At 35.6% G+C, this 132,379-nt stretch overlaps 3 protein-coding genes across 3 annotated transcripts in view; 2 read left to right on the top strand and 1 right to left on the bottom strand.

The window, feature by feature from the left end:
- Window positions 1-3,697, top strand: part of LOC142352919 (transient-receptor-potential-like protein) — a 19,833-nt gene extending 16,136 nt beyond the window's left edge. The window contains exon 6 of the mRNA XM_075405076.1: window positions 3,671-3,697. Within this exon, the coding sequence (XP_075261191.1) occupies window positions 3,671-3,697 (27 nt within the window). The remainder of the gene's footprint in view (window positions 1-3,670) is intronic.
- Window positions 3,698-14,089: 10,392 nt separating this feature from the next.
- Window positions 14,090-81,163, top strand: LOC142353753 (short transient receptor potential channel 4-like). The gene is made up of 18 exons (XM_075406105.1): window positions 14,090-14,281; window positions 21,859-22,042; window positions 22,289-22,436; window positions 27,551-27,717; window positions 29,644-29,795; window positions 30,174-30,285; window positions 38,663-38,866; window positions 39,398-39,686; window positions 46,372-46,467; window positions 46,790-46,929; window positions 53,219-53,299; window positions 53,858-54,010; window positions 72,294-72,505; window positions 74,654-74,820; window positions 75,242-75,273; window positions 77,181-77,369; window positions 77,741-77,971; window positions 80,518-81,163. The coding sequence occupies exons 1-18, from the start codon at window positions 14,208-14,210 to the stop codon at window positions 80,683-80,685; spliced, it is 2,799 nt and encodes a 932-aa protein (XP_075262220.1). The 5' UTR covers window positions 14,090-14,207; the 3' UTR covers window positions 80,686-81,163.
- A 735-nt stretch (window positions 81,164-81,898) lies between these two features.
- LOC142352984 (neo-calmodulin-like) lies at window positions 81,899-88,949 on the bottom strand. Its single transcript, XM_075405151.1, has 3 exons — window positions 87,120-88,949; window positions 82,875-83,024; window positions 81,899-82,219 (listed from the first exon to the last, which is right to left on the bottom strand). The coding sequence occupies exons 1-3, from the start codon at window positions 87,489-87,491 to the stop codon at window positions 81,977-81,979; spliced, it is 765 nt and encodes a 254-aa protein (XP_075261266.1). The 5' UTR covers window positions 87,492-88,949; the 3' UTR covers window positions 81,899-81,976.
- Between the last annotated feature and the right edge of the window lie 43,430 nt (window positions 88,950-132,379).

Genomic DNA, 132,379 nt, shown 5'->3' with positions numbered 1-132,379 from the left:
GTATTGTGTATATGCATATATGTATGTATATATGTAAAATAGTGGGGACATTTTACTTCATTTTAAAAAATTCTAATTTTCCCACCCCGTTGTAGATGGCCACGCCGCAGAAATTTCAAATTGTCCCACCCCGTTGTAGATTGCCACGCTGCAGTAATTGTCTGTCCTCCCCGTTGAGGTTCTAATCACTTTTTTATACTACTAGAGTCCTATCTGATTAAAATTGAAACACTATTAACTTCGCGTACCTAACTCTAAAGCAAATTCAGAGTACTGAGTCAGAGTCTATTTCAGGTCTCGTTTTGCACTGATTTTGTCTGATTCAGAGCTAATTCAGTGATTCATTCTGAATTATCTTCTGATTCAGAAGAATACTGAATATTTTTCCTGAATTTTGCATTCGATTAAGAAAAATTCAGTAATCACTTCACTGAACTTCTTCTGAATCAGGACTGAATCTTGAAAAATCTCTGAAGTTGTTCTAAATCAGTACTGATTGTAAGTGAGCTTGCTTTAGGTACGGGTTGTAAATTTAAGACAAACTAAGAGTGGTAACTATAAGAAATTAAGGTTTTATTTTTGACTGATTCATTGCTGAAATCGAGCAAAGCCTCATTTGTGGTGATGAAAATCATGCAAGATTGAATTGTCTAGATATTGTGTTTCTGGAAGCTTGGTTTCTGTTTCCTCTGCTGTCTCTGCCTCGCCAGACCAGCATAGACTAAAGTCTGTTCAATTTATATGCAGCTATTCAATGTCAGTCCTTTGGAGATTAGAAAACACCTGAACAGCTTTTCAACCCTCATTGAACTCAGCTAAAGATGTATTAGCTGAGAGCAAAGGAGACAATTTGGCTCTATTGTGTCAAATAGCTGAAATGAATTGAAGTTAACCAGCAGCAGTAAATCAAAAAAATTATTTCTATAAAAACAACCTGGAGGGAGTACTGAAGAGAAGTACATATATCATCAAGTGTAAACCAGGAAGACCTCATAAAGGAGAGTCTAGTTGATTTCAACGAAAAGATTTGATGTTAAGTTCAGAAAATTTCTCTCATTTTCCCAGTTATCGATGATATACGCAATTAGATTTAACAAAACAAAAAATCACTATATCTCCACTCATTTAGTTGACGAAAGGCTGATTAAGCAAAAAAAAACTATATGCAACGCCAACTAGTCTATCAAGTGATCTTCTCATCCAATTTGCAGCAAATTAAAAACTGGCAGAACCTTCATTTCAGAACTGAGAGTTAGCAGCCTATTTTCCATATACTGTATGATTAGTAGTTTTTTAGCTGATGATCCCTCCGACACTTGCTCAAAAATTTCGAGAAAAATATCTCAATGAAATAGTTTTAAAACGGTCAATATTCCGTGACCACTTGTACAAAATGTCACTAAATATGATTATTCTTGTTTGACAAATCGTATTCAAAAAATTTTTAGATGTGCTGCTGCATGCCAAAAAAACAAAACCTAAATACAGATCTTGTACATTTTTTAAAATTATAAAATCTAGCGACAACTCTATTGATGCGCGCTGCCTATGTGTCAATTTTCTGACTAAAATGATACCAAGATCCTTCCCAAATCGGTTTTGTTAAACAAAATGTTTTCAAAGTGAAAATTAGGGTCTTTTTAATAACTCATCAGGCTACATTTGTCGTAGTTTACACCCCCTTTTTTGTAACTAAAAGGCTCAAAAGATCTTTTAATACGCTCAGCGGAAATTTTTTGTTTGCTGATCTCCTCTATATTGTTTTAATGTATATCAAGATCAGCAGCAGGCCTCAGACCGAGCACTGCGGTGCACCATATCTAATTTTTGCAAAATCAAACAATCAATTTGTGTCTCAATGCACTGCCGTATCTGATTAATAATCTTAACAAATTTACGAAAACCGAAGCTATAGCACTTCAATTTTAGATTTAAAAACTTTTGATCAGCGTTATTGCAAGTTTCCTCGGGTAGAGGAACTTTTAAAAAGCTACTGCTATTTTACAGCACACTTTGTACCTACTATGTTGCAGTCCAGCGGCAACGCAATGCCGTTTTGGCTGAAAACCGTATTGCCGAAGCAAAATAGTTTGTTATTCTGTGTAACCGTAAGCATTCGAGAACCTGAGAACCTGCAGAATCGGAGCCACCTTTGAGGATTAGTTCAACTTGAAGATTTTTGTGCTTCTATGTAATCGCCAACTGATGATCAGGAGTTAAAAATGCTGCTCAGGATATCTGAAGAGCCTTTTGTAAAAACTTTAAAATCCCATAGCTGATGCCATTATGACCAGATCTGTCTTGATTCTGTAATTTTGTTGTTCTCTCACTCAGATAATTTACAGTAAAAGTTTGATAGAGAGAAAAGAATCTCAAATGTTTGAATTTAATGGTCCTTTTCAGAACTGATGAACCAAAAGCTGTGGATAGTTTAATTCCAATTTAAGAGAAAAATCCTTTAGTTTCCTGCATCAATATTTAGCCTTTTTCAGTGTTTTTTGTAACTTGCCTCAATAAGAGTGTTTTTCCAATTCTCATTGCTAAAGTATTGCATGATAAAAAATGAATTTTAGTTAGTTAGTTTTTATTTTGCCTCTTACCTGACAGTGTATTTTTTAGCAGAAGAAAAAGATTCTTTTTTCAATTTTTTGTCATACCAATGTTTTTAACAGACTTTTTTCTTCCTTCATTCATCAAACTTATCAAAGATTTTAATTATGATTGTTAAAGTGAGTTGAACTTTGTCATTCAACAATGAAAAATGAAGATCTTAATTTGCTCGCAAGAGAGATTCAATTAAAACAAAAATTTGAACACTTATCCAAGATTTAAAATTCTACAAAGCTTCATTTGCTGCAACATTTTTCTCCTGCAGTATATCTGTTGAAATTTTTTTTAAAAAAACCAACGAAGCAACGAAGTGGATACTGTATTAATCAGTTTTATTGTTATTTGCTCGCTGCTCAATACGTAATTGCGGTGAGTTGTGCTACGAAGATACGTTGTGTTACTCTGATAAGATCTTTATTTAACGAATCAAAACCAAGTGTTTTAGTTAGATTTAAATTTTTAATTCTGTTTCTCCCATGATATAAATCTTGAGATCCAACATAATAGTTATATTCTTTTTAAATTTTCCATGAACATGACAAGAAATTAAAATTGACCTAAAACTGTGTTCAGTTTAAAAGATGGAGTTCAGTAAACTACTGTAACATTTTTAATGCTTGGCAACATTTGGACCCAATCTTCACATACTCCAAATAAATGTTGCTTTTCGGTTTCATTTTAGAAGAAACTTTCGAAAACAGAGCAAAACTCGCATTTTATGCCGGGTCTGTTTTTCACAAAAACTGTTTGATATATATTTGGCGGATCGTTAATTGTCATCATATTTTGAAGAAGGAGACGTTGGGTTTGTTGACGCAAAACAGCAAACTATGCTCAATGAATTTCTTGTTACTGAGAGTTAACAGAAAAGACATGAGAAAACAAAAAGATTGAGTTAATCCACAATTATTTCTCGCTCAGATATTTGACATTTATCGCTCAGAGCTCTTGAGATGCGCGCATTCTGACTAAAGCATTGCACTCTGCCTGGAAGAGCATCGCCATTTCTTGTGGTTTATGAATGATCAAAACGTTTTTATTAGCTGGACTTGTTGTTCAGGGTGCATGTCGTTGGCAGCTGGTGTGATTATCCGCTTTTGCGGCAGTACCCTAGGTCACGTACTCTTTTCGAATATTTTTCTAATATGTTGATTTATTTTTCGCTTTGGAGTACTCATCATTATTCAAGTTTGATTTTTTGCTCCAATCTGCAAAAAATTTAAGGCTAGTATTTACTGCTCAAGGGTTTCAAACATCTTCAAAAGAGTAGTGCAGAGTTTCACTGCAAGTTTTAGTCAATATTTATTTAATAAGAACTAAGAGAACACGACGCGGATTTTTAAACTCAGTAAATAATGTATTCTTGGCCCAAATGGGACTTTTTTGGCTAAAGTATCTAGAATTAGCTATTAGTGTTTTCAGCTCTCTCTGATTGATGATTATTCCAAATCTATGATACGGTTCTTGATTAGCCTAACAGAAGTCAATATAAAGAACATTGTTCATGAAACTGACCACGCCAGTATAAACTTTGTTGTATGAAAGTAAGGTTAATTTCAGGAAAAACACTGTCTTTGGAAGGTAATGCTTCAACTTCGTTTATGTTTGACGGGAAGTAATGTATTTCATTTTGAAGATCGATCGGTTATTTGATTTCCTTTAGTTTTCAAATAGCTGCACAATTGACTAAAGAGAAATTTCAATTCAGGCTGAACACGCATTTTTTGGATTGGATAAACATTTTTCTTCCAGTAGTAACTGATTTATCCATTTTAAGCAAAAAAGAGCAAAGCATTCAAGAAGTTATTTTTCGAGTGTTTGTCTTAAGCTAGAGAATGTTTGCTGTGACCAACTCTTCCAAGAGTCAAAAGAAGAGACCATTTTTGAGATGTTTTTGAACAACTATGCGACACTATGGGGCAAAAAGTGTTTTCAGTGAACTTTCTTTGTACTAAACGGAGAAGCAAGCAATTTTTGATAAAAATCAGATCAAACGCTTGTTAGTCTTTCTAGAGATTCAAAGAATTCTCACCTCATCCATGGGCCAAATGGGCCTGGACTTTTCAATTTGAGCACATAGTTATTAATTAATTTCCAAATATAACTTAAAATGCTGATCAACAAAAAAACGACCAGTTTCTCAAAATAACCAAAAAAAAAAAACCAAAAATTTTGAGCTGTAAATTTTGACTGATTTTTGGAACTGAGTAGAATAAATGTTTTACACTGACAGCGTATAAATTGCATTATTAATTCCATATCGATCGCATACAAATAGCATTTTATGTTCTATCCTTTGATTTCACCCCGCCTTAAAATTGAAATCAAGAATGACAGCCCCAGAATTACTCTCAAGAAATAACCAAGTCGGCTAATACAAAAGGTTTTAAAGTTTAGAGTAGTTTGGTATTTAACCGAAACGCATGTACACATCACCGACATTAAGTCAAACCTAATCATTAAAAATACAGAAAGACTGGGGGGGGGGCATGTATTCTTCTGATTAGTGATGAAATTGACATTCTCACTTCTTCGCATTCAGCGCAAAATTATGTAAGAAATGGCGGTGAATTTTCCAACTTGTCAACGCTAGTTGCCGCTGATCTTACATATTTAGCGTTGAATTTAGCGTAGATCTTACATATTTAGCGTTGAATTTAGCGTAGATCTTACATATTTTTGCGTTGAATTTAGCGTTAATCTTACGTAAAATCAACGCGTAGAACTCTGGGTATGGGACTTGAACCACTCACCTCCTGTTAACTTGTCGCCTCTTCTACCATTGCGCCACCGTACCTTGGATTCCTTAAGAGCCGCAATCCTTATAAAGCGTAGATCTTACATATTTTGCGTTGAATTTAGCGTAGATCTTACATATTTTGCGTTGATTTTAGCGTAGACCTTACATACTTTGCATTGAATTTAGCGTAGAACTTGCATATAGGGTGCAGTATAGGGTGCATATCACCTGTGCAGTATAGGGTCGAAACAGTTAAAAAATTAATTTTTTGAAAAAAAACTTGAAAAATTTGAAATTGTAAAATGGTCTCAATTGGATTTTGCACTATAAAAGAGCACTAAAAAATGATTTTTCTCTGACTTCACGTTTCTCACCTTTGCAGCATAGGGTCGAAACAGTGAAATTGATTTTTCGAAAAACTTGGAAAATTTTTAAAATCGTAAATTGGTCTCAAATTGATTTTGCATTATAAAAGAGCACTAAAAAGTGGTTTTTTCGCTGACTTCACTTTTCTCACCTGAGAAGTATCGGGGTCGAAACAGTCAAAAAATTGACTTTTTGAAAAAAAATTTGAAAAACTTTAGATATCATAAAGTGGTCTGAAATGGAATTCAAAAAATTCAACCTTAAATTTGTAAGATCTAAGCCAAAATTCTACGCAAAATTTGTAGGATTGGTGTCGAAAGCGTTGAATCTATTTAAGATCTACGCTAAATTCAACGCTAATTATGTAAGATCTACGCTACAATTCAACGCTAAATATGTAAGATCTACGCCAAATTTCAACGCAAAATATGTAAGATTGGCGCTGAATGCGTTGAATTTATGTAGGATCTACGCTAAGTTCAACGCTAAATATGTAAGGTCTACGCTAAAATTCAACGCTAAATATGTAAGATCTACGCCAAAATTCAACGCAAAATTATGTAAGATTGGCGTTGAATGCGTTGAATTTATGTAAGATCTACGCTAAATTCAACGCTAAATATGTAAGGTCTACGCTAAAATTCAACGCTAAATATGTAAGATCTACGCCAAAATTCAACTCAAATTTATCTAAGATTGGCTTTGAATGCGTTGAATTTATGTAAGATCTACGCTCAAGCGTAGATCTTACATAAATTCAACGCATTCAACGCCAATCTTACATAATTTTGCGTTTTTTAGCGTTGACACCTCGGCCCGGGAGTGTTTCTGGGAAAGAGGGTTTCATGGTGAAAGGTCTGCGGGGTGAAATGATTTGGGTTGAAAAAACATGATGTTAGAAGCATTGGTGGAGGGGGTGGGGGTAAATGAATCGGGGCTGGGAAGAAGAAGAACCTTGCAACTGCACATTGAAGACAAACGGAATGTCTTATACAGTCACTAAAAAGCTCTGATTGGATGAAAAAATAATGCACTCTTTCTGATCTCCGACAAGAAACTTGAAACACGATTAGTGGGTTGTAAGATGTTATAGTACAAAAAGTGAACAATGTTATGACACTGAAAAGGTAACCAACATCACCATTTTGTCAGAAAGATATCAGGAAGAGGTTAAATATGCTATAACCATGTAAGAACTCGATTTCTCGAAACCTTATGAGCTATCTATGGAAGGCAACTGTAACTTCTTTTTTAATTATTTTTATTTAAAAAGCAGTAAACATTGCTCATCTTTTGAGAAAAATGGCTCAATTTGGTGGAATAGTTTGATGACTGATCAAATTTTCAAGGTGACAAAGGTTGAGGTCTAAGAACAGAAACCTCTGATTACTATCTCTGATCAGATCATCCCAGACCATAATGACCACTGATCAGACTACCAGACACCATAGTGAACTCAACTTGGAGCTACATCAACCAAAGGAGCGTCTAATTGTTCGCAGGAAATGCGCTTGAAATTATCTCTGATCAAACAACCCAAATCATTCTCTGACCAGAGTCAACCAAAACACTTGTCCCAGATTTTTCTGCAATCAGAGCCCATACTTAACCCAGACCATTCCGTGCTCAGAAACACCTTTGATCATTTCTGCGTTTCCAAGTCCCTAGTCGAGACCTGGAATTTATAAAACGACCTATTAACTCTAGGTGGGGGGGGGGTAAATATTGAAATAAATTACACGGCCGACGACCCTAGTTAAAATCGAGGCTAATTCTTACCATAAGTCCAGCCAAATTCTTTTCGTATGCAAAAATGAGGCAAACTAAAAAGTTCCGACAACATCTGGGTTCGCTCTCGTGACCTTCTCCAATCTTACCCAATGCTTAACCAATTGCGCTACATGTCCTTAACTTTGAAGGAAATTGAAAACAAGTCATTATAACGCTCGCCAGCGTAATTCCAGGACATGTTTTATTGTCCAGCTAAATTCCAGGACTTATGTTTTAGTTCCAGCCAAAGTCCAGGACATCACATTAGGTCCAGACAAATTCTTTTCATACCCAATATCTGTCGAGGACAGTCTTTTCATGCCTTAATTTTGTCGAGGACGGTCTTTTAATAATTCCAAGTCCCGACTAGGGGTACCACTGCTCAGAATCAACACACACACCAGGGGCCAGCCTTTTATGTTTTCCAAATTGAACCTGATCAATTTTATCCTGGAAAAAAGTAGTTTTGTGAAAGTGCAATATTCAATTAACAACTAACATGGTTACCGAGACAATGTTTTTTAAAACAGCAAATCAGCAGTTTAGTAATCAATTTTCTTTATTCCATTTCATTTTTTCAAACATGAAATTGAGTTTCTATTCTCCCCGGTTTTGAACACGTGGAGAATAAAAACTCGTGATTGAAGATGATTATTATATCCCCTAATTAGACGCGTTTGAAAAACTTCACTTTAAAATGCTGCGTTTAAAATTCTCTGTAGACATCTAAGACTCTCATGGTTAGCAGGCGAAAAAAATTACCGTCGAATTACAACTACTGAGAGTGACTGAGCGAGCCTGTCAAGAGCAATGGAAAATCCCTCCAATTGATAGCCACTGCTGTCTGAAAGTGAGGTTATTAGTTGTAATGTCTTCTTGAAAAAATAAGACTTACAACACAGTACTTCTACTGCCAATAGCACGATTGTAATACCTTGTTGAGAACGTTTTTGCTCATGCATCCTAAATAATTGATCCTCAGCTGCATCAATTGGGTAACTTGACATCTCAGCCGCATTTTGGATAGTGTTTGGTTGCAAAGACGAAGTTATTGTAACATCTAGAGCAGCGGAAGGGTGTGACATCCATCAGCGGATAATTTTCGATTTTCTAACAATGGTCTCAAATTCTGTCTTGTCTACCAACGAAGTCTCTCCTTTCGTGACATACGACAGCATGGTCACGAAATAATTCAGAGTGCCTGCAGATCAATAAGGGCAATTTCTTTTAAATTGGTAAATTTTAAAACCAAGTATGTACTTTATACTCCTCTGAATCTTACTAGGGTGCAAATGCAGACCTAGAGCAGGCATGGGTGCTGCAGCTAGCCGTGCGTGTGATTGTGGAAAAAACAACAACTCAAGTGGCTTTTTCTGCACAGAGATATAGTTTTTGAAGATCTAAGGTCAATTTGATAACCTTTTGTCTAAATAATGCCGAACCAAAAAAAGCTCTCGTATAATTCGGGAAATGCGAATTTAAGATAGATCCCACTTAGGAATTCTGGTATTAATCTTAAGGTTGTCTGACCTCAAAAAAATTGATAGACTAACTGGGAGGCATGCATATTTGAAATACTTTTTCGCGATCAAGAGACGGCGCAGTTGTGGGTTTTCATTGCAGCACTTAGCAACTCAAAAGCTTCGCCCAAATTGATTATCACGTCACTATCAAGAGATGGCATATCTGTATTGGATCAAGTTTCGCATTTTTCATTCCTTAAAAGGAGACCTTTTTCAGACCCACCTTTAAAAACGATTTGTAGATTTTCGTTGAGCTGTTGTTTTATCCCGTCATCAGAACCGTCATGTAAAAACAAGATGTGTTGTGTAAGATTTGGAGCTAGCTCCGTACTTTTTAAAATCATTGGCCACAAAGTCAAAAAACAGCAATGGGACGAACGAACACCAGATTTACTAATCAATGTTTTATTGCTATAGAACCATAGAACAAGAGTGTGTGTTGGCAGTAACAAAACGTGGTAAAAACTGCAAAGCCCGGAATATATTTCTAAACTGTTGACAAAAAATTTTATCGCTTGACTTGGTTGAATGAATTCCGAAAGCCAATCTGAATAATTCCAAGGGCGGAGTCAAGGCGGTGTGTCTTTTCTTAGATAATTTTTATCAGAAGGAGATTTTGTTTCTGCTCCTCCATTTACTCCAACTTCCAATTTGAAGTTTTGGAACGCTTTAAACAAATCAGTTGCTCCAGATTTTGCTTCATTCACACACTGTGCTATGATGCGCCCTAGTACCTTGCTAACTGAAATGGGGCGTACTCCACCCTTATTCTTCTGGAGCACAGTAAGTGAAACAATCAATAGTGCTTGAGACTGGAAACGACAGGATGCATTGACAATTTTAAATGGATTTTATTGCTGCATCCGATTGATCTGGGGCTGTACATTGCACAAAATGCAGCAATTTCTCAGGATACATTTTAAAGGTTCCAGCAGCAGTCTTATTGTTGAAAGTGATGAGCTGTACATGATCTTTTTTTGCTGAACTGAAAAGCCGTCGACGCAAAATGGTTTTGAGAACTAACCAATGGCACGTTTTCTTTGGTGTGCAGATCTTTCAGCCTTTTAATTGTAGCTTTATGAAAGGGTTCAAGGAATTGCTTCTTGGAACTCGCCTCCTTCCAAAGATTACCGTATTCACCAGTGTTCCAGTGGTCTAGACGTTCCAACAATCTTTGATCTAAATTACGTTTACAATTGATGCCTCCAGGGTTGCTAGTTTTAAAAAGACATTTGATACTGAAAATAGTTTTAGCCAGTACAATTGAACATCTTGATTCAGAGCGCAGTCGTTCATAAATTGATTGAACAATTGAAACAGTCTGTATCAGAAATTTAAGGTGACAAAGCGACAAATTGGCATATTTGAGCTCAACACATTAACACTGTCAGTAGGTCAGGCAAAACACTCCCAACCTTAGCTTAGTTGTCTACCAATTATTGAGTAAAATTTCTGCTCGCAATGAACTAAAATGCCGTTAGTTTTGGATAAAGTTTCGTTAGAAAAATTCATTTAGCGCTCAGAGTTTGCTTGAGCCTGACAAAGGCCCAAAATGATTTTAGATTTATCCAATTTTTGTGTAGTGATCCCCATCCAATGTACTAAATTTTGGCGTTCATTTTCTCAAACAGCAGTACCTTACTAAAATGCACGAAAAAGCTGTTGCACGGAAAAATATTGTAAAGGTTGTTGTGTGATTGTAGGCATCAATACTCAAATTTTGCCTTTTCTGTGAAACCAGTGTGAGCATATTCATGTTGCATGTATCCGTATCTTTCTTAAATTTTGGGTTTAATTGTTTAACAGTTTTATTGGCCCTTAAGGTTGTACTATTTGTTTTTCATCTGCTGATTTGTTCCCCACAAACAATGAGTGTTGAGCTGAGGTGAGGGGCGAGGAAAAAAGTGATCAAACGGTTACAAATTGTGTTGGTTGTGTTCCAATCGTCTTGATCTCCCAACACCGACTAACACAATACGGTTCTAACCCAGATGAAAAAAATTCAAAAACGGATGGTATTTTGTCCTAAGGAAGGGTTCCTGTTAATTGTAAATTTTAACCTTTCTGTGTTTTTTGTCCTTGAGTATGATTTTAGCTTTATCCGACTGAGGCACATGCTTCTCCGACGTACAAAAATGGAATTGTTTGAAGATTTTTATTTATTCAATTATTGCAAAAAGAGATTCGGTTATGGTCAAATTGTCACTTAGTAGCCAGGCATTCAATATGATTTTCTGTTTTATTAGTAAATTGATGTCGTCTTCTCGATGTTAAAAACTGTTGAATAAGGGGACTCAACTTGTTTTCCACTTCATCTATTTTGCAATAATCTTGAATCAATTTTGAATTTTTAACAAAACAGAGCAAATCATCTATGAAAATTGAGTGACAGGACTTACAAAACTTCTTTATTTCTGAAATAAGAAAACTTTGTTTCCCTAAAATCTTTTTTTTTGTCATTTTCAATGGTTATCGGTTACTCAACGAGTCTGGATGTCATTACCTACAAACCAATCCAGTGCAAGGACTGGCGAACACTTTAAAAACTAATACAGATGATTAACACTCAGAATGGCTCTGCCAAATTTATGCTTAAGCTCCTGGTTTTTTTTAGATCGAAATAACGCGTGAGTTTGTTTAGAATCGTAGCCATTGCGTTCTCCAATGAAAAATGGTTTTGCTTTTGCAGTTATCATCTTCAGAGCATTTTATTCATTTAAACCTTTCACTTAAGTTACAATTTTACGAGCTGAGGATTCTTTACAACTGACAATTGAAGCCTGTTGAAAAATTTTGCCGTCATCTTCACCAACCAGATTAATAGGGTTTGCGCCGACTCATTCACTTGTTTTTCATTTCCCTCATGAAAATGATTGTTCTGATTATATCGAAGGTACAGGAAAAATTGGTATATTTTACAGGTTTGATATTTTTACAAGTTGTATCTTATCTTAAGTTTTCTCAGAAAAAAAAGGTTTGCTTTTTATCTGTTGCTTTCGTTTCTATTATTGCGAATGGGAAATACGGTTGCGGTCATATTAGACAATAAGTAGCTATTCGTTCAGTATGATTCCTATATCATTAAATTGTTTCATTGTTCTCAATTATTGAAAAGTGTGGAATAAAGGGACCAAAATTATATTTCACTTCATGTTATAGTCTCTTTATCATCAATTGTCTCTAAGAAACATTAAAACTTGTTTGTATTTGTTTCACATTATTATAGCTTTTTTCGGCCTAGTGGGACTAAGCTGGCGTTAGTTTTCCTAACAATTGGTATTTCCTTCCTACTAGTGTTTAAAAAGTGAGTTAGTTTGAGTTATAGCTTGGGGTCGAGGAAAATTTTGCTAGATAAACCGTGAAGAGTTGTTTTGTTATCACTGCAATTTTTCTACACAGTTTCGTAGTGAAAAGTGGTGATATTATGTAAGTTCACCACTAGATTAGGCCGTGAACTTACAAAGTTTCACCACAATTCTTCACTAAAGTATGTAATTTGATCGCGTAATATAGCGGTGAAATTAAATTTTTTGGCGGTGAAATGTGTCAAATTTTTGTTAGTTCATCGCTTACTTTAGTGCTGAGATTACATAATTTTACCGCATTTCACGTAAAAAGATGTACAAACTTTGATGCGAGAAAAGAACAACTTTTCACCGCTTATCATACATACTTTTATGATTTTTTGTGTTGATCTTTAAAATAAATCACCGCCTCCTATCGTTGATCTTACAAAATTTCAATTTGATCAGAGGTCACGTCGGTGTGGGACGGTTTGATCAGATGCAGTTTCGAGCGCACACTAGTCTGATCAGAGGAGGTTTTTTGAGCGCACTTTAGTCTGATCAGAGGACGTTTCAAGGGCTCGGTAGTCTGATCAGGGGACGTCTCGAACGCACGATAGTCTAATTAGAGCACTTCTCGAACGCACGATAGTCTGATCAGAGGACGTTTCGAGAGCTAAAATAGGTTAAAAACTATCAGAAAAAATCAACAATTGAACTAACGAACAACCTTTTGAGGTTTTCTAGTATGTTTTAGGTGTGTTCCCCGCCTCCTTCTCTCAACCGGGCCGGGGAACGGCTACGGCGGAGTTAAAAACAAACAACTAATACAAACAACTATAACATCTTATTCCTTTTTCATTTCCAGCTAATAGAAATATGGTCAACGTGGTGTGTATCTAATTTAATGTGTTTTATTTCGAGAAGACTCTCTTACAAATAGCGCGTCTAAATTTTGGTGAGCAAATTTTAATATAACTGAATTCCTGAAGACACAATAGCAATAGTAGTATGTGTAGTTATTGCACCTGGTATATTTAATTCAGTATTATTAACTCCATAACTGCTGTTCTTTTGTCAGTTCTTAAAAGCGGCTTATACAATCATACAAAAAGACTCTCTCTATATTATTGTTTGGCCATATAGCTTTTATTGCGTAAAAAGATAGTTTGGTTGTTCTGCGTCATTACCGAATTTTTTTACATTGAAAGGCGTTTTCTATTATAAGCTTGAGAAATATTAGGAACTGTTTCCTGCCCTTCCAACATTAGTAATAAAACAATTAAAATTTAAAATTTGGATTTCACAACTAATTGTCATCTTTTTATTGAATAACAATTTTCTGTTTTTGTTTTAAAAATAATTACAGCTTCTATGCAACAAATTAATATCAATTTAGACAATAAGTGTGAATAAGTTGTGTGAGTGTGATGACTATATAATGTGCAGTTTTGACTTTGCCACGTCAAATTGGAGTTGTTTAAGAAAAATTGTTATAATATGTTTAATGGAGCAATTTTCAAGTTTTTGAACATTTTGTCTTTGAAGATAGCGTCCAATTTTCTAATTTTTAATATGTCGATTGCCATAATTAATGTGCTTTTTAATGTTGTTAAATTTACATACCAATTTCAACTATAAGTTACATAATTACAGCACTTAACTGATTAGATCGGGAAAAATTTAATGATCAAAGGTACTGTTAAACGAAAAACAAAACTTGATTTACTCAATTTGAAAGAAAGGCACAAACACATTGGTGACATAGGAAGGAAACAGATCCTAACATTGTTTATGTCATCATAGACTCAAAGGTAGTCTCTTGCAAGGTTATAAACATTTACTAACTTCTAATTATTTAACTAGTCTAATTAGTTAACTAGTTCTAACAATCTGCTGATAAGACAACAAACGATGGCTGATGACACGATAGATGTTGAGATTGAAGATGATGACGAGGGAGAAGAGAGTCTCACTCAGTCTTCTCAGTAAGTGTCACATCACATTTCAACATTTACACAAAGTGTGTACACAATTCAATGAGCTGGTGATTGTTTTTTGCTCTTTGGATAGACCAAAAACATAAACCCCCCCCCCCACCAGACCACACAAAACATCCTCTGACTTAACATGAACGTCTGCAGTGCCAAAAGTCAAAATGACAGAAGTTGCTATATATCAACATTTTCAAACTGAAAAATGTGTTAATGATCATGATTTGGAAAATGCCTAAAATCATTGGTTACTGCTTTAGGTCTAGCAGGATGTTTTAAGCAATTTTGTTAAAAAAAGTCTTGACATCAAATTTGACCGCTTTCCCCAGGAGCAAATAAAAACTAAAGCAAATGAAGTATATAAAAGTTTTGACAGTTTTTTGAAAACAAAACCAAAATAACAACTCCAAAGAACTGTTTTATCCGTTTAAAACAGTGATGAGCTCAAAAATAAAAATTTCATTCAGCTATCTCGAAAAAATCGCAGAAACTTAGACTGATAGAGAAAGAACATCAAGTTATGACATCATTATGTCATAACTAGCAATATGCCTCTACTTAAAAATACGGATCTAATTTACTCAGTGTGTTACCTTTTAGACAAATTCCCTGGAATTAAGTTATTTGCTGATGAAATCAAGGCCTGTCATTTTCTTGGACGCACTCCGGACTCCCCTATTATTGTCAAATTTCTTTATTTTCACCACAAGAATTCCGTTTACAACAGAGGTACCATGCTAGTGCAGAGGGGAAACAAAAACCCGTTCAAAAAACATCCAATCTTTATACGCGAACGGCTACCAAAGGAACAGCGTGAATTAGAAAAATACGCGGAGGATAATGGCTTGATTACAACTATATTTAACTGCAACGTCAAATTGATTATCGAAGGTGTAGACGGTTCACGACACAGCCATATTATGGCCAGTGAAACTGACATTGACAACTTAATAGGCCAAGCGGTTAGAAGGAGGCCTCTAAGCGGCAGTATCAGTGAGACTATGAGCAACAATAGGATCCGCGCGAATCTAAAGAAACGTCAACGACTCAATATTACTGTACAACGAAAAACAAAAAACAGACACGGTTAATGATGCGATGTGTACAACAAGTGACAAGTTTTTATGGCCAGGACTGCTGACATTTTAATCATGGCGATATTAAACAAACATTAACTTTTTTGACCTTAATAGTCGTTCTTCGAGTTGCCATCTCAATGAGTTCAAAGTTTTTTTTATAAGTACGTTAACAAATAAACCGGCAATTAATGCTCTTTGTGAGACTTGGTTGACAGATAATGACAGTTTGGAACTATATACTTTAAAATCGTACGAAAAAAAAGCCAAAAACCGAAAAAACAAAAAAGGAGTGGGTTTAGCGTTTTTGTGAGTGATGAAATTTCTTACAGTGTGATTGACTGTCAGTCAAATTTCGAAACACTATGCATTGAAATTGGAACTGGATAAAATAAACAGAAATTATGTTTGCTATATAGACCGCCTAGCATGCGAGTTGAATCATTTTTACTAGATTTAGAAAACTTTTTATTTAACTTTAAGAAAATTGATGAGAATTTTGCAATTGTTGGTGACGTTAATATCGAAAGTATCAGAAACAAATAAAGTTTGTCTCTAAATCAATATATTAAAATTTTGACCAGCTTTGGCCTAAAAATGTCGGAATTTCAAGAAATTGTACAAGAACGATAACTTTCTTAAACTACCCTTCCTCTTATTTAATTGTTTGAATATATTGGACCTTAATGATCCCAGGTACAGGCCAAAATTTGCAGAATTGTTTTTTCTTTCTTGTTTTTATCGTTTTCGCCTATTAGAAAGGAAAAAATATAAAGACAAATGTTTGATACACCAAAAAGTTAAGCAATTGTACAGAAAAAAGACAAGATGTATAAAAAAAAAGATGAGAAATCACAATGACTCAGAAATTGGAGCACTGTACACAAAATAACGAAAAAATTACGTTGACGAAATTAGAAAACAGAAAAAAAACAATTTCTCGATGTAACTTCGAATAGACGTTGGCTCAAAGGCATTGTCAACACATACAATGACCTAACAAATAGAAAAAACAACAATACAAAATTTTGTTGTTGAAGAGTTTAATAATTTATTTTATCTCAGTAGGGGGAAAGTTAAATTCTAAACTTATCTCCCAGCCAAATCCTGCTAGAAGTATACCTAGGAACGAAAACACGTTTGCATTGTTTGCGATAAGTGAAAAAAACTGGTTTTGAAATTATAAAAAATTGAAATTTTCAATTTCAGTGGGTTTTGATGGCATCTCAGTTCAGATGATTAAGATTATAGCTCCCGTAATTTGTCTACCGATTTCAAACTACATATATTTTTTTTATATATAACAGCTTGTTTCCAGAGTTGCTCAAAATAGCCCGAGTTATTGCTTTACATAAAGAATGCTCATTGGACGATCCGTATAATTATCGTCCTATAAGTTTACTTCTTGTCTTTGGAAAAAATATATGAAAAAGTGTTGTTTCAACAAATGACCACATTTATCGGAAAACATACTTTAGTGAGCCAAAATCAGTTCGGTTTTCGAAGAAACTTTTCATGAATTAGTGCCTTGAATGAAATTACTGAGTTTGTTCGTGATACAAAAAACAAATCTTTGGATGGTATGACTTGTTTTATTGATCTAAAAAAGCCTTCGGGACAGTTGATTACAGTATCTTTCTTCTTAAGCTTGAATTAAAGATGGGTTTCCAGGAGAAAATTAAAGAGTTTTTGAAAAACTATCTACATAATCGTAAGCAATATGTCAAAAACAACAATGGAAAATCTCAGATATCAACTATCCCTTTGGTTGTTCCACAAACATCTGTACTGGGACCACTTTTGTTCATTTGTATATAAACGGTTTGACAAAAACTGCAGAGAACTTTCAAATAATTTTGTTTGCCGATGATACGGCAATTTCACATAAAAATTACTCAATTCAGTCGCAAAAAAGGTTTCAAAATGACCTTGATAGTTCTTCAGCTGGGCTTTATTTAAACAAATTAACTCACAATGTTGAGAAGTGCAATCTTTTCTACTATGGCAAAAGACAGGTCAAACACTGCTTCAATTGATTGATCAAACAATCGAAGAAACAAAGTCATATAAATATCTCGGTGTTCATATTGACACAAAACTATCGTTTAGAGATCATGTTGATTACGTCTGTAAAAAATAGCCAAACTCAATGGATTACTGTATCGTGCAAGAAATTTCATAACAAAATTTCCTTAACTAAATGGTACAATATATATGCTAAACCTGTTATTTATTATGAAATACAATCATATGGCCAAACTAGTAGGTCACAATTAAATCGCATATTTTCACTTAAAAAAGACATCTTGCGAACCATTTGCTTCAAGACAAAATTCGACAGCTCAAATCTTTTTTTCAGTGATTTAGACATTGAAACAGGTTTTGACTTGTTTTTCAAGCCATTGATCAAAAGAACAATCTGCCATCGGCCACGGGATTTGTTCAGTTATTTTGCTTGTCGTAGGACAACAAGAGCGCAATTAAGAGGCGAAATTCGAGCTCGAATAACTAAAACTACCACACAAAAAAGGTCGCTTGAAAACTCCAAGAACTTGTTGTATAATATTTTAATTCGGCTAACTATTTTGCCCATGTATTTGGAGTCGTTGGAAAAAAGAGAAAAAGTTCAACTTTGCGAGTTGGTTTATCGGAGAATTTTGCGCGACAATTGGGAGCTACTATTAATGTTTTTTTTAAATCATAAATTATTAAACGGATATGAAATATGAGCTACCAGCTCTCTTTTGTCCGGGTTGATATTATATCCATGTGTAACGTGATGTTTATGGAAATATTGTTCATTGTTATCAAACGTTATAGGTGGCATTTCGTATATGAATCACAGTTTGCTTTGTAAAAAAGAGTCATTAAAAACTAAAGCAGGCGACGTATATAAGAGAGAAAAATTATAATAGAAGCTGGGAGTTGATATTGAGCAACAAAGTCTTGCCTTGCGAACTACTCATTGAAAACAAAACAGCCTGCGTTATGTACACAAACTATTAAATGATGGTAGGTAAACCTTTTTGACATTTTTTGAAAACAAAATAACAACTTCAAAAAACTGTTTTATCCGTTTAAAACACTAAAAAGCTCAAAAATAAGTTTAACTTAAGTCTTCATAAAAAATATCTAAGAAAGTAGAGTGATGGAAAAAACATCAAGTTATCAAATATCTAATCAATACTTTGAAAGAACAACACGAAATCTCTCCATTTAGCAAACAAGAAAGTGGTTTTAACGACTTTTTTTGTTAGTAGTTTTTTTAAATTGAAGCCGTTCATCACAATTGACGGTCAATGGATCATTGCAATAACAATTAATCGTTGCTTGTTGGCTCTGAAACTATTGAACCAATTTCCATCGAGTATAATTTTGATCGGTTTTGATTAAAGCTGAATTATTTTCTAAAAACATTAGCAGAAATTTGAAGTCTGAGGAAACTTCTGAAGTGGACTCGCTAAAAGTAGAAAGATTCCAAAGCATGTGTCTAAATATTCCATCAAATAAATTCCCAATTTCTTTTGAAATTGTAAGAAGGTCGATTGATTTAATTTCTGTCCCAGGTTTCGAGTGACAGGACCATCTATTCAAATATTTGTTCCAACTCCGACAAAAAAGTTCCAGGAATCACTATGAGGCAAAAACTGATGTTTTAAACAGAATTTTTGCAGGTTCAAAATGAAGGAAACGTTTTCAGACAAAACAAAGTAAAGTGGGCTGGTACTGTTTTGGAATACAGTTTCTCTTGAAGTGGCCATACCTAGCAAAGAAAACGAGGTGTGTAAGAAAAAATTAGAACTTAGAAAACACTTTTTCTTTTCTAACTTTACTTATATTTTTTTTAAAAAAAACTCATTTTGTTACACTTTTACAGAAAAATTGGTCTATAATAAAACGTTGACGAGTAATTATGACAAATTTTCTAATATTTGACAAATGTTGCGCCTTACATTAAGATATCTGCGAAATTTGCGGTTAATTTATTTTTGAAGTTTTAAATTTCATTTTTGACTATAAACATACTATTTAAAAAAGCAGCACAACAGACTATCATAATTGAAATCCTTTCTTCCTTTCTTCTAATTTGGGAAAATATGGTTTTATTTATTTTGGATGACTAAGAGTTTCGATTCAAATGAATCAGCTTTGACAACTCAAAATTCATTGATCAATTTTAGATTGAAAAATTTTACGTTGTTTCAATTAATTTCCACAAAGTTCGACTTTTATTAAGTATGAACAGACTGTTATCCACAGGTAAAAACTAATTGTAGTATGAATACGGCTTTCCGCTTGATCCTTTTTCGTGTTTAAAAAACTTCAGTTAGCCAAGTTCAAGCTACTGAGATCCAGTATACGAGATTCAGTTTATCTAACTGCTCACATCGGTTGGAGAAGTATTCATCTTTAGTTCGTATACTGAAAAAATAACTTTAAACATTTTTGTCGACTTCGGAGATGCATAAGCTTTTGATCAATAAATTTTGTTTTATCAGTTGGTCCTGGATTTTCTTCGGCATATTGTTTAGCAGTCAATAGATTCAAATTATAATAATCCATATGTGAACCAGACTTTTTTTACATAATTTGAATGAAAGTTTTGTTTGCATTGTTTCATTAGGTGATTGGTCGCAAAGTATTTTCTTAGTGTAGCAGTGCTACATACAATACAAAACTCAATCATTTTTAGTGCTATCTGATAATAACCTACTGTGCTATTGCTGTAGTCTATGTCGACATAAAGAATCAACCAATCACATTATGCCAGCTGGCAGAAAGTATAAACCACCACTATAAAAAGCAGTGAATTTGTAGTAGAAGCACTTTTTCCAACTCTGCGAGGATTCAATCCACTGGCTGGCGATTCAAGCCCAGCAGTAGAGGAATAACGCAAACAACAACAAGCTCAGCTGAGCGCGGCGGCTAAATGCTTAGCGATATAGCTCGAGCAGTAAGAGCTAATGCTTAGTTTATTTCCTCACATTAGTAGTACATACAATTATGCGCTATAATAGATAGTGATGACTGTAACTAAGTACGTATTTCCAATTCAACATCTCATTATTCACACACATTTTTCTTACTCTAAAATATGGTGCGCCGAGCAGCAAAAAGTTCACAGCTTAAGAATGTGAGACTTTCTTCCTTCGTTCACTGTTATCACTTTTCTTTTTCTTTTTGTCCCCGGAGGGATGAATTTCTTGCTTTGTTTTTGTTGTTATCATTTGTTATTATTCTGATTTCGGACTGCGATGTTCAATTTATTTGTCAGTTACATTCGTTTATTATTGAAAACGCCAAAAAGAGCGTTGCCTTTATTTGTTTGCCTAAAATGGCTCTTTGGCGAGGCAGATTTTGCCCACACATTGGTACCTGAAGTTTATTGAATTATTGCCGTAGCAGATGTGTCAAAGAAACACAATAACTTGATGCAACGAAGCAATACAAGAAGAGAAAGAGATTCGGATCAACCAGAGAAGAGGTCATATTCACAAACTGAAAAAACTTTTCAACTTCCTTAAAACTGGGGTGAGATGTAGCAGTGCTACATACAATACAAAACTCAATCATTTTTAGTGCTATCTGATGCTATCCTACTGTGCTATTGCTGTAGTCTATGTCGACATAGTGAATCAACCAATCACATTATGCCAGCTGGCAGAAAGTATAAACCACCACTATAAAAAGCAGTGAATTTGTAGTAGAAGCACTTTTTCCAACTCTGCGAGGAATCAATCCACTAGCTGGCGATTCAAGCCCAGCAGCAGAGGAATAGCCGCAAACAACAACAAGCTCAGCTGAGCGCGGCGGCTAAATGCTTAGCGATATAGCTCGAGCAGTAAGAGGTAATGCGTAGTTTATTTGCTCACATTAGTAGTACATACAATTATGCGCTATAATAGATAGTGATGACTGTAACTACGTATTTCCAATTCAACATCTCATTATTCACACACATTTTTCTTACTCTAAAATTAGCAGAATTGGTAAAAACAGACAATATTTTGGAAAACTGAAAACATTTTTTTTTCAAACCGCTCAACTCAAACTGCGTAGAAAAGTTTGGAGTTTTTTCCGCCTGAATTTCGTGAAAAAAAACAAACAAATTGTGAGGAACATTATTATAATTTAGTATAGTTTTGTTAATGAGTTTCATTTTGACGAGATATTTGCTCAGACTGACAAATAACAACACCAGCACAGCATACATTTTTGATATATGGATTGGTTGCACAAAAGTCAATGTGGCAGAGTGTTGAGATAAGATGAACTTAAGCAATGAGTAGAACAGCTTAACCTGCAGTTATTCAACTTTTCTATATAATTTGATTTCTAATAAAAAATACTTTATGATATTGACTGTTTATGAAGCACAGGTACAAGTGATGATGCTACCTAGAAAGTTATAGGTAGAATTTTAGAACCGGCGATGTTGAAGGGATTTATAGCGACTAAGTTTGAGGATGAGAAGAGGTCCAATTTTGAACATAGGCCGAGTGGATCTGTGAGTCAAAGAGGAAGTGTTTCTGGCCCATCTACGTCCACAGGGCCACCCGGCGCAGGGGGACCAAGGGGAAGTATTGGTGGAGATGTCTCTGCTGTGGATATTGCCCAGAAATTTGTGGAAGAGACCAGTTCGGCCAAACCCACTGGGAGACAGGAATTCATGCAGAAGGTAGAAAAAGTGTCGGCTGTTTCCTGTTACAGACTCATCTTCTAGAATATTCTAGCTGAAAAGTAGACGAATCATAATTCTCAGAGTTTTAAACTTTTATAAGGCCTATAATGGAAAGTCCAAGCAATTGTTCAATGTGGATGCATAGACAATCGTTTTTTATGCAACCTACAACCCCCCCCCCCTCCCCGCGCAACAAAAGAAACAATCTATTTGAATTTCTGTTGATGATTTTGTGTTGTTCAGTTGAGACAAGCAATTCTGAAGAAGGGAGAGGTGGACAGTTTGGAATCGAGATTCAGGAATGCATGTAAGCAGGGGGACTTGAAGACTGTGGATGACATGTTGTCTACACCCGGGAGGAAGTTCGACATCAACCATCGCAACCAGAGAGGTTACATCATCACAGATGTAGTGTAAATGCGGCGATATTTTTGCGAATGGTATCTTAATTCTTGCTATTTGTAATTGCGTGGATTTTGGGTTATTGCTTTTCAATGTAAACCTGATTATTAAAATGGAAAACAAACAAGTTGTAGAAAGAAGCTGAAAAAGGAAAGCAGAATTAAGCCATTCATAAGACTGTTAAAAGCAGTACAAAACCCAGGTCGACAAATTTTGTGAGAAATGATTTGAAGTTAACTGAAATTTATATAAGAAATGTATTGAAATGCGCCGAGCTGGCCACAATTTGAGCGCAAAACCTTGCTCAGTAATGTGCTCAAATGCGCTGGAAGGATGCGTTGAAATCTGCTTAATTTTGAAATAAAAAATTTGCGCATTTTCAACTTTCTCTGTTTGATTGAGTCTCGAACCACACTCTCTGGTTTCTTAAGCATCACTTAGTATACTGTTTTTTTTATTCCTGAAAAATTAACGTTTTATCGAATTACATTTTATTTATATTAAAAACCGTTCTTTTAGGAAATGCTCTGAAATTGTTTGAGAAGATATTCTTATAAAGATTGAGCCTTTTGTTATGTGAGGATTTTGAGCTGAAATAATTGAAACCTCAGCGCATGTAGTTATCAGTTAGTATAAAAACAAAGAAAACTGAGTGCTCAGGTTGTTGAGGTATTGGACTGTTGTTGTCCATTATTTTGATTAATGAAATTGATAAGACTACTGTGACTGGCCTCGACAATCCAGTTGTTAATGGTACCCCACCCTTTGCCACATTGATCTACTAGAAAGCTGGTTGAGCGCAAAATATCAAATTAGAAATACATTTTTTGAGTTTTGTTTTTTGATGAGTTATCGAGATTTAAAAATTCGAAAAATTCAGCTATTTTGGCGTTAAAATAGTGCATTTACAGTGCCATTTGACTTTTTCTCCAAAACCAGCTCAGAAAAAGTAACCGCTGACAATGCAAATCTTTCGCGTTTACATTTCTGAGAAATTCAGAGTCTTCCTAATAGACATTTTTTTGAGGACTAATCGGGTATTGAATTTTTGCGAACACTGGACTGATTCCCGTTTACATTTTCTGTAAGTTTCACAGAAATAAATTGAAATTCATATAATTATCTTGCTGGTTTCACCTTTAAGGATAGCAGAGGACTGTTGAATTGTTTGATCTGACTCTTGGATAAACTTCAAATTTCTGTCTTTTCTCTGTAAAAAATGTCACCGAATGTGCATTGTAGTTCAGTTTGGTCTAATTTGCCAAAAGTACAGTCCTGAAAACTGCTGACGAGACGTTGTAAATTTGATTGATGACTAAGTTTAATTCCAGCTACTCAGAATTTGTTTCTAACTTAGTATATATATATATATATATATATATATATATATATATTCAAAATAAATTATATTTTTAACATAATGTAATTTAGTTGCCAAAATGTGTATCGCACTAAAAATTGGAACAATTAGTTGTTTCCACAATTGTGCAGTAGAAACAAGGCCAGTTTTTGTCTCGTCAACAATTTTTATGAGAAAAAACATTCAGATTGTCTTAGAGCGCTATATGAACGAGGTTTTAAACCTTTCCTCGCTATTTTGTACTTCTTTTTCTGCCAATTGAAGACAAGTAAGATTTCATATCAAGGTGAAAAATTAATAGGTCCTATATAATTTCAAGTATAGCCCAGTGAACATATATCGGGTTATAAGAATAAACGTCCATGTCTTTATACCCTCGACAGTTTTTCTGTTCATTCTTAGTAAACCTTTAAGTATTGTTGTAATTTGTAGCCCGTTTTTATAGTCAATTAACAAGCTCTCATTTTTTAAATGCCCAATTGACTTCAAAATTGTAGAATGGGACATATCTAATACATTAAATTGAAACCTAACGGCTCTCATAACAATGGATTTATCGTTTTTTTAAAAAAAAAAATTAGTGAATTTTTGCGCCTTGCTTCAATTTTTAATTTTCTTTTTTGAGAATTTGGGCTTTGCGTTGCTATGCGTTGAAATCTGCTTAATTTTGAAATAAAAAATTTGCGCATTTTCAACTTTCTCTGTTTGATTGAGTCTCGAACCACACTCTCTGGTTTCTTAAGCATCACTTAGTATACTGTTTTTTTATTCCTGAAAAATTAACGTTTTATCGAATTACATTTTATTTATATTAAAAAACCGTTCTTTTAGGAAATGCTCTGAAATTGTTTGAGAAGATATTCTTATAAAGATTGAGCCTTTTGTTATGTGAGGATTTTGAGCTGAAATAATTGAAACCTCAGCGCATGTAGTTATCAGTTAGTATAAAAACAAAGAAAACTGAGTGCTCAGGTTGTTGAGGTATTGGACTGTTGTTGTCCATTATTTTGATTAATGAAATTGATAAGACTACTGTGACTGGCCTCGACAATCCAGTTGTTAATGGTACCCCACCCTTTGCCACATTGATCTACTAGAAAGCTGGTTGAGCGCAAAATATCAAATTAGAAATACATTTTTTGAGTTTTGTTTTTTGATGAGTTATCGAGATTTAAAAATTCGAAAAATTCAGCTATTTTGGCGTTAAAATAGTGCATTTACAGTGCCATTTGACTTTTTCTCCAAAACCAGCTCAGAAAAAGTAACCGCTGACAATGCAAATCTTTCGCGTTTACATTTCTGAGAAATTCAGAGTCTTCCTAATAGACATTTTTTTGAGGACTAATCGGGTATTGAATTTTTGCGAACACTGGACTGATTCCCGTTTACATTTTCTGTAAGTTTCACAGAAATAAATTGAAATTCATATAATTATCTTGCTGGTTTCACCTTTAAGGATAGCAGAGGACTGTTGAATTGTTTGATCTGACTCTTGGATAAACTTCAAATTTCTGTCTTTTCTCTGTAAAAAATGTCACCGAATGTGCATTGTAGTTCAGTTTGGTCTAATTTGCCAAAAGTACAGTCCTGAAAACTGCTGACGAGACGTTGTAAATTTGATTGATGACTAAGTTTAATTCCAGCTACTCAGAATTTGTTTCTAACTTAGTATATATATATATATATATATATATATATATATTCAAAATAAATTATATTTTTAACATAATGTAATTTAGTGGCCAAAATGTGTATCGCACTAAAAATTGGAACAATTAGTTGTTTCCACAATTGTGCAGTAGAAACAAGGCCAGTTTTTGTCTCGTCAACAATTTTTATGAGAAAAAACATTCAGATTGTCTTAGAGCGCTATATGAACGAGGTTTTAAACCTTTCCTCGCTATTTTGTACTTCTTTTTCTGCCAATTGAAGACAAGTAAGATTTCATATCAAGGTGAAAAATTAATAGGTCCTATATAATTTCAAGTATAGCCCAGTGAACATATATCGGGTTATAAGAATAAACGTCCATGTCTTTATACCCTCGACAGTTTTTCTGTTCATTCTTAGTAAACCTTTAAGTATTGTTGTAATTTGTAGCCCGTTTTTATAGTCAATTAACAAGCTCTCATTTTTTAAATGCCCAATTGACTTCAAAATTGTAGAATGGGACATATCTAATACATTAAATTGAAACCTAACGGCTCTCATAACAATGGATTTATCGTTTTTTTTTTAAAAAAAAAAATTAGTGAATTTTTGCGCCTTGCTTCAATTTTTAATTTTCTTTTTTGAGAATTTGGGCTTAGACTCATTAATATTCGGTTGCGACTTCTTTCTAATAAAAAATATTTTAATCGTTATATTTGTATAAGATTTTATCTGAGCATTTTATGACTTTGGTTTCATTAAAGCTTTTGGAGCTTTGAATTTTTGCCACATGTCTCGTTGATGTCTCGTCACATCATCTCAACAAAATCACATCTGCCTTAAAAAGAATTGACATTTTGACTGAATATGGAGTTAAGGTCTTCGTCGCTGTTTTCGTACACAATTTAAACGAGATAATTTATTTTGTGTTTGTTATTTTTCCTGTAGTCCTATGACATATTCTGAATTATGAGATTTAATCCGATTCCACTGGAAGTAGTTCTATCTAAAGTCATGAATGGATAGCGAATGGCTTCCAGTCTTTTTCAATGAGTTTGTCTTATATAAGTTCAATCAGTTCCTGGGCTCTTTTCATTCCTCTTTTGTCCATCTGTTTTATCAGCTTTGTACTGCGCGTCTTCATAGAATTTTTGTGTGTTTTTTATGCTTGTCAATTTTTGTGTTCCTTCCTGTTGTTTTACACATAGTCCCTCTAACAACAGGCCACGTTGATATCTTGTTTTTGTTTGTCTTGACCTCTAGTTTCATTAATGGTAAGTCTCAAAGCCCCCCCCCCCCCCCCCTAATGCGGCATTAGATAATTCCTTTAGTGGTTTGAGGTGTACTGATTCTTCTACTCATGTACCTGAATTATTTTTTGAACAATGTGTGAGTTTTTGAAAGAGGCCTTTTTATTTGGTAGACAATCAAATCGGGAATATAGATAAGCGGCGTCGGAACGTTAATGCAAATGCACATTACATAAACTTCTTTTTTAGCTATTTTTGTTTTGTTGACGCGTAACTGCTAGTATCATGATCATTGATCATTTTAGGTTATGAGCAAAAGTATAATTTTTTATTGTTAGATTATTCCTGACTCGAAATGATTAATTCTGCTCGTAGTACTACTATATCAAGGAATAAAGAACTTGTTCTTAAAAGTATGTTTTTGTAAACTTTTGTGCTGGTTTTGTGACTTTGACCAAGTCACAGAAAACATCTGACATTAATCGATTACCCCGTAACAGTTTGAGATATATGCGAGCATTTCGAAGTGACTTTAGCGTACTCACATAACGTTGCTCAAAACACGCACTTTGCATGTTCTAAAAAGTCAGCAGTTTTAATATCTGACACTGTATAGAGAAAAATCTAGCATTTTATAATCTGTAAAATCTAGAATTGTATAATAATGTCAATACAAGCCGCTGAAATATTCCGATACCTCTAGCGTTGTATAATCTGTAAAATCTAGAATTGTATAATAATGTCAATATAAGCCGCTGAAATATTCCGATACCTCGAATTTCGTCAAATTAGATGTGAATTGAACGTGTTTTGCTTTCACTGCTAAAACTCTGTTGTGTTTAGGATTCACTGCTTTGACGTATGCAATCAGGAATGAGCAAGAGGATGTGTTGACTCGTCTGTTGCAGGAGAAAGACATCAACCTCAGTGACTCTCTCCACTGTGCAGTCAAAGCGGGCAACCAATCAGCTGCCCTCAGTCTATTAAGGAGAGGCGCAGACCCTAACCAGGTCTCACACAATCACACAACCCATCAACAACAAAAATCCCTTCTTCTCATTGCCGAAGCTTAAATTCTGCTCAAAAACAAAGAATGTTTTTGACCGGTATAATTTTATCCTGTAATTTATTCAGAAACCCTGATCATAGTAACATTGTAAATCAGCGCTGAATCAGAGTATTCTCAAGTCTGTATTTCTACTATGAACAGATTATGATCATGTCACTTTTTACGCTGTTAAGACAAAAAAAATTATAGTAAAATGAGGGGCTAGCTCTGAAAAATCAGAAAAAAAACAATGACAGCCTTTTGTCGCATTTAAAAAGTTTTGAAATGAGGTGAGGATAGATAAAGTGTCAAGTAATCGATATTCATGTACAACCGTCAAGAGTCAAGTTTAATAAGACAGAAGTTTAGAAAAGTTTTGAGAGTTTACGTTTACTATGAGCCATTGTGTCTAAAGCATTTGAGGTTAGGCATTATTGTCAATCCACTCCTAAGAATTTAATAGACAGACGAAGATTGATATTCAAGCCAAAGACAAGAAGAAATGAAAAGTCTGTCATACTTTATCGCTTGCCATATGTTCTTGTAAATAAATCTTTTCAGATGCACAACAGTCATCATTCAACTGTAATTAACTATATTCTGAAACATTGACCTGAGTCTTAATATTACTATTTGAAAAAATTCAGAGACAAACTTGACTTCATTATACGAAAGTAAATACATTCGAATTATATAAGTTTGGTGATATTTCAACAAGGGGAAAACTATAGAAAGCGGTCATCGCCAAAAAATACCGGTCAAAAACGCCCCAGGTTGAGGTTCAGACCAAAATGGCTTCTGATCAGACCGTCCCAGACAAAAGCGACCTCTGATCAGACCGACCCAGACTGAAGTGTCCGCTGATTAGACTATCGTGCGCTGGAAGATCCGTGTGCGCTTAAAGTGCGCTTGAAAACCTCCACTGATCAGACTGTTGTGCGCTCGAATTAGCCTCTGATCAGACTGAAGTGCGCTCGAAATTGCCTCTGTTTAGACTAAAGTTCGCTCAAAATAGTCTGATCAGAGAATGATTTTGAACAGGAACAAATCTCTCAATGTCGCTATAATATATTCATTTCAAGAAGAACGATGTTATCAATCTTACATTCAACTAATGAAAAGCCAGTTCTACAAGTATTGCAAATAAAAATAAGACCAAAAAATGCCCAAAAATTTTTTTGGGTAGGCCATTAATTTATCTTTTGAACTGAATAAATGAACTTAGACAGCTTTGCATAAAAGCGTCTTGATCTACTTTGATTCAAAATTTTTTATTGATGGGACCAGCAGTTGCTATCAGCTGGATCACTTGGTTCTGATCAAACCCATCAGCTTTTCAGATGGAGTTCTGATCACAATGGTGCTTTATTGTTTACTTTTACCAGAGACAACAAATGTCAGGAAATAAAACAAAAAATTTGATAAAAATTTGCTCGACTTGACCTCTGGTCAGACTAGTGTGCACTCGAACCGGCCTCTGATCAGACTAGTGTGCGCTTGAAACTACCTCTGATCAGACCATCCCGGACCAAAGTGACCTCTGATCAGACCGTCCCACACCAAAGTGACCTCTGATCAGGCAAGTTCCATATCATTGTCCAGACAAAGTGCGCTCGAAGCCTTCTCCAGACCATGTAATTCGAGCGCACTGAGAACATGTGTGCGCTCGAAGATGGTCTGATCAGAGCTCAATTCGGTCTGGCCACCTCGACCTGGGGTCCATTACCCTAGTCAATTGCCGACAGATATGTTGCAAGTTGGCTCACAGATGTGAAAGAATCTAGCAAGATAATGGTCAGAACTAGACTAGGTAACGCTGTCGGAAACGCTCCAAAACACCCCCCTGTCAATACCTGTCTATTCTCAAAATAGTGTACTTCTATTCCAGATCGCAAAGACAGCCGTGTACCCGAAAGGAAGCACTCCATTGCTGCTGTCCTGTCACAGAAACGATGTCGACATAATCCAACTGCTGCTCGACTTCAAATCCAACAGACTGGAAATGCCAGTGTTCGACGGAAGCAGTCTCGCAGAATCCAGGTCTCTTTACATAATTATGTTTCAAAGTATGACCGGATGGTTGTTTTTTGGATAGTTGGAAAAAACTGTCAAACGAACAAAAAATTTTTTTGCGATTAATAGTTTAAAGTCAACATGCGATCAAAAAGTTTCAGACTTTCACTTTTATCTTGAAATTGGATCTCTTATTCGCAATTTGGCATAGTTTAGGTAAGTAAAATTCGATGGGCTAAAAATGACCAGCTATGCAGTTTGCTTTCGACTTCAGTGATATGGAATAGTAACAAAATTTCAAAAAACTATGTGATATGTATGCGATCAATGGGTTCTTTTTGGGTGGTTTGTATAATAATGAGTTTGAGTTGTACATAGAGTTGACAGTTGAGATGTTGGTTGCAGGTACCGTCTAGACCTGATGCGTGCTCTAACATGTCCTTCCTACATAGTGCTGACGTCAGAGGACCCAGTAATGCAGGCATTCGAGATGTCTCACATGTGCAGGTGGCTCACTGTTAGTCACCCCATTCGATTCTTAGCTGTCTTTTTTTTCAACAAAGTACTTTAAAATCTGAATTCTTACAAACACTCTGACAACACGGCAATATAATAATAATTTGTTTTTGTAAACGGTCCGTAACCGTTTAGCCCCCCAATCCTTCCCCTTGTTATTTAGTTCAAATTTGTTGAGTTCATATTCATAATCGCTGTAAAAGTCATATCTTTAACTTTGATTTTTCATGACTTTCAATGCCAAACCTTTTTACTCATTATCATACATGAGTTTCATCGTGCCACACTTAACTTTGATAGTAAATGCGGGTATAAACCACACCTTTGTAAGCTATTATTTAACAAGCATACAAGCTTATAGAATAACATACAGCAAAATAAACTCTTGAAAACCAGTCGTTGTCTCTGAAAGCGGATCAGACTAAAGAAAAGATAACAAATTTTGGCGCATCCTAGGTTTTAAAACCGAACCATCGACTCACAATACAGAGACAACTTAAAATTTCTGACTTGTAGTTTTTCACTAACACCTTAAAAAATCCCACCACCTAGCTGAATTAAACGTGCTATAGATTTTTTCCATCTGATATTTTAGCACTTCAAATTTCTAGGCTGTCAGGCTTTCTAAGTAAGTTACAGTTCGATGACCTTCCCCCTGCATCGTTCATTGCACTCCGAACATTATGATGCAATCCGCTCAATGCAGTTCTCTAGTCCATGCGGCTAGAGGTCCCACATTTGCTAATAAGATTGACTGGGGCCTGAGCGGGTGAGGCTGTGGGTTCTCTTTTGAACCAACGCATAGGCTGACGACGGGGATAGTCGAACATATACATAGGTAGCAAAGCCTGATCTTTCTTAGATTATAGCACGTTCTAGTTCAGCTAAAACTCTCTGACCCTAAGTCTAGCGAAAGAGCATTTAAAATTTCAGGGTTTCATTAAGCCCTTCCTACATTCAAACAGATACTCTAGCTGATTCTGATTTACAGTTTTGCACCTGCTGACACGCAAGTGCAAAAGTTTTTGTTTCTAGGCACAAGACTTTCTAAAAGGTAAAACATAATCCTCCCCAGGTTAGGGTGTTTCTTTGCGACCGTGATCAGACAAAACCCTCCCCCAGCGCAAAGCGTGCATAATATAATTTAATAAAAAAAAACAGCATTCAAGCTAGATTTGGTAAAACACAAGACAACCAAACTATTAATAGCTGTCCAGAACAGCAGTATAAATAGCATTCAATTTATTTTTAGATACAAAAAAAAACAATTAATAAGCGTTCAAACAACATTTTAAGTGCTAACTAAAAGTGCAGTGACTCATAACACTCATAGTGCAATAATTGTTTTTTGTGAATGTCATCGTGCAACCACAAACAAAGTAACCATTAACCAATGAAAAAAGCCAGAACCATGTCAAGCAAAACCAAAACAAAGTCAACCTCCAAGGCTCAACTCATGCAACTCTTGAAGTTCAAAGTCATTGAGTGGGAAACAGCACAAGACCTACTCGACGAACAAATGCAACAAACAGAAGCAGCAACAGACCTCCAAGAGCTCGTTGACGAACTTCGACAGCAAAAAGCGGAGCTTGATCGCATGTGTAACGAACTCATAGAACAGCAGTTGACACAGAGTTCGACACTGTTGCTGCAGAGTCTGCACGGAGAAATTGCAAATGGCTGAGAACCAAACAAAAAGTCGGATTGCTTCATGGGTCAAACCATCAAAAGTTCGTCTCTTCCGACACCTCCTCGGAAGAGCCCAACAAAATACGCAGCAAGGTGGTTGTTTCAGGAAGCAGACGTAAACAAGCAAGCGGAATGAGACGTAAAACGCCAATGCAAAATGCAGGTGAAAACGCTGAGAGCTGGGATGAGGTGTTCAGTTCTGATGACCATGATGGTGTACCGTTCAAAAACAGTCATCGTGATCTTCAAAAAGAAAGAACAAGTGTAGAAAAATACAATGCTCAGCAACAGAAACCAAAAAAGAACAGTGCGATACAGGAGCATCACAGCTTCAGTGAAGGTGCGAAACAGGTTCAGAGTTGCCCGATTGTTGATGTGAATGCTCCAAATCAAGGTTTTGCTACCCTCAATATTTCTAGCGAACAACCATCAGACACTGTGTACTGGAATTCCGGTACAGCAACCGGATTTCAACATCAGGCAATGCCTGACAATTTCACTCAAATTTTTGCAGACAATCACTATCCGCGGGATCAGCAACAGTCACGTCATTTGCTCGGTAGTCAAATGGATCACTCATTCCCAGAGACAAACAAAATGATGAACGCTCCCAACGGAGAGTCCAACCGTCACTTCAATTTCATGCCACAACAATTTTCTGAGCAACAGTTCCAACAACGACCCCACAGTTCTGAATGGACCAACCATCAAGTGATGATGAATGCGTTCAGTCTACCAAAGATTAGTCTTGACCATTTCTCAGGCGATCCTTTGATGTGGCATCAATGGTACAGCTTTTTCAAGTCAACCATTCACGACAATCCAGCTCTTTCAACTGTTCAGAAAATGACATACTTGCAAAACTCGGTAACTCACAAAGCAAAAGACTTCATCTGTGGATACTCTTACAACGGAGACTTCTATGAGGAGGCCCTTCAGGAACTTATCAGAAAGTTTGGAAAGCCGCAACATGTTGTGAGTGCGTACCTCACACAACTTGAACAATGGCCTAGGACCAGAATAGATGATCCCAGCAGCTTTGTAAGTTTTGCGTCCTTCCTCAGACGTTTGGTACAGACCTTTCGACTTCACCATTTTGAATCGGACCTGAAGGCTTCTGCGGTAGTTAAAGTTGCCAGGGAGAAGTTGACAACACCAATGACGATTCGCTGGAATCAACATGTAAGGAGCATGAGAATAGAGCAGCCAAATCTGGCTGACTTTGCAGATTGGATAAGCACTTATGCAGAGGCTTGCGAGGATGTCTCTCCACAAAGACCACAAAGGACAGACCGGGTTGAACGGCCTTTCCAAGGCCAGAAACAGTCCAACATAGTTCTTCAAGCCAGCTCAAATTGTCAACTATGCTCTGGGGATCACAACCTTGGTCGCTGCAAAGAATACCTGAGCAAGTCTGTAGCTGACCGTCAGCAATTGGTGAGGCATCACAACTTGTGTGTCAATTGCTTGAAGAGACATGAGGGTGGATTTTGTAAATCAAAGATTCGATGTCTTGTAGACAGATGCAATGGGTTTCATCATTCAACTCTCCATCGAGACGACTTCAGGACTTTGCAGAGAAGTGATTTCCCAGCAACGAGTAAAGGGGGATTTCAATCCAGGAACAACCCGGTGCAGTCAAACTACGGTAGAAACTTCAACCATACAACGTCTCAGCTTTCGTCAACAACCAGTAACACGCCAAATACCAACAACAGAAGGGGATACAATCAAAACAGTTTCAACCCTCGTAATCCAAGCTATGGAAACAACAACTCGCATCAAACTGCCAATCAGCAGCACATCAATCCCCAGCAAACTAATGAAAGAAGTAACACTCACTTTCAATCAGTGACTAGCAACGAACTGAATGATGATTCATCAAAACTTCCACGGGTGCAAAACCACTCTTGTAGCAGAAAACGGGAAACCACATGGGTCAGAGCTTTTATTCAACAACAGGCAATACCAGTCACGCTCTTCTACAAAGACTTCAACATAGAGACCTATGCACTTTTGGACAGTGGAAGTGATAATACACAGATCACACAAAACATTGCTGATGCTCTTCGGATTAGAGTCCCCAAAGATATAGAACTTCCTCTAGCTTCGCTACATGGGGAGCACACAGTGACAACAGCTGATGTCATGATTGGAATTGGTTCACTTCACAGCTCAAAACCGGTGACAAGTCTTCCTGTGTACGCAACCTCCATTGAGCAGTTCCAGATGCCAATTGTCCCCGCAGAAATGTTGAATAGACTTTGTAGAGAACATGATCATTTGGCAGAAATCAACTTCCCACAAATTCGTGACAACAAAATTGGAATACTCATAGGGGCAGATGCTTTTCTGGCTACTGTTCCAAGACAATTCACTACCGGCAAACCAGGAACACCCTACGGAGTCAACACACTGTTAGGATGAACTTTGACAGGCCCTGTGCCACAAGAGTACTTTCAACCAAACCATAAAGGAAGCAGCAACCACAACATCACTCTTTTCAACCATCTCAAGCGAGGTAGTGACGACCCGGACGAAAATCTTCTACATCCTTTTTGGACCTTTGAAGGTGTCAACTTTAGTCAGGGTTCTACGAAGGGACACAATGAAGAAGACCAGAAGGCAATAAAGACTTTGGCAGAGACCACACATCACAACGGGGAAAGATATGAGATTGGACTCCCTTGGCGAGAAAATGTCACGCTACCCAACAACTACTTCATGGCAAGGGTTCAGTGGCACGCCCTGCAGAAGCGATTAGAGAGAGACAACCAACTGAAACAGAGATATATGACCACTATCGTTGATGATATGGATAAGGGATACATAGCAGCTGTTACGAACCAGGATGCAAAGAACATTTGGTACCTACCGCATCATCCCGTCATCAACAAGAAAAAACCAGACAAGATAAGACGAGTGACAAATGCAGCCTCAAAATACAAAGGGGTTTCTTTGAACGATGCACTGCTAACGGGACCGGACCTTTTGTGCAATCTACATGGACTTCTTCTACGGTTTCGTCAGTACAAGGTTGCAGTAACAGCAGACATAGAGGCTATGTTCATGCAAGTTGGAATCAGAGAAGAAGACCAAGATGCTCTCCGTTTTTTGTGGAGCGACAATGGTCAGGAGAGGACATCCAAATACCAGCGACTCATTTTTGGAGCAACATGTTCTCCTGCCTGCGCAATTTTTGTTCTGCAAAAGTGCGCCAACGATAACAGACAAGAACACCCAAAAATCTTTGACTCAATCACAAAACAATTCTACATGGATGACTTCATTCAAACATTCTCAACAGAGGAAGAGGCAGCAAATACAGCGACTGAGCTGAAACATGTTCTCAAAACAGGGGGATTCAACCTCACCAAGTTTCTCAGCAATAATCCTGCTGTGCTGGAAAAGATTCCAGAGGAAGACAGAATTGGAGTTCTAAAGTTACAAAGGATACTTGGTCAAACATGGAACCCTGAATCCGATCAACTTCTTTTTGCGAAACCCAAACTGAGCTATGAAAGAGAGAATATCACACAGAGAAAGCTTCTCTCAATGGCTGCTTCTTTGTTTGATCCCATTGGAATAATCTCGCCTTTTGCAATTCGACTGAGATGCATCTTGCAAAAAGTAGTCAAACAAGGACACAATTGGGACAAGCTACTATCAAAGGAACGTTACGACGAAATTCAGCAATGGATGGAAGACTTCGAGAATATGCCTTCAATTCAAATCCCCAGATGTTTAGTTCCCAACGTCGATGGAACTCACGAGTTGCACACCTTCACAGACGCTTCACTTTCAGCAGTATCAGCAGTGGTGTACCTGAGGACAATCTCCGCTGACGGCTCAATAGCTACCCACTACGTCATCAGCAAGTCCAAGGTGGCACCAATCAAAAAGATGAGCATTCCCAAATTGGAGCTCGAAGCAGCTACACTGGGAGCAGAACTAGCAGGCTTCTGTGAGACCGAGATGACAATAGATGTGAAGAGCAAAAAATTTTGGACCGACAGCACAGCAGTACTCAGCTGGATCAAATCAAAGGATCGACAGAAGATGTGCATCGCAAATAGGCTCAACAAAATTGCTGAGAACTCAAACAAAGACGACTGGCGACACGTACCAGGAAAAATGAACCCGGCTGATCATGATACCAGAGGTCTAGCTCCATGCGATCTTCAAAAATTGTGGATAACAGCACCTTCTTTCCTGATCAAACCTGAGAGCGAGTGGACATTCTCCGGTGACAAAAACAGCTCAAACATACGCCACTCAAGTTGATGTCAAGAACAGTGATAAACCGTTGGTAGAACCAAACAGATTTTCAAATTGGCCTAGACTCCTTGGCACACTTAGAACAGTGTTTCGAGCAGTGCGCGTACTGAAGAGGTTGATCAAACGCGACATACCTTGCGACTTGGACGACTTCGCGGCTGACGAAAAGAAGGCTCGGAGCTTTCTCTTGAGGATATCTCAGTCCACACACTTCAAGGACACAGTTTCTCGACTTCAAAGTGGACTACCCCTAGACAAGAAGGACAAACTATTACCATATACACCCTTTCTGGATAGCGACGGACTACTCAGGGTTGAGGGACGAATTCAAAAATCTGGATTGCCTTTTCAGAGCAAACATCCGGTGATACTCCACAGCAAGTGCAGAGTTGCCAAACTGCTTATTGAGAAAGCACATCACGACTGCGGGCACCTTGGAATTGAACATGTTCGTGCACATATCCAAGCAACGTTCATGATAGTTGGAATCCGCAGAGCTCTAAGAACTTTAGGGAAGTACTGCTTCATCTGCAGACGCTGGCGAGCAGACAATGTCAGACCGAAGATGGCTCCTCTACCAAAATTTCGCTTTCCGGAGCACTCCAAACTCTACCCATTTGTGAATACTGGAATGGACATGTTCGGTCCCTTTCACATTGAAAAATCCAGAACCCAGACAGAACTCAATTATGTCTGCATGTTTACATGCTTGGTCACACGAGCAGTACACTTGGAAGTTTGTGAGGACCTCTCTACTGACTGTCTACCAATGGCTATTCGACGTTTTGTATCCAGACGAGGATACCCTGATGTCATTGTTTCGGACAACGGGAAAAACTTTGTTGGAGCTAATCAGGCAATGAAACTCAATTTTCAGGAAAACTACAAACCAGACAACAATTACATACGTCTCCAGCTGGCCCAACAGAACATCCAGTGGACGTTCAACCCACCTCTGGCACCGCACTTCGGAGGGGTTTGGGAACGACTTATCCAGTCGGCTAAACGAAGCCTACTTGTTGTCCTCGGAAGCCGCCGACTAAACTTTTCAGTCTTCCATACAGTCGTAGCGGAGGCAGAAGGAATTCTTAGTTCACGCCCACTGACGCATGTTGGGAGCACTTTGACTGACGAGGAACCATTAACACCGAATCATTACCTGATGAGAAGACGACACTTCTGCCTAAAACCTCTGGCAAACAACAGAACCCGGTTTTCAATTAAAGACTTCAAGGAGTCACAGACCCTTTTGGACCACTATTGGTCTCGTCTTCTCAAAGAATTTGTACCGGAACTTAACAGACGGGCCAAATGGCAGCAGGCCAACGCTGAGCTCAAGGAAGACGATGTTGTTTGGCTCTACAAAGATTTTACACCCCGAGGAATTTGGCCCATTCGTCGGATCGTCAAAGCACATGTGAGTAGAGATGGAGTGGCAAGAAGCTTCGACATCAAGACCAGTACTGGCATGGTGCAACGTCCCACAGTGAGATTGGGCAAGGTGTTTGAAACTGACAATGATTCTTCTTCTTTGTTGGCCGCGGAGGGTGAATGAATACTCCTTCAATGATGTCAAATTGATGCATAAAACTCACTTAAGCGGAAACTATTGAGGCAGTAAATTTGAATTTCTGATGTCAATTATTTTGTTCTTTTCTGATAAATTTATTTGCTAAGTTTTGTTGTTGCTTGCCGGAGTGTAAACGGTCCGTAACCGTTTAGCCCCCCAATCCTTTCCCTTGGTATTTAGTTCAAATTTGTTGAGTTCATATTCATAATCGCTGTAAAAGTCATATCTTTAACTTTGATTTTTCATGACTTTCAATGCCAAACCTTTTTACTCATTAATCATACATGAGTTTCATCGTGCCACACTTAACTTTGATAGTAAATGCGGGTATAAACCACACCTTTGTAAGCTATTATTTAACAAGCATACAAGCTTATAGAATAACATACAGCAAAATAAACTCTTGAAAACCAGTCGTTGTCTCTGAAAGCGGATCAGACTAAAGAAAAGATAACAGTTTTCTTTTGGCCAGACTGCTTAAAAATTTCTTTAAATTTGTTGCTGATAAACCCCTCAACGGCCACTTTAGGGATATTGCAGACACGATTTTTGAACCTAAGATTGTGCGCAAGTTTTCAACATAATGATCGCTTTTAAGGTTTTAAGAATTAACTGTTAAGAAATTTTTAATAACAGAAAAAAATCTGAAGGAAATTAGGGTGAAAATATTGTTCATAGAGCAGAAGGGATATGCGTTAATCATTATTCCAAGGTATAAGAATTAATCATTTATATTTGAAAGACTAATTTCTATTGACTAAAATTAACTCCCAGTTAATTAACGTTCAATCCAATGATTGGTTTTGAATGTTTGCCGTTTGTGAGATGATTGGATTTTCAGGCGGCAGAGGTTGAGTTTGCAGGAGAGTACTCTGAGTTGGAAGAGAGGTGTGAGAAGCTAGCTGCTGATCTTGTCAACTCAGTTGAGAACAGTGAGGACATTATGGTGTTGTTGAGTCTGAAGAAAAAGAGGAACTCTAACAAGACTGTGGTTGGGGAACCTCTCTGCAGACTACACTACGCATTGGAACATAATCACAAACTGGTATTGTATCCAAAGGGTTCCTTATTTACTCACATCAAAATTGTTTGATTACTTAAAATGTATAACAAGTCTTGAAATAAGATTCATTCATCTTTGGTTGGTTCGTGTTAGTCTGTCACCTGATACATAAGAACCCAGTGAACCGAAACTGGATACACCTTGACAAGAAACATACTAAGATGAGTGGGAGCCTGCCTGATATTTGAATAGGTATCAAGAAATAAGATGTAGGTAAGATGACCAGGAAAAAGAAACCACGGCACGTCAAGAGATATTAAGTTTCAATAATTAATTAGAACTATCAGGCGTTGACATAATTTTATAAGATTACGCAAGAATTATCAAGATATATAAAGAATATTCAGGAATTATTTTATCTAAAATAAAATAAAATAAGAGTGCTAAGCAATTATTTCAGGCTGAGCTTTAAATAAGTGAACTAACATTTGTGATCGATGTCGATTAAAAGTTATCATATAAAATATTTCATGAAACCAATTATCAAAACCATCATAAATTTCTCTATTTCAGTTTGTTGCCCACGCACACTGCCAACAAGCTCTTTCGGACAAGTTCTTCCAGGGTTTCAAAAACTGGAGACACAAGACATCCGGTGAGAAACTGGGCGTGAGTTGTTTGCTTTTCATCTTGAGTCCAGCCTGGCTGATTGTATATGCAACTGTGCCCCCTACACGACTGGATTACTACCTGGAGTTCCCACTTATGAAGGCCACTGCTAACTTCGCTTGTTATGTTGTGTTTCTCACAATGTTGATCACGATGCAGATTAATCTTCAGTCTGATCAGAATTTGCAGAAAAGTAAGTGTTCTTCGCTCAACTGATTCTTAAATATGGTCTATAAATGCAAACCTATCGATACTTGTTTCTACGGATTCTTTTTCTGAGCGTGAGCCATTCTTTAAACGAACGGTGAAAGTAAGCTTACAGTATTCAGATGTTTTCAACTTCTCGTTAAGAAAAACTTTTTGCTCCCATTATCGATTCAGAGTAGCTTACAAATTTCTTACTAAATAAGTTTTAACAAATTCTCCTTAGTAGAATTCACTCGAAAATTATTTTCACCACATATTTTACGACGAACTTCTCGATGTGCTTGAATTATAAAGCCTTTCAGCGAGTTTTGTATGATAAGTGACCCATCTCATCAAACTTTATCTAGCCCAAACTACTGGCTCAAAAAATTCCTCATTGAACACTTTTTTTATGCCAGAGATCGTCTCTATTTTGCGATGGTCTATTTGAATCGGTGTTGGTCTGATTATCTGGTAGTCCAAATAGTTTATTCTTGCAATGATTTCACGAGAAGCGTCAATGAAACTGCCAAAATTATCAAGAAAATGAGGTGAAGGTTTCCTGGTCGGGAAGTAAGCTCGAAGATGGCATGAATACAAGAATCAGTGCTTAAATGATAAGCTGCATTTAGATGAATTTCTCATGCCGTTAAACATGTGAAGATGCAGACGTATCTTTTTGGAAGAAATGCAACTGGTTGGTCTTTTTGCGATAGGACTACAAAGATCTGCTCTTATATTTTGAAAGAAAAGTTTTCAGTGTTTCTACAGTTTCATCAGATCTTACCTGATAAATTTCATTTTATCATATTTTATCTGGCAGGACTCTGTCTTGCCCCATCTTGCAGTAGAAATATTTCTCTTACTAAATAAAATGAATTGCAAAAACTAAATAGCACTTGTCAATTCGTATTGCGTGACTGAATCAGGCAACCTTTACTTTAAAACCTACATAACTGGCAAAAAAATTCACTTTGCATTTGTTTAACATAAAATTCATTGACCAGGTAGAATGCTAGTTCAAGCAGCTTGCTTTGATAATAGAAGAGAGTATGGCGGAGGGGGTCATAAAATAATGTGCAAGTACAGCTTTTGCAATTGCCAGTTTCTTCAAAATGTCCTACAAATCGTAAACAGTTTTTACACCCTGGCACTCCTTTGACTCCCGAAGATCTAACAATTTAAATTTATGCTATTACATACTGCTACGAGCATACTAGCCCACTTTGTAGTCTGCGGTTACCATGCGCATTTAAAAAGATTGGTTGGATGGAAACTTGACATGATGTTGCATAAACATTGAAAATAAGAAGCATTTGAAAGATACGTTTATGTATGGGAAGCTTGCAAGTTGAATAAGCATAAAAGCAATGGATAACTCCCTAAATTTAAAAATGCAAAAGTTGTTGTTCTCTTGTGTTTTGTTTGCAAAAATTTTATTAAATTCAAACTTTGATCTAAAATAGGCATTGCGATTAACTATTTTCAATGACCAAAATTTGCCTGACGCAGCAGTTAGTTTCCGTAAACAGAATTTTGAATTAAATTTGCTTTCTTTTGTTACTAAATTTTGTGAAGATCTGTATACAAAATCAGCGATTGGAAAAACCTTGTGTAAGGACATTGGATGGAAAGTTTTTGTCTCAAATGATATCCATAAATTAAATTGATGGCTGTCAAAAAAGCAGAAATTTTTATTGAAGTTTTTTATTCAAACCACATGACCCCATAGTTTCAGGTTTAGCTAAAAATGACAAAGTTCACTTTCAATTTCTTTTCATATTTTTCTTCTTGTTTCAAAACTTTTTTCACTGCTTTTTTATTTGATTGGAATTTAATCCTATCTAATTTTTTACAACTAAAACTTCTGTTTTTTGCATTATTAATTTCTACTGTGCCAGAAGTTCATTGCATGAGACTGAATAAGATCAAATCACGTCGGAAAAATGGCTCAGATTTGTTGATAACTAACACATGGACTCGGCAAAACTAATTTTTCAGCTCACTTAAAGTTTCAATTTCAATTATATATGAAACAACTTATATGAAAAAGCCGAAATTTTTGCTCGAAGTATAATGTAAATTGTTGCAATTATTAAACAAATTCCGTGAAACTTTGTTAAATTTTCTATGAAATGCGGTGAAAAAAGGGTTAAAATTATGCATGAAATGTGCCTAAATTATGGAAGAAACGTGCTGAGGATGCACTGAATTTTAAAGATTTCAGCGTATTCTCAAAATTTCTGAGCATTTCATTGCATTTGTTACAAAAAACTGCACTGAAAGGGCGCTGACGTGTCAACTCGGGTTTGAACACAAAACCAGTAGCGCAAAAATGGGACAGAAATTGGGACACCATTCGGGTCCTGTTTCTGTCACGTGGCAACGAGAATTCATAGAAACTTAGCAATCATGTGTAATTTTATAGGATTAAAAATGCAATCAGTGGATCAAATTAAAATTAGAAAAACAAAAATTTTATTTGTGAACCGCTTTGATTTAATAGAAATTGTTCCTATGTGTTGTAATTATATTCATTTTATTTCGCTAAAACAGGCACAGCTGTTGTGGTACATCTGTTAAATGCAGATCAGTTGCTGTCAAAATTGATAGCCTGCTGAGGTATTGTGCGTGGCTCTTCAACAGTTGATAACTCAGTCCCTTTCACGAATCAGCCAGTCTGGCTGAGTGAAGATCTTTACCCGATAAGAAAGTGAACAAGTAATAAAAAAATGTGGAAATTCAAGAGAAATTTGAATGCACGTGCTCTGGATTTATCGACAACTTTCTGAAAACCATCTTTAAAAACAAATTTTGTAAACAACATTCTGCAACTCTAGGACCCATCTTAAAACCCCTTCCTTTTTTGTCTTCGAAATTACATTGTGGGGTGGATGTGTGAAGGGAGATTATCCAGACTATCGAGTTGAGGCCGAGGAAGGTCGTCAAAACCGGTTGGATCCAAACTTTACAGCCCACCCTCAGCCCCCCCTCCTCCCTGTCGCCTTTCAGGTCATCGAAAAATAAGATTCATGGAGCGGTTTGCTTGTTCAATCGTTATCGCGTCTTGACCATGAAATACAACCTAAGAGCTAAAGATCTGGTCCAGTCTGAAGCAAATCACGATAACAATTCATCCCCCCCCTACTCACTGTTCTTTGAATATCACTGAAAAGGTGCCAGTTTCTATGTCTTCCGTCAAAAGTTACTCACAGGAACAAACCAATAGCAGTTCAGTAGAAAACGTTATGTTAGACGCCTATTCGCCTGGTAGAAAACGCCTATTCACAATTCACTCAACTTTTGTCAGCAGTGAAAAAGATTCCGAAAGATCTATCTGCACGCGTAGACGAGTTAGTTCAATCTGCAACACTGGGCAGTGGCCCATCAGGCCCCAGTGACAATTCAAGCAAATTACCAGATTTGAAAACTATTTGCAGTAAAAAAATTCCAACGATCCGCTGTATCCCCGTGAAGTTTCGAATGCCATGGTCCGGGATTATTACGTCAATCATAGAGGACTGCATCTCAAATCCTGACTGTGTTGATAACTGGAAGAAGTTTTTTGCAGTTAGCAAATGTGTTTTGCGTGCTTCCAACAGAGGGGGTAAAAAACATAAGCAGCAGCAGGAAAACTCAATGATGAATAGATTTGAGCGATGGAGATTGGGTGAGTATGCTGCCCTTTGGTACGAAGCGGCTTCAATGAAGCAAGCAAAAAATAAAAGTAACAGCACAATGAAAGCGCTTGCCTCCCGAGCGAAATCACTTTGTCATCAAGGACAGTTTGGTCGTGCGGCAAAGATCATCGGAGGGAATAGCACCCGACAACAGAAAAACACTCATTGAACTCAAAAAACTGCATCCAGAGGAAAACGAATTTCTTGAGCCGTTGGAAGACTATAGCTGCAAAGCTTATCAATTCGATGAGGGAAAGCTTCTTTTGCAGCTTCAGTCTTTTTCGAAATTCACAGCAGCTGGGCCGTCCAAAATGTACCCAGAGCATCTTCTCCACGCAATCAATTGTTCAATTTCTAATCAATCCAAGCGGGCAATGAATTCCCTAACCAATTTAGTGAACTTGGCCAGCAGGGGCCAGCTCCCAAGTTTTGTGGCTCCAGCTTTTTGTAGTGCTACATTAACAGCATTGAATAAAAAGAAAACCGGCATTAGACCTATTGCTGTGGGTGAAGTTATTCGGCGCCTTGTTGCCAATTGCATTGCAAAAGAAGCAGCCATCGAGGCGGTTGAGTTGTTTGGTTCAAAAAAGTTGGGAGTTGCTGTCAAGGGTGGTGCCGAGAGCATAGTGCATGCCACAAAAATAACCTTCGAAAGAATGAAGAGTGTAAAAAGTGGTGGCATACTTCAAATTGATTTCAGAAACGCTTTCAATTCAGTGAAGCGCAGTCATCTCCTCGGCTCAACAAAAGTTTTGATGCCTAGTATAATTTCATTTGCATCCTTTTGTTACTCGAAACATAGTGATTTGTTCTTCAATAGCTCAATTGTTGACAGTCAGACAGGAGTGCAACAAGGTGATCCACTAGGTCCATTTTTGTTTTCTTTGGCCATCAGGCATCTTATTGACGAAATCGAAAGCAAAATACCGAATCTCTTGCAACATTGCTGGTATCTCGATGACGGAATTATTGCAGGAGCCGAGATCGAACTCTGTAAAGCGTTAGAAAATCTCTCAGAATCAGGAGAAAAATTTGGTTTGGAAGCTATCGTCATTCGAACGCATGACAAAAATTGACAGTTTGATCAAGAGGAACTGTGTAGATGGAATTGAAATTTTAGGAGCTGCTATAGGATCTGACGCTTTTGTTTCCTCTTGTTTAGTCAAACGCGTTAAAAAATTAGAGGAACTTCTAGACAATTTGTAGACGATCCTCAATGTGCTCTTGGTATTTTGCGTTTTTGCCTTAGTGCTCCCAAAATGGTATACTTTTTGCGATGCAATTCTCCATTGGACAAATCAAATAAAATCCTTCGAAAATTTGATTCGGTTCAGCGTGCAACCTTTGATGGCATTCTAGGAGTTTTGTTGTCAGACACCTCTTGGGACCAAGCATGCCTTCCAATCAATAAACTGGTGTAGGAATAAGACGATCAGCAGATCAAGTTCAGGCTGCATACGTCGGATCTGTTTTTCAATCCTCTGTTCTTGTAGAAAAATTAACAGGCCATAATCCAACTGAAGACATTTCATTTGTTAAAGCAGTTGAAGAATTGAGCGAAATTGCGACGAAATATCCTTCTCAAAGAAAAATTCAGGAGGAACTTGATAACTCAGCCTTTGACAACTTCTTAGGTAAACAAAGTTCCATAAGGGAAAAAGCCCGCTTACAATCTCTTTCTCTACCGCAATCTGGTGCCTGGTTATCCGCAGCCCCCATTCCAGCTCTGGGACTACACCTATCTTCCAATGAGTTCCGTGTTGCTCTCGAATATCGTCTGGGTGTAAAATTGTACGAGAACGAGAGAAAATGTCCTTTTTGTAAATCTGGGACTGTAGATGTAATGGGCGACCATGCGGTGTCATGCCATGGTCGCGGTGATATGATCTCTCGTCATGAGCGTATACGCGACAAAATTATATCAGCTTGCTCGGGAGCTCTTTTGTCACCCATCTCTGAACAGAAAAGTTTACTACCCGACAATAACTCCAGACCGGGCGATATCTTCTTACCTGTATGGAATAATGGTCTACCAGCAGCTTTAGACGTTACCGTCACTTCTCCCTTGCAGTCAAGCCTCATTATAAATGCGTCGGAGAAGACTGGTTTCGCTCTGTCAGCTGCTGAGGACAGGAAGTACGAACAGTACGCCCAGAATTGTAGTGAAGTCGGAATTCAATTCATTCCTTTGGCTTTCGAAACGTTTGGAGGATTTTCAGAGACAGTTCGTAAGACCCCCAAACGAATCGCTACTCTAGCTGATAACAGAAATTTGCAGCCGGCGGGGTTGTCGGTAGCCTTCAGTAGGTTATCTCAATCAGTCTCTGTTACAGCAATTCGGGGGTCTGCAATCATGCTCCTCGCAAGGGATGCGTGATTATAGACACATATGAAACGGGAGCAGATCTTCGAATCCTTGTTGCAGAAGTTAAGAGGCGAGTCGGCATTGAATAGTGTGTCATCCATGAGCGGGGACAATCTATAGTGATAAGTTTTGGACTCACCCAATGAGCGGGGAGCCCAAATTTAATGAATTATCATACTAGTTGTACCTCAGTGGCGGGTGAAATGTGATTGTCCAGAACAGGAAGTTTTACCTCAAACAATTTTTCCAAAAAGGAAACTATTTTGATTGCATGATTGATTGCATGGGTTGAACTGATAACAATGATTGTTGATCGTTTATGAACCAAGATTTTCTAATTTCGTGAATTAACTAATTTCAGAGAATACATTTTTTACCCAGAATTGAGCAAAAACATGCCACAGAAATTTCTCTGATTTTTGACCATTATAAGGCGGTGATAATATTAGGACGATTAATCACACAAATCAGCAGCTTACTTTTCGATCAAAATCTTCAGAACTGCAGAACTGATAGCGCAAAAAAGATATTTTTTAATAAGCTGGTGACAGTTTCTAACTCTTTGTTTATACTGTTGATAGAAATATAATCAACGCTCAATTCTGTCACTATGGAGAATAGGGTGATGGAAAAGTTGTTGACTTTAGGTGATGCGCGTGCAGAGTACGAGGAGATCCTGAAACAGTTCGAGTATGGAAAGGGAATGATGTGGCAGGAAGTGTTTGTCCTCCTCTGGATACTCGGTTGTTTCTTCTTTCTACTACTACTACTACTAGTTTAATTGTTATTTGTCCTCAATATCTCATACCATATGATACCACACTCCTAATTTCAAGTTAGATTGTATAGATTGACTCTTGCGAATATCTACAAGATAACAACCTTTTAAATCTGAGCAGTGCTTAGGTTACTCTTTACCCATTCTTCTACTTTCTAGAAGAGCCATAAAAGATTCAAACGCTCTCTCAAATGTTTCTTCCTAAGATTAAATCTTGAGTCTAGTTCAATAGACATGCTTGTATTCGTGGATTAACGTGACAATTAGGGGTTCTTTTTGTATAACAGGAAAGATCTGGATAGAGGTGACAGACTTGAGGACTGTGGGACTGAAGAGTTACGTGAGAGACTACTGGCATTTGATGGACTTCACTATGAACTCACTCTTCATTGTCGCTTTCCTCACTCGATTCATAGACGCCACTTGTGTAAGTTAAGTTAAGTGTATATTACACTACACCAGAAATTACCAATTTTAAAGAAGAAGACAATTTGAAGAAAGAGACAGTCAGTATGTTCGATTACAAAAATCAAAATAAACCATAGAAAATGTCATTCGTATCATCAGTAGTTTACATTACGAGGCAAATGTCAAATTTTTGTTTTTTGGGCTATTTTGACTTTTTGTGGTGGACAAGGGAGAAAATACCTTGTTACAAATTTTCACCTGGAACTACTTTTATTAATCATGAAAAAAATGGATCGAGGATAAACGTGAAGAGCAGACATAAAACAAAGCATAATTTAGTCAATTTTATTCACTTTCCACGATATTGAGCATTCAGTTTGTATAAAATGTTGTCGGTTGATTGTAATTAGTAATTAGTTCAGACCCAATTCAGAGATGTCATTGTTCTGTGAACCCTAATTTAATTGTTCCGACCCCTCTTGAGGGGGGGAGGAACTATGTACTCAAACGGTTTTTTTTGTTCAGACAATTTTGACCGATCGATATATTGATGGTAGAGAGTTGCGAGTGGTATCATTGAAAAGCCCATCCAGCGTAGAGTATGGAATTAAAAAGATTTTTTTTTCGAGTTTCGTATTTTACAAGGAGTTATTGAGGTTTGAGGTTTGAAGTTTTGTGAATAATAGACGCTTTTCCGTTGTTTTTATTCCCATTTTCCGGAATTTTGCCCAAAATTTCGTCAAATTTGACAAAAATTTGTAAAAATTGTTAACAATAGTACTTTTATTTTATTTTCAGAGACAAAAAGGTTTAGTTGACTATTTTGATTTAATTGTTTTGGCTAAAATTTGTCAAAATATTTCAAAATTCAGCCTTTTTCATCAAAAATTGCACGAAATAGGCTTCTTTGGTCCAATTTGATTGAAACTGCCGGAACTACACATCCAAAAAACAAAAAAAAACAATCTTTGTAAACTACAATGAGAGCTATTTTTACTTCCACTTCCATTGAGAGTAGTCTAGAATCAAAGTTTGTCCTTTTTTTGCAAATTTTTTCTATGATTTTCGAAAATGCAGCAATTATTTTTGATCTTTTAACTAATAAATTGTCAAGGTTTAAAGCATTCGAAACAATTGAGTGTTCAAACAGCAAAATCAGGGCATGTTTTGAACCAATCTTGGACTGTTGCAATCCAAAAAAAACTCGGATTGCAATCAGTCGGTCTTTTTTTTCAAAAAAAGTTCGATCTTTTTATGTTAACTAAAAAACCGACTAATTCCAATTAAATCTTACTGTTGAAAAGTTCAAATGGCTTCCTAAACAGTTCCAAATAAATGTATCTATTTTTTACACCAAAATTTTATGGTCGTTTTGACTTTTTAATAAGTTTGCTTTATAAATAAACAATGGCTCATTGAACTTTGCCACTATTTGCTTTGGTCAACTTGTAGCTTAATATCAGTAAGGAAAATATGATTCATCTTCCTTATTTTCTACTGAACTAAATTGTAATGTCTTTTGCGGTCTTAAGCATTAAATTACGATGTTCTGGCTTTGATACCACGAGATTTCGATTTTTTTTTATTTTTTGTTATTGGCCCATTTTTCAAGTTCTTTTCTCTTTTTGTGGCTTTATTGCATTATTGACAGTTCAAATTTTACATTATTGGCGTCCAAAAGGGGGAACAATTGAACATATAAAAGTCTTAAAAGGCATAGATTATGGTATTAACGACTTCGATACACCTTTCTCGAAGATTATAATTGATTTTTTTTACAGTTTTCTTTCAATGTAATTTTTATTTTGCTTTACCTGCATAATGACAGGTCTCCTTGGCTTTTCATGGAACAATAAATGAGCTTTTCATCAGATTTGGGTGGATAGCTGATGGCTTTCATGACTTTGAAAACAATTGTTTCCAAAAACAAAAAAAACTCTTTTCAACATTGTTTAATTTCGCATTTTTGTTCTTTTTGTCTATCAGTTAACTAGTCTCGTTAAATAAACGTCATATTAGAAATTATTGTTGTCAAGAAGAGAGGGTGCAAGTTTTCTAAATCTAAAGTTTTTTAAAGAATTAGTTATGAATTTTCTGGCTTCGACAACGGTTTTTCGCACAAAAAGTAAACTATTTTTTCATTTTTGTCTACATTTAATGTTCTGTTTGTAGACGCAAGTAATTTTCTGAATAAACAAAATTCTCAAGCGTTTCTGTGTGACGAATAGACGAACCTATTTACTTATTTTATTTTGTAGCTAATGGCTTTCATGACTTTGAAAGTAATTGTTTCTTAAATAATTATTTTTTTCTTTTCTTTTTTTGTTGTTCTTTTTGTAACCGCATCAAAATCAATTAAAGACATGTCTTAAGGCCTTCGTATAGAAGCGCATGTGATCGTAAAGATGTTGGATGATTTCAATTGTTATCTAATGGTTTTCATTACTTTGAAATTAATTCCTTTTAAAAATAACAGCCAATTTTTTTTATCTTTGCTGTTTTTTGTTCAACCTAGTTACTTATCATATTTTTTATCTAATGACTTTCATGACCTTTAACATAAATGTTTCTTAAATAATAGTTTTTTTTCTTGTCTTTATTTGTTGTTCTTTTTGTAACCGCATAAAAACCAATTGAAGACATGTCTTAAGGCCCTACTATAGAGGCGTACGTTATGATAAACATGTTGGATGATTTCATTTGTTATCTAATGGTTTTCATTACTTTGAAATTAATTGTTTTTAAAAATAACAGCCAATTTTTCATCTTTCCTGTTTTTTGTTCTTCTTTGTTTTTTTTTGTTACCGAGCTTTTTTATGAAGCTATCCCATATCTTTTCCAGTGAAGTACAAGTCATTTTGTTTATTTTCAGTTTTATGCGACGCTATTTTAACCTTTTTACTAAGTTTTGGATGTAATTATTGTTTGTTGTTATTGTCGTTTGATTTTGTTGTTCGTCTTGACTTGCTTTCCTAATAATAAATTCATCAATCTAATGCGGCATTTTTCAGTCCACCGAGTTATTTGCGTTGGAGGCGATCCTTTTGTTCGAACACATTTGTTTGAAAAAACTTGAAATTTTGGGGTTTTTCTATCTGTTCCTTATTTGGTAGACATTTATGCCGAAAATCTGGATGAGCGGGGTCGGAACTTTATGTGCGAACGCACATTACCGAGCCTCCTTGTTTGTTGAAAAACTGTTGGTAGTGTTCTTAATCAACAAATAACATTCAGCGGGTTATTCCGTTAATTAATAACGAATAATGAGTATTTGCAAAACTGTTAATCGATCCATAATTATCAAAGCTATGAACATTTTTGAAATCAATCGCCAATTAGGCTCTCTATTATTTAGGCCTAATGGACACTATCCTAAATATTAGACATTCTGAACATGAACAACAGTAACGCGCGGCCAAGTGTGACCATGCGGTAGACAACAGTGACAAAGTCTTGTCACTTTTTATCACTTATGTTTAAAAAAAACATTATGGCGGATCTAGCTGCACTTGAATTGAATTTTTCTCAAATTTCCGCACACATGTCAGACTATGGTATTACAACAAAGCCGTGAAAAAAAACAAGCTTGAGGAAATTTACTCGAGAATGCAACTTTGGTTTAATCCTGGCCATATCTAACATTGAAATTTTAAAATGTTACAGCATTGGTCACATTAACTGCACCTGTTTTTAACAAAAATAAAATTTACAAAAAAGGTTTTTAGCAACTATTTACGACCTTTATTTAACTTTTATGCAGTCTTTTTGTCTCACTAATTTTACTTAATTTCTGGTTACTTGCTCACGCTTGACTCCATGTGAAGATTTATAATCTAGATTGCGCACAATGAGAAATTTGTGCATCTGCATATGAAATCACCGTATGCGCCATTGGCAAAAACAAATACTACCTTAAGTTATTGATAATTTTTATATGAACCGAAATTTAAGCCTACTACTTAGTTAAATAGTAAGAGTTACCAATAATTTGAGCGAATAAGTATTTTAGAATCACTCGAAATTCGAAAATAACTTTTTGAACAAAAATGGTTCATGGCTCAAAAAAAGTGTTAAAAGAGCCTCACAGCGTGTAAAAAATTTTTTATTTCAAGGTGATCTGTATGACCACAATGATTACCACAAAAGCAAAACCTCGTTAGAGTTAAACAAAATTTGCACAGATCTTTTAAAAGCATTTAAAATGATTCTCAACAAACAGCAAACAAATCTTTAATTTTTCTTTGGGGAAGTAAACAAGTGAACTTTTTGATTTTGCAGCTATTTGTTGCTTGCAAGTAAGAAAATGATAAATGATTCTCAGCTTCATCTTTTACCCTTATGTTTTTTTGTTCCGTGTTATACACAAAATCTTGTTTTTCTGATAATCAGTTTCGGAAAAACTAAATATACATATTTATGTGCATTGATGCTATTATTTTGAACAAGGCCAACAAACTTTCCGGTAACAATCAGTGAAAGCTCCAAAGGTGTCTTTGGTCGAACTAAAGCCCTTTATGTGATTTTCAAATAAATTTGAGGAGTGCGGTTTGACCAATATGTACATTAAATACCGTAATCTCATGCTTTTACATAAATAATCGGTTCTTAAAAAAGGAGGTTACTTGATAGCAGTGTAAAAAGTTGAATGCTTAACTCAATTTTGCGTTTGTTCAACATACACCACAACTAGTCTTTTTGTAATTGTTTGTTTAGTTGCTGGTAAGATTAAGCCTTGCAGTTTTTCTGTAACCTTGAATGCCAGCCTAATTTTTGAAATACATGCTTGAGATAAAATCTTGCGATATGAATAAAAACAATTTGTGAACAATTCTAGCAATAGTAAAACAGGGCCTTTGACCTTTGTCTTAGATCCATGGATGAATTTCAAAACTCTTATTTTTTAATAGCAGTTTAAACGGCTACCCATAATTTTTCATGACATTTTTGTACAAATTATTTTTGATTTTTTTTCTCTATTACATATGTAAAATATTTGTACACAACTAAAGTGGGCGAAAATTGAGGTAAGTTGTTGAAAAGCATTTTTTTGCTTTCAAGATTTTTTGTGATGATTTTCAGTGGATTTCTTCAATAAATCTTGAACTGATAATCTGCTGCTTGTTGAAATTGCAAAACTTTATCAGTTGACCTACACTTTTAAAGGAGTCTTTCAGTTCAATTCTTTTTTATTCATTTTATCGTGAGAACATTTATTATTTTTCCAAAGTTGTAAGCCAAGCAAAGCTATGATTGGATGCTTTTAGTTTTTACAATTAACAATGACTGTTGTCTTTTTAAAATCTGTTCAAGTATTTTTATGATTGCTTAAATTAGTTTCGAGTAATGTTTTAGGTAAAGCCGAACAAGAAATTCAGTGAAAACGCAAGCAATTTTGCAATGCAACTTTCTCCCCTAATTTTCAAGTAGATTTTCAAAAGTGGCTTTTAAAAATATCGCTACTCGTTAGTAAGTAATAATTTGTTACTCTCAAAAGAAATTTGTAGCAATTATGTTACTCCTGTCGGTTTTTTTAATGCGATTTTTTATCTGGTCCATTTGACTTTTGTTCCTGAAAAATGGGATAAACTGGTAGCGCGCAGCGGGCATTAAGTGCTTTTGGACCCGTTCAGCTCACTAGTCTCCAAGTATGCGATTCACAGAAACTGTTTTGGAGACTTATACCTATTCTGTGAAGGGCGGTTCTTAGAGGTCCCCCCCAACACCCTAGCCTCACTAAACCGTGGTTAACTACTGACGAAGCCAACCGCTCACCGGTCGTTTGAGAGCAATTCGTCCGACGTTAGTTTGTTATGTTTTTGTTGCTCACGTGCATCAAACTGGCTTCGCCCCACTGCAAACCTCAGAACCCCAATTTTGATGATCTTTTCGTGCTATGCTGCAACTGTTTTGATGTGCATGGCACCATATTTTATTACAGTAATGAGCAGTGAGTTTTAGCTCAATTCAGAGATGAGTTTTTCTATCCTGACTTACCTCACTCTGTCTTTACTTTAAACCTTTTCAAGGTCAGTAGGGGACTCCTCGTAACGAAATCTGTTAGGCTGTTATTAATGAAGCATCGGGACTGATACTTAGTAAGCATCATAATACCATAATTTTTCTGAAATATATCCACGACAGTCGAGATGAAGCTTCTTATGTTAGAAACAACCTCTGATTAGACATTTCTTGTACTCGTTTTAACCCCGTCATGAAGTGAATAAGTGTCAGTCCAAAATCATTTCAGTATGTGACTCTGAATGGGTTTGATTGGATCAGTGGTGGGCAATATTTGTGTGATGTTTCAGGACGTGGCGTATGTGTTTGAGATAGTGACAGGACAGCCCTCAATCATATACATATACACAGTTGGAAACACAACTCAACAGGTATTTAACAAGGTTACATGACAATTTACCCAATTCCATTTTACCCAATGCCATTTTACCCTACGCCATTTTACCCAACCTGCCATTTTACCCAATGCCATTTTACCCAATGCCATTTTACCCAATACCAACTTACCCAATGCTCTTTGATCTTTTCGTTCAATTATCCGATTACAAATTAGCAGTCGCTATTACAAGGATGATTTAAATTACAAATATACAGTTCTATTCGTCTATTCAATTTCAAATAGCCATATCGTAAAATATTTTAAACCATTGTAATATTCTTTCCTCAAACAAACTGGAGTCTTCAAAAGTTAATCCGAATTTGTCCTGTCCGCCCCTGAATATGTAATTGATATTTTTCTCGAAATTTAATCTTAATCGAAAATTATAACGGCTAACTTAACTCACTGTTTCTGGGCCATAGAAACCAACTTAATCCCAAAAAACCTGCACCAATTTGTTCACAGGTTCCTGAGAAGAATCACTTTTGTTCATGTAGTATTAGCTGCCCAAGCAATCTTTTCTTTCAATCATGAGTCTTTTTCTCTCTAGAGTCCGGAGTCACTGGCTGAGTCTACCCGATTTGGCTGGCACCTGGACAACCCACTGTTGATGTACCAGAGTGTGTTGGGGGTGGGAAGTCTGCTGGCATTCCTGAGAATCATGTGGTGGTTCAGAGCCAGTCAGCAATTGGGGAAACTCCAGGTAGGAACAAGAAAATATTCATAATTCCTTGATCGTATATAAACAGGTGCAAATGTTGTCAAAATGGACAGTGTATTCAAACTGGTATTCTGACGAAAGTTTTGAGATAAGAGACACCATCGGAACTGAGGAAGAGGTTTTCCTAAATTTTCCCCTGATTAGAGCCTTCTCCAATAATATGATGTGATCCGACAGCAACATCTTTAAAACCTCAGCCTGTGCATTAGACCAACATCTCTTATTATCCTCACCTTGGGTACCTCTAATGACCCGTTGTTCTCTTGAGATTATTAATGCCAAATTGCAATACAATATCACACTAAATAAAGTTAAGGTATTTTTAACCTTTGCGGAGTTAAGGTAAACCGTTGATAAGGTAGAGTTAAGGTAAAGTGTCTGGGCTTGGTTAAGGCAAAGTTAAGGGAATTTTTAAGCCCGTATTTTAAATGCTTTCATCTGACAACAATAGTGCAACATAACTCAACTCCTGGTTGCCATAATGAGAAACAAGGCACAGTAGTTAAATCATTAACAGTTAATATGAGTAGTAAAGGAAAGTGACTAGAACCTCAACGGGGGGGGGGACGGACAATTTTTGCAATGCACATCTACAACGGGGTGGGACACTTTATAGGTTGCAAAAATTGTCCCCCTCCTTTTTTGACCAAAAATGGAAAACTTTTCGGTTGATTTTAACTTTGTTCAATTTGTTTACAAGCTTGACCCAGTTTTTGTTACGACTAACTGTTTGCTGCGGGGTCTGTTTGTTTGTTTAGAACAGTGATATAAATTAAGCACTGCTATTGCTTAGACAATTTTTGGAGCGCCCGTCTACTACGGGGTGGGACACTTCCAAAAATTTTATAGATTGCAAAAATTGTCCCCCCCTTTTGACCGAAAATGGAAAACTTTTCGGTTGATTTTAACTGTGTTCAATTTGTTTACAAGCTTGACCCAGTTTTTGTTACGACTAACTGTTTGCTGCGGGGTCTGTTTGCTGCGGGGTCTGTTTGTTTGTTTAGAACAGTGATATAAATTAAGCACTGCTATTGCTAGCATTGCCATTACATGTTTTGTGTATGATAAAAGTATTCAGATCCAGTTTTTCATATTTGAGAATTTACCGCTAATGGGCGTCGACACTTTTTGAAAAATGGGGTCGAAAAATTTTTTTGCGTTTTTTCGGCTTTAATCAATGTAAAAATGTGTGAAACATGTTTTTTGAGTAAAAAAAGTTGTCGGAAAAATTTTTTTCAAATTTTGAAATTTTTGCCCTATAGGAGATCAGAACTTGTAAAAGTTTTTGAAAAATGGGGTCGAAAAATTTTTTTGCGTTTTTTCGGCTTTAATCAATGTAAAAATGTGTGAAACATGTTTTTTGAGTAAAAAAAGTTGTCGGAAAAAATTTTTTCAAAAATTGAAATTTTTGCCCTATAGGGAGGACAAAAACTTGTAAAAATTTTTGAAAAATGGGGTCAAAAATTTATTTTTTGTGTTTTTTGGTTTGAATCAATGCAAATAGTTGTGAAACACGTTTTGCGAGTGATAAAAGCGGTTAGAAAAGACTTTATTGGAAATCGAATTTTTGTCCTACAGGAGGACAAGAACTTATAAAATTTTTCGAGAAATAGGGTTCAAAATCTTTGTTGATTTTTTGTCTCTATTAGATGTGATACGGTGTTAATCATGTTTTGTGCATCAACCACACCCCAACCAACACGCCCAACCCACCAATACCCGACCACATCCCAACCAACACGCCCAACCCACCAACACCCAACCACACCCCAACCAACGCGCCCAACCCACCAACACCCGACCACACCCCAACCAACACGCCCAACCCACCAACACCCAACCACACCCCTACCAACACCCCCAACCCACGAACACACACGTCCAACCAACCAAGCTTCAACCCACACGCCAAACCCATCACTGCATATCAAGCAAAATAATTGTAAATTACATAGCCACAATAATGACCTAAAAATTATTCTTTATGCAAATTTTGTGAATAAGCACTGTCATATTCTAGATTATATGAAAGTACATATGCACAAAAATATGCAAAAAGCCAAGAGGAATAACATGAACGAACCAACCTTGCAGGTGGAGATAAATTGCTTCCTTGATAACTGAAAGATATGAATATATAAACTTTTATATATCACGCTCAATCTTGTTCATCAGTTTGTGTTTTTCGCAAATAAACGTGAACACACCAGTGCTCTAATTTTTGTTTTTAAATGGCAGATCCAATGAGATGTCATTAAGTAAAATATTTCAGCATCTTTATGCAAATTTTGTGCGTATGCACTTTCATATACCAAATAATAACTGCAAGTTTGCACCCCATACCTTTCCTCATGAAAAATGAATAAAGCGAAGGCTTGGTTTTCAATTAGTGTCAATACATAACGAAACCTAAGTCAAAATTAGAGTAATTCTTTGTTATTGTTTTTGCTAAACCTTGAGTATTTCAACGAGTTTGTATATGTTTGTCTTCCGTTATTCGTTTCCTGAGCAACTTTTGCAATTTTAGTGATTCTCTACTGTGATGATCGTAATTTTCCTGTGACAAAACCATTTCTTGTCTTGGTGTTTTTGAATACTCGGTAGCAAAATTTACTCCGAGGATGCTCGGATTTGTTTCGTTTTCGTAAGCCGCATTTCAACCTTTTTGATTTGGTTTATCGACCAACCGCTACCATGTGATGAAAAATTGTTCAACGCTATTATCATTTGCTCGGTCATTTCAGAGAAGCATTCGTTATTTAATCCAGGAAACTCGACCCTTTGTGCTTTCGAATTTGCAAAGATTGTTATATGTTCAACTGCAGCTTGTGAAGTTTCTTCATCCACTGGTTTTGTAAGCTCTACAGTTGCACAGAATTGAACTTTTTGTGGTTGAGTTTGGGTGTTCAATCGAATGACATTGTCAATTTCGTTTTGTTTACCGCGCATGAAGCTGAGCAAATCAATATCATTATTGTCCACCGAAATGTCATGTATTTTAAGAACACCACCAAAAGCCTTCTCAGTGGCAAAAATTTCACCTGATGTGTCAATTTTTGCGTCCGAGTTCCATATTGGTAAGCCATGAACTTTATTCATGTGTTGCACATAGGAAGAGTCACCAACAAAAAGTTTATTGCAATAAAGACAATATCGGGGTCTGAATGAGAGATGCTTTTCTCTCATGTGATTTTCCATTTCAATAACCCCACTTCTTTCATAACCGCATGCATGGCATACAAAGGAATTATTTTCTTTGTACTGTTTATGGACTGTTTGTTTGTGACGTCTGAGACTACGCTTGTCTGAAAGTTTTTTGTTGCAAATAGTACAAGTTTCGGTACTCATTGATTTTCCTTAGTTTCAAAATTAAATTGAGTTGTGATATTTAAAAAAAATCCGCTAGTGCCGTCAGTCGTTTTGAGTCGTGTTTGGTCAGTAAAATGCGCAGGACATTAAAACAACGTTTAATATGTTAGAGTAAAAGTTTCTAAATTTATGTTTTAAAGCAAGCCGAAATTGAGGGAATTAAAACAAACTAATACGAGTGAATACGCAAAAGACAAATGCAAAATTGTGTATAGCACAATTTACAATTTCCTGTTGAGTCATTCTTTTGGAAAGTGGTTTTGTTTACAATTTGTTTATTGACACAGTTTTCTTTGCTCTGCATGCACAACGAAACTAAAATTGTTGCTAAGACTCTTATGTCAATAATAAAACGGTTCTCATGTTTGCCAAATTATTGTTAATTAGACAGGAGATAAAGCGATAAATTTTAGCGTTTGTTTAATCAACATAGTATTTCCGCTATTTGAAAACCTTATTGTTAAAGAAAATAGAATCTTATTGATAAATTATTGATTGCCAGATTAGTTAAAGAACTGTAATTGGTTAAAGATCATGTTCGAACCTGATCAATGAAAAGCATACATGAGAAATAATTAATTTTAAAGCGATACAAAATTAAAACAACATTAAAACAACAGAATGTAGAGCAAGTAATATTTTTTTTATAGGCGAGACAGTTTGATTACCTTCTTTGATGGAGCATAACAATTGCTTAGAGGTGGAGTCTCTTCTTCATCAGAAAAATTGTTCGACAGTGAGGGAAGCTGCTTTTCAGGCGTTTTCGTCGAATCTTTATCCGGTTGCGATACAGTTTTCATATGTCTTCTTAGGCTGCGCTTATCCGAGAGCGTTAGATGACAGATTTTACAATCGACACTATTCATTTTCGTTAGTTCAAACTTAAACCTTTGTGGAACAAGGAAAGAAAACTAGCCAAAGGCTAAAAATTTTGGGACAATGCCTGACTTTTCAAAAGATTTTAGATATTTGAATCAGAAGCTAAAGAAAATAGTTGTCGTGTGTTTGTAAAGTGCTTCTGTAAAGGCAAAAAGCAAATGACAAAATCGAATATTGGGTTGTCACACATTTTCACAACTCTCTAACCCAATCAGAGTGCGCGTATTGTTTATTTACTTTTGCAACTGAAAGCTACTGCTCGGCAAACGTTTTGTTTACATTTGCAACTGAAAGCTACTTCTGAGCAAACAGTGGGCCTCTAGTCTCGCAGACCGCTGTGCCAATAACAGAGATTCAACTGATTACCTGCTTTCCTGCTTTTTGTTTGCTCAGTGCAGACAGGTCAGGCTGCGGGGTTATTTGTTTACCCCAGTTTTGTTTTATCACTAGTATCGCGTACTAGTATCTGCTGAAAATTGTTTACTGATTTTTTGTCATGATATGAAAATACCCAAGCTTCAGCTGGTTTTAATTCTACCCTTTGGACTTTTGTTTATTTGTTTAATACAATCTTTCATCCACTTGTTTGTTCAATGTCTGAATTTTTCTGCAACGCTTAATTCCTTCTTCCAAACATTCATGCTATGTTTGATGCTGAGATGAATCATTAGTGAAAATTAAATTAAGAACTAGTTTAAAGAAGTAAACACAAAGTTCATACGTTGAAACACAGTAATCAGCCAAAAATAAAAAGTTCAATATGTACAATGAGTTTGACGAAAGTTTGTTTTGTTTAGAGCCGAGATAACTTGATCACCTTCTTGACTGGAGCGTAACACTGATTTAACGGAGGAGTTTCCTCGATGCTAACGCCATCCGAAAAGTTATTGGAAAGTAAAGGGAGACTTTTTTCCGGAGTTTTCATGTCACTAGGCGATTGAGATTGATCGAAACTCCAAAAATCTGATATCTGCTCAACTTCTTCTAGCTGTCCTAGTTGATTTTCCCAAATTTCAATGCACTCATGATCGTAGTCTGCAAAAAGTTTTCTTGTTCGCTTTGTCAATTTTTTGACATCCTGCTTTTTTGTTTGAATGGGAGTAATACATCCATAATATCGATGAGCATATGGAGACTCTTCTTGTCTTGGTGATTTTTCTGGCGTTTTTGTAAGATGAAATAAATCGTTTTGTTTTGTGTATTCAAGTATTGGTTCAATGTAATTAACTGGAACAATAAAGCTGTTTTTTGTGTGCCATAATTGAGTCTTGTCATCAAAGCTTTCCTTCACAAGGACAATATTTTTGAAGTTGTGACAATTTCGCACAAGGTTTCTAGTACCTCGCTCACTTGTTTTTGCAATCTCTAAATATTCAGCAGCCATATTACAGGTGATGGATAAACAATTGAGATGTTTTTACTGATTTTCCGGATTTAAGCGGTAACAAAGCAAACAGTTTTCTTTCGAAGGAAAGTTTTATAAAGACTTAACAGCAGAGTCTAAAACCTAAAAACAATTCTGAGAACAAGAGAAATGAAAACTTGTTTTTATATGGTATGGAACTGAATGGAAAAGCAGGATGAAAGCAAATTCTAGAAGAAGGTTAAGTAACAAAAGACTTGCAGTAATGTAATAAGGAGCCAAAGAACTAAAGAATTTTCACAAAACTTATATTGATCAACAAGAGAGAACAATGGCGGAAAGATTGAAAAAATTGTTGCAGACCGATTCGTTTATTTGACTTAATCATTTCATCATTATTCCGTCATGTCTATAAATAGAATTATGTCATATTGACCTAAGTTGAATTGGGGTGCTCTCGGGAAATATAAATAGACTCGAGGAGGCGAACTAATTTATCCATTGCTAATGAAAATTTGTCAGTTTTTAGATTTAAAGGTCGGGACTTGTAAAACTGTTTTCCGCTATGGCCTTTATAATGCTTGGCCCGGCGATGTTGCTTTAGTGAAAGGAAATTTTTAAATTGCCTTGGACAATTGTGACATTGAATGGGTCTTGATTCAGCAGGGTATATTTTTTCCGATCTTTTGAATTTCATATTTCGTATAAACGTCATAGCTGATATAGAGGAGTATAAATTTGTTTACACGCTAGGGTGGGTGGGTTTGTTTGCTCAGCTGTTATCTTGTCTAGACATGTTGGCGTGGGGTTTGAAATTGTTTACATTCCAATAAACAGTAACTTATTAGTCATTCATCATTTCAGATTACTTTGATACAGTTTGTCTCAATATATGCAACATTATGGGTAATGTTTTGTCGAAGGATGCTGAGTACAGTGACTTTCATTTGGATCTCTCGCTCAATAAAAACGGCTTGTTAGGGCTGCTGTTAAGAATTATCATACCACTGGCACCTATTTATCCTTGAAATTGTTCAAACGTGATAGTGAACAGGTCGACTGGGATTTCAATCAAAAAATTACACTTTCGGCGCCAGAGTTTCGGTTGATATGTCAGAACATAGAAAGACTAGAACAAATGCTTGATCAACCAGTTGGCTTGATCGACTCACTTCTAAAACCGGATTCAACTGATGACTCGAAGCGTCCAGCAAAACGGGCTGGCAAAAAACCGACTCAGCGCCAAAAGAAGATACCAAAAACATCTGTAACAGTCAATGAGGAATCGGAATAATTTCTCTTATTAGTTTTGCTTCCTGTCATTGTTTATGCTTTCATAGTTAGTTCATTAGCTTTTTCTTTTTCGTTCGTTATGGTTGAGGCAATGTATGAGAACAGTCCCGCATATTTCAAGAAATTTCAAAAACGTTTCAAGTACAATATTTGTGAGACGGAACCAAAACTTGAACACACAACAATTGAAAATTATGCATATGAATATCATTCATCTGCTACAGTTATCGAAGGTTGTACATTTGGCTCCAATCATTATCATGTTATGTATGAATTTGGTTCGCAGGATGATAATTTAATCGATTCTCTTTATGTACCTGCGGTGATACCGTGTCTCGTTAACTGTTTCAAATTACTTATTCAGCCTACGCAAAAAGACTTTGTTAAGCGCGGTGCAATAATTTCACGACTACATGTTGCTGTTGAGTACCTTTCAAAATCAACTTCTTCTTCAGTTAACAAGAACCAGAAACAACTTCCAGCACCTTTGAGTGAGGCAACAGCGAAATCTATTAGTACTTTTACGGCCAACAAACGTTCTTCTACAGTCCCTGATGTAACTATAAAACGATTTTGCCAGCTTATGATAGGTGAACACTCCTCAACTCTTTATCAGATAAAGGATATTCTGCTTAGTGGCCATGGGAGTTTTGTGCGAGAATCCTCAAACTCTTTCATAACCTTTCAATTTTGTAAAAATTGATACTCAAAAAAATGTTGTTGTTGTTTCAAAATTAAATTAACTTTTACTTCATATGTTTTACAAAAGCTAGCAACTCTAATTCATTTACATCATGTATGAATGGAAATTTCTCACTATAAAAATAATGAACAATATATATGCAAAATAAACCACAAAGCTGGGAGTCTGATGATTGCAATGGAGACTGAATGTCTCTTCTATGTTGCATGATATCCATCATTATCTCCAAGTCTTTACACTGTTGTAAACGGTTGAAAATATCCTTGTAGGTAGTCAAGGGTAGAGCCAATGGATCCGCAAAATATATTATTGGGTATGCATATCGTTTAGCTAGCACTACCCAGTGGGTTCCAATAGAGTTGGATCGTGATTCATTAACAATAATAAATGTGTTGGTTTGCAAGTTCAGAGGAAAATTATCAGCGGCATAAACCCCTCTGAATTTGAATTTGAGGTGTTTACACTTTTTCACTTGAAGATGAATTTGGTCTTCGTCCATTAGTATGTGATCATGGGAAGAGCGTTTTTAGATGCGTTTCTTGCAGAGTCAATGTAGATCGTAGAGGCTTTTTCCCCAAGAAAAAATATTTCAACATTATGAGCTAACGCTGCATCGAACTTGAGCTCGACAGACAATGATGAACTTGTGAGCTCTGGATGAATAAAGTCATGAGTTGCCTCTTGAGTGCTGGTCAGATCAAATACCATTATATAATGGTTTGCGAACTCACTCAGAGGTATTCCATGGCCATTTTCTACATAAGCTAATGCACTCATTGAATTGTAGTACAACCTCTTGTTGTCAGTTGTTGACATTGGAGTTCCAGCCGTTGCAAAACCATTTCGATAAATGGTTATCTCTCTTAAACCAAATTTTTGATAATGGAATGGATTAGCGGTGTTGGTACCGATGAATGCTGTACCAACGCATAATGCAACAATGACTCTTCTGATTGGCTCTTTAGTGAAAATATCCTCATGTTTCCAGCTTTGTTGGCCTGTTGTAGCCAAGAATGTTTTGGTAATTACTTCATTGTATCGGTAAATTGCCGGAGTTTTCAATAATGTCTTCTCAATTTCACCTACAACATTATCTGACACCGTCATCTTCCTGATAAACAAATTAGCCTCATCTATTTTAACCTTGTAGTGTTTCGCGGGGTCCTCACTAATGACGGCAAAGTCATCTTGAGATCTTCTCATTGAAATGCGTAAGGTAACTCCCATAACCAAATGTTTCTCACATGAAAAGAAATCAACCGCCAACTTTCCATATAATGTTATGCGTACGGATTGTCGCACTGTTCTTTTACTTATATCTGATATTGCTGTTGGAATAGTGCCCGGGTGTTCCTCATACTCGTAACCCTGACATTTCAGCCATGTTTTCTTTGCGTCTGTCCCATGAGAGAATTCAGTTTCTATGAAACTTTTGTGTGCATAGTGCCCATTAGCTGTTGAAATTTTGATACCATTTGCAGAAACAGTACAGTCGGCGAAAAGTGAATGAAGGATATTATTAGCAAAGTATGGAAGATCACTGGCATTAGCGTCACCAGCTGTGTAGCGCAAATCCGTTCCATCTGTTTGAAGTATTCGACACTTGATCTCCAGGTAAATTTTTTGCAAGTCAATGAAATTGTTACGATCACCAACAACTTCAAATTCCAATGATGATCCTGAAGGCGAAAAAAGCGGTCCTGTTTTTTGCTCGAATGATTGATCAAATGTTACCAGCAAAGGTGGTTTTTCAAGTCTAAAGAACTGTGAGTGGCTTCAGATGGTATCACAATATTAGTTCGCATTTTTCACTCGCGAGAAAAAATCCAGACGACTCCTTTTCGGACGGGGTTTTTGAGAAATGATTCTTCTGGTTGAGATTTTTCGTTTTTGGTTTGAACGAGGTCTCGTGTATTGTCGCCTTTTTCGTCTAATTATTTTACGGCCTGATGCAATACGTGATTGAAGAGATCCACCTATTTGTTTGCGAGCTGTTTTTGCTACTGTACTTTTCAGTGCTTGTTTTGCTGACTTTCTTTTGGTTGCAACTTCTACTAACTCTGGTGCTCCCTGAACCAATAAATCACGACCGATCTTTTTCGCTGCGGGCCAGAGAAATTTGCGTGCTAATGGCAGAGCAACTCTTCCAATACCTGCAGCAAGGGCTCCAAAACCGCTGCCTCTTTGTCTGTAGTGTCCGGAAAAATGCGGCATTGATTGAGATGCTTGATTGCTGTAGTATGTCTCCATATCAAATAATTTTTTGAAATTTTAAACTGGCTATAACTGTTCCGGTACCAGTAAAAGGAATTAGTTTTCCAGTTTCGTTTCTCAACTCTACCTGGATGTTCTGAGATATTGTTTGATAATATTGGCTTGTAATCCAAATTTGTGTAAGACTTATGGTGTATGGGTGTCACTGTGTTTATGCTACCGTTTCTCAAACGTCTTTCAGACTCAATGATTTTTATTACCGGAGCTCTCACATCACCAACGGTTTGATGTTCAATTATATCAATGTATACAAATATTAGCTGTGATCCGCAAGTGATATCAACTGGAAAATCTCCAACATGTCTGTTCAAAGTGTTGCCTGCTTTTTCTGACTTGTAACCAATGTGAATAAAACCAGGATTCGAAATATCTCTTATTCCTTTAAAACCAAGAATAATGGGGACTTCTTCATCTTCAAATGACAAACCTTCGTTAGGCCCAAATTTCAAAACTAATTTTTGCGTTACAGTGTCAAAATCATAGTCAAAGTTTTTCAATTGAGCGATTCGAACAATTTCTTCCAGAAGATCTTCTGAACTGTTGTATATACCTTTGCGAATTCTTCGAAGTTGTCCAGTGCGGTTATGTGAAGCATCAAGTTCAGCGCCAGAACTGACATATGCAACTATTTCGGCTGAGTTCATATTGTTGATGTTTGATGGAAATGACATTGAAGCAAGGGCAACTTGCCAATCTCCATCTAACTGTAATGGTTGGGCGAGTTGATTTCAAAACTTGGCATAGTATTATTGGTAAAAATTCCCATTGATGCATTCGATATCAAATCAATAGTAAATTCTTTATTAATACTCATGTTTAGTCTTCGACAGAAAGGACGTTCACTTGGACTAATTCTGGTTCATAAAATTTACCTTCAATTATAACGTTGTTTGCGTCTAAAAGGTTGTATGTTGGTGGACTAAGAGTGGCAACCTTCACTACTGTGAAGACTTCGTCTGTGTAATTTTGTTTATAACCTTTCCTAAATGTTTCGTCTGGCTTTGCAATCCGAACCAGGTCTCCTTCTTCGTATTTTGGCTTGTACTTTTTTGTGCTATCTGCTAGGGATATTAGAAACGGTTCATGTTTTTTGAAAGTTTTATTAGGCGCAAGTTGGGTAACACGATTAACACGACTGTTTATAGTATTTACAAACTGGGGCAATTGCTTAATATAAGTCCAAGTCCAATTTTCCTCCAGGTATTTGTGAATAATGTTTTTGATTGATCGAATATTCCTCTCAGCAAATGCCGACTTGGTTTCGTTTTCGGTTGTATATAAATGAATCTCCTTCTTTTCACAAAATTTTTTGAATTCACCTTTAAACTCGGATCCCTTGTCTGTCCAAACTCTTTCTGGTTTTTTCACATCGACAGACCAGATTTCGTTTGTTCTGTATGCAACAGCTTTTAGTCTCGGAAAAGTTTTTCTGAATTGTCTGTATTTTGTGTATGGGGCTTTCGACTGAAGGTATTGAACCACCTTGGATCTTGTTAAACCACTGGTTTTCTTCAAATTAGCTATGCTACCAAAAGCTGCACTACCTTTTGTGTATAATTTGTTCAATTGTTTAACGTGAGAGGAAGTAATTTGTCCACGAGCTAGACGGTTGGATTTCGTCTTTTGCATCTTCAAAGCTTCCTTCATCGTCGCCAGAAGCTTTTGATTCTTCTGTTCTCGAGACTCCTGATTCTTCGTTTTCTGGTTCATCCTCAAACAACTGTAACTTTTCGTTTAGTGATAAGGCAAGAAATTTTTTTGCGTATGTATTACAAGTTAATTGTGAACTGATATCTAGAAAGGTCAGGACTTTGTAATGTTCAAGTGAAAGCTTAGATGATGTTTGTTGTAGATCGTAAAGAAAATCTGCGACAAGAATTCCCGTGCTTGACTTATTAACCATTAGTCTTGATGTCTAATCAAGCGATAGAGGTTCTGACTCTTCTATTTTTTCCAATATTATGCTCGCTTTTTCAAACTTTTTTCTGTCAAGGTGTTTAATATCTCTCAAAACTCGCTCCCTGATTTCAGTTGAAATTTTTGTATCAATTTTGTCATCTCTAGTCTCATTCAACTCATCTTTGATATTCTCCAAAATATTATCGGTCTGCTGTTGCGTGTCTTGTTGCCTGGTAGAAGGTGCTGGTGGAGACTTGCTTCTTTGCAACAGTGATATTTGTTTTGCTTTCTCTCGGACATTTTTATTGTTGAGAAGTTGAGCAATTTGAGGTTGTTCATTCGCATACATTTGACGAGGAATTAGCACAAACTCTTCAGTGTGCATTTTGCTCCAGAAAAGCAATACAAGGTAACGCAATCAGTTTAATTAGACGAATTCCAGAATCTGATCGAAAAATTTTGATTCTCTCACTTTTTTCAACTCGCCTGTCTGCAAGTTTACCTAGTGGTTTCTCGAATTTTTTTAATTCAACTTTATTGATTGGTACAACTCCAGAGAGTACGTTCATCACACAGTCACTCAAGAACCAAATGAAATCGCCCTGATGTAATATTTCTATTTGAGCCGTGTTCTCATTCCTCTTATTTGCCCATTGCTTGAGCATAAGCAAATGTTTCTTTTTCATTTGTAATTGTTGTAATGACTGCTTCAGGGGACGAAATGTAAAAAACAGAAGGATCCCGTCCAATTAGTTGCGATGAAAAACGTAAACCCTGACTGGTTTTTGGGTCGAGATCAATCATCAAATGTCCAAAGGGCTCCGCAGTTGCTAGTTTGTATGCTTCTTTTATCAGTTGGAGATAATTCAACTGTTTTCAAAGATATTCAATTTGTTGAATGTCACGAAGCGACTTGAATAATATTATGTGTGTTCTATTCAGATCAATGGTTCTGGACCATTTGCTTTGATGGAACAAATTATGCTTGACGTATATAACATGTAATTTGCGATGACGTCCTGAGGTAGCTATTTTTACAAATTCTTTATCGTTGAAGATTTTTTCACATGAATCGTCATAGATAAGTAGACAATGCGATAGATTTTTTGTTATATCAAAGCCTGAGTATTTTAGAAACTCAATCCCTGGTATAACTCATTGCATATCTTTGAAAAGTGGTTGGAACTCTTTGTAAAAATAATAAATTTTTTCAAAGCGTGGATAAAAGGTCGAACCTTTTAGCATTCGAAATAAGAGTTCTGTTTTACCACAACCACTTGGTCCTACAATAGACATGAATACCCTGTCATGTGTAAGAATAATTTTGTTCATAGTTTGGGACTAGGTAAAATGTAACCAACTAAACTCGATAAGAGAGCAATCCAAGTTGATTTCTCTTCACAGCTTTCTGATAATAGAAAGAGCATAGAGAAGCAAAGAATGATCATTAAGACAATGATACTAACTTGAACAAAAAATATTACTTCAGACATTGGTACTGTTGAATTTGAACAACAACGCCATGGGGGCCTCTTTTTGTTGCTCACATCAAATACTACATTACTGATACCGGCGTCAGCCTTGTCTCTTTGATTCATTGGAGAAAAAAAATCAATTGAAAAGTGAATTGAAACAAGAATGATATAAAATGTTAATTTTTTGAATTATTCACTGGGCAACTGTTTCATGTACCAGAACTCAAATAAATTGAAACCTTTAATCTGACTTTTTATCTCTAGTTTATAACAAACTGTCGATGAGTCATTTTCCTCGAACGATGGTTGATTGAAAACTTTTTCAACTTCGGGGTGCTCCAAGACATATAACCGCAACTCATTCGGCATCTCATTTAGTGATAGCTCACGTTCTGGTGGTGATTTTTTCAATCTAAATTGAGGAACTTTTTTGTCCGCCCATTGCTTCCAACGTGGGATTCGCTGCTCTTTGGGGGACTGCATAGGCTTCGGGTTTGTTTTGTTCATAGCCATAATTGAACTGATTCCGTTGTTCTCGAGCTCTCTGTTTACTTTTTACGTACAGTTGGAAGTGATAGAAATTATCTATCACGGGCAGGAAAGCCCTAAAGCTGTCTAGCTCGTCGGGAGAAAGAGTAATGGTTGCAAAATAACGTTTTGCTGCTGCGCTATAAAGCGGGTTGTAACGGGGTTGTTGTGCTGTGTTTGTCTTATTGTTGAGATAGTTCGTTCGGGTCTGTTGATCACTTGAAAAATTATTCTGTATTGGTGGAGAGGGATCCTGAACTCTGTTGAATATTATAATCGGCTGATCGTCAAGTGGAGTCAAGCAAGTGAATATCTTCAAGTTGTCTGACAGGTAAGTTGTTAAGGTGGCCGTGTCTTCTCTGTGCATCACTTTGTGTCCACTGTGAAAATATTTTTGCTTTACGTTCCGCGCAGTGATTTGATAATTGATCGTTTGTTGAACGAAAGTTTGAATGATGATAACAGGAAGGAACTTGTTCTTCTGATATTATCTCTGAGATTCGGGGACAATTTAGATCCTCCAGATTATAAACAGTTTTTTGTAAAAGCTTACTGAGGAGCTCACACTTTTCAATGCCTTCGGCAAAAAATTTTTTTCGTGTGAATCGGAAACTGAAACTCAGACAGATTGTTTTCAAATCACAGTAAGGTATATCACCTTCGTCCCAATCAAGACCGTGTAGGTTATTGGTCAGCCAAATAACAGTTTGTCTATCGTGTGTGGGTAAATCAGCGAATTTAAGCGGCGGTTTGAAAAATATTGTATTGTTGTAACTGAAACACAAACTGAGTTCTTTTATAATGAATCCAAGTGACTTGAGTTTGAAACCTTCGAGATCGAGGACAATAATATTTGTGGTTTTGATGCCAAAATTTTCTAGCATTCCAATTCACGAAACAATTGTGAATGAATATTTTTAATGATAGAATGAATAATATTCCTGTCAGGTGTCCAAAAAAACAATTGTTTACTGGTGAGTAACGGAAAGCGTAAACATATCCAGGGCCTTTGTTTCGGCAATCTTTTATAAATCCAGCGGCGTCATGTAATGCAGCATGAAGTCGTAGCACTTTGCTCCGTTTCAATAAAGGATCTAGTCTTGAATTATCAATTCCAATGAAACCACCATGGGGTCTAAACTTAAGTGCTATTTCTCCGTCAACTTCTGGATCTAACAAAGAACAAGCAGCTACGAAATATAATTGTCGATAAGATATGTGTGTATAATTTATGTTACCTCTCAGTGATTAAACTTTCTCATGAATGAGCTTGATGTCTTTTGTTCCTATTGTGTTCATTATTTACTGTTTACTGAACGTGAGCGTTTAGAGTTTTTGTTTATAAATCTTTCAATTCTGATTGGTTGTCAACTTGAATAATAAATCAAGCACTCCGATTGGTCAATTTATTTTGGAAAGTTTTGTGACCCTGAACATGTTTGGGCAGTTTTGGGTACATATATGCAGTTTTGTATGATGTATGCAAGTTGCTATATATAAGTGTTTATGTATTTAAAGCAGGATGGCGCAGGGGGAGCGCGCTGGGCCCATAACCCAGAGGTCGGTAGATCAAAACTATCTCCTGCTCAACCTTTTTACGTGAATTTAGAGATTTTTTTGTATGCATATATGTACTGCAGTTGAAATATTTTACTTAAATCGGAGGTTGTGTTTGGGTGTGGTTGGTGTAGGTGGGTGGCGCGTGTTTGTGTGTGTTTGGGGGTTGTGTTTGGGTGCGGTTGGTTTAGGTGCGTCGCTCGTGTGTGTGTGTTGGCTGGGCGTGTGGGTTGGGCATGTGTGTTGGTTGGTTGAACGTGTGTGTTCGTGGGTTGGGGGTGTTGGTAGGGGTGTGGTTGGGTGTTGGTGGGTTGGGCGTGTTGGTTGGGGTGTGGTTGGGTGTTGGTGGGTTGGGCGTGTTGGTTGGGATGTGGTCGGGTGTTGGTGGGTTGGGCGTGTTGGTTGGGGTGTGGTTGATGCACAAAACATGATTAACACCGTATCACATCTAATAGAGACAAAAAATCAACAAAGATTTTGAACCCTATTTCTCAAAAAATTTTATAAGTTCTTGTCCTCCTATAGGACAAAAATTCGATTTCCAATAAAATCTTTTCTGACCACTTTTATCACTCACAAAACGTGTTTCACAACTATTTGCATTGATTCAAAACAAAAAACACAAAAAAAAATTTTTGAACCCATTTTTCAAAAATTTTTACAAGTTTTTGTCCTCCCTATAGTGCAAAAATTTCAATTTTTGAAAAAATTTTTTCCGACAACTTTTTTTACTCAAAAAACATGCTTCACACATTTTTACATTGACTAAAGCCGAAAAAACGCAAAAAAATTTTTCGACCCCATTTTTCAAAAATTTTTACAAGTTCTGATCTCCTATAGGGCAAAAATTTCAAAATTTGAAAAATTTTTTTCCGACAACTTTTTTTACTCAAAAAACATGTTTCACACATTTTTACATTGATTAAAGCCGAAAAAACGCAAAAAAATTTTTCGACCCCAATTTTCAAAAAGTGTCGACGCCCATTAGCGGTAAATTCTCAGATATGAAAAACTGGATCTGAATACTTTTATCATACACAAAACATGTAATCGCAATGCTAGCAATAGCAGTGCTTAATTTATATCACTGTTCTAAACAAACAAACAGACCCCGCAGCAAACAGACCCCGCAGCAAACAGTTAGTCGTAACAAAAACTGGGTCAAGCTTGTAAACAAATTGAACAAAGTTAAAATCAACCGAAAAGTTTTCCATTTTCGGTCAAAAGGGGGGGGGACAATTTTTGCAATCTATAAAATTTTTGGAAGTGTCCCGCCCCGTAGTAGACGGGCGTTCCAAAAATTGTCCAAGCAATAGCAGTGCTTAATTTATATCACTGTTCTAAACAAACAAACAGACCCCGCAGCAAACAGTTAGTCGTAACAAAAACAGGTTCAAGCTTGTAAACAAATTGAACAATGGCATGTGTGTTGGTTGGTTGAACGTGTGTGTTCGTGGGTTGGGGGTGTTGGTAGGGGTGTGGTTGGGTGTTGGTGGGTTGGGCGTGTTGGTTGGGGTGTGGTCGGGTGTTGGTGGGTTGGGCGTGTTGGTTGGGGTGTGGTTGGGTGTTGGTGGGTTGGGCGTGTTGGTTGGGATGTGGTCGGGTGTTGGTGGGTTGGGCGTGTTGGTTGGGGTGTGGTTGATGCACAAAACATGATTAACACCGTATCACATCTAATAGAGACAAAAAATCAACAAAGATTTTGAACCCAATTTCTCGAAAAATTTTATAAGTTCTCGTCCTCCTATAGGACAAAAATTCGATTTCCAATAAAATCTTTTCTGACCACTTTTATCACTCACAAAACGTGTTTCACAACTATTTGCATTGATTCAAACCAAAAAACACAAAAAAAAATTTTTGAACCCATTTTTCAAAAATTTTTACAAGTTTTTGTCCTCCCTATAGGGCAAAAATTTCAATTTTTGAAAAAATTTTTTCCGACAACTTTTTTTACTCAAAAAACATGTTTCACACATTTTTACATTGACTAAAGCCGAAAAAACGCAAAAAAATTTTTCGACCCCATTTTTCAAAAATTTTTACAAGTTCTGATCTCCTATAGGGCAAAAATTTCAAAATTTGAAAAAATTTTTTCCGACAACTTTTTTTACTCAAAAAACATGTTTCACACATTTTTCCCGCAGCAAACAGACCCCGCAGCAAACAGTTAGTCGTAACAAAAACTGGGTCAAGCTTGTAAACAAATTGAACAAAGTTAAAATCAACCGAAAAGTTTTCCATTTTCGGTCAAAAGGGGGGGGACAATTTTTGCAATCTATAAAATTTTTGGAAGTGTCCCGCCCCGTAGTAGACGGGCGTTCCAAAAATTGTCCAAGCAATAGCAGTGCTTAATTTATATCACTGTTCTAAACAAACAAACAGACCCCGCAGCAAACAGTTAGTCGTAACAAAAACAGGTTCAAGCTTGTAAACAAATTGAACAAAGTTAAAATCAACCGAAAAGTTTTCCATTTTCAGTCAAAAGGGGGGGACAATTTTTGCAATCTATAAAATTTTTGGAAGTGTCCCACCCCGTAGTAGACGGGCGCTCCAAAAATTGTCCAAGCAATAGCAGTGCTTAATTTATATCACTGTTCTAAACAAACAAACAGACCCCGCAGCAAACAGTTAGTCGTAACAAAAACTGGGTCAAGCTTGTAAACAAATTGAACAAAGTTAAAATCAACCGAAAAGTTTTCCATTTTTGGTCAAAAAAGGAGGGGGACAATTTTTGCAACCTATAAAGTGTCCCACCCCGTTGTAGATGTGCATTGCAAAAATTGTCCGTCCCCCCCCCCCCCCCCCGTTGAGGTTCTAGTCACTTTCCTTTACTACTAATATGCTACAGTGTCTGAAGCGGGACTGAATTAAGATCTAAAAATGTCCCCCATAATGTCGTATAATTTGAAATATGAATTGCAGATGATGTTGGGAGCTTCGTTTGAGGAGATATTCAAATTCTCCTTCTTGTACATTCTCATCTTCCTCGCGTTTGCTGGAGCTATCAATGCTGTCATTTGGAGACTTCTCTACCTCGCATCTCTCATATGCAAAGTGAGCGACCCTCCCCCTGTGGTACCCTGTGACAACACCCTCGCCAGTCGACTGGAGAGCCAGACATTCCCCTTCCTCACGTAAGTGGAACCTCAATTACAAGATATTTAAAATGCCATGAGATGAGAAGATTCGCATCTTTGCGAGAATATTGCACTGGAGTTCATTGTTCAAAATTTGCACCACTTTTCTAAGCTTCTGAATGCTTCAATCAATAATATTCCACTTACGTATAGAGTGGACTGGATCTAGGAATTGTCATAAAAACGCAATATACATGAGACTTTTAGAAAAGCGCACAAGTTAGAAAGCTTAAATGCAAAGTTTAAAATGAGGCTCAATCTCCATCTGATAACGAATAGCAATTTTTTCTATCCCAAGTGCACCAATTTTGTACTTTCTTTAACCATCTTTGTTCCACCATTCCAAATTGTACATTCCGTATTTTGCGGTTACGATTCCTATTTTGGGCTATTGATAATCAGGCCTTTAGATGAAACCCCTATAAGTTTGATGTTCCTTTGATCGTTTTGTTCTTTCGAATAAAATGTGTCAATTAGAAATATGGATGTGCGTTTCAACTTGGCTGATCAACTTCAAATTTGTTTTAGTTGTCGCATATACGAAAATCACAATTCATCTTTGATATCGTAAAAATAATTCCTAATATGACATACCTTGTATCAATATTTCGGTGTCAGGCAATATAAATTTTACTCTTAAATTTATTAATGCTTGAAAAAAGTGAAATAAACTGCAGTCGTCGTTCAAACACCATCTTTATCTGAGGGTAGTGATAGATTAATTTTGCGCAGTAGCTCTGCGATCAGACAGAATCGAAAAAATAGCGCCAATTTTATTTTTAAAAAGCAGAATCAAATTGAGATCAGTAATTGTTTTCTGCTGGTCTCCTTTTTCTACCTTCTCTCGGGTTAGACAAAATAGACAAGCGGTTACAAATTTTGTTATATTTGTAAAAGAAAAGTTGTGTAACTTCTGTGGGAGTTCAAAAAGAGCCCTAGTCATAAACCCACGGTTATCTTGCGAGAATCTTGTGAAATAACGAATAATCTTGCAAGATGCCGTGCAAGCTCTTGCAAACTAAGTCTCATCTTGCAAGATAATCGTCTTCTTGCAAGATTCTTTCAAGATATCCGTCTCTTTTGTAAGAGCCTTGCTAGATAATAATCCCAAATGCGGTTACGATTCCTATTTTGGGCTATTGATAAACATAGGCCTTTAGATGAAACCCCTATAAGTTTAATGTTCCTTTGATCGTTTCGTTCCTTCGAATAAAATGTGTCAATTAGAAATATGGATGTGCGTTTCAACTTGGCTGATCAACTTCAAATTTGTTTTAGTTGTCGCATATACGAAAATCACAATTCATCTTTGATATCGTAAAAATAATTCCTAATATGACATACCTTGTATCAATATTTCGGTGTCAGGCAATATAAATTTTACTCTTAAATTTATTAATGCTTGAAAAAAGTGAAATAAACTGCAGTCGTCGTTCAAACACCATCTTTATCTGAGGGTAGTGATAGATTAATTTTGCTTAGTAGCTCTGCGATCAGACAGAATCGAAAAAATAGCGCCAATTTTATTTTTAGAAAGCAGAATCAAATTGAGATCAGTAATTGTTTTCTGCTGGTCTCCTTTTTCTACCTTCTCTCGGGTTAGACAAAATAGACAAGCGGTTACAAATTTTGTTATATTTGTAAAAGAAAAGTTGTGTAACTTCTGTGGGAGTTCAAAAAGAGCCCTAGTCATAAACCCACGGTTATCTTGCAAGAATCTTGTGAAATAACGATTAATCTTGCAAGATGCCGTGCAAGCTCTTGCAAACTAAGTCTCATCTTGCAAGATAATCGTCTTCTTGCAAGATTCTTTCAAGATATCCGTCTCTTTTGTAAGAGCCTTGCTAGATAATAATCCCAAATGCAACCATCTTACAATCCCGGCTAGGAGAATAGACTTATCCTCTAGCCTCCAAAGGAAAAAAGGGAGACCCTAAAAACGCTATGGCTAACACAAATAAATAGTGAAGACGAAATTGTCTGAAAATTTATACATACGTTTATTTACAATTTGATCAGAACAAACGTAACAAATTCAAAAAAAAATCGCGCTTCCACTGATATCTGAGATATACAGAAATTCATCTGAGATAGGCTGTCATATTTTTTTGCATCACTTTGGCCAAAAATATCACTGTATTTTAGCCTTTATGGGTGCATGTACCAACTATACTGGACAATTTTCGGCTACTCGAACATCGCCTATTTGGACAAAATATTCGACAGTTGGACTCTGAACGAGATTGTGTCTGCTGCTCTTTTCATTTCCTACAACTTCCTCTCTGTTATCATTCTGCTCAATGTGCTCATTGGTGAGTTGTCTTTATGTCATTTGAGAGGATGTCTGTCTGTTCCCTTTGTGATAAAAGTTCCAACCTGTGAGAACAAATTAAGGCAAAGTTGTTGAATTGATTATCGTTTGTAAAACCTAATAAGAGCCAGGGCTACCCCCTTGTAATTTATATACACAATCAAATGGTATAAGAATATCAATTATGAATGGAAAAACAGGTCTCCATTTTTATAGTTGATGGTTTTATTATCAGAAGATAAATGAAAATGGTTTTCGGAAGTGATAATTCACAGTAAGAATAATCGAGAGCAGAATTTTACTTGCAAAAATGGATATCCAGAGTGAGGTGCCATACGAGAGCGACATTTGATCATATCATTTGTGTCGCCCAAAGGGTATAGTGTACTGATATTAATTGTCACATTTACATAATATTTTAGGAATGATCACCAAAACACTCGACAACATTGAAGTAAGGTCTCTTGCACAAATAGATCAAAGCACATTAGTTTACTAATCGAGAAATCTTTTATTCAACATGTCAAAGCTTTCATCTTACCAATTAACTAGTTGAGAAGGTCGAAGAAAACGGCTAAAATACTGTAAGAAATCTTCGGTATGTTGGGTTTCAAACTTAAGAAAGCTTCGATGCTTTCGATTTGCTCGGTATTGTTGGTTTCGAACACAAGGAAAATTCGGTATTGTTGTTTTTGAAAACAAGAGAGATTCGGTACGATCGTTTTTGGAAGATTCGGTATGTTTGGTATTTGAACGTGAGAGATCGTCGGTGTATTCGATTTTCGACGTAAAAAATTGTCGGTTTTTTCCATAGAAAAATTTGTTTTTTATGTTTATTATGTACTCAAGCGTTTTTTTGCAGGTAAATCAAATCTTTTCAAAAATTCCCCCTTGCAACAGGGGGGCTAATCTTGAATAGAACTTAAGCAGAGATTAAAAATATTTTTCCACGCATGCGTTTATTATGTTAAACTGAATAGAATATTATAAGTCATGCTATGGCAATTAGCCAAATTGAAATACAAAGCGAAAAGATTTTTCCACTGGCTTCGCCGCGATATCCGACCCGAAATTTTCGGATTATATCCCACCGCATGAGAGGCATAGACGCGAACAACAGTCCGCAATTTCGCGTCAACTGATATTCGGCTATCTAAATTGTAGGCCAAGTAACATTGTGGTAAAGTATAGCACAGAAGGGGGGAAATTCTCTACTAGGTACCTAGGTGGGAGGGGGTAATTGTCGAAAAGATCCGGAAATTCAAAAGTACTTCTTAAAAAAACTCTGAAGAAAGAATGTGCAAAATAAAAATTTCTTCTTTAGCTTGTTCACAAAACTAATTGAATCAATATAAATTTCCTGGTATTTTTTGAATTCAAAATTCCAGCAAACTTGTTGAACATTGATGAGAATTCTGTTCGTTAATTCAGACTCATTGAGTTTTGACCTAATTTCTCGTAGTTTCATATCCTGTTCGGTCTGCTGGACTAATGTGCTTTTAAAACCTAGAATATAAATGTTTCCCGTATAGCTCTCAACGATACCGAACCTCTCCTACTTTTAATAAGCGACAATACCAAATCTCTCTCACGTTTAAAAAACGACAATGCCAAATCTCTCTTATGTTAAACATCGAACAAAAACGACAATAAACCGGCCAAAAAATCATAAGGGCTTTTGTCGTTTTTGGCTCTGATACAGTGACAATAAAAACAATTTCTTATGCCCAAAAACCGAAGATTTCTCAACTAGGGTTGCTAGTCTGTAGAATAATAAAAACCTCTTTCTTTCCCTTCTGAATGAAAATTTCGCTCAACTTTACAAACAAAAACATGAAGAAAAACATTTTCAAAAAATCTGATGTATATAATGGAATTTGTTTGCCTTATTACGCTGTGTACAAGCTTCTGAACTTTCAGATTTTTTTATTTTCAAACAATGTAAAACAATGTAAAATTTTCAATCATGTAAATTGAAATAAACGCTTGGTTATTGATATAAACTCGCTTCGCAATTTTTAAATCAAACATCACTTAATCCTCTTAAATTAAAACTACCAAAAGTTTGAGTTTCTGCTGTTTTGAGGTGCAACCAGACAATTAAATGCTTCCTGAAATTTATGAAAGAAATGCACTAGGCACCAGTTAAGTTTTCTAATTTTTAGTTCAATTTCCTTGTTTCATTCAGTTAAACAGTCCCTGAGATTATGAGAGCAGCAAGCTGCTTTTAACTATTGACTTTTCTTTACATATCATTTTTTCTCATTGCCCGAGATAAACTTGACCGCTTTGCCTCATTTATGACAAGTTTTCATGCGAAAACAGCATCTATCTGTTCAGTCGTTGAGTTTCTCTTTTTAGTCTAACATTGACATCGAGTGGAAGTTTGTTCGATCTCAGATCTACTCTCGCTTCATTGAGGCAGAGGAGTGTGCCCCTCCCCCCTTCAACATTGTGCCCACTGCCAGGAAACTCATCAAATGGAGTGCTCTATTCTTGTACAGAGCTACTAAGAACCAAAAGTATCTCATTTGGGCTAAACCCAAACAGGTAACGTGTCTTTAAAACAATTATAAGTGGTAGTTTTTGAACTCTAATATAAAAACCAACCACGTTTGATTATAAAATCCACAGAAGAGTATCAGAAGTAAAAGTTAGATAATCAAAATAGAACTATTACCCTAATTGATACCCAAAAGTAAATCGGTTAAAATGTACAATTTTTATGCGAAAAAAAAACATTTAATATTAGCTGTGTTTATTGTTTAACAGAAATGCCAATGGAACGCGTAAACTGAGCATAACTAATTTAGTAAGTTATATTAAATCACATTAATCATTGAACGTAGAAACATTAAAAGTGATGCCAATGTTTTTGCGACGAGTTATCATCTCAAAACAGACACGTTCACTATTTGTAGGAAGCAGTGATTAAGCAACGTGAAAAGCTAGTAGCCCGTTTTCCTGGTCTGCTGGAGGAAATGAGGGAGAGATACCTGCGCAACATGGAAAAAGATGACGAGGAACAGATGGTGACTCAGGATGACATCCAGAACCTCAAGAATGACATTTCGTCCTTGAGATACGAGTTGTTGGATGCTCTGAGTAAGAACTCAGCCAGGGAGAGAATAAGACAGGACGAAGCTGCAACGGTTAGAGTCTTCGAAATCGATTATCATGTTGCAAAACTAGATCTTAGCTCAATCGTTTTCGAATAGAGGAATCCTATTGTTGAATGTGGTCTCGTCAAATCACTCGCGTATTCTTTAAAGACCCTCAAACTGACTTTCAAGTCGAATAATTTTAATTTTATTTGAGAAAAATAGATTTTAACTAAATCATTTGAAGAATGTCTATGAAAGTGTAACTCCTTGTGCGCTGAAATAGGAATCATTTGAACTCCCACCGAACCCGTCGTTTGAGAGCAGTTCATCCAGCGATAATTGTTAATCTGACGAATTCGTTTAAGGAATATTCACTGCAAAAGAGTGTACATAAAAAACCGTGACAATAGAGAATATTCTTAGTATTATTGAATAAAAATTGGAACGGAAAGTAGACCCAAATTTTTTTTTAAGTTCCATCAAAATCTTGCGACAATTTTGTGTAAGACATTTCAACCCATCCAGAAATTCGTCAAAATTTTGGTTTCTCGGTTTCAAGTTTCTTTGATTTCATGCATAAATTATTTCATACTGTCCATACTTGATTTCCTAGCGCGATCCTACTATGAAACCAACGAAATCATGCATGATCTTTTTATGATTACCAAGAAATTGTATAGGATCCTAGAACGATTACCAGGTGCCGGTGAATTTTTCTATAGCGTTTTTAATTTTCATCAAAAAAGCATCATTTTGTGATCTGCCAAAAGACTTAAATGCAACACATATTCAAAATGCAAACACGCAAAAAGCAAAATGAAAACAGATATTCAAAATACTCAAACTGGGTGCTTAAGATAAGAGTAATTCTATCTAAAAATGATATATATAAAGTTTTGATATTATACGAAGTCAGTTTATGCCTAAAAAAACTCATTGGTTTCAACATTTTCCAGCTAGGTGTAGAATCCAAAGCTACTTTTGGCTCCTCCAAAGATTCAGGATTAGACCATTTGTGGGATATAATAGAACTGATTGCTCTCTGACTCCATTATACGGGAATTTGTGGCACCCCGCACTGTCTTATGTGTCATATAAGACCTTGTATGAATTTTTAGATATTTTTAAAATTTCCACTGAAAATGAAGATTATTCAATTTATCAGCTTCTAATATTTCAATGATTCCTGTAATGAGTTCCAAAAAATCATATATAATTGTTGTAAGACTATTGAGAAATCATAAAAACCATATTTGACTCAGTATGAAGACTAAGAACTATAAATAACCTTGTACGAATACAAAGAAAGTTGTATGATAGTTTATCCGAGCTTGTGATTTCTCGTCAGCCCTGGACAGAAAGAACAAAAAACTGACTGATAAACTTTAGCTTAGAATTGATACATGGCTATGGGGGCTAGAGAACCAATTCTAGCCTGATTTGACGGATTTGAGCAATTTTAGTAAGCTCAAAAATTACGGTACATGACATTTACAAACATCGAGTTCTTTAAAGATACTACGATTCAGATATGACTCCGAATTGGCACAAAAATTAATTATTTCAGAGCTGGGGTTTTGAGCTCGTTTAGTGCTAAAAAGTACCAGTGAAAAGAAAATTAATAGTGGCTGTTTTGAAATTTTTGTTTTTTTTTGTAGATGGTTTTTCTCTACACTTATCTTAATTTTTTTGGTAACCGTGCTAACAAGAGGTTAATAACTCCACTGAGTTTATGTTTAACTTTTGAGCTGTATTGGTTTTTCCTAAACACCCGCACAATTAATGGTGTAATTTGATTCTTTGAAATATTAAAAAATTTGCAAAACTCTAAGTTATGAAGCGAATTCACATTTATTGAACTTGCACTTATTCGGCTATTTTTAAAAACATTAGTGCCCTAATTCAAATTTTGCGCAATAGTTTCACTTTAAGTGCGCTAGTTGCTTATCAACGTTTCGAAAACATTTTTGTAAATCAGTGCCATATCAAGGTTTTGAACAAATTTATCCGAGAAACTTGATCTGCTCACAATTGAGTCATGTGTCTGTCTAGTAGCTGTTGTGGATAATCGGTGATAAGAAACTGTACCATAATCAAATGTTTCCAGTTTAGATCTCGACTTTTGAAAAGACCATATTCGACAAAAGGTAGGAATATGAAATGCTCGACTCCATATATTACCGCTGGATTTTGGAGCGGCCTTTCATTTTAGGCTGGAATTGTGTACAACCCATAAATTTTTACATGAAAATTTGACTCGACCCCAATTCCTTACAGTGGACTTGAGCTGGACTCAAATTTCATCGCAAGTACTACATCATTGCAAGTACTATATCTCCCGAAAAGTGGCTGGACTTGTTCTGTCAAAACTTTCCTAAAAGCCTATTTAGTTTCTTATAATCAGTTTGAGACAATTGTACAAATCAATTTTCAAGTTCAAGTTCAAGTGATTTTTTATTTTGACTCAATGGAGTTGAGGTAATACTCCTGGGTATTTATGCTCATCATAGCTTGCCTTTGCAACCCATAATTTGCATTTATTTCACCCGGCAGAAATTCAGTTGCCCCGTTGAATAATATTCCTCTGTTTCCAGAAACCGCAGTCCAGTTCGCGAGAGGATAAATTCCTGGACGTGCAACAACAGGACAGAGCTCTGATGCAGAATCTGATGGGAGTATTGGAGATAAACTCAAGAGTACTCACTAGACTGTTGAATGAGAATAACCCAGGGGGCATCATAGACCCCATGCTCAATATATAATAATATACACATCCACTATTTCCTCCCCCAATCATCCCCCAATTGTTGTTTTTTTTCATAGTGTGTGTGGGTGTGTGTGAACAAATTAATGGTCGATTTTACATAAATGATGGTTTATTTATCATATATAGCTTTTAGGAGGTGGGAATAGCAACTAGGATTAACAGATTCCACCAAAAGAGTGGAAGTTGTAAATTATAGACTGTCCTAATCGTATTCCGCCTATGTGTGGCAATAGTTCCATCTTTTGTTCACAAGGCAAGAAGAGCTTTCCAAACTTTTCATTTAATACACCAACTTGTTCCTCCTATCTTCAATCAAGACATTTCAAGACTGCTCGAAATGAATTGCTTTAAATGATCTCTCAAATTGAAGCAATTGAATTCTAACTGATATACAATACTATAATAAAGATTTGTACTGGAGTTAAAAGTTTTGAAGTAACATTCAACAGTCTCATTGTTGAAACAGCTAGAACAAGCCCCAATTGTTAAGAGCTCATTTTTCTTTTCAATATGTGCTTCAAAAATAAAGTTCCAGGCATGAAAATTGCATCCACATATTTCAGACCATCCCTTTTTATTCAAAAACTCCAATTGGAAACTCGGAATAATCATTTCTGTTTGAGACCATGTACTGGGGGTGGGTTTGTGTGTGCGCGTGTGTGTAGGCGGGGGGGGGGGGGGGGGTCCGAGGAAGAGGTGTTAATAATGGAAAAGGACCCGAAACTCTCACTGGAAGAAAAACTTTCAAAGCAATGTTTTTCTTGAAAAAAATCAAAAGTAGTAGGAGAACTTTAATGGCACAATAATTAAAAACAAAACTATCCGACAGTGCCTTTTTAAGCTTCGTCTTATTTATATGTTATATTTTATATTACCTCTTTAATTTCATTTATCATACCGTCCCTCATGACGTCATCTCATTCACTTTTGTCCAACAACTTTAAAATCTAGAGAGCAAAATTTTTAGACTTTGAAAGAGAAAAGTACTGCTGGCGTACAACAGAAGTACTGACTAAATCGATATCATTTCTAGTCAGATAGTTTTGAGAACAAACTGGATCTTTTCCGTAACCACATCTTAGGTTAGTGAGTGCATATTATTAGCAACCCTTTGGAGCGCGTGCCTAACTTTCACATGTTTTATTATGTTATGGCACCTGATTTGTAATTGGGGGACACAAACCGTTGCGGGCGGCGGGGGGGGGGGGGCAACGGAAGAGATTCAAAAAAAATTAGATGAATTATCTGTGCTAAAGCGAGGCCGCCCAGATTCCCATATTTTTTGTTTACTTGTTCGTGGAGGTGGAACCGTGTTGTTTACTACTGCTGCTATGATTTGTTTGTGAGTGGGGTGTGGTGGTAGGAGCATTAGCAACTGTTGCTGTCGTTGTCCTGGGCACAAGAGGGGTAGCCAGAGGGGGTAATTTGAGACAGGTGAGAGGTCTGGGTGCAATCATTCTGGCGAACTCTTCATAATCCACTTTTCCCTCTCTGTTCTTGTCTGCAAACTCCACCAACTCTTCCACCTCCTGCAATGCAAAACTCAGTTGAGAACTCACTCGGAGAATGTCACAAAGTTACCAACTATAACGTCATTAATCTCACTTACGGTTAAAAAACAATTTTTAAAAATGTATATTTTCTAAATGTAACTTCTACAACCTTGCAGTTACGTAACCTTGTTTTTTATGTCTATTGGAACAAGTTCATGCAATGTGATCATTTTCCTATTTAATTTCTCCTTGAATTTAACTATTGTTTTTTTCTTTCCGGGTTTCTTTTGGTATCTCGTTCCATTTGATCGAGAAATTTCTGATTACTGATCGGTCAGTCCATTTAGATTGACACATATTGCTCGGAAAAAAAAAACTGGACATTTCGAGAATCTTCTCTCGACACATTTTTTTGCAACAACTTGTTTTCTCTAATACTTGACTACCTTCTTTATAATGCTTATATGAACTAAAAATTTTCCCATTTAGTAGAAGATCCCTATTTTATCTTCTCTTCAAATTTTGTTAATCATTTTTATGCCAAATAATTATTTTTAACTCAAAACGAGAACGACGATTAAGACTAAAATAATAGAAAAGATTCCTTTCATTATTTCTGACAGAGAAACAACAAACTATCCTACTATTTCCTTCGTTTCATTTCCCATGAAATTATCTACAATAGTTGTACCTGTTGTGTGAGTTTCTCCCCCACTGACGTCATCATAGTGCGCATGTCCTCTGTGGATATGAAGCCAGTGCTGTCTCTGTCGAACTTCTTAAATGCTCTGATGATTTTGTCCACGTTGTCTATTGGACGACTCTTCGCTATCTTCATCGCCTGAAAACTCATTTTGCATTCCAACCACGTGGACAAACATTTTCATGACACTGTGCGAATCAACATATGATGAGAAAAGTACTTTCCATCATTTTAAAATAAAATTCTATGTTTCTTTCAAAAGTTTTTTTATGTAAATGCGGAAAAAAAACGAAATAAACAGTAAAAACCTGAGAGACATAAATTTGATCTGATATTGTCGAAATGATTTTAAAGAGTTATAATCGAAACGTGTACCCACGAGGTAACAGAAAAGAAGTTCAAATTTGTACTCAGCTAACTGTAATTAAGTCTGTATTATTATTATATAACACTATTGGTTAGATATAGATTTATTGTTCAAAAACATTAACCAAAAATTGTGAGAATTTCATGGCAGTCTCACTTTCACGTTTTGATATCTTTCAAAGCGGGCGTGTGATTATCATACTAAAATTCTCTGCGTCTAGAATAAAATTAAACAGACAAATTTTGCGAAATGAGTTTTTTGGAAAATCATTTTGAACAAAATTTAGGCCTAAATGTTGAATTGATGAAATTTCAGCCTAAAATTTTTTTAAAAAAATTTGCCTTTATTTCAATTATTTAAGAAAAATCATGGCTTTTTGAGGTCATTGCAGAACCGTCAAAACGTTATCTGTCCAATATTATCTGTATGCCTGTTGCCAGATAATTGTTAACCCTGTTTTTAGCTTCTATTCTGAACAACTTCTCCATACTTTTATCTCTTCTTCTGTACGTTTCGTATTCAGAATTTGAGAACTCAGACTAGCATCAAAAGAGATTTTTTAGTCAGTTAAACCTTCGAGAAATTTTGAGAAAAATCGCAAAAGATATAATTGTAGCTCATATGTAATTTTGAAATTTAAAAATATCAAGTTTTTTTGTGTTATAGCTTGGTCCATGGACAAACTAGACTAACGAATGACAGTTCATTATGAATTGTTAGTTCTAAACGTTCTTTTTGCAGCGTCAAAATTAAAAAGAAAATAGATTGAATATTTTTGCCAAATTGACTATTTTTGTTCAATTTTCCAGAATTCTGTGTCGTAGGGCTAGTAATGGGTAGGTAATATAGGATTTTAGCGAGTAATACGTCAAATGCAGACCAAACCAGTAATGATACAAACAAACTATTGGCTTCGTGGACTAATACCCTCCTGTGTACTTTTAAAATGATTTATAGAAATTGATTCACTGGTGGTATATCAACATCTTTTTTTACTGTTTATTCATAATTCACTATTCGATTATTTAGCAAAAGCTTTTAGAGGTATATAATCCAAAAGTTGTGGTGATGTTTAAACTCAAATTTTTCTAAAATTGTCATGGTTCTCAATGCTTATAACTCAATAAGAAGTCAACGGTTTTAAAAACTTGAACACCATTAGTTTTGCAATAAACTGTGACAATTTTTCAGTACTGCTCTTCTTAGAAACTTCTAGATCATCATCTGAGTATCATTACTAACCTTGATTTTTAGCGAGTAATTTATCTGCATTTGCTTTGAGATGAGATATAGTTAATTCTAATATTTTAATCAAGGGTTTTCATTTATTGCTCTTAATAATGCTCTAATTAATTTGACTCCAATTTATAATTCTGACCTGATCTGTTGCTCTTCATTTTTTCACTGCCCCATTATTGAAACTGCAATAATTCATATCAAAAGGCAATGAATTAGAATTTTAAAAATTCTCAGTATTAGTCACTGGTTTTCAATAATTTTGACACCTTTACTTTAAAAAAAAGTATCTATTGGATATAATTTTTTTTAAAAAATACGATTTTTGAAAGCTTCCGGTGCTGCATATTATTTGCCTTTCTGTTATAAAAATGTTGTTACTGTTCAAATTTACTCCGAGCTTATAGCCCTCGTTATGAAACTGCTTGTAAGTATTTAATTTTTTAAAGTTGGGATGCCTTGTAAGCTCGAGAAATATTGCTAGTTTTGAGTTTTATTCCTAATTTTTGTCGCACTTTTTGCTCGTTTCAATTTTTCACCATAACAATTGTTAGTGTGTTTTTGCTGGACATAATTCTGATCTGTTGAGCGCGTTCAAAAGGCAATTAAGGCTTTTAGTAAATTTCCTAACCGTTTTTGATGAACCTTATCGAGCAAGGTATTCTTGCTCCCATTTGGGGTTCACACAGAAACTGTGTTTTTACTTGGTTTAAGATCAGGCAGTCCATTCAATTCTTCAAGAATACTTAGAATGATAAGTTTCAAAAACGCATTTTTCATATAACTTGGACAACACTGCAGCTCAAAAGCCATTAAAAGCGTCTACCATCACCAAATTTTGCTATTCAATTTACTTTTTTTGCACTCACTTTACTTTTCTTATCTTAATATACTGTACGTGTGAAAGGTACTTAAAAACTTCGAAGATAAAAATTCGTTTCTTTAAAACAAAATGTGAGTCAGTTTTTTTCACTTTTTAAACCCGAATTTGAAAAGTGGAATCTACTTTCCTCCGCAAAACACTTTTTAAGAATTGTGCGGCAGACTAATTGTATAACCCCTCATTTAATTAATCTTGAAGAACTAATCGTAAATGGATTGAAATTTTGTGAACTGCCCTTACCACCACACGTAACTATAATCACATTTCTGTGGACGTATTTTCCAAGTTAGGCTATTTATTTGCCGAGTAGAAACTACTTACACGTAATTTAAGTGGTTTCTACATCGGGCGTAAAAATACTGTGGGAAGTGTGAGCCACATTCATTGTAACTAGTTTTTGTTTGGTACCGGTAGACGCTAGTAATGGCAGACTTTATTCTTTATGTCATTTGTTTCAAAATTACTTTCTATTACGTAATAAAGGGATCTTTTCAACAATTGCCCCCCCTTTTGCAAAAGGGGGGGCTATTCTTGAATAGAATTTAAGCGAGCTATTTATTAACCAATCAGAGACGACTAATAACTTTGCAAGCATGCACATACTATTAAATTGAATAGAATAAAATACACCGCGGTATAGCAATTAGCCGAACCGGAATACAAAGCGAAAAGAATTTCCGACTGGCGGGTCGGTGGGCGCGCTTCGCGCGCGTCGCGGCTTCGCCGCGATAACCGACCCATGATTTCCGGATTACATCCCACAGCGCATGAGAGGCATGGCCATGAACAGCGGTCCGCAATTGCGCTTAAACTAATATTCGGCTATCTAAAGTGTAGGCCAAGTAATATTGTGGTAAAGTATAGCACAAAAGGGGAGGCGATTCTCTACTAGGTACCAAAGGGGGGGCAATTGTTGAAAAGATCCTAATAAAGTCCAAGATTTGGTCAAATTTAATAACTGGGATTTGATTTGTCATGTCATCTTTTTTCTGACGTCAACCAGATATTAATTTCGTTTTTCACAATTTCGCCATCTTTGCAAAATATAATGACTTCTCTGTTCAAGTAATTCACTTAATCTACTCAATATGAGACAAATGATAATGATCTAACAATTGCCCCAGTTTGCAGTAAGGTTGTATTTTGAGATACTACAGATTTCACTGTAAGCATGGTGACTCAAAACATTTTCTCAGCGGTCTCTCGTTCCTGTTGTTTGGGTTGATATTTGTTTATCAAGATGCAGGAATAAGATTTTGTTTTTTTTTTCAAACTATCGAATTTTTGAAGGCTACGTTAGCTGTTTTTCTAAATGATGGACTCTAAAATGATTAAAGCTAGACAAAAGTGCAAAATATCCAGACAATTATGTTTGACTTGGTCTTTAATGAAAAAAATTGGATCCCATGGACTGTTAAAATATTCAATAGCTTCAAAATTACAAAGGAAGACAGAATCAACTGATGAAGGACACAAAACTCGTCAACGGAACAAAGAAAAAGAATTCTGACTTGGTTATGTTGGTACCTTTTATGATCGCTATTATAGAAATTAGATTGAAATAAAAAAAAATCTTTCGAAATTTATGGTACTCTATTTTTGGAATTTGAGATAAAAATTGCCATGTAGCGATACCTCGAATGGTGTCTAATTTGAATGTGGGAACATTCTGTGACACGCAGAGAACATGAGAGCCTTGTTGTTGTTGTTGTTGTTGTTGTTGGTTTGTGTTTAGATATTTGTTTACCTTTTCCAACTGTATCATGTCTCCTTCTTTGATGTGATGACTTTGATGAATCTCTTCTATCTCTTTCTCTGAAGGATTGTGACCTGCAGCTCTCAACACCTTTATCAGATCACTTTTGTAAATTCGTCCAATTTTCTTCTCATCGAACAGTTTGAAGGCCGCTGTGAACAAACTTTCATCAAACACAAAGTCACTTGAGACACTCGGCTGAGCTGAAGTGGTTGAGTTTTGACCCATAACCGAATTAGAAGTCGTAGTGTTTGTCGTGTTAGTTCGGTGTTTGTCGTTGTTTAAGTCGGTGGGTGTGGGTGGTTCGAGGTTATTCGTATGCGAAGTGTGATTGGACGCGGAGCTGTGCTTTTCCAGGACCATAATTCTCAAAACTGTCAAATTATTATTATTACTGGATATAGATACCCTGTTTTAGGTTACTGAGTCAGCGTAACACTTAAAATTTCCAGTGGCTTAGCGTTATAAATTTGGAGATTTTAATTGGTAAAAAAAGTTTTTTGTCGAGTTTATGTTGACGGATGATAACAACTAAACAAAACTATAATTTCCGCTATACGGCAAAATAGTTTTTTGATAGAAATGAAGCAGGGTCGTTTACAGATTTTGAAAGCCAAAATTATGGAAAAATAAGGATAGAAAAGAAAGTCGACAAACAAAGCTGGATAGTTCCGTCTCAATTCCAATTCAAATTGTTCTACAAAACAATTAAACCTCTGCTGTTATGAAATGATATTACGGCACCAGAATTCAAAACATTTCCCTTAGAACGAATGGAAAAATAGAAGAAAACAAGTTTGCTGGCGTCAAAGTAGACGGTATTTTCAAAGAATATCTAAAATAATTAAGGCGTGTTCAAATGATATGCGTAAGCAAGTTTACACGAGAAAGTTGCGACGCACATTTCTAATTTGCATTAAGAATAAAGGGAACAAATGGAAATAAATTTGTAACATTGGAGTTTGAACAAAATCTGCATTTCTAATTTACACAATAGACCATAAAAGTATTAAGTCTAAACGTAGATCGGTTTCTCTTCAATATTTGCATAAATATTAGGCTGAAAATAATAACTACAAATTTTTGTGGTTGTTGAAAACCTTGAAGCGATCAGACAACTTCATAGAAAATGGAAAAAAACAACAAATAAACAAGAACGAATAACGCAATTGATATGACGCAAATTCTTCTTGGAAAACAACATAAGTCATTAAATCAACATCAACAACAGAAACAGTTTCTGCTACAATTGTTCATCGATAAATCGATTTAGTTGTTTGTATGTATGAAATTTTAAATGTCGCTAAATAGAACTACTGTTCAGAGCAGGCTGAGTTGATGGTACGTAATTGCGTATAATAATAAAAAATTAATGAATATTTCGGAATTTGCATCTGATGAAATAAATTTGAATAATGAAACGAAAGATATGATAAAAGTAAACACATCTAATGCACTATGATAAAGTTTGAGATTAAACATCAACTTTTGATGGAGTGAGTGCATATGATACGAATGGCCTCTCTTTAAGCAGAATAAGTTATTCTCATCAGAAAAAGACAACTTTCAATAAAGTCAAAGAGATGCAAAAAAATGTTATTCGAAGAATGTGAGTAGTTTCTAATTCAGCAATTCATTACAAACAGCAGTAATTTTTGTCATCATATAAAGGAAAGCATTTGATGGAAATATCAAAGCTAAATATAGCGGAATATTTTAAGCGGTCACTTTATTTAGTTACTTTTTTCCATAAAAATTAACTTAATATTCAATATTTTGCTACTTTATCCGCTTTATCAAAATATACTGATAATTCTACAGTTCAACTTACAATTCTATTTTCAGAATGAAGTAAAAAAAAAATTTGATATAAAATTTCACAGGCAACTTGATTTTAATCCACGGCCTTTAGACATAGTTTGTCCAACAAGCAGAAAAGAGATTGAGTTTAGAAGTTAATTTTTCGTATTTTTGTTCCCATACAATTTCAATCGATTAACACATCCGTGACTATCCAAAGGGAAATTTACGAGACAGGAAGTAACAACGTGCTTTTACGAGAGGGAAATTTATATTGAAAATAGCTTCAAATTAGCGCTTTTAATTGGAAGAAAATATCAGAAATATGGTGTCTGCAAGCCAATAGACCGTCTCATATTTTGGGCACTATTTCTAATTAAAATTTTGGGGAAAATGGACCCACCTTTTAAATACTTACATCCGAAATTGTGCAGACAATTAACATAAAGTCGATTAAATTTTTCACTTCAACTTTTTGTTTCTCTGTTTTTCAACCGTGTACACAAATGTTAGTGTATTCTAATTTAAACCTTGAGACAAAAATCAGTATAGAATATAATTAATTAAAAATTTGAACTTCAGATTTTCAACAATTTTGCAGGGTCTTGTTTATTTTTTTATTCTTTCGTTTCTACTTTTAATAACTTCAGAATTTTTTGACGTCTGTGAAAATTGCTAAAATCTAAAAATATTATCCTGTAATTTCTGCTGCGTTCTCTTCTTCTATAATTCTTACTTCAAGAGTTTTAAAAGGCAATTTTAAGAATCAAGAAATTTAAAAATTATTCGAAGCAAGTTATTCTAATTTCGGCTTAGTGGCAATTCGTTTCACAGACAATAACGGGAAAATGGTAAATGCTAATTTTCACAGAGATGGAAAAAGGCTGGAGAAAGCGCGTTAAATTCAACAAATTCAGGTTTCCCCTTTTCGAGAGTAGAACAGAACAAAACTAGCACTATTTTAGCCCAAAGGTCTGTAGGAGGTACGGAAAGAGGGAAAATATCCTCACTTGAGGTCCGAGGGTGACTTTTTGCAGACAAAAGGTGAAGAAAAACGGAAACAAAGGGTGATTTTTTCTTGTGCATCAGGCGTGAACTGAAGCAATAGAGCGTGAAATCAAACAGTGAACAGACGAACAAAAGAATTGTTGCATTTTGTTGTGAAATAAATGATTTAGCTTGAGGTTAACACAGTTTAGAAGACAATGAATAACCTTATTCACTAAATCCCACATTGTGTTGACCATTTAAAAAAATAAAAACAACGGATTTCGAAGGAAAATGAGAATTTGAAAAAAAAGTCAATCCATGCCAATAGAATGCGACAATGTTATTCGACAGAATTGCTGTTTTCGAAGACCGCAAATTATGTCCAATGAATAAATTGGTTCGGAAAATTTTTGTTTTTCAGGGCTTTAATTGAAACGACCCAAGGCCCAAAATCTTGCAAGTTCTATTCAACTTGACCAATTTTACGTATATGATAATTGTATGGTTATCAATTATCCGTACACTAAATACACATTCGTTTTATCACGGTTGTAAAGTCCATGACAGTTGTATGGCAGTGAATTATCTTTAAATGGTGATTGCATTACTTTCAATTTTTTAAGATTGGGTTTCTCGTGGTTATAAACAATCCATAGATGGTAACTCTATGTTTTTTCATCAAATTGTTTTTGAATGGATTCGTATAAAAAATATGAAAAAACATTGCATGACGGTTCCAGGGGCGCAAAGGTGTTCTTTGTAAAACTTCGGTGTAGATTAGATGTAGTTGAGAAAAGGTTTGAAGAACACATTGAACGATACTTAATCGTCATCAAATTTCGCTCTGAAAACATCCATTTAGTTTATTTAAAAGTTAGTATGGCCAAAATGAGCACTTAAAGTCGACAAAATGATGATTTTCTCACCAAAAAAATCACTACTACCAAATTTCTTTTTCTGTTTTAGAATGATCAAGCTTTGTAAATTGAACCGAGAAGTCAGTAGTAGAATGATTCAAAAGTTTACGGATTCTTTACGGCTTTGGAAATTCTAATACTGCTTTGTGACCTATTTTGAGCGCAATTGCATCAAACACTGAACTCCTCAGTTCGGTTTATACGAAAAATTAGGAAGCATGAACCGACATTAGACATCTTAATCAATTGGCTTCGAAAAAAAACCAGAACCTCAAAACCCGTGACCTTGGCAGCAGACCAATTGATCAAAACAAACCAAAGAGTGAAAAATTAGTCTGAATGCAAATGTAGCAAATAGAGCAAAATTAGGGTCACCCAATAATTTTTAGTGATTACACAAGAGAACGAGATAGTAAGACATCTAACGAAAGTCATATTTGAGCCGTAAATGAGAGGCAAAGACCAAATTTTAAAAAGCAAAAATTGATAGGATAAATTGTGTTAGTTTGCTAAAGATCTTTCTAAAATCGGGTTGCTAAAATCTTTTCAAGAACAAAACTGGCCGTTGAAAGAACGTATAGGACCCCTTGAACTGACAAAACTGAACAACAACAACTTTTCCCCGGAAGGTGAAACAAGTCTGGGGACAATACCTTTTGTAACAATTTGAGCCTCAGAATTCTTTTACAACAAATTCTCCCGTTCAATCATACTATAACTTTCGTAGAGCAAACATTTGGAAAGAAAATTTGGAAAGTTGGAAAATTTGACAAGAGGTGAGTTTGAGGATCTTTTCAACAGCTGCCCCCCCTTTTGCCCCCCTGAATAGAAATTAAGCTAGCGAGTTATTAATAAATCACAGGCGACCAATAACTTTCCACGTATGCGCATACTATGTTAAATAGAATAGAATAAATTACACCGTGGTATGGCAACTAGCCGAACCAGAGTACGAAGCGAAAAGAATTTTCGACTGGCGGGTCGGTGAATGGGCTTCGCACGCGTCGCTGCGTCGCCACGATAACCGACCCGCGATTTCCGGATTACATCTCACAGCGAATGTGAGGCATGGCCTTGAACAGCGGTCCGCATTTGAGCTTTAACTAATATTCGGCTATCTATACTGTAGGCCAAGTAAAAATGTGGTGCAGTATAGCACAGAAAGGGTGGCGATTCTCTACTAGGCACCAAAGGGGGGGCAATTGTTGAAAAGATCCGAGTTTAATCTTAATTGGGGCCAAAACTTCAAAAAACGTTCAAAAAGTTGATAATTTCACGAAAAAAAGGAAATTCCTCGGTCGACTTCGAGTCAATGTGATTCCAGCATTTTGCAAAATCTATAACCATTCGATTTCAAATTGGAAAATTTTTTACTCGATAACCAATTGTCTTGCAAAAAATAAATGGAATATGATCGAACGGGATAAGAATTCGGCGTCGAGAACATTGTTTATTATTATATTTCTTCCTTATGGTGGAAAATTATGGTGGCCAATATAGCATTAATATTATTTTTCTGCGCAAAATAAAATACGATATTGCTTCGAATAAATTCTTAAGACACAGGGAAGCCTATTTTGGGGATATATCAGCGCTAAATGAAAGATGCTGCGTCTATAACTGCCAATGATAGCAGAGCTAGACCGGAACGAAATTGCAAGAATCTTGCAAGGTTTCCATTCATTATGCAAAAAAGCCATTGTCGTACAAGATCTTGCAAGATAACCATATGATATAGTTTATAGTTTTTCCTTTGGACTCCAGTTACGACTGCCGTACTTTAAATATATCGAAAATAACTGAAAAAAAATACAGAACAGATAACATTTAAAGTTAATGAATTTGGGATTTCTAAAATTGAATTGAGCATATTAATAAGTTTATAGAACTGCTCAACGGTGTTATGTTAAAATTGGTTAAAGACTAACATCAAATGTTTCAAAAATAATTTTAATTACAAACAATCCGGTTTTAATGACAAAGAATAATATTGTATTTGAAGTAATAAATTGTGTCGTAAAATACGGTTCGAATCTCTCCGACCATTCGAATATTACGCTTGCATGATTCCATTGTTTGTTCGGCCTTGTCTTATAAAATACATCTCTGTCATCGCATCAAAATCTGTCTGATTCTAATCGATGGTTGATTTCGTTCAATTTTGATCTTAAATTAAGAAGCAATCACAAGAAATTTTTGAATTTTCCAACTGGATTTCTGATGGATTTAGGAGAGGTGGTTCCGATTGTTAACAAAAAAAGTATAGGGCGAAAAATTCCTTTTTTTTCACTGCAAAAATTTTACAGAATTTTACGATGAACACTCTGAACTTATATAACTCCATTGTCTTAGAAATGTGAAAACAAGATTTTAAAAGTTTTACAGTGGGGGGGGGGGGGGAGCGCGGTTGATTTTGACTACACAGACGGTCCAGCATCAAAATTGAAATTGAGCTGAAATCTTTTTAGGGGGCTCACATGTTTCGTATAACATACATCTGTTGGTCGCGCGTGGTTTTTGGTACCGATTATTGGACGAATATTGTTTTCTTGTAAGTGGAGGAAATAAAGTTTTACCACGTACTGAGCCTCCAGAGACCATCAGGCCTGATTCAGAAAAAAAATCAGACAAGGTCCCAGGCCTGATTCAGAGTCTGATCATGTCAAATACAAGGCTGCTAAGAGAACACTCCAGAGTCGATCTCTGAGGTTTATATTGACAGAGAAAAATCAAGACTTGGGGGTCTCTGCCCAGAGAAATCCCAAGTCTTGGGTCTCTCTGCCAAGAGAAGGTCCAAGTCTTGGGTCACTCTGTGCAGAGTTCAACCAAGACTTGGTGACCTCTTGGCAGGCAAGACACAAGACTTGGGATTTCTCTTGGCAGAAAGGATCCAAGACTTTATTTGTTCTGGACAGAGGGTTAGAATGGTGCATTTTCTAGGTTCATGGGCACTTTTAACATAAGTTTGAGTACCCTTATGTACAAATAAAGCACCAAATATGATTATGAATGCTATTTAAACTATGTTCGTGGCTCTTGGTAAGGTATGGTCACCTTTTCAAGGCCAAAGAGGTCCTTAAAAATACAAATTCAATACTCACTGTTGAAGAGAAAGGAAAAACTATAGCTAAAAAAACCAATACAATACCGAACATTACATATATATATATATATATATATATATATATATATATATATATATATATATATATATATATAAAACAACATGCTAAAGCAAAAAAAAATGAGTTGGATTTTATGGATATAGGGGAACTTCGATTTGTAGTAACGCTCGATATGAACCACTCCTTGACTAGCTTGAAAAAAAATATATTTTAAAAAAAACATTTTAAAAAACAACGAACAAATCTTTTGAAAATCTAACTTTTCTCCTAAGCAAGCTAGGTCAAAAATTCTTTTTGACTTGGATCCCAGTGATATAGGGGAACTTTGATTCGTAGTAACAATAGATTTGAACAACTCCTTGACTAGCTTAAAAAATATTTATATTTTAAAAATACATTTTGCAAAAACAACGAAAAACCGTTTGAAAATCTAACTTTTTTCCTAAGCAAGCTAGGTCAAGAATTCTTTTTATCTTGAATCCCATTGATATAGGGGAACTTTGATTCGTAGTAACAATAGATTTGAACAACTCCTTGACTAGCTCAAAAAATATATTTTAAAAATACATTTTGCAAAACAACGAAAAAACCGTTTGAACATCTAACTTTTTTCCTAAGCAAGCTAGGTCAAGAATTCTTTCTGTCTTGAATCCCAGTGATATAGGGGAACTTTGATTCGTAGTAACAATAGATTTGAACAACTCCTTGACTAGCTTGAAAAAAATATATTTTAAAAATACATTTTGCAAAACAACGAAAAAACCGTTTGAAAATCTAACTTTTTTCCTAAGCAAGCTAGGTCAAGAATTCTTTTTGTCTTGAATCCCAGTGATATAGGGGAACTTTGATTCATACTAACAATAGATTTGAACAACTCCTTGACTAGCTTGAAAAAAATATATTTTAAAAATACATTTTGCAAAACAACGAAAAAACCGTTTGAAAATCTAACTTTTTTCCTAAGCAAGCTAGGTCAAAAATACTTTTTGTCTTGAATCCAAGTGATATAGGGGAACTTTGATTCGTAGTAACAATGGATTTGAACAACTCCTTGACCGATTCTAAGACCTGGATTTTCTCTGCCCAGAGAGGAAAACGTATAATTGGGCGCCAAATTTTGACAGAAAACGTATAATAGGGCGCCAAATTTATAAAAAGAGTTGCCCTCATTAAATAAAAACTTCGAATACTCATGATGTCAACCTTAACTCTGCTCAGAGAAACCCAGGACTTGGGGTCTGCGCTGCCCAGAAAAACCCAAGTCTTGGCCTCTCTCTGCCCAGAGATGTCTCAAGTCTTGGCTCCGCTACCCAAGTCTTGGCATCTCTCTGCCAAGACTTGGCCTCTGGAAAATCTCTGAATCAGGCCTGATGGGCTCTGGGGGCTCGGTGCGGGACCGCTTATATTTTCGATAATTTTTTGCAGATGCTCATACATGTACATTTGGGTTGTTGCGGAAAAAAATAAAATATCGCGGAATTGACCCACAGAAAGATTGTTGTTGAAAATTTGTCTGTTCACAATTCTTCAGATGAATCAGTTGTAACCCAGTTGCTAGTACCACCCGGATTAAGAAATTTTCCAAAAATTATGAAAGAATTGTGCAGAAAATTGCTGTATTTTAATTCACTTCAGTGCAAAAAAAATTAAATTATAATGCGCTCAAATGTGCCGAAATGCGCTGAAACTTTTGTTGGGAGTGAGAATTTCAATAGTCGATATGCGAATTATACGCGATGCGATTGACACTTACAAAACTCAGAAACCTGAGTTGAGTGGAATTTTACTCCTGACTTAAATTAGCTTAATCTATGAATCAATCAGCGAAGAAAAAGAATTTTGCTATTACCAGGAGTTTGGAAAATAAGCAGAATGAGAATAATTCAAAAAGCAGACGCGTGTTCAATTTGCAAGTGTGACTTTAGTTGAGTTTTTCCTGGTCCAATTTTTGAAGAATTTTTGATCAGTAGTTGCGGTGCGGTAACCCGGGTCGAGGTTTGGGTGTGAATTTTTGTAAGAAATGCGGTGAAAAGCGGTGAAAAAAAAATTTTCACCGCGTATTTCTTACATCTTTTTGCGGTGAATGCGGTGAATCGCGGTGAATTATTAATTTTCACCGCGTTCTCAGTATTCTTACAAAAGAGACTCGTCCCCACACGGTTTCGAATCTCTGACCTCCTGCATGCCTACAACACCTTAATCCACTGCGCCAATTGTCACTTTTTACTTTTAAATTTCTTGTGAATTTAAATCAGATGCAGTAAACTTTGGAAATCATGAACGGTTAATTTTTGTAAGAAATGCGGTGAATTTCGGGTAAATTTTTGTAAGAAATGCGGTGAAATGTGGTGAACTATTTTTTCACCGCATTCACCGCTTTCACTGCATTTCTTACATTAATTTGCCACAAAAGTCGATGCGGTGAATTCTTGTAAGAAAGGTGACAAATTTTGTGGTTAATTTTTGTAAGAAATGCTTTGAAATGCGGTGAAATATTTATTTTCACCGCATTCACCGCAATCACCGCCTTTCCTACAAAAAATTTATCCAAAAACCTCAACCCGGGAGAGGACAAAGATCAAGTCAACCTAAAGTCAAGATATAGTGCATGAATTATGCTCCACTTTTGCATCAACAAAGTTAGAATTAATATTTCTGTCTCCTCTAGTATCTACAATTGACTGAACATAAGAGGTGGAAATATTTCTTGGCGTACACTGTACAAATCGATAAATTTTTGTAAACTTTCAGTGCAAGAAAATAAAATTATAATACGCTCAAATATGCCAAAAAGCGGTGAAACTTTTGTTGGGAGTGAGAATTTCAATAGTCGATATGCGAAGTATTCGCGATGCGAATGACATTTAAAAAACTCATATTTTGATTTGGGTGGAATTTTAGTCCCGAATTAGATTAGCTGAATCTATGATTCACTCAGTGGCAAAAATATTTTTGCTTTTATCAGAAAATGGGGAAATAAGTAGAATGACAATAATTCAGAGAGCAGACGCGTGTTCAATTTGCAAGTGTGAGTTTCGTTGAGTTTTTCTCGGTCCAATTTTTGAAAAATGTTTGATCAGTAGTTGCGCCGCGGTAGAGGACAAAATCAAGTCAACATAAAGTCAAGATATAGTGCATGAAATAAGCTCCACTGTTGCATCAACAAAGTTAGAATTATTATCTCTGTCTCCTCAATTATCGACAATTGACTGAACATAAGAGATGAAAAAAGTTCTTGGCGTATACTGTGCAAATCTTTTTGTAAATTTCGGTCCGAGGCTGCATAAAAATTGAGTAAATTAGTAAAAAGAATTTTCCTTTTTTAGCTTGAATTGCGAAATTAGCAAACATTGAGGCTGTTTTACTAAACTTTTTTCAACAGCGTACTCGGAAATTTAATCCCAAAAGTCATCCCCGCTTTTTTTAAATAATTTAAGAAAAGAGTGAAATTTGAAAATATGTGATCCAATCTGTCGGGAACTTCCATATACAAACAGTTTCTCCTCTCCTATTTCGGCTAGAAGGTCTCTTGCTTTAAAAGCATCTTGTAAAGAAGGTTCCTTCTTGTGTGATTGCTGATATTTTGTCGTCTTGAACACTGCCCCACTATTTACACTCCAAGAATTCAACAAAATTGAGCTTTTTGCTTTGCATGTAATCTCTGCTCAGTTTGTTCTGCCGGTTTCTTTTTTTATAATTTCGCTCTCAGTTTCTTCCTTCGAGAGACTTGTGTTCGCTTCCTGACAAAAAGAGAAATAAAGTTCTTAGCCCATGGCTTCAAACACTGCACCAAACCCAGTTTTACTCAGAATGTGCCCAAAATCCATTTACATTAGACAGTCAACCTCTTTGTTTTGTTTTCCGGTTTGTGTTACCTGTTATTATTACATTCCAGACGTTCTGATTGAAGATATGACATGGTCTTGCTCACTAAAGTTCCAGATCTGTCTGCTCGATCCTTGAACTCTTGAGAATTTTTTTTCCGACAAAAACAATAGATGAACCCCCCCTTTTGTCCTCCTGTATTTTGTCACATAATTTAGCTTAATCTAATGGAAGAAAACTGTGATTTTTGTAACTTGTGAAGACCTTAGAAGTGGAGCAAAGGCTGCTTGGGCAGAAAAAGCTATCAGGCCGAATATTGGCGGATTATTGGCCGAACATTGTTTTCTTGCAAAGGGGGAAATAAAGTTTTTCCAATTAGATTTTCTGATAATTTTCTACAAACTATATTTGGGTTGTTGCGGGAAAATTAAAATATCGCGGATTTGACCAGCAGAAAACTCCTTGTTGAAATTTTGTTGGTTCAAAATTTTTCAGATGAATCAAGTGTAACCCAGTTGCTAGTACTACCCGGGTCAAGAAATTTTTCAAAAATTGTGAAAGAATTGCACAGAAAAGTGCTGAATTTTCAATCACATCAGTGCAAGAAAATAAAATTATAATGCGCTCAAATATGTCAAAAAGCGGTGAAAATTTTGTTGGGAGTGAGAATTTCAATAGTCGATATGCGAAGTATTCGCGATACGAATGACATTTACAAAACTCATATTTTGATTTGGGTGGAATTTTAGTCCCGAATTAGATTAGCTGAATCTATGATTCACTCAGTGGCAAAAATATTTTTGCTTTTATCAGAAAATGGGGAAATAAGTAGAATGACAATAATTCAGAGAGCAGACGCGTGTTCAATTTGTAAGTGTGAGTTTCGTTGAGTTTTTCTCGGTCCAATTTTTGAAAAATGTTTGATCAGTAGTTGCGCCGCGGTAGAGGACAAAATCAAGTCAACATAAAGTCAAGATATAGTGCATGAAATAAGCTCCACTGTTGCATCAACAAAGTTAGAATTGTTATCTCTGTCTCCTCAATTATCTACAATTGACAGAACATAAGAGATGAAAACAATTTTTAGCGTATACTGTACACATCGATATATTTTTGTAAATTTCGGACCGAGGCTGCGTAATAATTGAGTAAATGAGTGAAAAAAATTTCCTTTTTTAGCTTGAATCGCGAAATTGGCGAACGTTGAGGCTGTTTTATTAAGTTATTTTCAACAGCGTACTCGGTAAAGTAATCCCATAACTCATAACCGCTTTTTTTTTAATTTTTAAAAAAGAGTGAAATTTGAAATTATGTGATCCAACCTGTCGGGAACTTCCATATACAAACAATTTTTCCTCTCCTATTTTGGCTAGAAGGTCTGTTGCTGTAAAAGCAACTTGTAAAGAAGGTTCCTTCTTGCGTGATTTCTGACATTTTTGTCATCTTGAACACTTCCCACTATTTACACTCCATGATTTCAACAAATTTGAGCTTTTTGGTTTGCATGTAATATCTGCTCAATTTGTCATTGTCGTTTCCTCTTTTCATAATTCCGTATTTTGTTTATCCTCCGAAAGACTTGTTTCAGCTTCTTGGCAAACAGAGAAATGAAGTTTTTAACCCATGGCTTCAAATTCTGCATCAAACGCGGCTTCACTCACAATGTGCCCATAATCCATTTACATCAGACTGTCAATCTCTTTATTTTGTTTTCCGGTTTGTGGCACCTGTTTTTATTACATTCTAGACGTTGCGATTGAAAATGTGACATTGCCATGCTCACAAAAATTCCAGATCTGTTTTCCAACAAAAAAAGAGATGAACCCCCCATCAAGTCCTCTCGTAATTTGTCATATGAATTAGCTTCATCTAATGGAAAAAATTTGTGATTTTTGTAACCTGTGAAGTCACTAGAAAAGGATCAAAGGCTGTTGGGGCAGAAAAAACTATCAGGGCTCCGAAAAACAATACTTACTGCTATTTGGAAAAAAAGGGGCCGGTTTACGAACAAATGAACTTTCTCATCACGGTAAAAAAGGATTTAATCAATCATTAATCAAATCTCAAAAAAAAGAATTTTTGTCCACATTTTGTAAAATTAAATTAAGCAGTTAGAGCGGCAGCGTTTCAAAAACGTGGTTTTGCTTTAAGACGATTTATCAATCACCGTTTACTAAAAAACTAAACAGTGAAATTTGCTGCATATAAATATGCAACATATAACTTTTACCGAGAAAGGACTGATTAGGTTTTTTTGGCAGTTGTTGCGAAAAAAACCGCAAAGTGTATCATTTAGGGATGAATTCTGCTTTTCGCTTTTCGCTTTCGATGCGTTTTTTTTAATCAAACAAAAACGCTAAGGTCTTTTAAAAAGTTTTTCATCGTTCAAAATTGTCCTGGTGGAGATTCGGAGGTAGATAAACAGAAGAATTTTATACTTCCTGGTTACAAATTTTAAGAGAGAGCAAACTCTCTTACCTAAGGGTAGCAGCGCCAAATAAAGAAACCAGCGGATTCTTAAACTGCTGTTCAGCGTATAAAAGACTCAACTTTGGATTTTGCAAACAAAAAGAAAAACAAATTAGAAACGAGAGAATAAAGAACAAATACCAATTTAGTTTACATGTAAACAAAATTAAACAGCGAATTTTTTGTTATGAGTTGCCATAATGAGAAAAATTTACTTATCATTTCCAGTGCGGAACATTTTGTCATGTAATTGGCTGCCCTGAAATTGTTTTGGAAACAATTTTTTATGTGTAGTGCCGGTCCGCAATTCGGCATTGTCTCAATTTCTAATAATCATTTTAACTTAAATTTGTTGAAAATGGTTGCTGATATCGATATGGTTGCTGTATTTTTTTGACTTTTCAAGACGAAAGGAAACCGTATTTGAGGCGTTAGCTTAAACAATTGGGAAAACAGCTATTTCATTTTTGAGGAGGTAATTGTCCCAAATCATATTGAGTTGGAGCCAATTTGTTTGATATAGCAGAAAATTTAATCGGCTAGAAATTTTACGTAATTATTTAGGTGGTGAAAAAGTTAGGAAACGTTGTATATTTAATTGAGTCTTCCAAATATTTGTCAACATTCTCGATCTAAAAGAGATATTTTTAAAGCTAAAAGGAACACTGAACTAAACAACAATAGCAAGTTTTGTTATAAGTTTCTACTTGGAGATTTGTATTTAAAATTTGTTATATAAACGTAGTATTGAATTTGAATCGGAAACACATAAAAAATATATATTCTGATATAAGAGATATCCAGTTTAAAAAATTAACAATAAAGGACAAAACATCAAAAAACGCATTTATTGCACTTTGTAAGCATTAAGAGTCACATTTTTTGGTATGATGCCACAACGTTTGTTAGGTACATAAAAAGTTTAGAGGTTACCCTAGCCTTTGCTAAAACCAAGGCTCGTTCAAAATTTTCCTTTCCAAAAATGGGGAAGTGTTGAAAACTTTCTGTCCCAGAAGTCTGACAAAATTTGGGGTTTTAGAAATTTGGTTTCTTTTCTGTTGGTATTGTGACTCATGCTTTGGTTTAAAAGTGGAACCAACGTTAGCCTTTCTCATTTTAATCTCGGAAAAACCATCCGAGAATACTGACGCCAATTTCACTACCGGTCCGTTGAATCCGCCACATGCCATTCTATCTCTTGCCAATTGCACAACTCCATCGTTGTCATTGAAGTATTCAAAGATGTGTCCCATTTTGTGCTCAAAATTTATGAGAGAATCATCTACCATCCAAAAAAATTCTCCTTCTTGCAATTGTACTTTTAAGCACTTCGATTTGTGGTTCCTTTAGGGGGAAAGATATTCATGAAACTAACTTAGCCAAATAAATTAGGTATGCGCTTGAGCGCTTTTGAAGGACTTTGTCAGATCATGGTAGCACTCAATGAGTAGAACAATTAGTGCACTTCAATTTCCTTGTCCTAATGGTAACTCTTTAGGTGTGAGTGCTGTCAAGTCTTGGGGTCGTCACTCACTGCTGTCAGGGGTCTTGAGTTGACAGTTTGCTCTACATGACACATTGTTTTACTGAGTACCTCGTCCGTGAAACCCTGATTGTCACAGATTGCATACTTGATTCTTTGAACCAGTTCTTCCCAGGTTCAATCAATGTGTAGAGCTCTGGGGGGCTAAACTTCCAAACGGTCTTTTTTTCCTGCGCTAAGTTATTTTTAACCTTAGCTTTGTCCCTTTCATCAAGGAACCCAATCATTTCTTTAGCAGCTCCAAAAAAGTTTGTGCCGTTGACGCTGTTGATGTTACTCGGGTAGGCACGTTGTGCAATGAATCTTGTCACTGCAGCTAAACATGATTAGGTCTCTAATAACTATGCAACCTCAATGTGTACCTCAACGAACACATGGTCATCGGATCGTTCTCGGGGGTAGATCATCCATCGGTGGGGAATTGAGTTGGCGTTCTTGTTCCTGCATTTGATATATCTCGACTTACTTTTTTGTAAAGAATTTGGTAACCCGACAATTCAGAACTCATGTTCATGAATCTTTCTCACATCTTCTGTGCCTTCGTTGAGATCGCAATGTGCTCTATTCAATAGAACTTGTACAACCGATGCTTTTATGTTAAAATATAGGGCGCTTGCCATTGTAAATGCTTCAGTTGACCTTTCACTTGAACTGTTTCATCTTCAACTTTTAAGGGTGACAATTTTGCAAATTTCAATGCCTTCATATTTCTTTGTTGCTGGTTATCGAGTTTGAAACATCCGGGAAGCTTCTGTATTGAACAAGTTTAAACAAAATTTGCTCTGCCTGATGAATTTGTTCTAGTTTGAGAATCCCTTCTGCTTTTTCATGAACCTCATGCAGCAGGCAATGAAGATTCTGATTCAATTTAAGCTGCTGTAGCGGTTGCAGACAAATGTTTGCTTAGCTTGTGTTTATGCTGCTATATCAATGATAGCTTGCTCAAGTTTCCTTTTGTTCGCTTGACACCACGGCCCTGGCCACTTATCTTCATTCTTTTGCGGCCATGCCGACACGTTTAACCACACATCAACTCCCGGAGCCCTTCAAAAGACATTACTCTCTTGGCTGGCTTTTCGAAACATTTGTTGTGTCTGTGTTGATTTATCGAGGAGCTGCCTACTATATCCGCTGCTCTGTTGGTAACAAACAAATTGTGTAATAAGTTTGTGGGCTCATTTTCTCTGCCAAATTTATCATGGAATTTTCAATTGTCCCCACCAACAATCGACATGGCGACATCAGCGTTGCAAGTTGCTGGTGTACTTGTTTTGTAGTGAAAAATTAGTTTGTTTCTCCAATGAATGCAAGATATGCTTTCGATTGAAGGATTGTTTTTTGAAGATGTTTGGCTCGCTATACTTACAAATACTTACAAAGTCTCGCTATACTTTTGTTGCGTCTTCTGCTATCATGATACGCTTATCTCCGCAAAATTGTTGGGAAGTTTGTGTTGTTTTAATCATCACTCTTGTTCTGATTCTCCTCGGACAATATCTTTCAGTTTTCCCCCCTGGTATTTCTAAACGGCTTTGTAGTGCACAAAGGTACCTCATACCGCTTCAACTTAGAGGGTCTCTTGTGTTGCTGAACATAGATAGTTGAAGTGGTTCGTAAACACATTGCAAAGATGAAGAGTACATCTGCTCTTCTTTTAACGCCTTATTGTTCTCTGGTGGCCTTGCTCTGTGTAGAACATTGCGTTCTGGAGCGCATTTCATAATTTCCTCAATTACTTCACTGAGAATGTCTCGAAAATTCTCGTTCCTTTTGAACGTTCCTTTATCTTGTTTGGAAACAACAGTTTGTTATGGATGATTTTCCAGATCTTGCTTCTGAATATGAAAAGATTAAGATTCGTTGAAAACATTTTTCAAAACTCTTGAACTCTTCATTTGTAAAACTTATGTTTCCACTGATTGTGATCTGGGGTTAGTTTGACTCAGTTTGAAAGTTAAGATATTCTCAGCAACTTCTTGTTGTTTAGTGCGCTCAGATTTTGTCTTCAACGGTTTCCGAGAATCTGTAAGTTTTGAATGAAAGAAATCAATTTTCAGACGTTGCTCTTGTATCACTCAATGACTGATAATTGGAGATATTGGAGCTAGAAAATTCTTACGCTTCAGTTCTCTGCACATGTATTTTGTTGCATTTTTAACTCTACCGGGATTTCTTCGTGAACACGTCTGTAAATCCTAGAACATATCGGAACAAAATTTTGATTTCCTGTTTCCAGCTGTACAGATGTTGACAGTAGAGACAGAGAGAGAGAGAGAGTTCAATAACTCAAATTCCATCAACTTTTGATCAATGATTTCTTGAAGCTTCGCATTTGCTTTCTTTTGTTTCTGAAATCCTATTCCCATTCTGTGCTTTCTTTGACAAATTTCATTGTTTGGCCCGGAACTTTCGTACGGTTTTCTATGGTTTTCTTCATAATGAGACGAATATTTCTTTCAATTAGAATGCTTTTCTTCATAATGAAAACATAATGAGAAAAAAGTTTTCTGAATGGTTTTCTTCAAAAGGAGACGAATTTTTTTTTCAATTAGAAGACCGAATTGACTTTGAAGAGTCGACATCTCTTCCTCTAGCAGAGCAGACTACTGAGGCATTGACCAGTCTGTCATCTCTAATGTCATTCTCACTGAGTTTTTTTTCTTTCGACGTTGACGTTGGTTTCTCGTTCGACCCTGTGTTGTCCGAAGAAATTAATGTAATGTGTTTTCCCAATGTTTCCGTTGACGTTCACGTAACTTATCATCATCTGGCTTTTTTTCGACAGTTCTAGTTGTAGACTACTTCGTTTGGTTACTAGTTTGAAAATTTTGCTGTTACACAGGCATTAATATTGTTGCGTGGTTGTCATACATGCGTGGCATTGGAGGTGCTTGAATGCAAAAGTTATGTCTTTTCTACGCTTTTTTGCTTGTTCATTGATTTTCAAGATTGTTCAAACGATTGCCTGTGTTGTTGTCATTGTCCGTTTACCATTTTTTGGGTAGGTTTGGCATTTAGGATTGGATATTTGTTTCTGTTCGTGTTGTTGTCCTATTGGTTGGTGTTGTCCGGATCAGCGGACCAAATTCTGCTGCTGCTCATGAATCAGCGGAAAACTAGTTTCAATGCTTGTATATCCAGTTTTACGACGTCCTGGTTCTTCACCCGGTTCAAATTGACTTACAATTTTGTCGAAACCATAAGTCGCTTGGATGTATTAAAGGACTGTTACTTTGAAGTTTGTAAGGCTCCAGTATTGCTGCTAACCTCTTGTCAAGAAAGCTCATTTAAATTAGGGCTCGGAAGTTCAGTCAAAGCTTAGCATAAAGAATAAAGATCTGGATGAATCTAATAGATCGTGCTTTTGTTCAATAGTGTCTTCGACGGAAAATACGTTAGTGACAGGAATTCCTAGCTTTATTGAGTTCTCCTGCTTTCTTATCAAAAGAGAGATTTCGTTGCTGATTTTTCCAAAATTTTTTTATGCTGAGGAGACTCTTTCGTAAGTCTCAAGGTGCTGGCTGCGTCATGTGGGGGTTGACAGTTTGCCTTTTCTGACAGTCAAATTGCTGCATATATGTACATCTGAACAGCTCATCATGTACGTTTTGAGTAGTTTTGTTGGAACATTTATGATTACTAGTAACAACAGTAAGTCACCTTTGCTCGAGATATAAGCCTTAAGTTGCTTAAGTTTTAATTTAGAAACTTTCTGTTTTGGAAAATTTTTAATGAATGAAAAAAGAAAAGTGTCAGTCCAATGTCCAAAAACCTTTATCAGAAAAATTAGTATGGTCAAAAGAGTATTAAAAACTACTATAAGCATAGGTATTAAAGATCCGAAATTTATAGTATGTAACATCATTGAATTGATGGGCATTTAACGAGTTTTATATTTTTTGTAAACAATCGAAAATTTCACGATCTAAAAAGTGGTAACTATTTTTGGGAAAAATCTAAAAACACTGTAGAATCATATGCACGTTTTTTTTCTATCACTGTGACAATCAACAGAAAGGGTTATGATCCACCCAAAGGACGGAACAGTGAACCTCCATTTTGAAAATCGCTGCTCTGTATCTTATTCTACAGCAAAAGCGCATTTTCTATTTTTAAGTTAAAGCAACTTTAATAACTTATTCGCTTAATTGGATTTGTTTGGGAAAAACACATGTTGAATTAAAAACAAAGATGTTAGTAACCAAATCAGTGTATCATTGTAATTAATGCAACGTATTTTAGCTTTTGAAAACAAAAAATTGCGTTAATTTGAGCAAAGCAAGAATAATTTGCACTAGAGATACACAGAATAGAGATAATCATACACTCAGAAAAATTATTTTATGTTAGTTGATTCAGTGAGACATTATTATTTTGTTATTGACATGAAGGATTTAGTTATCTAAAAACCATAAGGGATAAGGTCCCATTTCCGTTCAGTTTAAATCCAGACACATAAGTGTCTAAAATTTTTGAAATTGCAGATGGAAGCCAATCGCCTTTTACGTGAGTTTCTTTCTATGTAGCTCTGCTCGAAGTGTCTTCACATCCCAACTTGTCGGTTATCTTGACGACGTTGGATAATTGTTTCGCTACTCGTTGAAAACGAAACCAGAAATTATAGTCTGTAGCGTTTGAGCACTGGTATGTGGCATTTGTACTTATGGTTTGCAGCCCATTGAGTAAGAGAGCCGGCATCAACATACTTCAGATTAATTTAAAAAATTGTAGCAATCAAGTTTTAATTTTGCCTGAAATAAAAGGACTAGTAGTCGTATGTAATATGGTACAGGAAGGCTATTTAATATTAGTGAGGCAGATTTGTAGTCATCTTGTTCGAGGATTCATTTGCAAGCCTTCTCTGTGTCCACCCAACAAATCTCATCACTGCAACGTCAATGTAGTAAGCAACTGATGAGTAAGTGACAAGGGACAAAGGGACAGTATCTTGTTCTTGTAAAAATTTAGCTTGGTTCTTAATTTAAAAAATTGGTAAAATATTCCTGAGCATATAAAGAACGTTTAAGGCTTTCAGGCTCTTGGCTTCAAATGAGGGATCCAACTAAGATCAATGCTAAGATTACACCTGGTCTTTTTCTTGGCCTGAATGTTTCAGACAACAATCACCAAAGGTATAAGTTTCATTGCTAGCGCATCTTATTGATAACAGTGCGCGTTTGTCTAGACTGAAACTTATTTTGTTATAAACACTCCAATGGTAGATATCAATTATAGAAGGGGTCATTCATCCTGGAAGTTTAATCTGCTATTTGAAAAAAAAGGAACTTTGTGTCATCGGTATATAGAAAGGATTCAGATCGACGAGAGAGAGTAAGTGAAAAAGTAAGGAATACTTTGAACAATAACGGAGATAAAATAGATCCTTGAGGAACACCACTGCTAGCACTGAAGGAACAGTTTTCTATAAATTTCTAATTTGACACATTGAGATCAATTTAGGAGGAAATATTCAAGTACTTTTAAAAAACCCTCAAATAACTGTTCAAAATTTTTTGTCACGAGAATTCGTTGATCGACACAAATCAAACGCCTTTTTGAAATCAGCTTAGACTTTTTCGGTCTATTTTGGTTGCAGTTAGCCATGTAGGTTTTGTTGAGACGTGCTACAAGAATCGCAGCACAAAAGCGATAAATTTGGATAAGGTGGTGATGGTCTTTGTAGTGGGGATATTAATTATAAAACAGGCAAATATCTAGGAATTTTCCAGCAATGTTTAATAAAGAAACCAGTTGGTTGTTTTCAATGTTGGCTTTATTGCTCTGTTTAAACAACAACAGAACACTTTCAAGCCGAAAGAAATTTACTCAGATGTAAAAATTTGCAAATATTTAAAAAAGATAAACATTGACGAGGATGGCGCACATTTTTGGAAATGAAGTGGAGGTAAGCCGTCGAATCCCGCAGTTTTACTAATATCTAATCCTTCAAAAAATTGTGATGAGATTTTTTGTGATAAAAATGATTTGATTAACAGAAAAATTGATATCGCTAGCAGATCGGATGAAAAGAAAATTATGCATTGAAAAAAAACAAATGGGAAAAAGATTGAAAAAAATGGCTTTATCCTCTTTTGTTTGCGCTCGTCAATTCTGAAGGGTAATCATTGGTGTTATTGTACATTGATTGAGAGAACGAAGGTGTGCGTAGAGCTTGCTTCTTGATCTGCTTGCTGCTAGGTTCTCTTTGGAAGTTGTTAGGTCACTTGAAATCGCATAAATCCCAGTACTCTGAATTTTTTAGTTTTAATTTGGCTGATGGACAGTTTCAGACAGACAGTATTTATTTTGTTTAGCAAACTTGACATGGAAGAGCTTATCTAAGGAGGCAATGATGCTCTATGTTTCGTTTGGATCAGACAATTCCTCTTTTTCTTTCTGCCATTTGTAACAATTTTTATCCATAAGTATGGTCCAACAGTATGATAGGAAGACTTCGTGCCAGGAAAAGTCATTGAGAATCAAACAATCACCATTACAAAAGCTAAAAATACTCCGCGAATGGCTGTGGAAGGCGATTAGTCTGTCGTATTTGAGCAGAATTGAAGCTAGAATAAGCCTATGGTATGACTTTAGGTAACCTGGTTTAAAGGTATCATTCAATTTGTGGATATCAATTCCTATTGAAATGATAATGAAATCGAGTGAGCATGTTTGAGTTTGCATCAAAACATCAACCTTCTGTTTGAATTGCAAGCTATCCATGATTTGACTGGTCAGTCACTCGGAGGTTTTTGGAGAACTGTGACCCCTCCAATCAATTCTACTTCAGTTAAAATCTTCGCTGAGAAAAGTTTCTCCACACTTAATTTTGTTTAGAAGCTCAAAAAGTTTTCTTTGATCTCGGTTTGTTCTAAGGATTGTTTGAAGGCGGAAGTAAAATCTAGCAAAAAGTATTTTAGATGACGTTTTTCGTGACATAAAAAACAAAAATACACGTCAAATGTGGAAGGCAAGATAAGCTCTGAAGATGATTTGGTGCGTTTGACTACAATTAAAACACCTTCATGAGTTTTATCATCTTGAGCAGTGGCAGCTCGTTCCGATCGGTAAACGGAACAGTAGCATAGAAAAAGTTCTAAATCCGATATTTGATCAGTAAGCCATGGTTCTCAGAGAACAAGAACATACACACTAATCCCCAGCGCAAATTGGGACAACTCTTTTTGCTTTGTTTTATTTAAAAAACTACTTGAATTGAAGTGAACAATGTTTTTGAGATTTTTAACAGAGTCTTCTCTGGAGAGTCAAAAATTGAAATCGACTTCTTCTGAATCTTCCACGTTAGATTGATATTGCGGATTTTGCTTTGTTTAATGGTATATACATGGTCTAGACGTCCTCTGTGCTTTGACGGCGCTTCTGTTGAATTTTTTGATCTTTTTTGCTGAAGAATAAACACACCATGTGAAAAATTTTTGAGCCTTGAGGCACGAAATAAGAGTTTTCGTATAACCAGCTTGTTTTGTGCCTAAAACGTACAGCTCATGGTCTGGCAGCAGCCCTGCTAAAGGCTCCAAGTCAACGAAACATTTAAATTTTGCGTTGATCACAACCTAAAAGATTTTTACAATTTCGGGATATTTGTATTTTGGGATCAGATAAATCTTGCTTTTGGGGTTCGACGGTAGGAAACCCGGGTACCACAGAGTTTTTCAAGCTCACGGTCATTTCGGTTACCAATACTTTAACTTTTGTTGAATTTTTTAGTGAATCACTCTAATTGGTCGGATTTGGAGTTTCTGTTTCAAAGAAAGTAAGCTAAAATTCGCGCCAAGAAACAAACTCATAGACTGATAGGTTCTATTGTTTTTTGCCCTTTCACCCATTGTTCATAACAACCCCATTAACAAATTATATGTTATATAGCACGTTGCTGAGTAAAAAAATTAGCATGCGCCCACTAAACTGCGGTGGGGGCAGAAGAGTTACAAGAGTGACAAAAACAATTGGTGGGCTTGAAGGCAGCGTGTTTACAACAAATATAATACAAAAGTCAGAAATTGAAATTGTATTTAGAGATTTTGAGGTAAATGTGCAGACTCAAGAAAAGACTTCAGCCCGCCGAGCGATTTTATAGCATTAGCTCGACCCAAATTTTGCAATAAATTTTGTTGAGTCGAGCAAAAGTCACTCTATTTGAATAAAGCCATTGTCAAGCGTTTTTAATATTAGATCAACATAATTTTGGTTCAGTAGAAAAATCGATAAAGAAAAGTTCAGACTCTCTTACTTACTTCATAAATAGTGAGCACGCTATGACCTTATCAAGAAGGCTCTAGTTGGCCACAAACAGATTCAACCAAGAGCTATACTGGTGGTATCAGTGGATCAAAATCAGTATATGTGTCACCCACATTCGAATTACGACAAAATATTTTGTCGTTAATGAAGAACAGTATAGTCAAATTTACAACAGAACTACAGAAAATGTTCGCAAATGGAGTCCAGATCAAATCTGTCACTAATCGGCAAACAAATTGCCCGTTAGTTGCGGAAAAATTTTCAATATAACAATTTAACTAGCACCTGCATAATGCATGGCTTGAAACAAAACACAATACCTAGTGGTGTGGTTCTCAAGTTGAAGAGACGCAGAGCCATCGAACACAATACTTCAAAATTTTCCGTTGAAAAGTTATTTTTATATTCTTAAATCTCAGGCTTAGTGGATTGAAATGTTTTTCTCTTTCCGAGTCTTCTGAGAATGTAAAACGACCTAATAACTTCACGGAGTAATTTTGAAATTACTGAAAAAAGGTTGATATCAACTCACTCAAAAGAAAGAAGGAACAGTTTGAAGATTGCAAGCTGAAGCTTTTTTGGGGTAGAAAGAGTCCACGCGATCCGAAGTAAGCCATACACCCGAAAGAATTGAATAATATTAGAGATTTGACAGTTCACGGATGTAAAAAATAGTAATCTAAGACATTTTGTGGTGACAGGAAAAGAGCAGTTTGAAAACAAAAAAAAACAAAATGAGACAAGTAGTAAGGTTTCAATAAAATTAAAATTTTAGAACAGTTAATCTAAGGCACAAAGAAATGATAATGATTAAAAAATGATTTTTTTGTATTCCTTGCTGTGTCCCCAAACACAGATCTAAAATTTGAAACACCCTCTTCATTTTAATTCTCTAACTTTAATTTTAAAAAATTATCTCCGCTCACCCGACTGAAGACGACAAAAAAGACTAGGAACGTAGCGACAATGGCTAACGCTATCACCAAAAGAAATTTAAACATGTTTAGCTGCAAAGCAGATGTCACAATCCGTGCTTTTAAGTCTATTTGGAGAAAATGATACGGATGTTTTTTGTACTTTCAAGGAGGAGACTACACGCTCGGTTGCTCTTGCAAACGTTCTAGATGCAACGAAATTGGACAGCTTAAAGTTACAGGTGTCAGGCCGTGCCTTGCTTATTATCTGGATCTGGTACTTACGTCCAAAAACACATTTGGCAATGCCATCAGGTCCCTGGAAACAAGATAGTCCATATTGCATTGAATTTTCCAAACTTAAAATCAAGGAACACAATTTTAATCAATCTCAATAGTCAGCTGAAAATTAACTCACGGATAGTACATATTTAGCCAAAATTGCTTTTGGCTAAATATGTACTATCCGTGAGCAACAAGCGTTAATATATTTGGTGAACGCAACCATCGAATTTGAGGTGCTTTTGTCTGCGGAATGCCCAATTGCCTTAATCCGAAGCTGTTGCCAGCACCTGACAATAAAACCGAGCAAGATTTTTACATATTTGTTTCAAAAATTTAGCATTGCAAACTATCTTTGCGGATGAACAAGCCACAACCACAGTTTTTCACAAAATCTTTCGAGTTATGTCTCAGTTGTCTGACTCATTGGATTCAATAGTAAGCACCAATGGGGAATTTAAAAGAATATAGAATGATATGGGAAATCAAATGAAACACATGAGCTCTGCTTTCGGCAGAAAACAAAGCCAGCCTCCATCGTTATCGACTATTTAATAACAAGCGGGAGGTCATCAACGGCCTTCATTCAATCAGCCTAATACAAATTATGCTAATATTTTTGTTCGGTGTTGCAATATTTATACAGGACTGTTTACAAAAAACGTGTATTCAAAACCGTCGTACCAGCAAAACTTACTTCAGCAAGGTATTCAGTAACCACTTTGGACAACCTAATCTTAGACCAACAACCAGGACGGTTATCAAACATACCATCTGACAAGTACCATTTGACCATTTCCACCAAAAAACTGAGCCACACTATCTATCTGCATTGCTTTCTTCATGCGGCACGTGAAATAATGCACTTACAGCTGAAAAACTAATTTAAATTTCAATTCAAGTTAAGAAACTTAAATTCAGAGCTTTATTAGACGCCTGAGCTTTTACTAGCGCTATGCATTTTTCTTTATTCTAAAATTAAAATATATCTCAAGAAACATTGTGTACATAAATGCCCAATTTCCCTGCAATGTAAAAGTGGCATATGGAATGACAGCAAAAATTATGCGAAAGCCAAGACTTAAGTTAGCTTTGACTTGTCAGAATTTAAAGAACTTTTCCTTGGTTTTGAAATTTTAAACTCGGTTTCAGGTCTACTTTTTTCTCAAAGAAAAAAGGATTTTAACATTCATACAAATAAGGGTCTATTAAAAAGCTAGAGGTCACTATATCACACAACAATGCAGAGAACGTTTCCAAATCTGTGATAGTTCATAATCATTCAAAAACAGTAAATATACGAAATCAACAGGAACTAATAAAACGTGAACTAGTCCATTTCGACTTTTACTTCTCAAAAATAATAGGAACTATTGAATTTTCAACACACTTTTAGAGTAAATCAGTTATATGTATTATGTCATCAATGAACGAACTGAACGATAAATATCGGACGAAAACTTGTGTCCTTAATCTTGACCCATACAGTGTCACTATTTGTGCTAAAACTCGACTAGCGAAAATATTTTTGACGCCAAAAAATCAGAGTATCTCACACCAATTGACCCACCAACACTAATTGATTCAATATGCTCATCACTCAAAAAATTCATTACAGATAAATGCAAAATAAGTTTGCAAAAACCATTAAGATGACCTTTGTTTTCCTATGTCAGAAAACTGTTTTAATCCAACAAAACTAACGGGAATTGAGACACGAATCATTGATGCTCTTATGAATGTAAACCAAGATGAGCTGTTAGGTCCTATAATGCATGAAAACAATCCAGAACAATTTTTACAGAAAGTCAATTAGAAAAATTTTTTTTCCATGGAAATAAAAAAGCATTTTGAAAGCTTATTAGTACAATTTCACAAAATTGTGCACGCCACAGACTTGATTTGGGTAAAAAATCAGACTGTTTGGTGTAAACTACTCCCAAACTTAATCGACCAATGTTTTCTCCTAGTTCGAATACGTCAACACATCTACTACATTCACTTATCATGGAGCTAGCCCTAATGCATTACAATGACAAAATCAGAGCATTGCATTATTCAAAGTATTCATCTCCAAATTAAGCTCAAACTAAAGCTAGTGAAATATTGAGAATTTCAATCGACCTGAGAAAAATTAAACCTTTATTGCGATATGATTAGGAAGATAATAAGATTCCGATTCCATAACAATGAATTTTAGAGGATCCCCTTCTGCATGGACGCCGAATTGATCACGATCTCCTGCAAATTTGAGTGTATGTGCAGGCAAACATCTGCACCTTTGACAAATGTGTGTTGCGAGTGACATATTTTTGGTTTAATTTAATGATTTGAAAAGCGGGGCTTTAGATGGTGGGACATTTAACAAAATCTTAGATCAGATTTTCCAATAACAAAATCTGATATCGGCTTTAAGTTTTCCATTGATAAATATGAATTTGGTATCCCTGATTTTCACTTTTTAGGCCATACAATAACTGGAGATGGAGTGAAACGAATTGTTGCAAAATTGGAGAAGTTTATCAACATGGTTAAAATGCCAAAAAATTAATAAGATAAACAATTAAATAAATAAAATTATTAATAAGAACAGACGCGAAGATTCATCAGTTTTGCACAACCTTTTCAGATTTTGATTCCCATTTTAGCGGTAAGTTTGCGCCCTTTCTTCAAACTGCTTCTTAAAGAAAACAATTTCAGAATTGCTTAAAAACACAGGAATGGTCTTGAAACGCTATAGCATGTCTGATGCTTGTCTTCTAACATTGAAGAGTTTGAAATGTAATTGACAATAAGTTGTAATTGACAATAATGCAAGCTTATATTCAGCTGGATATATTTTAACGATTGAAGACTACCACAATAATGTAGAGGATAGAAAAAAAAAGAAAAATATTTGCCTGTAGCATTTGGCACGCATTTGTTTTCGCCGTCACAGCTTAATGTTAGCTTTCACGTTATAGAATTTCTGAGCCTACAATATGCATTTGAAACATTTGGAACATTTGGACATTGCATTTGAGGAGTATTGTCTAAATCAATTATTGTCCGTACAGAGAACAAAAGTTTTACAAGGTTCCTCCAAACAAACAAATTGATGGGAAAGTTTTGGAACTCATTAGATTTTGTTCTTTGCTTTAGATTTGTTTTGTGTCATAAACCAGGCAAAGCCAATGCCACCGCTAACTACTTATCTCAAATTCAAATAAACCAGAACAAAAATTTGAAAATGAAATAATGAGACCCAATTCCTTTCCACAACCCTGACACAAAAGTACTTTCTAACACTTCAAACATTTCCCTCACGGCAATTCAAGCTATCACAGAAACAATTAACCAAACGTATCAGTCCCTCAACTTTCCATCATACCAGTGGATAACTATATGAGTTTTCTTGTAGACAAACTTTATTCTTTTAATGACGTCATGATCTCGTCTATGTCTTTGAACAGTCCATTTGATAAATAGAATATTGCAATATGCCTCGATACATTGAACCTAGGAGAAGAGTAATTAAAAGTCTCTGATATTTTTGCTGCTGTGAATTGGATAAACAAAGAACTCAATCTAAAAATTTTATATGAAAGGATTATATGATCTAGAGAAAAGCATAGAAAAGCAAATTTTCTATTGATAAATGTGATTTTTGTATCCCGGATTTTTACTTTTTAAGCCATACAATAACTTGAGATAGCGTTGTACAAATTGTTGCAAAATTGAAGAAGTTTATCAACATGGTTAAAAAGCCAAAAAACATCGAACAGACTTGAAGATTAATCAGTTTTGCACAATCTTTTCAGAAGTTGATTCTTCGATACATTGAGCCTAGGAAAAGAACAACAAAAAGACTCTGCTGTGAATTGGACAAACAAAAATCTCAAATTAAAATCTTTATTTGAAAAGATCATATGATCTGCAGAAAAACAAAAAAAGCAAATTTTCCATTGATAAATGTGAATTTTTTTTTAAAGGATCATATAATAAATATGAGTTTTTTTATTTGAAAGGATCATATGATCTGCAGAAAAACTTCATGCATCTAAACAGAATACATCAGATTAATTTTCTATGCATTTGCGTACACAATTCCTCTTCCGCTTGCGCAATAGTAAAATGAAAGGGCACTTAGGCATTCAGAAAACAGATAAAGATTCAGGAAAAAAATTTACTTTCCACGATTGATTGAATATTTATTATCATATATAAATAACTGCCAGCCTTGCCTTTAAGAAAAATCTTTGAACCTTAAAAAAGTACAGCTGCTAATTTATTCAGTCAGTACCAATACAATTTTGTCAACTCATATCATGCAAAAAGTTATAGTTGGGGCTCTACCGAAATCCGGAGATTTCTCATGTATCTTGACCGGAAAACAGTTTTTAGTAAACACAAGTTTGTAAAACCTCTTGCCTCCGTTTTTTGCGGCAAAAATAGCCTAATATTTGTTTCAGTGTTTCCCTCGACGTTGTTATACACCCTTACTAACAATTACAGACCAATTTTTGCAATTCATGGCAAAAAAGTTAGATGAACTATAACATCTATTGGAAAAACTCTTAGTAAATGCCAAATCAAATCATGCACAGACAATTGGGCTCAAAGAAAGATCACATGGACCTCTGAAACGTTAAATATGTTTTAAAGAAAATGAATTACAAATTGACTGGAACAGATTTTTTGATCGGGCGGTTTTCCAGCTTCATACAATTTGCAATACAACCACTGGCTCTTCACTGACTTTAATCCTCCATGGACGAATTCCTATGAATGCGATCAGCTAGCTGTTTAACAAAAAGTCAAAACCATGTACCATAAAATTGTAACTTTGACTCTATTGCTGATATTAAGCACCAAATATCGACACTATTTTCACACACTAAGGAACTTTATGTGAATTTTTTTCGTAAATATTAGGATTACTATAACAAAAAATGCAAAACTCAGCTACGCTTATATTGCAAGAGAACTTTGTTTTTTTACCCAAGACTCCCCAACAAGCACAAGAAAACCAGTAACTAGCATTGTAAATGGTCAGAATTACATCGCACTCAAAAAGTCCTAACTCGAAGAAATTAATAATTTTGCAAAATCAACACACTTCATACAAAAACTATGCACTGAGATAGGCTACAACCAAATAAGTTACATTCTCTGATTGCAGGTTTGAAAAACAACGATGAAAAGAAATTGTAGAAGAACCATTTGACCCAGAACAGCTCAGGAAACCACAAACTTTTGATAGTAGTCATGATGAAACTTTACTTACTCCTTGGGTAATGCTAAAACCAAATAAATAACAAGTTCGAAATGGAGTTGGAAAACATTGATGAAAAAATGTAAAAGAACCATTTGACCTAAAAGAGCTCAGGAAGCCACAACTCTTTGATAGTAATCTTGATGAAACTTAATTTCCATCTTGGGATACCAAAGGGGTTCGTTTCGAATCTTCTATTTACAATAAAACGGCACAGCCAACCAAATGAAACTCAACCTATTCTCCAACCAAATTTGGCCTAAACCGAAAACATCAAACCCTAATAAAATTCCCTGAAAACAAACTCCAACTGTGAATTCAAGCTCTGACAGCTCACCAAATGAACTCCAATTACCAAAGTCCAAAACTCAAAGCCCTTTTAACTATACAATAATCGCCTCTTCCACTCGATATAATGGTGCACACTTGCAATCAGGACTTAGTAGTTATTTCTTGGCTCAGTCGCATTTTGCTAGAGAGCTAGCAGAACCGGTTCGAACATCAGAAATTGCAAAACCTATCCACGAAAAGAAGCAGGCTCGGGATCAAACTTCAAAGCAACAAATAGTTATGCCCAAGCCGACAGTACAGAATAAAAAAAGGCCTATTGGAATTACAAATTTCGGTAATAACATGCAGATAGTGAAGACAACAAAAACAAACTCAGTTCTTCCCATCGGAGTATATCTAATTAAAGTTTCGAAAAATTGGATATGTTGTTTTAACTATAATATATATATATATATATATATATATATATATATATATAAAATCAAACCAATCTAAACAACCTATATTGATTAAAAGTTGAGATTCGCCAACAAAACATAAAAAATTGGAATTAACTTAAGAAAAAGCAGGTTACTTAAGGAAGAAAAGAAACTTTCGACAAAATGTCAATTTTCTCACAACTCAGAGAAAGAATACAAATTCTAAAATCACGGATAAATGTGGTTGGTCTTTGTGATAACCATGATGAAACAATTTAAGTACCCGTGATATGTACTGAAGCAGGGTTATTAAATTTCTGAACTGGGGTCAAGGCCTAGTTTTGGAAATGTGAGATATTTTGGAAATAGAAATACTGCAGACAGCCATTGCTGCATATGTAATCAGAGCAGATGGCTGAAAAATAAATAAAAATGCAGAAGGTCCGACTGTTTAACAGTCCTTCCCCTCAGCACTTTTGAACGAACCTTCCCATCTTTTTGTTCTAAGCATTTAAAATTTTCAAAACTTTTTTTATACAAACTTTGTTGTGTTTTACCATTTTCTTGCACTCTATTGGCGTAGTTTTTTATCGTTTTTATTGAAGTTAAAATTTTGCTTGCCTTTCTAATGGGTCAAGACGGATGTCGAGAAGAGAACTAGAAATTTTTGTTTATTCACAACGATTGCATGTGAGTGCTCTGTTAATTCAGTATTGCGATCTATATCATTGTCTATAATGTTAAACAGGTCAGCAGTACAACGTACGTCTTGGTTTTCTTATGACCGTTGATAAGAGTTATTTCTTAAACCATTACCATAGCCACTCAAGGCCCCATACTTACGTGTGACGCCTGTACTGTCGAATCCTTTAGAGCCCTTTCACAAAAAGTGCCAGAAGATCTGGTTAACGAGTCATACGCGCATAGATAGTGTGCTCTGGCAAACTGCATTTGGAATCGAAAAATGACCGAAATGTGGATATAGATATAAACAGTTACTTGAAATAGTTCTTTTTTATCAACCTTATTAAAAATATAAACTCCACGTAACGTGTTCTCTAACGAAACAGGATTTAATGTGAAGAGCGTTCAGCAATTAAAAATTATTTACTTCCAATTGGATAATACCAAATTGAATGATTTTCAGCCCGCTAAAAATGACCTTCAATGTTCCAGGAATTAATATAAACGACAACATCAAAATACGAAAAAATTATATTGAACGAAACTTCAAGGTTTCGAAAATTCTGAAGAGCCAAACTAATGTTTAAAAAATGTTTTTGAAACGCGACTATCAGAAGTTTGAATTATCGAGTTTGTCCGACTTTCTCGACTTGTGGGGGAAGAAACGCCGATGCTTGAGGGTAGGAGAAAAATAAATTGGTCGATGCAAAAAAATGAAAAATTTATCAACATTTAAAACCTTATTAACATAAGACTTTTTAACATTCTATAAAATAAAATTCTTAACTGTAACCGCTTAAGAGAAAACTTTCCATTGGAATACTCATTGCTCCTGAAACCTTTAGCTACTTCGTCCAGAGCCTTAGCTCCATTAACATTCATGACTGGAACACTTTTCCATTCGAGACCTCTAGATTTTCTTTTGTGACAAAATCTTGCAAAAGCATCTTTTTTGTGACATGTATATCCTTGAAGCAGTATTGTGTTACAGGCATTACTCGATATCAAATATTGACATTCTCGTATTAGATCATAAACTCTATTATCCTATTTTTTCTCTATTTGCTTTCCAAAAACTTGCTAATGATAACAAATTTAATTTACAATAAGAGATGTTAAAGATATTTAAAAAAATTGAGGCAAAAGCTTGAAAAAAAAGAGAGACGTGACACCCCACAGGAAACACAATATGGTCAACCAATGGAAACCAGAGACAGCATTACTTACAAGGTCAGAAATTTGATTGATCGAAATTGTCCGACTTTCTCGACTTGTGGGGTAGGAGCCGCCGTTACTTGAAGGTAAGGAGAGAAACAAATCGGTCGATGCAAAAAAATAAAGCAAATTTATCAATATTTAAAACTTTATTAACAAAAGAATTTTTAACATTAAATGATTTGAAATTCTTAACTGTAACCAGTTAAAACTCCTCATTGGAATACTCGTTGCTCCTAAATCTGTTAGCTACTTCATTCCAAGTTTCAGTTGCATTAACATCCACGACTACAACACTTTTCCATCCGAGTCCTCTAGTTTTTTTTTGTTATAAAATCTTGCAAAAATATCTCTTTTGTGACATGTATATCCTTGAGGCAGTATTGTGTTACAGGCATCACTCGATCTTTAATATTGACCTTCTCGTATCAGATCAAAAAATATATTATCCTATTTCTTCTCTAACCGCTTTCAAAAAACTTGCTGATGATAAAAAATTTAATTTACAACAAAAGATGTCAAAGATATTTAAAAAATTGAGGCAAAAGCTTGTACAAAAAGCACAAGAGAGACGTGAAACCACACAGGAAACACAATATGACCAAAAAATAGAAACCAGAGACACCATTACTTACTGGGTCAGAAATTTGATTGATCGAGTTTGGCCGACTTTCTCGACTTCTGGGGTAGGAGCCGCCAATTCTTGAAGGTAAGAAGAAAAGCAAATCGGTCGATGCAAAAAAAATAAAGCAAATTTATCAATATTTAAAACTTTATTAAAAAAAGAATTTTTAACATTAAATGAATTGAAATTCTTAACTGTAACCATTTAAAACTTCTCATTGAAATACTCGTTGCTCCTAAATCTGTTAGCTACTTCGTTCCAAGTTTCAGTTCCATTAACATCCATGACTGGAACACTTTTCCATCCGAGTCCTATAGTTTTTTTAGGTGACAAAATCTTGCAAAAACATCTCTATTGTGACATGTATATCCTTGAGGCAGTATTGTGTTACAGGAATTACTCGATCTTAAATATTGACCTTCTCGTATTAGATCAAAAACTATATTATCCTATTTGTTCTCTTACTGCTTTCAAAAAACTTGCTGATGACAACAAATTTAAAATACAACAAGAGATGTCAAAAATATTTAAAAAATGAGGCAAAAGCTTGTACAAAAAGCACAAGAGAGACGTGATACCACACAGGAAACACAATATAGCCAACCAATGGAAACCAGAGACACCATTACTTACAGGGTCAGAAATTTGATTGATCGAGTTTGGCCGACTTTCTCGACTTGTGGGGTAGGAGCCGCCAATTTTTGAAGGTAAGAAGAAAAACAAATCCGTTGATGCAAAAAAATAAAGCAAATTTATCAATATTTAAAACTTTATTAACATAAGAATTTTTAACATTAAATGAATTGAAATTCTTAACCGTAACCGGTTAACACTCCTCATTGGAAAACTCGTTGCTCCTGAATCTGTTAGCTACTACGTTCCAAATTTCTGTTCCATTAACATCCACGACTACAACACTTTTCCATCCGAGTCCTCTAGTTTTTTTTGTTATAAAATCTTGCAAAAATATCTCTTTTGTGACATGTATATCCTTGAGGCAGTATTTTGTTACAGGCATCACTCGATCTTTAATATTGACCTTCTCGTATCAGATCAAAAAATATATTATCCTATTTCTTCTCTAACCGCTTTCAAAAAACTTGCTGATGATAAAAAATTTAATTTACAACAAAAGATGTCAAAGATATTTAAAAAATTGAGGCAAAAGCTTGTACAAAAAGCACAAGAGAGACGTGAAACCACACACGAAACACAATATGACCAAAAAATAGAAACCAGAGACACCATTACTTACTGGGTCAGAAATTTGATTGATCGAGTTTGGCCGACTTTCTCGACTTCTGGGGTAGGAGCCGCCAATTCTTGAAGGTAAGAAGAAAAGCAAATCGGTCGATGCAAAAAAATAAAGCAAATTTATCAATATTTAAAATTTTATAAAAAAAAGAATTTTTAACATTAAATGAATTGAAATTCTTAACTGTAACCATTTAAAACTTCTCATTGAAATACTCGTTGCTCCTAAATCTGTTAGCTACTTCGTTCCAAGTTTCAGTTCCATTAACATCCATGACTGGAACACTTTTCCATCCGAGTCCTATAGTTTTTTTAGGTGACAAAATCTTGCAAAAACATCTCTTTTGTGACATGTATATCCTTGAGGCAGTATTGTGTTACAGGAATTACTCGATTTTAAATATTGACCTTCTCGTATTAGATCAAAAACTATATTATCCTATTTGTTCTCTTACTGCTTTCAAAAAACTTGCTGATGACAACAAATTTAAAATACAACAAGAGATGTCAAAAATATTTAAAAAATGAGGCAAAAGCTTGTACAAAAAGCACAAGAGAGACGTGATACCACACAGGAAACACAATATAGCCAACCAATGGAAACCAGAGACACCATTACTTACAGGGTCAGAAATTTGATTGATCGAGTTTGGCCGACTTTCTCGACTTGTGGGGTAGGAGCCGCCAATTTTTGAAGGTAAGAAGAAAAACAAATCCGTTGATGCAAAAAAATAAAGCAAATTTATCAATATTTAAAACTTTATTAACATAAGAATTTTTATTATTAAATGAATTGAAATTCTTAACCGTAACCGGTTAACACTCCTCATTGGAAAACTCGTTGCTCCTGAATCTGTTAGCTACTTCGTTCCAAATTTCTGTTCCATTAACATCCATGACTGGAACACTTTTCCATCCGAGTCCTCTAGTTTTTTTTGTGTGACAAAATCTTGCAAAAACATCTTTTTTGTGACATGTATATCCTTGAGGCAGTATTGTGTTGCACGAACTACTCGATCTTAAAAATTGACCTTCTCTTATCAGAAACTCTATTATCCTATTTGTCCTCTAACTGCTTTCAAAAAACTTGCTGATGACAACAAATTTCAATTACAACAAGGGATGTCAAAAATATATTAAAAAATTGAGGCAAAAGCTGGTACAAAAAGCACACGAGAGGCGTGACACCACACAGGAAAAACAATATGGCCAACCAATGGAAACCAGAGACACCATTACTTACAGGGTCAGAAATTTGATTGATCGAGTTTGTCCGACTTTCTCGACTTGTGGAGTAGGATTCGCCAATTCTTGATGGTAAGAAGAAAAACAAACCGGTCGATGCAGAAAAAAAAACAAAATTATCAATATTTAAAACCTTATTAACATAAGACTTTTAACATTAAAAAAAATTAAAATTCTTAACTGTAACCGGTTAACAAAAAAATCTTCATTGGAATACTCGTTGCTCCTGAAACCGTTAGCTACTTCGTTCCAATTTTTAGTTCCATTAACATCCACGACTGGAACACTTTTCCATCCGAGTCCTCTAGTTTTTCTTTTGTGACAAAAACTTGCAAAAGCATCTCTTTTGTGACATGTATATCCTTGAGGCAGTATTGTGTTACAGGCCTTACTCGATATTAAATATTGACTTTCTCGTATTAGATCAAAAACGTCATTATCTTATTTGTTATCTGTGTGCTTTCAAAAAGCTTGCTAATCTTATCAAATTTAATTTACAACAAGAGATGTCAAAAGCAATTAAAGATTGAGACAATTGCTCGTACGAAAAGCACAAGAGAGAAGTGACACCATACAGGAAACATAATATGGCCCACCAAAAGCAAACGGAGACATCATTACTTACAGGCTCAAGGTCACAAGAAAATATGAATTTTTGTGACTCAGAGAAAATTTTATCGTCCTCATTTTATACCACTTTCTCATGGCTTTATAACAATTTTGTGTCATCTGACACAATATTTTTAGTACATGGAGACACCAAGCTAACCGACACACACAACAGAAACAATCTCAAATCCAAGAATTAAAAAAAAACTTACACCTGATGGACGACTGTAGAACATTTTGTACTTCAAGTGATGACAAGAAGATACTAAAATTCTTTAAAATTCGTCAAAAAATGCTCTAGGCAATACCCTTCATCTACAACTGAAAGCGTTTGTGCCACTTTGAGTTAAAATTTGCTAAATGGAAGAAAACAAACTACTTGTGTAACAAAAGTAGTCTCGCATATATTTAACGTTTATCTACCTTAAAATTTAAAAAAATTACAAATTATTAGTTTGAGGAAACAAACTATCATTATTTTTTAAACAATATTTATCTAACTTCAAGATAAAAAATTAGAAAAATATTATTTTCTAAGCGGTTAGCAGAGAAAAAACAAAATGGAGATTATTCCAAGAAAAACACCCCGACGAGCAACTTCAAAGCTGGTAGGCGTTCTTCAAAACACTCAGTCTGGCAGCCAGTTTATTATACTTATAAGTTCTGCCCCTATAAACATATATAGATAAAATTGTTTCAAAGAAAAAAGTAGATTTTATAATTTTAATCAAATTAAAATTTGCAAGTTACAGAAATAACGGAATAGAGTTTATCTAGCAACAAAAGAACTTATCAGCAGAAAAATTTACTAACGCTAAAATCTTGTTCCTTTTTCACAACTATATGAAAACTTTGATGCGCAAGTAATTAAATTGATAACTTTCTTAAATACGTCATGGCACAAATACCAATAGATGAGATCTTTCAAAACTCAACACAAAAGAATTTGGACTTCACTAATTTTGACATTTTATCCGAGCACTTGAGTGATCAATTACAAGCAGCTTATGACGATTTGTTTGAAAAGAGAATAAATTAGCAGAGCAACTCTAAGCATATATGAAACAAAAATAAATTCGCACCCTATTGACTTTGGAGCACTGACTGTTGCTGGAACAGCGCATTCACTTGGAGCAATTTTTAGTTTGTGAGGAGAACCAAGCAGCAGTCAAAAAGACAATGATCTTGCTCCTAATCAGTTCGAGCAAAACCAGCAAGAGTGCGCCGAAATAACAACAGAAAGTAACCACACTTTTTTCCCCTTGCTTCACAAATAAAAGAATAGTAAAACGCAAAATCAGATCATTGAAACAAAAAAATCACACAACAATCTTTAACAAAACCTTGGAAATTATTATTTTGAAAAATAGAAAATATATGGCATGTTCTCTTTTTTTAATGCTCGCGATCAAATTTTACAATTACAACCGAAACTTCTTAGTTCTATAGTTGCCATCAATTATGATATAAAAGCTTACCGAGTAGCTACGTATACAAAATGAGCTTGCTGAAATCAGTATTGGCGATGGTATATAAAGTTATATCAATGTCGTGTTTACCGCGTTTTGTATTAGTTGACATTTTACAGAATTAGCGCTTCGCCAAGTACTCATGGCTGATCGTCTCACACTTCAGATACCTAGCCAAAGCATTTTGAACTTAAAATGAGACTAAAATACCTACCATTTTTGCACTTGATCCAGCTGGTTTTTAATTAAATTGGCAAAACTATTCGCTTCAGTGTCAAAGTTCTAAATATATACCGTGCCTATAAAAATGCAGGAGCTAAATCTGAGGGCTAATCATCTCAATATAATCTCGGATCAGAATGTATTGCAATCGCAGAATCAAATAATTTATAGCTTTGTATTCTCAACTTGAAATTGACTATTGTTTCGGATCTAGTAGGTTTTGTGTATTTATAATCGGTTTAGACTTGGAAACAGAGGATGATAGGTGCCTGGGATTAATCCTAATTGAGAACCAATTTTCAGCGCCTAAAAAATTTCATATTTTAACAGTTAAGCTAATTTTCAAGGAAGTTACAAGAAGTTTAAGAAAGGTCAGAGGGCTCAACATATCGGCATTTGACAATTTCGACAAAATTTCAACGAAATTATCAAAAGTGGATCGCTTAAGCAAAATTAAAATACCAGGTTAACAAGTATTCTGAATTGAACTTAATTGCTGAACACCATTTTAAATAGTTCTTTTTTAATTCGAGCAGACATTTTCTCTTGTAATGCTGAATTTGATGAGAAAATTGATGTTGAAAATGCTGATCCGTTGAAACATCTCTCTGACAAGCTACCCGATGTCTGAATTACCTCATAAATCAACAAAAACAGAAGCAATTCAGGAGATAATTGAGCAAGTTCATTTGAAGAAGGCATCTATAAATCCTGAGTATTATAGAAAATCAATTAAAAAGCTGGATGAGATGTTTCTGTCTAAACTTTCAAAAGAAGACTATTAAAAACAGTCTTCCGAATGCATTCAGTTTATCACGCACATGGAAAAAGTTAAACAGAATTTGAATGATTCTGGATTTGATCTCTTTAACACTAACAAATCGCCTGTAATTTGCTGGAAAAAATTCAATTGAATTGGCAACCTCATTTTATAATGCATGGTTTAATACAAAGCTCAAAAGCTAGTGGTGTGCTTCTGAAATAAAAGAAGCTCAGAGCCATGGCACAGGTTCTTTCAAAGTGCATAATTGGTTGAAAAATTAAATTTAGAATCTTAAATTTTATTGCATTAAAACTTTGTTCATTTTTCGAGTCTTCTGGTAAGTGAGGCAATCTGATAATTTTATCGGATAACTTTGAAACTACTGAAAAAAAGATTAATATCAACTCACTCAAAAGAGAGGTGGAATGAATTGAAGACTGCAAGCTGAAGTTTTATTAGAGAGAGAGAAGTGCTAAAAAAAGTTTCGCCATTCCAAGTAGGCCGTACAACTGAAAAATTGAATAATATTTGAGAATTGATAGATGTGAAAAAAAGGACGGTAGAAAATTACTCATATGACGTCAGAATCACTTGCCATCTGCTTTTGTTCCTTGTTTAAAACAATTTCAACTGAGTTGTGTGCGTGAAGTCATTTTCAGCTTTTAGTGGAGCTAGTAATTTATTCATTCTCGTGATTAAAATTTTTGGTCACACTTTATTTACTTCACTTTTAAAGTCACACTTTATTTGACTTCCTCTCTCTGAATTTATTTTTTTCTTCACTCTAATCCAAAGATAAATGGCCTAGTAATTATTTGTCCCTCTAATTGAGGTCTATTTTTGAGCAGCTAATGCAGGCAACAATAACTTATACCGATTCTTAATCAAAATTTAACAGCTACGCTTTTGAAAAAAAGATATTTTTTCTACTATCTGGCTCTCTACTATCTTTTATTTGAGATTGCGGATCTACAAAGCTAAAGCCGCTATTCTCTGGCAGTCTACCAGCTATTTTTTGAGTTTTCGCCTAAACAGTTTCTGAGCATCGGTTCAATGTATGTACTTTTTTTACCATTTCATTCTTAAATTTTCTATTTGTTTAATCGACAAAATCACACCAATTTCACCATTCATCACTTAAAATTGAAGGATCAATAGCTTTGCAAAAAAATTTTGTAACTCGTATGACTTATTATTGATTAGCATTAAAATAAATGGTTGCTCACGAAAAAAAGTTTGAAGTAGTTCTTTTAAACCTGTGCGTCTTTCCTGTTCATATTTTAGGTTTTCATTTCTGTTTTAGATTTTTAATTGATTCCTAAGGTAATTTTTTTCAAACTTTGAATTAGCCCAAGGTAATTTTTTTAGCCGTCATTCACAATTAAAATTTTTGCCAATATAAAAGCGACATTTTGCGAAAGAAACAAAAGTATTGTAGCTTAATATTTCAGATGTCAAACTGCATTCTTGGATGTTCGTAGTTGCACTGTCTTTTTTTGAACCTATAATTTGTTTTTAAGCTAGATACTTCTAAATTGTTTTGCCCAGAGTAGTCGAAGGAGAGCGAATCATTAGAAGTTAGTTGGTTTCTTTGTTTTTGGTTTCTTAACCATTTAATTAACTAACTGTAGCTAAGACAAGATGGGGTGATTGAAGTTTGCGTTTTGATAGGTCAAAAGTTTGATTCTCATTATGAAGTCTTTTAAATTTTGGGTGTTTTTATAGGGTTGACGATTTATCTGGTTTAGTCCAATCCTCTAAACATTCTGTAAGTTAAAAAGAGTTAAAAATCGATTTAAAAATGATAATATACTCAAACATTTTCGCAATAACTTGCGTCGTCAGGAGTGAAAAACTTGTTAAGTTGATTACTTACAAATGTTTATACATACACCATCGTGTCGCGATTATCTATTAACATTTTCGAGTTTTTCTTTAATTCCGTAAGGTTTGCACTTCAGGAGGTTTTAAATAGTTAAAAGACCTGTGAAACTAATAATATGAGTCTTTCTCCTCATAAGTTTGAATGGGAGATCTTGGTTTTCATGATCGATTTACCATTGCTCACATGACACTTCGAAAACATTTTAAGGGAGGAAATGCTTCTTGATTTTATTATTTCAGTGTTAGATCCCAGTTCTTGTACTCGTCCGGTGTTTCCAATTGTGACTTGCGTCTACTAATATGTAGAGCTTTTATGGTTGTAAGTTTTTCGACATCCGGGCACCAATCAATTATCTTATAATTAAAAGCTGTTAGAGCCCCAAAGCATTCCACAAATTGTTTGGCCACAAGTGAATCAATTGTTTGAGCCTCATAAATTCTCTTGGCAAAATGTCTTTACTTTTGGCCGATATAGGTGGAATCGCATCCACAACATCTGATTTTGTAGACCACATGAGATATCACATTGCTATCAAAACTAGATTTCACGGACCATGTTCATAGTTGTCGCATGGTGAAGAGGTTTATCAATTGGCATGTTTTCTTCTGAAGTTTCGCTGAAATTGCAGGCTGATGTTACATCGGTACTGCAAAAAAATAATGGTTTAATATCTTTCGGTTGTTGTTTTTGTCCCCTCTGTTGGACTTTCTCGCAAACACTTTATTTTTTAGTTTTTGTAAAGCATCGTTGATTGTCCTAGAAGTCCAACCATCAGTGTATGACCATATTGTTTTTAAGCAAATATACATTTTGTATTTTTTAAAATATGTTTTATGTAAATTATATTTATTAATATTGTGTTTTTTAACCAAATATTTTCATTATCCTTCAGATCTTTGTTCCATTGCTTCCAAAAACACGGTGAACGGTTCCTTCAACGATATTTTACTTATGTTTGATTGGTGCACAGCTACGGAAATTCAGGACAACTCCCGTAGCATCTGGTTTCCTGTACCACTCGCCGTTTTTTTGTTTTGATGTTTTTACATTGATGATCATGTCTAGAAAAGCTATATTGCCATTTTTGTCTGGCGTCTCTGTTGTGAATTCGAATTTCGTATGAAGGGTGTTTACCTTTTTGAGCAATCTGTACAGTTCGTCACTCAGAGTACAAATTGTTTGGGTTTCATATCTTTGGAAAAATTGTCGTTCATTTCCAGGTTCACTGTCTAGTTTGTTAACTTTCTGACAATTAGAGCAATACCACATCATGTTTTTCATTTTAGCGTACAATTGATCATCAATGTTTTGGAATTTTGCATGAAAAGAATTATCACATATTTCAGATTCACCTTTTGCCCTATAAGTGACTCTGCGGTTGCATTCAGGGCAGGCCTCAAAATCATTTTTAGGGAGCTTATTGACGGTCTCTTTTGTTGGTTGATATGATGTTCAATTGATTTCATCCAAGTTTTTGCCAGAGTTACTGCACGTGATGCTCTCATTGCAAAGCCATCCACCTGAGAAAACCAAATGTCATTGCATTTAAAACAGATCATTGTCACAGCTAGCTTCAAGATTGTTTTCAAAGTCCATCTTGACGTCTCTGGGGCGTGGTCACTAGAGTACAGGATCCTCGAGGCTTTTTCAATAGCTTCATTAACTAGAACGTTTAAAATGAAGCTCAAAGTTGTTTTTTTCTTGACATTTATGTTTTGGTCTTCATATTGATAACTTTTGGTCTCAAGCAGCTCTAATTTAAATGCATACGACTTTTATACATTCTAAACTCGAGTCATTTTGCCAAAAAATTTTCTTGATGTGATAACTGAACCTGCGCGAGGGTGATTAAGGAAGTTACGTGGTCGTAACTTACTCTTTTTGCTGTCTAAATTGGTGCTGTTATGTCTTTTTTACTATGCATTCCTCTTGTGGGAATTTACTTCTCTTACTACTACTGCTACATGTAATAAAATTGAGTTTCAAAAACCATCAGATACTGGAACAATTCTGAACTATCGTAGCTGTGCACCCCTTCAACATTAAAAAACAATAATACAGGGAACAATACACCGCCTGTTCCAAGCCACCAGCAATTAAGAAGCGTTCCATGAATTACTGACAAAGAATGAAGAAATTTTGAAACGTAATCAGTATCTTAGGCATTGGGTGGGGACTATTGTCAAGGATACAATTAACCAACTGCGACCGAAAAAACAAAGAAAAGGATATAACGCGGTTGTAGCTGTAAAACAGCAGAAAAATAATGATAAACAAGAATTTATATTGCAGTACAAAGGCAACATCTCTAATGAATTTGTTAATGAGCTGAACAAAATTCATCCTGTACAGACATTTTTTGCCATTCGGAAATTTAAGATCTGTTTACCTAGCGCTAAGTCTAGCTTTGATAATGACCTCAAATCCCACGTGGTTTAAGAACTCACTTGTAATGGATGCATATCCATCTATGTAGGGCAGACATGCCGACATATTAACACAAGGCTTGCAGATCATGCCAAGGCGGACTCACTGGGAGTACATGCAATTGAGTGCATCGATGATAGAACAGCTTTCCAGTGGAAGGTACAATACCATTGCGGCAACCAATTTAAGTTAATGACACTAGAGGCGCTCTATATAAGAACACTGAAACCAGCCAGCAACACGCACGACAAATACCGAACAAGAGAATTGACACTGAAAACATAGTCTGGAGACAAAATTCCAACATGAAAGAAAGACACGACATGAAACAAAAATCTGAACTTTACAATTGAACAAAACCAAAGTGAGTTTAAGGTAATTTATGTAGGATTTTTAAGATGCAGAGAAGTAATTGTCAAATAAAACTTAAATTGACGAACGTTTTTGAACATTGCGTTCATCGTCAGGTTTAAAAAATTAAATGAAAGTATTTACAAAGTATATAATCTTGTCTTTGCCTATAATTCTAAAAAATGAGTTAAAGTAAAATATAATTTTTGAAATTATTTACAGTTAAAATTACATATACAACATTTTATTTACACTTATTACACTAAAATCAATTCATTTTTTATTCCGGATTTTATGAAAATCCCGGGTATAATGCTTTCTTTTCCTGAAAAAGGATTTTTACTTTCATTCCTATCTGTTTTTATGTTTTATTTTTTGGGGTTGACAAAATTTCGAAATAACATGTACCAGAATAGTTTTTGAACTTCAAAAGTCAAAATTTTGTATTTGAACTAGTACCTCAATGTCAATTCCCGCCCCCGATACTCATCGCGCGTATTCGATTGCGGTTTCAACTTTTTGATGTAGATCTCTTCTATCGTCATTAGTTTTTCAACCCCGCGACATGCATCAAGAATCTCCATTTTACGTTATGCGTTGAACCACAACATTAAACAAGGTGTTGTCCAACAGGGGAATCCTTCTTTTGATGCTCTGAATTTCTAGTGGTAACGTGTCGGCTGGTTTGGCAAACATAGATGGAACCGCATCCATTACATGTAACTTTATATACCACATGGGATTTCAGATTCTTATCAAAAGCTGATTTCAGGGTGGGCAAGCAAGTTCTTAGCTCTCTTGTTGTGAAAATGATTTGAATATCACACAATTTTTTCAGTCTATTTGCAAAAATTTTTGTGATATTTCCTCTGTATTGAACAAAAAACCTAAGTTTAGGCTCTTTATTGTTAAGACTTTTAGCTTTTTTAAGATGTTGTTCATTTTGGGGTGGTTTTGCTGTTACCATTTCCTTCGTGACTATTTTATCCAGCGTCTCATTAACAATACTGGAGGACCATTCCGTTGGGTATTGATTTTCAGTCCAGACGTCTTGATTTTTCTCAAGAGCTACATCAAAGGATTGCCAGTCACTGGTCGCATTAGAAATCCTATGCACAGTCACTTGAATCACAATTCTCTTATGTTGTAACGGTGCACAGTTACGGAAAATTAGAATTATGCGGGTATCAGTTGGTTTTTGATACCAATAACAGCTGATTTTTCTATCTTCGTTTAGGTTTATGTTTAGCTCCAGGATTGCCAGGTCTCCACTTCCGTTTGGTGTCTCAAGAGTGAATTGTAAGTTCTTGGGAAGAAAATTTGCATACTCAAGGTAATCCAGAGGGTTCCACTTTACCGTGCACACTATTTCATCCACATACCTCTTGAATAATTTCAATTCCAGTGTGTCCTCTTTTCTACCTTTTTCTGCACAATAGAAACAGATCCAAACAATTTCCTGCATGGTCTTATATTCTGTGTCAGTGATACCTTGGCATTTTGCATGAAACCAGTTTTTGCATGATTTGCACTCAACTTTTTCCCTCGGAAAGTAACGCGTCGGTTACAGTCAATGCATATCACCTTTGTGTCAGGAGTTTTGATTTCCCTTCCCTTTTTTGGTTTCTGCAAAGATTTTTCGAAGGATTTCATCCACAAATTTGCCAAAATTACCGCCAGCGAAGCACCCATTTATAAACCACCGTCCGATTGAGTGTACCACATTTTATTACACTTAAAGTGAACATTCGTTACGACTAGTCTCAAAAGGCTCTTCATAGCTGACCTCGGAATCTCAGGCACCTCGTCACTGGAGTACAGTTCTTTAAGCGCAATTTCAATTGCCTCCTCAACCGTTACATTGGTGTAAAAGCTTTTTACATCGAGAGATACCATTAGCTCATCTTCATCCAATCTTGTAGTCTCTAGAGCTGCTCTGGCATCTTTCGAGTTAGTCTCAATATTTGCACCTGGTAACTTCTAGAAAAAGGGAGAGAGAAATTTTTTGAGGTTCTTGTAACTGCTACCGGGTATTGACAGAACAGGCCGAAGCGGCGTACCAATTTTATGTACCTTAGCAAGTCCATAAAGCCTGGCCGGTTGCGATTTAGTTGTCCTGAGCCTGTGATAAATCTTTTCAATTATCTCTCCCTGTTTCATTAATTGATGAAAACTGCTGTTTATTCCTTTTCCCGTTCTTATTGTTAGATCATCCTTTTCTCCATTAGGAGACTCAAACTGTCTGAGCTCAGGATTTCATTTAGCTTATCCGAGTATGTTGTCTGTTTCATAACACAAAAACCCTAACTTTTATCAAAAGGTACAGCTAGTAGTTTTTGATCTTTCAAAAAATCTTTAGCTTTTTTAACCCCTCTATCCATTGGTGTCTCACGCACTTTCTTGGCGTACCA

This window comes from Convolutriloba macropyga, chromosome 14, assembly GCF_964194025.1.
Source record: "Convolutriloba macropyga chromosome 14, txConMacr16.3, whole genome shotgun sequence".
Classification (NCBI taxonomy): Eukaryota; Metazoa; Xenacoelomorpha; order Acoela; family Convolutidae; genus Convolutriloba; species Convolutriloba macropyga.
This window is presented reverse-complemented; position numbering and strand designations above follow the sequence as displayed.

What these genes read in the sequence shown, in the direction of transcription:
- LOC142353753 (XM_075406105.1), top strand. Translation starts at nt 14,208, where the DNA reads ATGGCTGATGACACGATAGATGTTGAGATTGAAGATGATGACGAGGGA. An exon ending in AGCAATTGGGGAAACTCCAG is followed by an intron (nt 54,011 to 72,293) that starts GTAGGAACAAGA and finishes TATGAATTGCAG; the next exon opens with ATGATGTTGGGAGCTTCGTT. An exon ending in TCTGCTCAATGTGCTCATTG is followed by an intron (nt 74,821 to 75,241) that starts GTGAGTTGTCTT and finishes ATAATATTTTAG; the next exon opens with GAATGATCACCAAAACACTC.
- LOC142352984 (XM_075405151.1), bottom strand. Translation starts at nt 87,491, where the DNA reads ATGGTCCTGGAAAAGCACAGCTCCGCGTCCAATCACACTTCGCATACG. An exon ending in ACATGATACAGTTGGAAAAG is followed by an intron (nt 83,025 to 87,119) that starts GTAAACAAATAT and finishes ATGAGTTTTCAG; the next exon opens with GCGATGAAGATAGCGAAGAG. An exon ending in GGGAGAAACTCACACAACAG is followed by an intron (nt 82,220 to 82,874) that starts GTACAACTATTG and finishes TTTGCATTGCAG; the next exon opens with GAGGTGGAAGAGTTGGTGGA.